The 131940-nt window shown below is 42.6% G+C and overlaps 3 protein-coding genes and 1 long non-coding RNA gene across 10 annotated transcripts; 1 reads left to right on the top strand and 3 right to left on the bottom strand.

Moving 5' to 3' along the window:
• Nucleotides 1-11115: 11115 nt before the first annotated feature.
• Nucleotides 11116-56874, top strand: LOC136109528 (uncharacterized). Of its 6 annotated transcripts, none has more exons than XR_011741771.1 (8): nucleotides 11116-11317; nucleotides 12812-12894; nucleotides 14080-14175; nucleotides 14490-14636; nucleotides 21597-21687; nucleotides 49898-50097; nucleotides 53435-53567; nucleotides 54258-56874. It is a non-coding gene; the product is annotated as an uncharacterized lncRNA (long non-coding RNA). The 6 variants fall into 6 exon arrangements; XR_011741770.1 differs by having other exon boundaries at nucleotides 12762-12894; XR_010652515.2 differs by having other exon boundaries at nucleotides 11116-11339; nucleotides 12762-12894.
• LOC139829301 (myosin-4-like) lies at nucleotides 11618-46954 on the bottom strand. Its single transcript, XM_071816292.1, has 40 exons — nucleotides 46938-46954; nucleotides 44425-44641; nucleotides 44184-44327; nucleotides 43935-44091; nucleotides 43395-43422; nucleotides 43191-43302; nucleotides 40333-40425; nucleotides 40175-40238; nucleotides 39987-40085; nucleotides 39802-39905; nucleotides 39499-39637; nucleotides 38966-39084; nucleotides 38722-38871; nucleotides 38473-38643; nucleotides 36772-37081; nucleotides 35272-35345; nucleotides 34627-34714; nucleotides 32389-32506; nucleotides 30854-30977; nucleotides 29875-30011; nucleotides 28327-28582; nucleotides 26204-26446; nucleotides 24394-24570; nucleotides 23616-23761; nucleotides 23443-23533; nucleotides 22281-22670; nucleotides 22062-22188; nucleotides 21579-21697; nucleotides 20667-20863; nucleotides 19968-20151; nucleotides 18947-19112; nucleotides 18440-18570; nucleotides 16196-16504; nucleotides 15906-16109; nucleotides 15696-15821; nucleotides 14448-14618; nucleotides 12892-12996; nucleotides 12717-12812; nucleotides 12154-12288; nucleotides 11618-11779 (listed from the first exon to the last, which is right to left on the bottom strand). Exons 2-40 carry the CDS (start codon nucleotides 44626-44628, stop codon nucleotides 11765-11767), a joined length of 5823 nt encoding a protein of 1940 aa, XP_071672393.1. The 5' UTR covers nucleotides 44629-44641; nucleotides 46938-46954; the 3' UTR covers nucleotides 11618-11764.
• An 8418-nt stretch (nucleotides 56875-65292) lies between the features above and the next one.
• LOC136109522 (myosin-1B) lies at nucleotides 65293-88030 on the bottom strand. Of its 2 annotated transcripts, XM_071816290.1 has the most exons (40): nucleotides 87963-88030; nucleotides 87682-87730; nucleotides 84851-85088; nucleotides 84626-84769; nucleotides 84150-84306; nucleotides 83558-83585; nucleotides 83346-83460; nucleotides 82604-82696; nucleotides 82427-82490; nucleotides 82246-82344; nucleotides 82033-82136; nucleotides 81818-81956; nucleotides 80419-80537; nucleotides 80166-80315; nucleotides 79338-79508; nucleotides 78342-78651; nucleotides 77613-77686; nucleotides 77254-77341; nucleotides 77050-77167; nucleotides 76172-76295; nucleotides 75950-76086; nucleotides 74981-75236; nucleotides 73492-73734; nucleotides 73213-73389; nucleotides 72985-73130; nucleotides 72806-72896; nucleotides 72329-72718; nucleotides 71556-71682; nucleotides 70564-70682; nucleotides 70076-70272; nucleotides 69475-69658; nucleotides 69223-69388; nucleotides 68926-69050; nucleotides 68419-68727; nucleotides 68125-68328; nucleotides 67095-67220; nucleotides 66828-66998; nucleotides 66637-66741; nucleotides 66263-66358; nucleotides 65293-65601 (listed from the first exon to the last, which is right to left on the bottom strand). In XM_071816290.1, exons 3-40 carry the CDS (start codon nucleotides 85052-85054, stop codon nucleotides 65449-65451), a joined length of 5823 nt encoding a protein of 1940 aa, XP_071672391.1. In that variant the 5' UTR covers nucleotides 85055-85088; nucleotides 87682-87730; nucleotides 87963-88030; the 3' UTR covers nucleotides 65293-65448. The 2 variants fall into 2 exon arrangements, with proteins under 2 accessions (XP_071672391.1, XP_065708326.1); XM_065852254.2 differs by lacking the exon at nucleotides 87963-88030 and having other exon boundaries at nucleotides 87682-87829.
• A 7558-nt stretch (nucleotides 88031-95588) lies between these two features.
• On the bottom strand, nucleotides 95589-114802 carry LOC136109517 (myosin-1B-like). Its single transcript, XM_065852245.2, has 39 exons — nucleotides 114766-114802; nucleotides 113626-113863; nucleotides 113394-113537; nucleotides 113145-113301; nucleotides 111719-111746; nucleotides 111501-111621; nucleotides 111330-111422; nucleotides 111153-111216; nucleotides 110972-111070; nucleotides 110759-110862; nucleotides 110544-110682; nucleotides 109025-109143; nucleotides 108758-108907; nucleotides 107982-108152; nucleotides 107427-107733; nucleotides 106999-107075; nucleotides 105675-105762; nucleotides 105462-105579; nucleotides 104676-104799; nucleotides 104454-104590; nucleotides 104106-104361; nucleotides 102919-103161; nucleotides 102649-102825; nucleotides 102418-102563; nucleotides 102238-102328; nucleotides 101761-102150; nucleotides 101513-101639; nucleotides 101184-101302; nucleotides 100705-100901; nucleotides 100104-100287; nucleotides 99852-100017; nucleotides 99555-99679; nucleotides 98585-98893; nucleotides 98247-98450; nucleotides 97140-97265; nucleotides 96874-97044; nucleotides 96683-96787; nucleotides 96347-96442; nucleotides 95589-95842 (listed from the first exon to the last, which is right to left on the bottom strand). Exons 2-39 carry the CDS (start codon nucleotides 113827-113829, stop codon nucleotides 95690-95692), a joined length of 5829 nt encoding a protein of 1942 aa, XP_065708317.1. The 5' UTR covers nucleotides 113830-113863; nucleotides 114766-114802; the 3' UTR covers nucleotides 95589-95689.
• Between the last annotated feature and the right edge of the window lie 17138 nt (nucleotides 114803-131940).

Below are 131940 nucleotides of genomic sequence, written 5' to 3'. Positions count from 1 at the left end.
CCAGTGCAATGGACACAGGTGCTTCTCTAGGTCAGCCTAAGTTTTGCACAATCTGTGGTGTTTTGCTGGGAGCTCAGCCCTTTTCACAGATCCCCTCTGTCCACTAACTCCTGTATGGCCTGTTCTGTTTCTGAGATTCAGATTCCTTTCTCTTACACATATATATATCTCTATATATCTCTCTCTATATATATCTACTTTTTTTTTTTTTTTGAGGAAGAGCCTGCTATTTCTCCTTTTGATTTGCTCTTGCTTTGCAATCAGTAGTGAGGAGCAAGTTCAGAACAACTACCGCCTTTTGTGCCCATAATGTACCATCGCATGTGTGTCTCCTGGCCTGGGCCTGCACAGGTTTTTGATGTATGTGGCACTTTATTAGAGTATTTTTCTGTCTCTCTTTTCCTGGAGTTTTATGAATTTGCAATACTTCTTTTCTTTTAAGTGAGCAATCAGGTAGCCTGGCTGTAGCCTTTCTCCTGAATATTTCAGCAGATGGCTTTCAACGGAGCTGTGCTTCATTTGGACAGGCTAAGCAGCAACCTGAGCTGAGCTCTCCAGGGTTCTTTCTTAGAACTCTGTGAACAACTTTTGGCCTACTTTCCACAGTTCTATTTTTGATTCTCTGAATTTGTGGTGAATTGCTTAAAATCATTCCCCTTTGATAAGCATTTAAGCTGATAGCTATTGAACCATGATCCACTGAGCATTATTATCACACCAGTTCTGCCTTGTTCGGCAAAAAGCAACAGACACGATACCATGACACACATCCAGGTACATCTATCAGCAATATTCTCTAACAATGCCCTTTATAGGTGGCGAAATCTGAAGCTGAACCAAAACCCCCATATTTTGCTTCAGCACATACAAACCCAGTTTTGCCTGTGTTGGAACACAGATCCAAATAGTTTAGAGCTTTCATGTATGGCACTGAATTTTAGTTTAAATCTTACTTTTCTTATGTTCTCATGTTGACAGAATATTTTTCTTTGGTTTATTCTCTGCTATTTTTTCTTCTGCTATTTTTATACTTGAAACTTGTTCTGCTTACTCTTTATCTCCCCTTGTGATATTTTTGCAGGTCCTTCTTTGCATGAACTTTCTCAATGAGGAAGCCTCTGGTAGGGTTTTAGCCCTAGGGTTGTCCACTTCCTGAAGCAATTACAAACTTGAACTTTTCAGCAGGCAAGTCCATATGTAAACACTTACTTCATTCTTAATTTGCATTTTCTTTCTAAACCTGTTACTAACCTTCTCTTTGGCTTATGCATGAATGTCCAGTCTGTAAACAGAGGATCCCTTTCAGTCACTGCAGGTACACATCTCTTGAATGGGTCCCACGAGTTATCATCATTTCATTGTGCAGATAATTACATGGTTAGTTTGTCTTGAGATATGTCTGGTCCTTCTCGACTTGCAAAACAGCTTTACTCCTTGCACAGGGAGCAGCTCTTACCAAAGGCTTAGACCTATGTTTGCTTCTGTATCATGTATTGGCTTTATTGTGAAGGATGTTAAAGTGTGATGTGTTTATGAGGAAAAGTATTTCTAAGCACAGAAAGCTTCTTTACCTAGCATAGGATACCACAGCCGGGGTCACGAGATGGGAGATACAGAAGACATCCCAGAAACATACAGATTTGCAGCTTCAAGGCTACCAGGCATTGAAATGAGTTGTCAGCTGTCAGTCTCAGCCTTGTTTCCTATCACCTGTTCCAGCCCAGCTGAAGCATCTTGGCTGGATGCAGGTGTTCTCTGGCCAGCACTCAGCAGGTCTGACTGAATGATCGAAACAACCCCTCTGGCTGTAAGATCTACCAAAATTTAGTTCCTGAGCCATCACAACTGTCGTACTCTATCATCTGTTCTACGAGGTTGTTCCACTTAGCAACTGGAAACCAGTTCTAAAATTAGCATCACATGAACATGTTATGTGTTAAGGTGAGATGATTCTCACCTTGAAAGGACCTTTTTCTCCGTTTGCTACTAACGAGTCTAGGGTGAAGACCACAGTCTTAGACATCTACCTTTTAACAATCCTTAGTGTCACTGAAATGCTCTCTGTGAATGAGAGAGAGCCAACTTCATATATTAAGGCAGAGAGCGTCGGTTGTGGTTATCCTGTCACAGGTAATTTATTCCATGATTTTACAGATTGTACTTGGAGCTTAAAAGGACACCACTGAAACAATCCCTGTACAGACAGGCAGAATCCCTGAAGAGAGACCTAAGAACATCTTGGGAATGACAGGATACAGTTCACATCCAACAGCTGTAGAAGCAGCATGGTCAATGTTTTGTTTGCGTAAAGCAGTATCTGATAATCGGCTTAGCCCATGGAAAAAAGCTGAATTACTCCTGCTGTCTTCACCGAAAAGATGCTGCGGAGCTCAAAATGAGAATGGGTTGGGATAGGTGCCTGGGATAGTTTTTTAGTCATGATGGACTCAAGATTCACATTAATAATGGTTTGGCCATACCTGTTTGCAAGACACAGCAACACCAAACCTCCTGAGGACAAGAACCAGGAAAGAAAGAGACTAAAAAGAAACTACATGTAGCACTGAATCTTTAAATGACCCTTTAAGTCTAGATGACAAGCAGAAAGTAGTTCTGTTGTTGGAAAGGAAATGTTCTGAGCCTGTACACAAAATACACTTCTAGTTGTTCAAATGCTTAAAAGCTATAGGTTTTGATGGAAGGGACCATTCTCAGTGCTTCGAATAGTCAAGACACAAGAACGGATACAGAAGCTCAGAGCAAGATTTCATCTAGTCTATAGACTTCCTGACGGCATCTCAAAGAGAGTGCAGTGAAGAGCAGTACAACAGAGAGCAGAGCTCCCCTTGAATGCTCTCCCATCATCCACCAAACTGCAGTTCAGGGATTTCGTAAGCCAGATATTCTTGAGTATCACACTTGGAAACTCAGGCGTCCAGGACCTCAAACATTCCAAGTAGAAGATTCAGAGTTATGAGTCATGTTCATATGACCAAATATGTGATTCAAACACAATTTAAAAAAATGCACTTAGTGATACAGAGTGTCTTTACCTTTGCTTTCTGCCTTTAGCAGTGTTTCTTAGGGCTCTGCTGACCTCGAAACTCCCTTTGTACAAAGTCAATCCTGAAAACAAGGCCAGGCAGTGCTCTGCCTGGCTGTGGCCACTGTAAAACTTTGTGATGTTCCAGGGCAGGTTTAGTCATCCGTGTCATAGCAGTGCCCAGAGCTGTACCTACTATTTTAGAGTCAGACATAAACAAACGTAGTCTCTTTCTTTATATGGACAGTGATATGACACGAACAAACAACTTGTGGTGATTCACCTGAGACTAAACTGGATTTGCCTGCCAGGATAATTCACCTGGAGAGACGACTGCTTCCCTTCACCTCCTTTCTTGGAAGCAGGCTGAGAATAACAAGCTGTTCCGATAACATCAGCCTACTTCCAGTCAACATATTTCCTACTGAGGGGCAGGGCAGGTCCCACCCTGTTACATGACAGGCACATATTTGGTCATATAAATGTGACTCATAACTCTAGAGTTAGGTGTCAACAGCAGCCAGTTGTCACAACCCCCTTGTTTGAATTGGTGATGCTGTGCCTTTTCTGCAGCAGCTCAGTGTTCATTTCTCTCTCCCTGGGGCTCTGGAAAGTTTAAGTCACAACAAGTCACTCCGAGCAGCTGGCTACAGAATTTCAGGAGAGTTCCCCTCCATCCATCCAGCTGCTATTCCTCTCGGTGCAAACTAAACTGCAGGGCACATCCAGGGCATGTCACAGTGACCAGTATGCTCACAAAGAGGACCAGCCTGACTCCACACCACCTCAATGATTCCTAAGCATTTGTACGCATTGCTATAGCCTTGTCATCTCTTCTTCCAGCTCTATAAACACTAGGTTACCTTATTTTATTTATTGAATGTTTAACTATTCCATGCTAAATGGAAAAGCCATTGAAAGGAAGAAAAGCATTATCTATAAATAATATATTTCAGTAGCAAGCAAGCTGTGGTCATTTAGGTCTTAACTTCTAAGTGTTATACAGCAAGATAAGACAAATAGTTCTGGATCAGACCACAGGTCTGTCTGGCTTATTATCCTGTTTCCAGCAATATATGATAGTAGAAGACTAGGGAAAAGAACAGGTGTGGAGAGCTATTTTTGCAGAACATCCTCGATTTCCAGCAGATGACAGCTCAGGTCTTCCCTAGCTAGAGGCAGAATCTTGTATTTAATAGCTCATTTCATTATTTACGGCAGTTATTTTTTGAGCCCACACAAACTTTTGCCACCCATAGAATTCTGCAGCAAAGGTTTCCAGTGTAGGCACTATATTTTGGAACCTGTTCCTTGTCTGTTTCATCTGAGGCATTTCTGGCCCACAATCATAGACACAAGCTGCCCACAGTGACCTTCATACTGTTATAGTTGCATTGATGTCCAAACCTGAACCACTGAACTGAAAGTTACCTGTGGAGATGTGGGCATGAACCTACATGAAACAGTTACATTAAGGCTCTTAAGGCACAGGATCATATGGAGAGGCACTGGGAAAGCAGAAAAAACATCCCAAGAGGACTCTGATGAAAGCACCTAAACCTTCCTTCAAACCTCCTTCTCTCTGGCTTAGCATAAGTCTTTGTGCTATGATTGGGATTTGCCAGATCATCTACAACAGTTTGCTGGGTCCCAGAACATCTGATCTTTTCTTTTGATCCCATGAAGAACTGGGCTGCTGGCCAGCTAAGACGAGCGGTCCAGCTAGGCAGCCCTCCAGCCAACCTCCCTCTGGATGCGCTGCTTTGGACGTTGATATTCCACTGACACTAAGCTTCCCTCTTCAGCATGAATTGTTCATTACTTGAATTCCATCAGGGATTTCTTATGTCATGAAAGAGCAGAGATTCTGCCTGAACACACTGAGCAGGACTGACTGCTTTCTGTGGATAAAGTTGTTGGTCTGTGTATATGTGTGTGCCTGTATCTGCAGGACATAGATGTCTCAGTGTTTTCCTCTCAATGGCGTCTCTGTTCTGCAACCATCTGTGTATAAAGCTGCTATTCTCTCATGAACAATGACTCATACAGGAAAGTCTCTAAGAATTAGGCAAGAACTAAGTTTATCCTGAGTAGTACTGAAGATGAGGATTCGATCCTGTAAACTCTTGGAAACTCAGCATTAGTTTTCCCTTGACAGCTTTAACCTTTAAAATCTGCTGTTTCTGACACACATCTACACACAGCGGGTTGGCAGTGAACTGTCCCTGCAGACAGGCGCCACAAGTCCACCACATGCTCTGACAGGGACCCAGCACAGCGCCATTCACTGAGGACAACCTCTTCCTCACCCTGGTTTCCAACGAGGATCCACCTGGTGACTCTTCCACCTCCCACATTCTTCTCAGCCCCCACATATGACTCTCTCCAGCTCTTTCCCTTTTATTTCCAGGCTACTCTGCATCTCTGCCAACTGCTGTGGGTGGCTGGGAAAGAGTAGGGTCACTGTTCCCCGCACCCCGCAAGCTACATCTGGACCTGGAGCTGCCCAAAAGACTGTGAAGTTTGGCCGTAGGGACTATCTGGGGCAGTGATCCATACTGGTATCAAAAAATCATGACAATCTTCATGTATCTAGCAAGGTTTGGGTGCTTGGGAAATAGCTGAAAGGAAGGAAATATCCAGAAGATTTTATCAGAAATTCTCCTGTGGCCAGAATGAGTGTAGAAAGAAGAGTTTCTGAAAATCAAGTGAGCATCTCTGGTTAACAGGGAAGGTTCTTCTTTGTGGCGCTTTGTCCAACACTGTGGAATGAAAAAGTTACGGGGTTCTCCCGTTCTCCGCTGCCCCAGTCTCTGGGGATGCAGATTAAGATGATCAAGAAAGTTTAAAACAAATTGTGACACATCCTACTAATGTAAGACAACTCCAGATACACAGACCATACCCATAAAACATGCACATAATAAATAAAGAAATAATTTATTCAGAAATTTTAGAATTTCTTTAAGATGTTAGGCCATAAGCAAGAGAGGCACTAATAGGTGAAAGGAAGCATGTTCGGGTGAGAGTGAAGCTGAGTGGCTGAAGATGGACGGGATGTTAAAATCAATAGATAAAATCAGAATCACAGAATGGTTGAGGTTGGAAAGGAACCCTGGAGGCGACCGGGTCCGAATTCTCTGCACAAGCAGGACTACCACAGGCAGGTTGTCCAGGACCATGTCCGGCCAGCTCTTGAGTATCTCCAAGGACACAGATTACAAAATTATGCTGTAAAAATATTACGGGAAAAAGAAGGTGGCCCATTATGCCTGGAATTATCACTTTGAGCACTCCCAGGCTGAAGGAGGTGACTTGGTAGCTCACTTGGATGGTGCCTGAGACAGAGGCCTCGTTCCCACGCCTTCCTTTCCCAGCCAGCACCCTTCCTGCGAGCTGCATGGTCCTGACCTTCCCGTGGCCGGTAACAGCTCTGTGTTCTTCTGCCTTTCCAGTGAACTGATCATCTTCAAACAGCAGAATGCACCTTTCTTCCTCCTGGCTTAGTGGGTTCAACTGAATCAGTGAAAAGTATTTTGGAAGACATATCGGAGGTCTTCAGCCCAATCTCACAGCAGAGCCAACTTCAAAGCTAGATGAAGTTGCTCAGGGCCTTGTCCACCTGTACCGTGGAAATACCAGAGGATGGAGATTCCACAACCAGCCTGTCCCAGGGCTGCAGCACTCCCACGGTAAATAATGTGTTCCTTTTGTTGAAAAATAATTTCCATGGTTTGCAATATGAGATCATTGCCTCTTGTCCTTTCACAGTGCACTTGCAGGAAAAGCTTGGGACGCATCTTAATTTGCAACCCCCTTTTCAGCAGCGTTAGTCTGCAACCGGATCCCCCGCTCGCCTCCTGTCCTCCAGGTCAAACACACCCCCTCCCCTCCACAGCGCCTCTCACGGCTCGTGCTCTGCCTGACCCATACCGGGGGCTTTTGTTGGATCCTCTCCAGTTTGCTGATGTCTCCTCTACACGGCGAGGGTCAGTTGCCAAAACTGAACACAGTATTTATGGCAGATGCTGTCTTGCCACTGCCGGGCAGAGGGGAATAACCACATCCCTCCACCTGCTGGCTACTCACCGGCTCCTTCCTACCCCAGGCTGATGAGTGTTATCACTGATAACACCGCTGGCACAGATCCAGCTTGTTTTCCACCAGAATCCCAAGGCCTTTTCTGCAGGGCTGTACCCCAGAGTCAATTCCCAATATACACTGATGCACGCAGCCGTTTTGGCCCAGGTCGAACACATTATTTTGTAGAACTAGAACAAATGTATAAGGTGAATCGTGTGATTTAAAAAGGGTCAAACCCTGAGTTCTCTTGTGCTTAGGCTATCTCCTAATACAAATACGGACCAATAGTGGCACAGGGGGTCCCAGTCTCATACCTGAGAAATCTCACTTTTCCGCAAAACATTTTCAGAGCTGTACAAGGTCTGATGTCAGTCTCAGACATAAGCAAAAGGGCTGAAGTTCTCTGCACAATTTACCTTTTTCCTAGCAAAATGCTGCAGGATTGAAAGAGAATCTTGTGGGCCACTGGAATGAATCCCACATCCATCCGTGCCCCCAGGACCTCAAAGGAGGAGCAGGCACCGTGCCCAGAGGGGATGAGCTCTGTGTGCACATGGGGTGTTTTTAGATCAGCGTTTCAATCCTCATCTGACTTCACAGATAGGCAAACTAGTAAGAGTTATTCTCAGTGTACACTGAGGTATGATACAGCTCCAGCTTTCTTAATAAGCTTATTTGTTACTGTTCTGAAATAAAGAGTCTGTCCTTTTTTATTTCCTAAGTCAATCTCATGCTACTTCTCGTTCCAGTAAATGAAAAATTGTACAATTCTTGTTCTTGAATAAATTAAAAAAGTTTATTTTGAAAGCCTAGCATTTGCCCTATTTCAATTTCCTCCCATCTTTCTGGGTTTTTTGGGGGGTGACATTTCTTTTTTGTGTCCTCAGTGCCTCTCCTGTTTTCCAGAAACCATCTGATTCTCCTCAGAACAGTAACACACACACATACACACACACACACACACACACACCTGCACATCTTCCAAATCTACTGGCATTAACTAAGCAGAGAGATACATAAACACAAACATCTGTGTGCTGGCAACAGTTTAGAGTTGCCCAGTGGACCCTGGACCTGCTCAGCACAGACGTGCGTTCAGGTTCTTGCCAGTCTCTGGAGGCCCAAAGCATCTCTCCTGTCTGCTCGGTCTCTCTGTGGAGTTACTGAACACCGAGTTGTTGTTATTAGTGTTGTTTGTTTGTTTGTGGGTGTTTTGTTTTGTTTTGATCAGTCTAAGAGCAATTCAAGCCTTTAACCTCAACATTGTTCAGCTTGGGCAGCGCACTCTGCCCCTGTGCAGAGGTGGCAAGTAGCACAGATTTGGACCGAATCTTTAGCTGTCACCTCTGCCACTTCTGCCTAGAGCTGTCTTGAGTGAGCAAGGTGACATGTTCTGTGGTCACCAAAGTAAGCCAGTGATGAAATGTACTGCCTAAACACCTAACAGCCTGCTTCACTGAAATACTGCTGTGGAGACAGGTGATCACACAAAGGGATCATTCCTGCTGCTGGCCAGCACGCCAAGAGCAAGCCAGCGCTGGCTCCTGGGTAAGGCACACGCACCTGGTCGCTCCATTATCTCTCCCTTTGCGGTATACTGGGACAAGCAGAGGACTCCGAGAGCTCTATAGATCTAATGACAACTACAAAGCACATCTAGAAGCTTCTGGGAGTGTAAAGAAATTTTCATACAAAGGCTTTTCTTTTAGCTTTATAAATATGTTTGCAGCCATAACCATATTAAAGAAAAAATAGCCTTAAAAACCACTCCTGCAGAACAAACCTGCCATGCAGTAGTTGTTTCTCATTCTTTCAATTTTTCTTCCTTTATGCATAAATAAAAGTACTGAGAACAGGTTTGTACTTAACAAAAGGATCGGCCCTGCTAATCTACTGGTTTGTGTGCTAGCATTGTGCTTATCACAGCACTGTTTGTTGGCTGGGGCAGACGTGGTCCTAATGTGCACAGCTGTGCAACGAAAACCAGAGCATGTCATGTGAGAGCGTGGGCAGGACCTGCCAGTTTGGGGGGGGCTGGACACGGTGGCAGTTCAAATCACAGACTTGCTGTGTTTGTGACCGGGCTGTCCACATCCATCTCTGACAACAGAGGTGCCATGCTGAAGGATGTGCAAGCCAGAGCCGATGATGTCGGGTAGTCACAGAGCAGGTGAAAAGGAACAAGAAGGCGATTTTTGTCAGCTTGACAGGCAGTGACGGTAGATCACTGTCTGATGGGGCATTAGCAGGCAGAACATCAGAGAGATACAACTGGCACAAGGGGCCCTGAATGCGAAGGGGAGGATGACCCGTGAGGAGGCACGCGGGTTACAGCCAGCCCTGGTGACAGGGTGTGAAACACACAGAATCACAGAATCACAGAATGTCAGGGATTGGAAGGGACCTCGAAAACTCATCCAGTGCAATCCCCCTGCCGGAGCAGGAACACCCAGCTGAGGTTCCACAGGAAGGCGTCCAGGCGGGTTTGAATGTCTGCAGAGAAGGAGACTCCACAACCCCCTTGGGCAGCCAGGTCCCGTGTTCTGTCACCCTTACGGAGAAGAAGTTTCTTCTCAAATTTAAGCGGAACCTCTTGTGTTCCAGTTTGAACTCATTACCCCTTGTCCTGTCACTGGTTGTCACCCAGAAGAGCCTGGCTCCATCCTCCTGACACTCACCCTTTAGATATCTGTAAACATTAATGAGGTCACCCCTCAGTCTCCTCTTCTCCAGCTCCAGAGCCCCAGCACCCTCAGCCTTTCCTCACACGGGAGATGCTCCACTCCCTTCAGTATCTTGGTGGCTGCGCTGGACTCTCTCCAGCAGTTCCCTGTCCTTCTGGAACTGAGGGGCCACAACTGGACACAATATTCCAGGTGTGGTCTCCCCAGGGCAGAGCAGAGGGGCAGGAGAACCTCTCTGACCTACTGACCACCCCCTTCTAACCCACCCCAGGTACCATTGGCCTTCCTGGCCACAAGGGCCCAGTGCTGGCTCATGGTCACCCTGCTGTCCCCAGGACCCCCAGGTCCCTTTCCCCTACACTGCTCTCTAATAGGTCATTCCCCAATTCATAATGGAACCTGGAGTTGTTCCTACCCAGATGCAAAACTCTACACTTTCCCTTGTTAAACCCCAGTGGAACACAAAGTAAGAGAACAACCAATGCAGATGAATTGAAGAGAAAAGGATGGCATGGAAGGAAGGAGCATCAAGAGGATGTGAAGAGCAGGTCGGTGAGTGCTGAACAGGAGGAAGCAGGAACCTGACCCGGAGGAGCTGCTGGTGAGCGGGGATGATGGTTGTGCCCGGCAGCTAAAAAGAGACCCAGGAAAATGGCCAGAGCCGCTGTCTTACTTGGACACGACAGCCTGGTTGAATACGACCCGATGGCAATGACTGGCTCCTACAGACAGCAGACATTGGACAAAGATGAAAAATCTGAAGCTCTTAATGTGCTCCTGAAGATTTTTGTTTTGCAGAAACTCTTTGTTTTTTCACACAGCCGATGCCAAGGGCTCACTGACCACCTGTGCAGGACACGGAACCAGAGCCCGCACTCCCCCCGCACACCTGGGCTCGAACCAGCGCCCTCGGGGCGGTGCTGGGCCCAGAGCCCAACCCCGGAGTCTCGAACGGGAGCAGCCTGGAGCTGGCGGAGACAGACAGAGGGCTCGGCCCTGGTCCCGCTCCGGGAAGCAGCTGCTGGCCCGGACCGGGCGGGCCCGAACCCCCGAATCCCCGGTCCGGCTCAGCCCCCAGCGGGGCCGCCCCGGCGCTGGGGCCACCCCGGCCCCGCCTCCGCCAGCGCTTCTGCGTCGCGGCAGCGCCCCCTGCCGGCGGCCCAAAAGCAGGCCTGGCTCCCGCGGGCTGGCGGTGGTTTCGTCTCCAGTACCCCCTGCCGGGCCTCACCGCCTCCTGCGGCCACGCAGGCGGGGAGTTCGGAGGGGCGAGTGGCGGCGGCGGCGGCGGCAGCAGCAGGACTCTGCGGTCCGGCCTGCGGGGCTCGGCGGTTCGCCCGCACACACGCCCTGCACGGAGCACATCCAGCCCCGGCCTCCTCGCCCCGCTGCATGGAGCAGCTTCCGCTCCCGCGCCGGGGGGAGCGATGCCGGCCCTGCCCTGCACACACGCTCCCCGGTGCCCACTGCCGCGGGCTGCACCGGCAGAACAGAGCAGTTCAAGTCGCAGGTATCGCTACAGCCTCACAGAGGTATCTGTTCTGTATTTTTCTTATGTATTATTAGCGTCTCTCAAGCATGAATGTTTAAACCTGAAGCTGTAAACCTGAACCATGAATGTTTAACTCCTGAGGACTGTGTTCCCATTGCCCTGGGAACACTTTTCCCTGCCCGGGACATCACCTGGAGTTTGGAAACTGCTGCTGTACCTGCTGCCTCCATTCACAGGTGCTCACTGCCGATCTCATAACAAATTGATAGTCCTTACAGTCACTAGAGCATCACCCAAGTTTATTTTTATTTTTCACAGCTTCTACTCAGAGTTGGCCAAATATGACCAGGTCAAAGATTAGTTACATGCACATCTAGTTACTTGAAGGAAGTAATTATTATCTCTGTTGGATGCACTGATGTCTCTGTTGTAGGGGAGCATGCTGCAGTTCTGGTCAGGGACACCTCATTCCTCAGATTTCTAAATAATATAAATATTAAAAAAAGAAAGATATTGTAGAGGTTATTGGAACAACCGAATTATTTGCGGGGTTGCTTCAGGTCTGTGGCTGCTGCAAACGTTCTGCCACATTCCTGGCAAAGAACCAATATCTCCGAATTCTGCTGGAAGACCTGGATTCTTAGAGTTGATCACATCAGGTCTGTCTCTTGGGAGGCACCTCACGGCCTTTCAAAACCTACTGGTTTTGAATAAGTGCCAATTTCTGGCCTTCCTTCATGAGGACACCCCTGTGCAAGAGTGGGAGCAGCACAGCTGTGGCTGCCAGCTGTTTGGGCAAGGATTTTTGTGGCACTTGCTGCATAGGAATGGTCCTCTGCAGCCCTCCAACTCACCTGTCCTCCAATATCACGGCTTTTGGCTCGCAGCTTGTTAACCTGACATTCAGCAATATCAGCTCGTTCTTCAGCTTCTTCCAGCTCATGCTGGGTCTTGCGGCATCGTGAGAGATTGGTGTTTGCCTGTTCTTCCTGAAAGTCATGCAGTGCCATCAGTGACACGCGCACAAACTCGTGTTGCCCCATTACTGTTAACCAAACACCCCATGGCTGCACCACAGTAACATCACTCCCTGCATTGCCAGCACTCTCTGCATTTCTATGTAGTATTGTCAGCAACAGGAGCACTCAGCAGGGGACAGAACAATTAGTCCTGATGAGTTCCAGCTGGGAAAATTAGCTAGCGTGGTTCCAGAAATACAGCAACTCCAGGGTAATTACAGCTGTGCCTGCTCTGTTGTGAGCCATAAGTCTTTATTACATAAGGACTATTTGAAGGCAGTGGTCATTGCTATGCTATCAAAGTGAGTATTCAGCTGTTTTAGTTAGCTTGGGAGCCTAGACCTTTTAGAAAACTCCACCCAGGGCCCACAATGGTTTAAAGAGGGTCCTGCACTTACAGCTTCCTCTGCCTGTTTCTTGTATGCTTTCACTTTGAGCTGCAGCTTGTCTACCAGGTCCTGGAGCCGGAGAATGTTTTTCTTATCCTCTTCAGACTGTGGGCATTGAAAATCAAGTCAGCTTTAGAAAATGGACTGAGGTGATGCACATAAGAGGGCAGAGGATTTGAAATACCTGGTAAGTGAGCTCCTTCAGCCTTCGTTCATACTTGCGAACACCTTTCAATGACTCTATTCCTCGTTTCTGCTCAGCTTCAAGCTCGTTTTCTAACTCGTGAATCTGAAACACAGTATCATGGTGAAGAGAGCAAGGAGGGCAGCTTCCTGCAGCTGCTTCTTGGGGCCAGACTAGCTAAAAACTGCTCACCATGCTATATTAGTTGTGAATCTGTAGTTATTTCTAGAAAGAACTTAGCTGTGCATACCTGGGACATTTATAATCAAAATTAGGCTTAAACCTGTCAGAGAAGAGGAAAGTAAAACAGGGGAGGGAGGGTTCTATCAATGTTCACCAGGTAAGTGGGGAAAATCTGTTTCGTTTATTATCTTCAAACCCAGCTCATCCTCCTGAATAGCCCTTAACAACCTCCCATAGCTCCATGCCTCTTCTGTAGTTTCTGTAAGTCAAACCTGGACACCGATGTTTTTATGACTGTGTGGATGTTCCCTTCCAAAGCCAAGAGCCACTAATTCCCTGCATTTTGGAACAGGAATATTTGAACAGTGCAATAAGTGGGTCAGACAACGGTCCATCCAGCCCAATGCTCTGCCTCTGGGAGGGGCAGCAGCACATAGTATTTACGGACAGCTTGGAAACCTGGCCCCTATCTACTCTCCTCACACTTGTCCAGCTTCCACAGTCATTAGATTAGAGGTGTAAGGTGGCATTTCTGTGCCTGTTCCCTTAGTATGTCTATAAACCTGCTGATTTCTAATCACTTGTTGAACCTTCTACCAGCTGCCTGTGCAGCCTCCCATGGCAGCAGGTCCCAGAATCTCAGTAAAGTGCTTACTTTTATTTCTTTTAAACTGATCTCCAGGTGTAGGTGTCCTGATCTGCATCTTGTGTTCTTCTCATATTGTGCATTTCGATGAATAACCGTTCAGAACACATCATTGCTGTCATGATTTGGTACATACCCCCTCAGCCACCTTCTCTCCAAACAGAAGAGTCCCAGCCTTGTTTGTCCCTCATCATAAGGTTCCACCTGCGATTTGCTGGACCCATCTCTAACTGTCAGGTCCTTCTTGACTTGCAGAGACCAGAAGTGCATGTGGTATGTTTAATATAGTGGCAAGTGACACTCTCTGTCTTGTTCTTAGTGCCTTTCCTAATGAAGCCCAAATTTTTTTCTCTTTTGAGTTTTTCCTTCTACTGCACATTGAACAAACGGTTTCTGGGGCCTGTCATGGATGAGACTGAGATCTCCTGCTGAGCTAGTTCCAAGTTCATCTCCGAGTAAGTATGTTTCAAATTATTTTTCCCTAAATAAGTTACCATGTATGTCTACCATGATGTTCATCTGCCACCATTTTTGCTCACTCAGTTTTTATGAGGTCATTCTCGAGCTCCTCACCCACAGTGCAACATTTGACTACTCAGTGTAACTCTCATCAAACCTGCTGGAGATACCTGAGGTTGTCCCTGTTGTAACCTTCCCAAGAGGCTCCAGCAACCAAGAGCCCAATCAGGAACTTGACAGCCTTATCCTACCCTTGTTTTCACCATACCCTCGCCTCCAGTTTCTGAAGTTGCTTCTTTCCGCCCTTCAGTGCCAGTTGCTCAGCCTCATCCAGACGGTGCTGCAGGTCCTTCACCGTCTGGTCCAGGTTCCTCTTCATCCTCTCCAGGTGGGCGCTGGTGTCCTGCTCCTTCTTCAGCTCTTCTGCCATCATGGCTGCCTGGTTTGCAGTGCACAGGTATGTTATGGATGTGCTTCCCTGTCCCTGGCAGGTCTGCACTGTCCCTGATAGCAACATCAGCCTCACTCAGGCAGTGCCCGTGGCTGTGCTAAGGGTCTGTCATGTAAAGAGGATCACTGTTTCTCAGTGTCTCTACTTCTGAAACTACTCTTCCTTGCAGAACAAGCAGGACTGGTGACAAGAAAAAAAATAATTACGGCATGCAAATGACTCAATACCAAAGTTTCATTTTCAAGAGTCAGTGGGATTTTAGGGGCATCTTGGATTATTACCAGCTAGTGCTCTGCATCTCTGGCGTCCCATTTTGTGCCTAAATTTGCCAAAGAGTCAGACTCCTAAGCAGTTTTTGACGGTAAAATGACCCTGAGTATCTTGAACTGCAATGAAAAGCTTGTGCCTGCTGAGATCTTTGGAAGCTGGGGTGGACAGCTGTCAGCGCTGTGACAGGCCAGAGCGGGACCTGCCACCCTGCCACTGTCGTGCAGCCAGGACTACACACTGCAGGGCCAGGCACACTGTGACTCTGTGCAATAGCGTAGCCATTTCCTTTTCCTTTTTCATATACATTTCCTGTATAGTCCTACGACTTGTTTCTTCTGATGCTGTGGAACTGTAGCCTTGTTTAAATAAGACATTTCCATTCTCTGTTTTTATTTCTTACATCTGTAGCATTTGTATAGAAACATGCATGATTTTGGTCTTAATTTCCGCTTTTCTGTGCTGTATCCAACAGGGCTTGATTCAGACTACTTTTTTCCTATTACAATTTTGCCACCACCTGGTCTACCCTGTCTGTTACATTTATCCTGGAAGCAAAAGTGAATGTGGATATGGGGAAGGGCAGACAGGACACATCTCCAATACAGACTGCTAGCAGAACATGAGCGGAGGACTAGACTGATGGGGTCTTCTGTAGCAAGCAATAGGCAGAGACTGTGTGAGGCCCGTGTGGGAGGGATTGTGTCACCAATGTTTTCTGTTCCTATGTTGAATAATTGCCTTTCTAAAGTGACCGCAGGAGTATAGAACGGAAGACAGGCAAGCAAGAGGACTCACATCTGTGATTGCTTTCTTTGCTTTCTCCTCTGCATTTCTGGCTTCCTGAATGCTGTCTTCGACTTCATTCTGTAAATGGCTGATGTCCACTTCCAGTCTCTTTTTGGTGTTGAGGAGGCTTGTGTTCTGTTGGGACAGCCCGAAGACAGGTCATTCCCACCCCATTTCGTGCCACTCCCACATGTCTGCTGTAACGGACACACCAAATACCTGCGAGTGGAGAAGTTGCACTCGCTCGCTGGCATCAGTCAGCTCCTGCTCGGAAACCTTCCGGGCTCGCTCTGTCTGCTCCATAGCAGCTCGCATCTCCTCCATTTCTGTTGTCATCAGGTTGTTCCTACGCTCTACCATAGCAAGCTGCTCCTTCAGGTCTTCATTCTCTCTCAAAGCATCATCCAAATGGAGCTGGGAATCCTTTGAAGGTGAAAGCACCATGAGACTCAGAGGCAAGCAGATTGAGCGACAAAGACCTGTAGGACAGTAGCCCTTGCGGTCCCTACCTTGAGTTGTCCTTGCACGGCTTTGAGGTGCTTCTGTGTCTCTGCTACCTGACGGTTGGCATGGCTCAGCTGTATTTCCATGTCATTCAGATCTCCCTCCATCTTCTTTTTCAGCCTCAAAGCATCATTTCTGCTTCTGATCTCAGCATCCAGTGTGGTCTGCATAGACTCTAATACCCTCTGATGGTTCCTCTTCAGCTGTTGAATTTCCTCATCTTTCTCTGCAGTCCTTCTATCAACGTCTGACTTCAGCTGGTTCAGCTCCAGCTGAACACGCAGGATTTTTCCCTCTTCATATTCTAAAGAGCCCTGCCAGGGTTGAAATAATTTCTCTCTGTAGTGTCCATTACTGGGAAATGCCCATGCAGAATTTTGGCATTTTTCAGCCAGTAATGCCGATATATTTACCTTACTGTGGGCCTTTAGAAAAAGCCTAGCTGTGAAAAAGCTGACTGCTATTCCTGTACCCAAGAGTCATTACACCTCAGCTGGATATTAATCGGGAATTTAGGAATAGGACTCGTTAGGAAAATGCCTCCAGTGCCACAAGGTCTGGGCACTGAGGGCTGCAACGACACTGCAGAGCTAACAAAACATTTGGAAACATAAAATATGACAGCCAAGGCTCATGCTCAAGAGCAGCTTGCCTTCTCTTGCATCTCCATGCTGAATTCTGCACTTAGTCCCACCCAAGTGACTATGTGGGCATGTTCCCCTTCCATACAGCTTTTTCACTCTGACACTCTCATTCTCCCGCTTCAAATGTCTAGGAGTTAAAAGCCTGAGGCTTTTACAACCACTGAACAGAAATAAGCACATCCAGAGAATGAAACAGCTGATGTAGCCTTGGCATCCCTTTTAAGAACAGACCCTCCAGAAATACTTATTTCTCCTTTTTGATTCTAGAATGAGCCTATGGTGACTAATTAGGGATTAGACTGATGACATTTAGATGCATAAATTAAAGCAGATGAATTTGCATGGCCACTATAACTCTTGCTCCTACTACCTGCCCATCTACTGAGATTTAAAGATTAGACATGTCAGTTGTTTTTTACTTCTTTGTCTGCCTAAGGGGAGTTACAGAACAAGTAAGGTGAGGCTCTTCTTGATGGTGGACAGCAAAAAGACAAAAGGCAACAATCAAAAGTTTCTACAAGGGAATTCCTGACTGCATATAAGGATAAAAATGTTTTCCCATGAGAATGATCCTGCAGTGGAAAAGGTTGTTGGGCAATACCACCTCCATCCTTGGAAACGATAAAGACCTATTAGACAAGGCGTAGGGCAACCTAATGTAACTCTAAAATTAGCCCTGTCTTCAGGACGTTGGGCTAAAGGCCTCCAGAAATACTTTCCAACTTAAGATAATTCTGTGTCTCTGTGTTTAGGGCATGCCCTAGGTATACCATGTGCAGCTCCATGAAATGCTCCCAAAGAAATTATGTGGAGAATCAGATATGTTTATACAGAAATAATAAAAGCTTTTCTAAGAGGCAGGGTAATAGGGAACAAAAGGCAGAACCCAGACAAGAGGGAACCGAAGGAACTGCAAGCTGGCATGGATTGGGAAAAAAGTAAGATTTAAAGTTATGAAGGTCTGAGGGACAGCCAAGAACAGTAAGGAAGACCCAGAGATCATGGAATTGTGGGACCTGGCATGCAACGTGTGTCAGCAAAGCATGTCAGTGTATCAGTGGCACCTCCAAGATTTAGCTGATCACCAGCAACATTTCCATATTTGTCAGAACCCCTGTGCTGCAAACTGCTTCCTCTCTGAATGTCTTACTGTCTCCCATTCACTGAACACCGGGGAACTGAAGAAACATAATTTTAATTCTCTTCAGCACTGAGCTTTCTTTGAACAGGAGGTGACATCGAGAAGACTTTTAAGTACGGATTAAACCTGATCCGAAAACATCCTTGATTAATTTGACTTGAAAGCAAAAAATTGTCAGAGTTTTGAAATACAAATGAACTTTCTTCAGCCATTCATAGAAGCAAATTCAAACAAGGGGTGCAAAATGAGCTCAATTTTAGTCTGGGACTGAGATTTTTTTTTTGGTGCATGATAGCACAGCAAGGAGTGCCGCATTGGTATGGGAGAGGAGCAGTCCTTGTGCTATTGGGTCTGCTTTTGCTTCCATACTCCGCCTTTGTGACGGTGTCAGGATAAACAGGAATATATAACCTCCAAATTTCCTCCATTCATGATCTCTAAAAACAAGCCTCCTTATTGAGGACACTTGCCTCTGCTTCTTCTAATGCTGCTTGAAGGTCACACTTTTCTTGCTCAATTTGCTTCTTTGCTTTCTCCAGTCCATGATTAACTTTTCCAGATTCAGCAATCTGTTCAGTCAGATCAGAAATTTCCTCTGCAACACAGAAAATACTCACTCAAGTCATCATAGATAATGTTGTCCATGGCACATGTCCATGCAGTTGCTGTTTGGCAGTGGGAGGGACAGAAGAGTTTCTGGTTTCATCATCATTTCTGTCCATTCAGTTAATTTGGTCCCTGTCCATGAATGGAATTATGAAGGTAGGGGAATACCATGAGGAAGTAGAATGCTGTAATGAGCTGTAGGTGTGTGCTTACAGGTGACCAGGAAAGAAAGTTGCCTAACCTGAGCTTTGGGCAAAAATCAAGAAAAACAAAACCCTGGAAAGAGGCAGAGCTCTGGTAGCCCAGAAACATGGAAGCATCTTAGGACTCCTGGTGGATCCCAGCTGACAGTGATCTGAACTTACGTTGGAGGTTCTTGTTCTCCCGTCTGACAGTCTCAGCCTGGTCAAGCATTTCTTCATAGGCATTCTTCATCCGGAAGATCTCTGTGCTAAGAGAGCGAGACTCCTTCTGCGCAGCTTCCAGCTCAGCCTGACTCTCCTGGTACTTCTGCTTCCATTCAGCCAGGACCTGGAGTGACAGGAGCATAGGAATGACCCATTCTGTGACACTCCTGTCTCTGCACGTTTACAGGACAAGAACCCCAAAGGCATGGCCCATCTTACGGTCTTTTACTTTGCACTGTTCTCTGCCTGTGACAATCGATTCATTGTGATACATACTCTTGCTGTTTTGGTGGAAGCTACTTAAATTATCCTCTTCAGCCAGCAGTAGTACATACCTCAAGCTCTCAGGCAGGAGTTTGGTTTGGCACCAGCCTGGACACAATGTGGTTAGTCCGAATGAGGATGTCTGAGCCTTTTTATTATTGCAGGAGCTCGTGGTCTTGCACTCAGCCCAACAAGAAAGATCATGTTCTACTGATTGTGTCCTGAGTTTGGTACCACAGCCCCGTGGGGCATCTGTTTTAGCACATTCACCTAATGCACCCATACCACGCTGGGCTAGGGAAAAGGCCGTGCAACATCACTTGGTCAAACAGTGTTGATTCTTTTAAATGTTATTAAAGGCAGTGAAGGCTGGAACTAGCCTGATTACAAGCCAGGGCTTGTTAGATTGCATGTCAATACCTGCTCATTTTGCTTGATCAAAGACTAGAGATGGATCCTCCCAGTCTCCCTTGTGAAGACTTAACACTTCTAAAAACTATCAGAAAATGACTGTATTGTTTGCTGTGGTCATCTGGGGTTACTCACACTGTCACATCATCGTTATTATGTGTCCCATTGTGTGATTACCACAGCTTTGCTTTGGATAAAATGTCATTTATCTTACTGTGAGGGCAGAACTTTCATAATTTCAGAATTGGGCCTGGCCTTTCAAATGTCTAAGGATGTTCAGATCTGGCAGGCACTTTGAATGAACCTTGTCAAAATTCTTCTGCTTTTTATCAAATGCTGCACAGGCTGCGTTCGACCTCTCCACGTCAATCATGAGGTCATCCACTTCCCCCTGCAGCCTCTGCTTTGTCTTCTCCAGGGAAGCGCACTTCGAGTTGACAGCCTCAATCTGTTCCTCTGACTCCTGCAGGCGCTGAGCAAGCTTCTTTCTGAAGGATGAGACAATCAATGCTGAGAGAAGGAAAATTCTATCGTTCTCAGAAAATGGACGGAAAGGGAGTTTGGCATGAGAGAGGTGGGCAAAGAGAGCAATTTAGAAAGCTGTGATGCTGTGAACAGAGAGCATCAAAAGAAGCCAGGGATGACACAGCATGCTGAGGTGGTGCGTGGGCTGGGACAACACCTACCCAACGGGTTGACTGTACCAATGTGGAGAAGAACTAGAAACAGATTCAATAATGGAAGTGTAAAGAATGTGGGTTTTCAGCTACTATGATTAACTCTATAGTTAATGCACTGGAAGTCTCCTTTCTGTAGATACTCCCAAGCTGCTACTCCTTCTCCCCCTTTAAACCTCTGCTCACTCCCCTTTTCACTCCTAACACGTGACAAAGCACAATGCTCTGCATATTCCCACTACAAGCATATTCTGGTTTCCTCCTGTTCCCTCTCACATTTATACTTAAATATCATTCTACTTGCTCCAGACCATCCCTTCCCGTACTTGGCCTCCTCCAGCTCCTCCGTGCGCTGAATAGCGTCAGTCTCGTATTTGGTTCTCCACTGGGCCACTTCGCTGTTGGCCTTGGACAGCGCACGCTGCAGCTCCCCCTTGGCTTCCTGCTCCTCCTCATATTGTTCCCGGAGCAAGTCACAGTCGTGGCGAGCAGACTGCAGGGCGTGGGCCAGGGCGTTCTTGGCCTGGGTATTATAATTATACAGAGTCAAAACATTAACAATTTGTGACTGAAGTTTTTTTTACTGCATTTTGGTAAGAATTTCACATCTCGCTGCACATGTGCAACAGTTGCGAGAGTAACAGAATGAGCAAAGTGAATAACGTTAGGGACTGTGTGTTTCAGTTGAACAAGATCAAGCGCTTGTCCATCTTGTCTGGGACGGTGCTGCTCAGACACATCTGCACCAAGTGCTTCAGGCAAAGACACAAGGTGCCCAGCAACAGAATGGTGGGAATTAGCTCTCAAGAAGTTTCTCCATAAGCTTTTCAGGTAGAGTTTGGTGTTTATTTGAAAGTGGAAGAAACTTTAAACTGTTTTTTCCTATCTAACCCTAGGTCAGCTTGCACTCTGTCTCTCTTTCCTTTTTTTTTGGCTGCTGCTCTTTTCTTTACCTTGGGGATTTCCTGCAGTGATAAGGTATGCACTCAGAGCAATTTTCTTTCACTCGTCTCATGCTTTTGAACTTCAGATAGCATGATAAAAAGGCCTTAAATTGTCCTCCTTATTTCACTTCTAATGTCTCTATGATTCTATGATTGTCTGTGTTTTACGCCAAGGCAAAGTTCAAAAGTTTCATTGTTCTGATATCTCCACCTTCCTCTGAGGAGAAATCTCATTTATTGTTTTAGCTCATTGATTTGTTTTACAATTTGTTGGTCCTAATTAAAACAAGTCACCTTGTTTTCTTCTTCTAGTTGCCTCTTCAGCTCTTCAGTCTGCTGAGTGAAAGCATGTTTGCCTCGAGTCAACTGGGAAACCAAGGACTCCTTCTCCTCCAGTTGCCGAGTAAGTTCACCTAACAAGAAAAGATTTACTTCTTTAGGCAGAGATATGAGACATAAAACATAAAGATGAGAAGAGCTAGCCATATGGAAAGTGATTACAAGATATAATGTGGTAAAATGAAGGGAGACTAGCAATTTCATTCCCACCAGGAGGAAAAAGCCATCAAAGATAAATGTTGTGTTGGCATTAAAGGAAAGGGCATGAACTGATCACAAACTCACATATTAATTTTGATTGACAGTGCTTCTTTTGGTTTGGTTTTAAGTTTCTGTGGGTGGAGTCTCTATGATGAATATATTACAAAATACACAGGCATTCAGACAGTGTATTTAAGTACTTGGCAAAAGACTATTATATTTCATTTAGACACACACCATGCTCAGTCTGTAGACGTGTTTTCTGTGTGTTCAGATCATTAATTAGTCGCATATGTTCATCATCTTTGGTTCTGACTTCACTGAACTGGTCTTCGAGAGCTCGGCACATCTTTTCCAGATTGCTCTGTTAAGAGACAGAAAGCATATCCTTTAGTTCATCTAGTTGTTCAGAAGATCAATGGCAGTGATAAGAAATGTTTCTTCCTGTGCAGCAACCTTGGCCTTGGAGACAGACTCCATGTTACTGGCCAAGTCATCAATCTCCATCTTCAGCTCGCTCTTCTCCTTCTCCAGCTTCTGCTTCACTCGCTGCAGGTTGTCGATCTGCTCCCCAAGCTCAGCTGTGCTGTCCGCGTGCTTCTTGCGCAGGGCGGCAGCCGTGGCTTCGTGCTGCAGCGTGGCCTCTTCCAGGTCGCGACGCATCTTCTGAAACTCTGCCTCGCGCTTCTTGTTCATCTCAATCTGAGCTGCCGTAGCCCCTCCTGCTTCTTCCAGGCGCTCGCTGATCTCCTCCAGCTCCCTGGAGAGGTCAGCTCGCTGCTTTTCAGTTTTTGCGCAGATTGCACGTTCAGCCTCAATTTCTTCCTCTAATTCCTCTGTTCGAGCCTGTGAAGGGTAATTGGTTAAATGAGGACTTCTGAATAGACAGATTTGAAATTATCATTAAGGAATAAAGAACAAACGTTCCCAACCATTTATATCAGCGTAGAGAGTAAAGCACCACTAGAAATTTCACTGAATTGTTTCATAGCACATGGAATATTCTGGTTTGGAACAACAGTGACTGTAAAATCCAATATTTCATTTTATGTTATAGCTCAGAATGGATTCATCATGCTATGCACTTTGTGGAAGAAACAGGTGATGTGTCACTGGAAAATGTAAAGGAACGTGAATTTCTTAGAAATTTCCCAAAGCTCAGGCCAAAACAAAGCAGTGTCCTCTCTCCATCAGTAAGCAGGATGGAAGAAACCTTAAGATGAGCAACCGTGGGATAACAGGGCTGAAGCAAACTGTCTTCCTGGCTCTGCGATTAGAAGGTGATTGCTGTCCTTCTCATGAGAGATTATGTCACATTCTATTGTTTTCTTCGAAAAGTAATTCTTAGTGGCTTCACTACTGTTATAACTCAGTATCTGATCCATGTTCAAAGCCTGTCACAAGCTTCACTTAAGAAATTTCTTACATAGTTATGTATGATTAGAGACCAGAGTTTCTGTAGAAATGCCCTGAGATGAGAAAAGCACCTGGAGTCCATGTTAATTATTTTCATCCTGTGTAGGAAAATATTTTGTAGAACAGTCTAAGCAAAAATATCAGTTAATTCTGAGAAACTCATGCCCAGCTACTAAAACCAGCAATAACCCTTAGACTTTACCTGAAGCTCCTTAATTTTCTTTTGCAGCTGAGAGCTTTGAGCCTGCTCATCTTCAATTTTACTTTGCAACTGGCTAATCTCAAAATCCTTTCTGTTAAAGAACAAGAATGCAAATTCAATACAGTTAAGATAAAATCTGAATTTCAGAATTCAGAGCACAAAAACTGCAATACTTTTTTAGCCTGTCATCCATCTGTTGCTTATCATTTTCCAGATCCATTATGGAATCCTGAGACATTTTCAGATCTCCCTCCAGTTTTCTCTTTGCTCTCTCAAGGTCCATTCGCAGTTTCTTCTCTTGTTCTAGTGATCCTTCGAGCTAAAACATAAAACATACTTTGAAACACATAAAATATACTTTGTAACTATTCTTGATTTAAAAATTGAATAGAAAAACTAATTCAATTCTATATACGCTTCTCATCTTCTCCTATGCTATGTCTTACTGCAAGATCAGAGCAACCATCATGACTTGGTTTCAGATATTAAGCTGTCCACAGCTTGGCTGTGTGCAGTTGAAATGTGCGTTTTTGAAGAATATGGAAATCAAATATTTCAGTGCCTGCAGTTCCTGGCATATAAACTGCTCAATATTGACAAGATCCCAGTGTTCATAACTTGCTGGAGTATATCCGCACTGCACAGTAAGAGACCACAAGTGACTCTGCAGCAAACTTCAAGCTGCCACAGGTATACTGCTCCAGCTGGTTGGTTAAAAGGGGGCACAAAAGCCTACAATGCTGAAATACCCAGTAATGAACATAGTTTAAATAGGCAGGGAAAGATGAGAGATGTACTGGATTCTACTGTCAACTGCCAATGATTTATTAGCTGAAATAATTAGAGCTGGCTTTGCTGCTTTAGGTGCTGCTTATACTCTCAACTACAGATTTCTAGTCTCTTCTAATCCGCCAGAGCATCCACCTACACAACCTAAAAGCTTTTTCTTACATCATCTACTTGCTGCTCCAGTTTGGTCTTGGTTTTGGTGAGTGTACTGACTTTGTCTTCCTCAACTTGCAAGTCATCCAGTGTCTGCTGGTGGGCTTCCTGGAGGGCCTTTTTCTCCTTAGTGAGTTTAGAAATGTTTTCATCCAGACCTGCCATCTCTTCAGTAAGATTCTTAACCTGTGAAGACAGTTGACATCCATACTATGAGGGGGTGCCCTGAGAAACGACAGACTGAGAACACAGTGACTGCAACCTTGCAAAATCTTGCGTGGCTGTAGTCAAAATGCTCTCCACAGAAGGTCTGTGTTGTTCATGATGAAGGTAGCAACAAGTGTCATGCCTGACAGTCACACCTCTCTGGTCCTGCAATGGTAGGAATTCTTGTTTTAGTATTTTTTATTACCAGCCCTATCCTGCTGAGTTCTACAGTAGAACATGCACTAGACTGTCATTTGCCTCTGCAAGCTTTTCCCACTGGGATTTACAAAAGGCCTCTGAATTGCTCTTGATCAAAAAATGTATTTACAGCCACAAATTCTCAGCAAGTGAGGTTATTTAAAAAGATATTATCAAATTCCAAGCATAGCCAAAGATATGTTAAGTTTTTTTGTAAAAGTAAAGGAGCATGATAACATGACGAAGAACCTTGGAACCCTTGGAGCCTTTGGAACAGGCGATCACAAATTTAGGGCAGGACCTTCTACCTGGGCTACTGGATATATCAGTCTTGCTAGCTTCATTTTGGAAACGTATTCCTTATACTTCAGTGGAGCATTGAACAGCAGCAACCTTATCTCAAACACACGAGGCGCTGTGCATTAGCCTGCCTGGCTCTTGCCTCCCATTTGTCTCATTCGGATGGGAAGGCCTGACAGCAGGGATAAGGGTATTCCACTCTGCTGAGTGCTCTAGCTACGTGGCCCTGATATCTGATAAGACGGTCCCTCATCCTAATACCCAGCACCAGCTAGATTTCCTCTAGGCATTAGTATAGAAATGTCCAACATATCTGTAATTGCAAACTTAGGATCCAGCATTGTTCTCGGCAATGGCAGTGAAGGGAACCTCAAGGCTGTAATTACATTTCTGCTGGTATTGTTTCCACAGCAGGACTGAACACTGCCACCACAGCTGTCGGCTTGTGAATTCTAATGTATATATCTCAATTCTGTCTCTTCACGTTGATTGTTGAGATGTACGTGAAGAGACCTGTGCTTTTACTGGGAGATAAATGGCCACACCTGATGTTGCTACACTGACAGTCTCAACCTTAGAAGTCATGAAGAACTCTCGTCATATCGCCAAGTCAGTGGGAGGGAAGGATGTCCATCCTAGCTGAGACCTGGGCTTCTTAAATATAAGAGATTTATAAGAAAACATTTGACATCTGCAAAATCGGTTCTCCTCAATGCATATGAGAAAGGACCAGCATAGCTGTTCTGTGCTGAGCTACTCACAGGCATACTAGTCCTCCATTATGCACAGGAGACACAAATATACTGGTTCCTTATGACTGCAAACAGCCAAATATGGCAATTTTCTATCAAGCACCATTATGACCGCTTAACTATTTTGAACTGTCACAGAAAGTATGTTTTTCCTAAGAGGAAGATATAATTTAAAAAAACCCATTCTGTCAGAGGTGGTTAAGTGGCAATACCTCTCTCCTGTGCCTTGGGTACATAACACTTGTAGTCATTCCTAAGTGCTCTGAATGCAACTCTCCACAAAACTGAAAATGGTCATGGGAAACTGAAAATGGTCATGGGAAACTGTCTGGGGAAGAATGATTCCCTGATTGCTCTGTCACCTTATTCTCTGTTGCATGCTTCTCTTTTTCCACTTTGGCCAGAGTCAGTTCAAGATCATCAATATCTTTCTTCAGCTCAGAGCACTCATCTTCAAGTTTTCTCTTCTTTGCTGTCAGCTCAGCATTCATCTCCTCTTCATCCTCTATTCTTTCACTTAGTTCTTTAATTTTAGCTTCCAGCTGGATTTTACTTCTGATGAGTCCTTCGCATCTCTCTTCAGCATCAGCTAGATTTTCACTCTCCTGTTAGAACATATCGAAGGCACGTCTTATTTATCATAAAAATGACAAAAGGCAACATATGTTTTTCAAGTACCATCTTCAGGAAATTGATTACACAAGTCAGGGAAGAATTTCCTACGCAAATCACAGTAATGTGTATGATTCGAGCATGACAAAATTGTCCTGCTCAGTCATGACTAGGAAAGTGGACCATAATCCCATAGTAGAGACCCTTCAGCTGGTCAGCTGGTTTGACTACAGTACCATGCAATAGACTCACAGGCTTCAGTGGTAACAAGGAACCTGCAAGGTATCAGTGAGATAAATAGGTGGGCAGCAAACTGGATTTCATGGAAGCATGATTTTAGATGTGGATTTGCAAACCATATAGCATTTCAAAGTCATCTTTCACAGAGTGTTCGATGACTCTTTGTTTAATAAGCTCCTCCAACTCTAATGACACAGGTCAGACTGTCTGTGCCCAAACTTCTCCCACTTTATTCACATGAGGCTAACCTTGCTCCCATCATTCTTCAATCTCTCAGCCAAGACACAGTCAAACTCAGCCTAAATTGTAGCCTGCAACTTATACTATAAGTTACATTTTGAGACAGATGATTAACAGATAAAATTTTGTCTGAATTAATACTATGAGGATGCATTCTAAACAGAATATAGAAAAGGTGTCGTTGCCTCCCAGAAGTGTTATGGCTGAAAGCTATTACTGCAGTAACAGGAGATGGCATATGTAATTCTCTCTCGGATTCTGTCTGAAACCAATAATGCACTGAAAACCATAGCTAGTGAGTGTGCATCTTTTGAGGACAAACCCAGAGAAAATGGTGCTTGAGGAATCTTTCAAGTAGGCTTGACAGAAATTCCCTCAGGAAAGTGGGACTTAGCAAGAAGATAGGAAGGACTCTTCCAGTACTGAAACAGTGAGAAACTGTGAGTTGAGAAAGTCAGGCAACACACTTGAGGGCAATTATCATACCTTAGGAGTTCTTTTATGTTCTAAAGTCTGAAATTTGTGTGCTTTAAAAGACACCCTAACCTGGAAGATAGTTAAATCTAGCTAAACCTGGGCTGCTTTGTTTTCTTGGCTTAACACCCATGAAGGAGTAATTAATAAAGTGAAGCCCCAAATGCTTGTAAACTGGGTGGATTCTGGAGAACAGAGCATTGAGCACCAAGAAGGGTACAAATAAACTCAGAAAACTGGGTGGAGTTAAGCTGAAGTTCTGAGAAAGGATTCAGATGATTAATCTGATGTTCATCATGCACAGTTACAGCCTCGGTGCTTGAAGCAATACAGGACTCCTGTCAAAACGCAACTGGTTTCAAAAGCACATGGAAACAAGTTACAGGTCCACTTGCACCAGGCTGCCTTTGGCCATGTACTATCTTATTAGCTTTTAAAACCTAACAGTGTTCATGTCTTGTGCAATTTCAGTCTTTGCTCAGCAGTGTTCCAGAGAAAAGCATCAATCTTTGTTCCACAGTTTCAGTCCTGTTTCTGACAGAAAAGCACCCCTGCCCTGGCTCCATATTATAATGGTCAGCAGATGTGGAAACAGCCTGTATTTCATTCAGAATCAGATACTATTGTTAGGAGCACGTTGCATATACTGTGTGTCATCTGATTCTTCACTGGTGACTGCTTAATAGTGAAGTGGGTTTACATGGAAACCCAGTCAGAATTTCTTATATTCTTGCTGATGGTAATGTTCTATGTGTGCTTTGTACTTGCTTTGCTCGGGTGTAAATGACAAGATCAGATACAAAGCAGTGAAGAATCTGACCTTGTTACATGCCTATTTATGAGGGATAATGGAAAAGAGAAGAGATAAAGCAACAGAATAGGAGGAAATGGGATGAATCTGAAAATGGAGGTTACTCACAGATTGAACCTGAAGCTGCAGGTCATTTTTCTCTTGCAACAGGGTCACCATTTTCTCCTCCAGCTCTTTCCTTTTTGCCTCAGACTTCGCAAGCTCCTCCTTCGTTTTCTCAAACTCCTCTTTCATGTTGGCCATCTCCTTCTCAGATTCTGCGCTCTTCAGCAAGGGCTTCATCTTGAAGTACAGCTTCATCCAGGGCCAGTGCTTGACATTCATGAATGCTCTTACATTGTATTGGATGATATAAATGGATTCTCTGAAAACACATGACAACACCGTTTATGAGGCTAATGAGACTTAGGCTGGAAACAAACTCTTATTATTTGCCATACAGCATCAGCATTTTCCTCAAGGAAATTTTGTGTGAGACACTTGTCCTCACCTCCCTTGCTTTTATTAAAGAGTCATTTCTAGGCCCTTGAACACAAAATGGCTGGTTCAGTAGAATGAACAATAACTATGTCTGGATGTAAGAGGCAGAAATACTCCAAACCAGACAAACTTCTCTGACGTGTTGCCTGGGAATCTCTAAGACTTTCCTCAGTCTCAAGGAAAGTGCAAGTGCTTAGGTGGATACCAGAGTGAAAATTGACATCCTTGAAGTACTGCTGCTGAGATTACAAATCTGAGACTTACTGTCAATTGTGGAAACAGCAGCTTGATGCTTTATGGGTCACTCAAAATAGCAAATACCATATTAGAAATCATTAACACAGAAACTGAAAACAAAATTAAGTGTTTTTATGGTACTGAATACTAAAGAATGTTGTTGATTCAAGGGGAGATCTGACAATTCCTTGCAGAGAAATTCTTTAGTAAGAGTTATTGAATTCTTGGAAACTATCCCTGGCTCAGGAAGCCCCTGAACTAAATGTATACTGCAGAGTATTACACATGAAAGCAGCTGGTTGGCAGAGCATCCTATACATTTATCCAATCCTTGCTCCCCCTAAAGCTTCCACTTCCAACAAAATTTGAGTAAGTTTGCTTGGCTTGCCCAGTTCTGCCCCTCCTACACTCTAAGTTTTGCATGATTCATCCCATCTGAAAGGGAGAGAGCTGAAATGGGAAGAGTATCTGGGATGGTAAAAAGTATGGAGTACTTCCTCTGTACGCGCTAGAATTGTCCATCTTAGGTGACTGAGCCATGAAAGAAAATTCAGGAAAAGGAGAGCAGAGAGAAATGATATGCCATTCCTTAGAAAACCAATGTGATCTAATGAAATTATACAACAGCAGGTTCAGACAAACCTTTGCACTTGTTCAGTTCGCTATCTCCATCACAGGGTTCTTTAAAGGTTGAAAATGGTAAGTGCATTCCTGGAGAAAAGGGTCACTGTTAAATACTAAATATCATGGTCCAGCTGTGTGGTTCCATTGCTAAATAGCCATTACTAGAATTTGGGAGGCTATAACAAGGAAACTATTAGTTTGTGCTTGCTCTGTTTCCCCTAGTGTTTCCAAGGACAGTTTTTTGCCCGAGACATGTATTGCATTGCTGGACTTTTGGTCTGACACAATGTGATTGTTAATATTTTCTTATATTACCTTCTTGCATTCATCTTTTTAAATTCAGTTCTCATGAGGTAACCTCTGCACATAGCTTGTGTGTGCGTGATGAGGCTCACAAGCTTCTCATCTCTCATCTCTTCTAGAAGTCCCAGGAGACCTGCCTTGAAGAACACCTAGAACATAAAATAGTCAAATAGTTTGAGGCTTAGTCAGATACACAACCATTGGCAGATGTTGCAGGGTAGTTCAAGGTAGTTTTGGAAAAATGCTTGCACAGTAAAGGTTTAACAGCTAGAGAAATTTTGTGTCAGTGTTCATATCCTCAGTGTTCCTGTGATTCATGACATGTCACTCTATGCATGACCTAATCACATTATTGCAGTGGTTTTTGGTACCTACTCCAGTGCAAGCTGTGGAAGATCGAGCTCATCAGTAGTTATTAAAACAAAGAGTTAGATTTCAACTTAGTCCTAAATACTAATCTGTCTCTTTGCTCTGCTCTACCCATCTATGCCAGGCTCAAGATTTGCTCTGTGAACTGACTTAGAGATGGCTTGAGAAGCATACATGAGGTCTGTTCACTAGTGTAGGTGTTTGGGTTTTTGTACAGAGATGGTACTGCCTTGGCTGTGCTGATCAGAGAATCAGTGTCCCACCTAACACTGGTTATGGAAGACAAGCTTGTTTGTGCTTAAATCCCCTGAAAAGTCTGGATGTCCAAACTTGTCTGAGCCTGTCTAACATGCATTGATATAAACGACTTCAACTGGCAGAGAAAGGGGCAGCAGTAGTTCCAGTTGCAGCCATGCTGGGTCATTCTGGTAGTGTGGTGTTCCCAAAGCTGACAGTACTGCCCCTCACACATACACCCAGAACCAGACAAGTTCTCTGTGCTACTTGCTAGTGGTATACTTGGGTTCTAATCATTGTGACAGCTGATTTCTCATGCAAGAAATACTTTCAATGAACAACATTTTTGCCATTAGTTATACTGTCTCCTCCACAAGCACTTTACCTTGGTGTGGCCAAATCTGTATTGGTTGTGGTCAACATCAATGGAGGAAAGAAGCTTTTCCGAAGCCTTTTTGCTGTCAATAAATTGGCCTTCTGGAATGGCTGAGGCATTAAGAATCTTGTACCTGTGGTAAGAAGGTTGCAAATAGGGTGAGGAAAATAGGATCCATCCTATCTCATAAAATGTATGGAAGCTGAGCTATCTGAAATCTAGACAGTCTTGGCTGAACATAATGTGATGACAAGGGGACACGTCTTCTCATCAGAGGAATCGCTTGGCCGTATAACAACAGAGTATGTTGTTACATACAAAATTAATGTGCATACTTAGGAGTGTCTGCAGGTCCAGTAATCAGGAAGAACAGAGTGAGAACTTGTCAACTTCTTCTCATCTTGTTTCATTGATGAGAGGAACACTACCCAAAGTTGAAGATTAATTGAAACTACTAACAAAAATCACTTATATTCCAAAGGGAATTAAAATATTGCACTGCTTACAGTCTCTACAAGTTGCACCACCGAATTCTTGAGTTTAAACTAAAAATGGCATAGTATTATTCTGTAAATGCTAACAGTAGTCTTAGCATTTTGCAAGGTAACCTAGTGATTAAGGTAATCCTGTGTCATGGGCAGGACCACCTGATCCTTCTGAGGAGTTTCTTCAGATATATCAAAGAGGATGTGACTGTACACTGGAGTGCTTATTCTCAAGTCTACCTTGAAAGGGTATATGTAAAATCAAGACAGTGAAAATGGTGCAGTGAATTTATTCTCTATTTTAGGCTTCTATTGTAGTTCCTTTTGAACTTCAGCACATTTCCTTTGAACTGTAAAGCACTTGATGGCTCTGGACCATGGCCTTTATGGATAGATTCCTTCACCTATCACATCAAATTATAATTTTACAATTGAGACAAGCTGATGCCTTACAGAACATCAGGTTGCAGGGCATTTTCAGAGAGCTCTTGTATCCTTTTCTTACCAGTTCAGCATGGAAGATGTTAGTGTTACACTTTATTATAACAGCAGCCGGTTCTGATTCAGCGTTTTATAGCAACAGAGCTCACATGAACCAGTTTGTCTCCTTTTTAAAGATGAGGAAAACAAGGCACAGGATGCAGGCCAGTGACAGGCCACTGGCAAAGCCCTGGATTTTCAAATGCTTGGTCAGTGCAGTGTAAGGATGCGGTGCTGATGTGTGTTGGTTTTGTATCTGTGCTCTGGGAGACTTTAAAAGAGCAGTCTCTGATGCCACTTAATTCATTACACTACAAGCATTTTGCACCTCTTTGAATCATTGGGCATTGACTACAATTTAGAAATTATTCTGGTTCTGATGAATCAAGAAATCACTGGTCTGATCAAAGAGAGAAAGACTGGAGTGACCTAAGGCACTATTAATGACTCGGTTCCCTCAAATGCCAGTAATCTAGGCTGATTCAGAAGGTGTCTCTCCATGATGTTACCAGACTTGTCACCTGAGTGATGGGTTTACTGAGTCCTTATCTTAACAGACAGTAATAACTGAGGACCTACCGTTGCTTAAAGTCCGCATAAAGGATTCTGCTTGGAAACCCCTTCCTGCAAATTCGGATGCCTTCTAGAACCCCATTGCACCGCAGCTGATGCATCACCAAGTAATGGTCCATTTCACCTTAAATAAAACACACCCATCATGACTCTCCTTTTCTTCCAAACAATCTCCATATGTATTAGTATACCAGAATTACCTTCCTTTTTTGATAAAATTCAACCAGTTCTTGATTAAAGATGCAGGAAGTGAAGAGAGAACAGGCCTTCCCTTCATACCAATTGCAGAGAGTTGCTTCAGTGAGCTGAGCTCTACTGAGAATGCCCAGGCCAGCAGTGATTGTGAATCACCAATGGCCAAAAGGCCTAAGACCGCATTACTCAAACATGGCAGGAGAGCGCATTAGGAGACCAGCTGAAAAATCTTCAACATCAGCATCCTCACTGGGTAAAGATAGAGGTGGCACAAGGTAGGGTTTAGTACCATCTAGGCAATCAGCTTTTCACATTATTTAAGATTTTACCTTGGGTATGCCATACAAGTGTTGACTATACTCAAACTTGATTAGATTTGATAGCTAGATAGATTCCAAAACAGGAGTGGATAAACAGGTTGCTTAAAGCTCTCAGTCTGCCTGTAGAGCACAGTTGATTGAAATTGAATTATATTTTTCTTCCTAAAATATCTATTGGATATAATAATCAATGGTATTTCTAAGTCTTATTCCCAAATATTATAAACAAAGTATAACTGGCAGAATAAAACCCTCTTGGAATCACTTTATCATGAAGGAATTTCCATCAGCTACTAGAGACATTAGTTAGTACATAATGGTCCATATGCTTAACTCTATCATTCAGCATCATCAATAAAGGTGTACCCAAAGGAGTTGTTAGAAAAGTCATGCATAAGCAGCCTAAAACCATCTAACAATTAGAAGATGTCCAGTTTCTCTTCCTTCACTCCACCATCCTTAATTTTGCTCACACAGAACTACCTTTTTTCAGATTCCCTCTGAGTCACCTCTGTCAGAACAACCAACTGAACCTGAAACATCAGCCATACCTGGCAAAATCATTCATTCAAATACACCTTTCTATTTTAGTAGGTTTCCTTAATTGCCCTCTTACACTTTCTCAACTGTTAAGACTCCAGTGGGATTCCTCTTTCCTCTTTTTAGGATATGAAGTGTGGACATTTCCTTTTGGGCTTTCATTTAGTCAGTGCAGTGAAACAATTTTCTTTCTAGGATGTGATTAATCTAATCTAAAGATAAATGTATAAAAGAGACCAGATGAGTCATACTTTAAAATGTCAGCTTCTCTCCACCAAGTATAAAAGGAGTTTGGCTGATGGCTGAAATGTGAGTGTCATACATAGGCATGTTGCTTAAATCCTGCTTGTGGTCTTCGGGGCTACTCAGAGAGACATAAACAAGAAAGGCAAGAAATGTTCTGAAATTTGTCTTCTGTTTCCTGAGCAGATTAAACAGCTGCTAAGCTCCTGTTTTCTGGTACTCCTGTTCCATTCACTACATTCTACTAGTATCTGCATTTTCATTCTGCCAGTATCAGTCCTCATAATGATTAGACTCCTAAAACCCACACAGGCAACTCTCTCCCCATGTACTTTAATTTAATGGCCACATGAAAATACTCCTTAACTTGACCATTCTTGGAGACTAAATCCTTTGTGAGAGTTTAATATTCAATTAAATAAAGGAAGAAAAATAACTTTATATCAAAATGCTTTCCAAGTGCTAGCAGCACCCAGCAGCTTGTACATGGAATTCTACAGATGATGTATAATTTATTTGACAGTCTTCCAGCTCAGTGAATCAGATCGTAACACTGAATATTTAAAAATCAGTAAATGGTCTTGGGCCGAACTGAACAGTTGTGTATGACATGATGGTCCTAAAAAACAGGCATTTTTTAGGGATTTGCTAATGCTGTTACCCTCAAAAGACAATTTTATCATCTGTAATTAATCTCCTCTTTATCATCTTCAGCTCTGTACATGCATTATGTAAAGACAGGTGAGGGTTGTAGACCATGTAATGCTTAAAATTTTACACCACAGTAAACAATACAAGAAGGTTTACTTGGGCACTGTCCTGTAGGCCAACCCTCACAAGAAGAACTTCACGTGGAAAGAAAGCTGTTCTGGAAGAAGTTGGTGTGGAAGCTAAGTAAGCTGATTCCCTTCAGTCCCGTGTCTTCAGAGTATAATGATGGACTTACCAGGTGTCTTGGTCTCATTAGGAATCAGGCAACGCACAAAGTGAGGATGAGTACTTCTCAGGTTAGTCATCAACTTGTTTAGGTTTTCCTGTGATAAAGAAAACATGAGTTTGCGCTTTAAGCTACAAAGCTTTTGCATTCTTACTCAAATATCAAGTAGTTACAGAATCACAGAATGGTTTGGACTGTAAGGGCCTTTGAAGATCATCGAGCCCAAACCCCTGCCATGGGCAGGGACATCTTTCACTAGATCAGGTGGTTCCAAGCCCTGTCCAACCTGACCTTGAACACTTACAGTGATGGGGCATCCACAGCTGCTCTGGGCACCCTGTTGCAGTGTCTCACCACCCTCATAGTAAAAAAAATGTCCTCCTTATGTCCAATCTAAACCTACTCACTCTCAGTTTAAAACTGTTGCCTCTTGTCCCATCACTACAGGCCTTGGTACAAAGTCTTTATCCATATTTCTGCTAAACATGCTTTATATGTTTATATATTTGTATGCCTCAATAAGGTGTCCCTGAAGCGTTCTCTTCTCTAGGCTGAACAACTCCAACTCTCTCAGCGTTTCTTCACAGGAGAAGTTCTCCAGCCCTCATATCATGTTTGTGGAATCGTGGCTCATTTAAAAGGAAATTCACATACCCTGAACACAGCAGACACGGTCTGGAAAGAGCCCCCCTTCTTCTTAGCTCCCTTCTTGCCTCCACCACTGTCACCTTGGAAGTAGATAGGAGGTTAGGAGTTAGAGTAAGCAATATGTTTTGTACTCCTCACCTTCCTTTCTTTGGTCATGGGCCAATAAAATAACTAATTTTCAATTTTAAATGTTAACCCACTGCTTCATGAGAGTTTCAGTGAACTGCTGCTAGCTGATTGTTGATCAGCGTTTGGTGTATTTGGTCTCAGAAGCAGGATTTAGGTTGCACGGTATATGGTTTTAGTGATATGGAACACTATGGCCTGACATGAGTTTCATAATAGTATACCCAGTACTACTGGTCAAATTGCTTTTACTTATAGATATCTCCACTTTTTTGTTTGTTTGTTTGTTTTTAATTACGTGAAAGGCTGCAAGAATGTGGCTCAGCAGTGGACATTCATTTATCAGTGTGGTGAAGCCTTCTTTAGAAAAATCTCCTAATCGAATGTTCCAGGTGAAGAATAGGGCTCTATTTGGAGTTAAGGCACCCCCAAGGCAGGAAGGAAATCGTAGTCCAAGCAGCTTAGTGCCTTTTCCTATTTGCTGTAATGTTGAAGCCAATTAAATCGAGTCTTAAATTGAGTGTTTATGCTCTGAATTTCACTCCTTACTGAAAATTTCATCCCCACAACCTTTTCTTCTCACCTTCCTTATGCTGATGATACCTGGAAGGCCGACAGCTGACTCATCCCCACTATTTCCTAGGAGCTTGCTCAGACACATTGTTGTGTCAGCCAAACTGAGCTGCAGGGACTTTCTTGAGCCTCCGTCCCTGCTGTCCATATCCCTGATGGCTGAGTTGACTACTACTGTGTACTGCCTTTTCTTTTGGCCTAGCATCCGGGCTGCCAGAATATTGGCGACTTCTTTGTAGAAATCTGTGTGGCCATTTTTGGTGAGGCGAAAGTCTTGCCTGTCCCAATTGATGGTCTTCAGTTGTAAAAGGCGCAAGAGATTGGACTGCTCTCTGATGCCCCTAGAGGACTTCTAACTTAGATTGTCTGTCTCATTTTCCCTTGCAACACCAGGACTGTTCAGGTGGATATGAAATAGTTCCATGGTCTCCTTTTGGTTGTTCCTGTTCACCTCAGGAAACAAAACTCTGTCCCCAAAGACTATAAAGTGCTTGCACTTTGCATGTATATTTGTCACCAGCCTAGAGGATGAATAAACATGCACGTGATTCACAACACAGCAAGTCAGGAAACATATACCTCCTGTCACTTTGGTTTGGACTTGCTGAGTTTTACTTCTCTGCACTACATGAATGTGGTGTTTTCAGCAATTCTGCATGTTGGTATCTTAGATTTGGCATATCTGGGTGCATGCAAAAACAAGGTCACATTAGCAGATGATAGTCTGTAGTATACTACAGAGGGGAGAAGCAGAAGTAGATTTTAGTTGATTCTTGCGTTATCAATCATCACTGAAAAATAACTTACTTGTTTCTGCACCAGCATAGTTAGAGAAAAGGAAGGACAGCAGCTTCAAGGATGATTTCTGGTACAGCCCCACAACAGTTTCATTCAGAGGGTCCTTGTTCTTATCAAGCCAGCCAGAGATGTTGTAGTCCACGGTGCCAGCGTAGTGCACCAGGGAGAAGTGAGCCTCAGCCTTGCCTTTGACCGGTTTGGGCTTCTGGAAGTTGTTGGACTTGCCCAGATGTTGGTCATAGAGCTTGTTCTTGAAAGAGGTGTCAGTTGCCTTGGGGAACATGCACTCCTCTTCCAGGATGGAGAAGATGCCCATGGGCTGGGAGAAATACGAATGCATGAAGAAAATGAGTGGTGGGGAGAAAAAAGTAAATAAAATGTTTCCTTGCATATGATTCGTGCCTGGTTTCAGTGACTAATTTGTACTGCACAATTTCTTAATACATCGCTAGTTATTATAATAATCAGGCAAACTAGAATGATTGTGTTGCTCAAGCTACTACCCATGAACATAGCAATGCGACAATACTGTTTACATACATCTTTCACTGAAAGGCTGTATATATGTATTATAATCAATTGTTTCAATTATCTTTATGCTACATCATTAGGAAGTACATTTCAGCATCCTGAAATTTCAGCATCTCCCTAACACAGAAATGTAGGCACATTCTCAGTGACATCAGAGCTTTCATCTGAGCTACATTAGGTATCTTCTGATAGTGCAGATAAGCACATCCTCTCATGTTGCTAGACATGGATGTGACCTGCACTTCCTTGGCCTGGAGAGAATTCTAGGAGTTTCTTCTTTGTATGAACCTTTTTTTTTTCCTTTTATGTAATTTTTTTATATTAATAAGATGCCGTTAAATGCTCACATCTGATTTCAGCTAGACAGCTGCCAGAGCTAGAATCAGGGATCCTCCAGAGCAGCAACAGCCACAGGAGGTGGATGTTGGGCAGGAATGCCATGTTTTGAAATGAAGAATTTGCTTTCTAGGTGTGGCTGCTGTCTCAGAGCTCTGGGCTTAGCATTCATCTTGCCTAACTGTAGGTATTTATAAAACAGAATCTAGATCTGAGTTAGCTGTCCATGTTGCTCTTCTGCAATGGAAGTATTATAAAGACATTTCACAGAATCATCAACAGAACATACTTTGTAAGGAGATGATTTGCTTCCTAGAAGTATCTGCTTTTCTCCTGTCATTACAAAAGAGACTATGGCCTCAGGTCAGCATAGGTGTTGTGTTTCCTTTGGCTCTAATACTGTGTATTGCATAGATACGTGACACAAAATATGTGAATACTGAACAGTAAGTGTGGATTTTGAGTGTTAAATAGAGCAATAGGCAACAGGCACCAGCTGTGACTGGTAGATCCCCAGTGCAGAAGCAGTGGGCAGCGACAGAGGGGCCAGAAATAGTTGTGTTGCTAGAACCAAGAACTTAATTCTATCCATTACTGTAAGGAGTAAGACTTGAAGTTCTCTTTACTGTTAAAGGCATCAAATTAGCATTGTGTACCCCATCTTCCTGCCATTCCAGCTGTATTGTTCAGGAAATCATTGTTTGTGCAGAAGCAGCCTATCCAACTGCTTCTTGTGTGAAAGGGTCATTCAACTATATTGTGTCAATTTATTAAGAAAGACTGGACTAAAATAAATGACCATGAAAGAAATGTGGGCTCCTAAAATGACAAGATTTCCTGTACCTTCTCAATGAGCTCAATGCAGGCAGCCAGGTCCATCCCAAAGTCAATGAACTCCCATTCAATTCCTTCTTTCTTGTACTCTTCCTGCTCCAGCACGAACATGTGGTGGTTGAAGAACTGTTGCAGTTTCTCATTGGTGAAGTTGATGCACAGCTGCTCCAGGCTGTTAAACTGTAAATTCCAAGTATAAAAACATGGTGGTTAGTTTGGAAAAGTCATCAATGGGCAAGCATGCCTACCATAACTCACATCAAAAATTTCAAAGCCTGCAATGTCCAGGACACCAATGAAATGTTGTCTGGGCTGCTTGGTATCCAGCTGTTGGTTGATTCGAGTAACCATCCATAGGAACATCTTCTCATAGACTGATTTAGCCAATGCACCCACTGAATTGTACACCTGTAGGAAACACAGCCATGGGCAGTAACGAAAGTTGAGTTAGCTTTGAAGTTGAAAGAGCTGTCTGAATAAAATGAATAGCTGATCTAAATACCTGTTGGACATTTTGTCCTTTAGTTACATATTCATTCCCAACTTTCACCCTGGGATAGCACAAAGCCTTGAGCAAATCAGCAGAATTCAGGCCCATCAGGTAGCCAGCTTTGTCAGCCACTAGGATCAGAGATAGCAAGTTATTTTAAAAGAGACAAAGAAAGGTGTCCTGGTGTTCTATGATGTTTCTGCTACAAGGAGCCTACTTTCAGTGCTACTGAAATGCATCTGTTGTCAAGGGGAGCTCCTCTGCAGTCCCATAGAGAATGTTTTCTCCCTAACACAGGTGGTGCCTCAGCTGTAGCAAATTCCTGTTCCACACCTCGAGGGCTGCAGCAGTGCTTCAGCTTTATTATGTCTCTGTTTCCTTGAAGTGCTTAAGTTAAATAGTTGACTTTGTGGAACTTGCAACAAACTTAAAAAATTTAGTTTCTGGAAGGGAAAATAATTCTCAAAGTGTTGGGCACTTTGTGGGATGGGTTGCTAGCTTGTCTCCTGGTGCAGTTCACAACCAAACTCTGCAGTCAGCGCTACCTTCTGTGCTGTCCGGCTCTGCCTGCTCCTCCCGCTGCTTCTGTTTGAACTTCATGTTCCCGTAGTGCATGACAGCCCCGGTCAGCTTGTACATCCCCACCTTCTCCTCGGGGCTGAAGCCCAGGATGTCCACAGCGCTCTGCAGAGGCCACAGGCAAGTTGGGGAAGGTCAGAGAAGCAGAAGGTGCTGTTAACAGGCACCGGTGCTGCCATAGGGAGGTGGGGGTTCTCCCCTGCCCGCAGCCCGGGGGTTGCAGGGCCTGATGCTTGGTGGCCCTGGCTTGGCTGGGCCACTGTACTCACGTCCGTCGCCAGCAGCTCCTCGCTGTCGTCAATGCTGGCAACAGTGACTTCTCCTTGGCTCACGTAGGGGAAGTCGTAGGGGTTGGTGGAGATAAGGAGGAGATCTGCAGGTATACAGGGCACCTTTGATGGCACTGAGGCAATTCACAGCGGAAAAAGCCAAGCCCAGCACCGCTGGCACTCACCAATGAGCTCTGGCTTCTTGTTGGACATTATCTGGTAAAAAATATGATAGCTCCTTTCGCTGGCCAGCTGGAAAGTCACTCTGGATTTCTCCAGAAGATCTAACCAAAAGAGAGATGCTGTTAGTCTCCTGGTAAACTTGAGATCATAAATGCACAAATTCTGCATGCACTGACTTGCTCCAACTTACAGGTTTCAATATCCGCAGAGGCCAGCTTGCCAGTCGTTCCAAAGTGTATCCGGATGAATTTTCCCTATCAAGCAGTACAGATGAACCCCTTTGTTATAGCAATCAATGGATAAGACGTATTAGATATCTGCATTCCAGCAAATCTGAAATGAACTCACAAATCGTGAGGAGTTGTCGTTCCTCACGGTCTTGGCGTTGCCGAAGGCCTCCAGCAGTGGGTTGGCCTGGATGATCTGATCCTCGAGCGTCCCCTAGTTACAGGAAAAAAAGCTTCTTATAAAACTTCACTACTGGTTAATAACAAATGTTGAAAAGGAGATTGTTTTAAACATGTAAACTTAAATCTAAAATTTAGCAGGGAGTTTGAAATCTGCATGAGAGTTGCTTCCACATTGCCATTCACAAAGGCCATGATAGCTAAAGAAAGTATGAAAATTATGGGATCATTTCTGGAGTTTTCTGGAACCCAAGACACACAGAGAGAGGTACAGTCTTTAATAGGAGGCACCTGGCAAGGCAGAATGTGAAGTTTTGCAATTGTATTCAAACAAGCAACAGCCTTTCTGAGTGCAGACATGCTTAGAAGAGTGGGACATGGACAAAGGCTGAGACTCAAATACCCAACTTAAAAACACAGGGAACAGAAAGTCTTTGAGTTTTTTGCTGCATGACTGCAGAAGGAACAATAAACATGTATTGTATCACTCTTGTTAACTGCAAAAATACGTGAGGAAAGAAGCTTCTGTGACATTATATCTCCCCTTTTCTGTGCAATGTGGTTCAGGAAGCAGAGTCACCATGTGCTTTTTTGGAATTATGGAGCAAAGCTTTTCTCAAGGCTTCTACCAAAGTCATGGCTGATCTCTATGTACTCAGGGCATGAAAATGTTTCCAGGGATAAATTCCAAGACAGAGATGGAAAAGAAAGAATGAGAAAAAAAATTAGGTTTTATCCAACTGAAAGATTAGTGACACAGCTCTGGTTGCTGAATCTTTGTAGGTGGTATTCAGTGTAGCCTTTAGCATCTTGCAGTGGAGAGGGAGTGCCATTCCCAACTCGGTCTGCAGATGGCACAACGGGTTCAAATTAGTTTTAATTACTCCACCGTGAAGATGGATCCTATAAAATCAACGCAGCACAGTACCATATGAAGGTCTCTCTGTATTTTTTTAATAAAAAATACCAAATTCCTAGAGTAATGCCCTCCCACATGTCTCTTTCAGCTTTCTACATGAAGGAGAGGAGAGAGGAGAGGAGAGGAGAGGAGAGGAGAGGAGAGGAGAGGAGAGGAGAGGAGAGGAGAGGAGAGGAGAGGAGAGGAGAGGAGAGGAGAGGAGAGGAGAGGAGAGGAGAGGAGAGGAGAGGAGAGGAGAGGAGAGGAGAGGAGAGGAGAGGAGAGGAGAGGAGAGGAGAGGAGGAGAGGAGAGGAGAGGAGAGGAGAGGAGAGGAGAGGAGAGGAGGAGTATGTGTCTGTGCAGCTGTCTTAAACTAACACCAAACCCCTTTTTAGTGCACAGCTTTGACAAGGGATCTCACAAGGGAGCATCACGCATGGAAAAGAACATGAAAGAATGTGCGGCAGTTCTTTATACAAGTTCATTCTGGAGTCCTTTCTACGGGCTGGGTGACAAAGCTCTGGAAGCTGAGAAAGTATTCTGTGGAAATGCTGTTACATGGTTCCCTGGTTCATACACTCTTGCCTGGCATCTAGTTTCAGCCTCCATCTGAGATTGGATACTGGGCTAGACAGAACTATAACCTGGATGTTTTATGTAATGTTCTTATGAAGAGGCAAATTCTACTGTTACAGAGATTGTAAATATTAAAAAGCCAGAGTATTCTGTGAATAAACTCAGAAGAGGGCAGAGCAGGTTGTCGTCCTTCTGAGAGCCAGGTGACTTTCCTTGTATCAGACATGATCAGTGCATCTCTTAGCAGTCTCAAAGCTTTTCTGAGATCAGTCTTAGCATAGTGAGCAGCTGGTGAAAGCTGAGCCTAGGAGATTCTGAAATGCTGCTGATGGAAAGAGTGCTTGTGATGAGCTTGCCTCGGCCATAATGACCAGTCAATCACAGACACCTGCCTAAGTGTGAAAAGAATATTCAGCCTTGGAATCTCCTTAGGTTCTGCTGTGCCCTTGGGTACTCAAATAGCATGCTGACACGTGTCACCCACTTTGAGACACATACCATCTCACAGGCTGGTGACACGCAGTTGTGCCCCAAGGGTGTTTGTTGCTTGCTCTGTACTAGGGAATGAAACCCACGCCTTGCAAATGCACCACTGGGCTCCGATTACAGCAACTGGGCTGCTCAGCAGAAAGGGGTATCAGAGTATGTGCTTTCTTCCCTGGAAGGATCCTTTCTGAGGTTCCTTCCTAACTGTCAGGCAAGTGGTCGCAGCTGTCCCAAATCTGTCCCTTTTCTTGTGCTGCCTCTCAGGACTGTTATGTTGACCATAGGCAGGAGAACAAGCCAATGGAAATGCTACCTGATGCAATCAAAATGACTGATTCAGCACAATCACTCTGGAGTTCAGAGCTCCCGCACTCCGTTGTCAATAGGAATGGAACCAGCAATGGCACAATTGCCTGACAGTGGGAACCCGCTGCTTGCGTTGCACTTGCAGCCGGTCAGGTGCTGTGGATGTAGCCGATCTCATAGGATAATAATGGATAGATACATAGACAGTCAGCACAGAGAAAACTGCCCGTCTTACGCTATCTTCCTCTCCCTGGTGAAGACCTGCCCTGTGTAAATGGAGAATAGAGAGAAACTGAGTCTTGGGCCTTTCCTACAGTAAGAAAATGCATCTTTAAGTAGAGTTCCACGAGTGTTCAGAGGGATGGAGGCAGGGATAAATGAGGGTAGATAAGTGTGCTTGCCCTGTGCATCCTGGCTGTCTCCTCAGTTGCACTACACTTTCTGTGTTTTGATAGTCCTAAGTATGCAATGATAGTTTCTGCTCTGCAGGCACAGTTTTGGGGAAACACTAGGGGGGGAGCCAATGATATACCTGCATTTTGCCGGGCTGTTGCTCTTTCTTCTTCTCACCAGTAACTGCAATTGTTGCAAAGTACTGGATGACACGCTTTGTGTTCACAGTCTTCCCTGCGCCGGATTCTCCGCTGTTGAAATGAAAATATTAATTGTTACAGGAAACAGGAAATATTTTTACTTCTCTGTCAGATTTGTTACAGATTTGCCAAAGTATACTCACGTGATAAGAATTGACTGATTGTTACGATCTGAAAACAAAGTCACAAAAAGAGCTGTTCAAATGAGGTGTGGGGGTCTTCTGTTCATCAGACATAACTACCTGATCATTAGTCTGTGGGTAGAGTTTTTTGTGCACAGAGGAATGGAGCAGCCAAAAATCTAACTCCAAGTGGTGGTTCCTTATGTTTCCCACTTAGCTTTTGTTTGTTTGTTTGTTTTTTAATCTACAGACCTTGGCTTAAATAGTTTAATCGGAATCAGATTCTCTGCTATGTGCCTTCCGTAATGCTTCTTTAAATTGCTTACTAGGAGTGTGGGCAGAAAGCCATAGCTGCTGCCTTTCCTTCATTATCTGACAGCACAGAGGTCATTAAGATGCCACAGGCAGTCTGATCTCGAGTTGTGCCATAGGACTACGGGAGCTGTTGCCATCAGGCACTGAGTAGAACAACACCTAAGATACCTGAACTGTCAAGTGTTCCTTGACCAAGCAGCCAGCCCTGCATACATCAGGGTTTCCCATTCTTGCCAAATGACTCACCAGTCAGCATGAACTGATAGGCGTTGTCAGAGATGGAGAAGATGTGTGGAGGGGCCTCCTGGCGCTTCTTGCCTCGGTAGCCAGACACCACCTCTGGGTTGTACACCGGCAGCCACTTGTAGGGGTTGACAGTGACGCAGAAGAGACCCGAGTAGGTCTGCGAGGAAAGGACACAGCACGTTGCCTTCCCCTGAGCCTGGCAGAGCAGTTCTCCCCGCTCCCCAAAGGAAGACTGCTGCTGGTGCTTACGTAGATCATCCAGGCTGCATAACGCTCTTTGAGGTTGTACAGCACAGCGGGTTCGTGGAGGTGGGTCATCATGGCCATGTCCTCGATCTTATCAAATTTCGGAGGATTCATAGGGAAGACTTCATCATCCTTTACAGTCACAGTCTGACCGAACCAGAAGGGAACAAAAGGAGAAGAAATCTAAGCCAGGGAACTGCCTGAACTGGCTGATCATGTATGAGTAACAGCTGGTATCACTTACTGTATCATCTTGTGTTCTAACTGTGACTTTGCCACCTTCTCTGCTCTGTATGGTACCTTTCACATACATTTGCTTTTCATCCACTACAAAGCAGGCTGCCTTAGCGTCAAATGGGCGATTCTGGGCTTCAATTCTCTCCTTCTCAGACTTCCGTAAATAGGGAGCAGCTTCCCCAAAGATTGCCATCTCTGCGTCCGAACTCATGTCCAAAGTTGCTCTGCAGGAATTCAGAAAAGTTTCAGAGAGCCTGCGCATTTGTAATTTACATTTATCCAGAAAGCGGTCATGCTCTCAGGCGCTTATCTTCTGCCTCAATTCTAAGACATCCTAATAAAGTAAATTCCTTTTGTAGGCAGAGGTGCAGCAACATCCCGCATCAGCAGGCTGCCTGTGCGCCCAGGTGAGGTTTCAAAAGCCTCTCCTGCTGTACTTTCCCCTGCTATTCACACAGCTGCGCAGCCACATACTTCTCAAAGCCACATACACATGTGCGCTTAGATAGATTGTTTCATTAGACATCTGAAAATTTAGACACAAGTAAGATCCATAAATTAAGCAGATTGGCTCTCACACATGATTTTTAAGTGTAGGTATTCTTGGCACCCTTATATTTTAGATGTTTTAGCATCAGGCAGTGAAAGTTCAATTAGTTTCTCTTTGTACCAAACGCTGGAACAAATTGTGAGCGTCATCACTTATCTTTAGAGCCTGTTTATCATATGAAGCAAACAGAAAACATATCTTCAGATCTGTGGCAAAATTAGCTAATAAAGGAATATAAAGTATATTGTAGGTAATAATAGCATGAAATTATCTAGGTAAATAAGCACTCGATAAGAACATTTCAAAGGATTTCAATTACAAAGTACCTTTGAGGCTTAATGTATTAATTATATAGAGTAATACAGAGGAGTATGGAGTAATATGTAGAGTAATATAGAGTAATTATATAGAGTAATATTACAGAGTACCTTTGAGGTTTAATGTGTTAATTATATAGAGTAATATTGGTTATGAATCACTAAAAGACAATTGAAGTGTACCAGTAGGTACCAGGCTAGTAGAAATATTTCAGAAAACTTCATGTTCAGTTTTAATTTACATTTTTTAGCAATATCTAGTAGAAATTCTTCAACACAAATAGATAGAAGGACTGATGTGGATAATCCAAGAGCATCTGGAAATAACACAGGCAGAAATAATGTAGGCATAAATAATAATAAGAAGAATAAATAATAAGAAGAATAAACAGAATGTTATTCCCCAGGCAAATTAATATACAGGCTAGCAAAAAAAAACATTAACAATTTTAAACTGCTGGTACTTCATGGGCCGTCTGATGCACTGTGGTGCTAAAAAAGATGAAAGGACAGAACTGAACGACTCAATATATACTTTTGAGGGATCATAGTACTGAAACAATCAACATGGGATAATTTTATGTGCAAGAAAACGATGAAAGGAGTCTGAAGGCATTTGCAATGCTGATTTTGGACACATTGCTGTAGAAGTGCAGATCTCTCTTGGGAAAACCTTTCTGTTATAGGAAAGGCACCTTGCAAGACTTTGAGGGACTGCATCTCGCAAGAACCTCTAACACCCAGTAATTTCAAAGCACAGAACCCAGAACCTTTAACTTACTTTGAAAGAATTATGCTATGTATATAGAGCCCAGCATTTTTACCTATATGATCCTGCCTCTGAGTGGCTCAGGGGATGCAACATGAAAGAAAGAGAGAAATTATCTCACGGTGTCCATGAAAAGGTTAAACACAGCATCAGGAAATGCCAATAGGTTATCAGAAAATTTCTCGGGGGCCATAGTCTGTTAAACTACTGAATGACAGGAAATAGTGTAAAATTTAGATCTTGATGCATTCATGAGCAGAGAAGGTGGCGTTCTCTGGGACAGTAAGCTGTCCTTCCATCCCTTTCAGCTTCAATTACAATGAGCTTTTTTTGGTATTAGGCACATGTGTGGAGGGTTCCTTGTGTTGCTCTGGTTAACTCTCCCAGTCACTCAAGCACTAACCTTCCCCAGAAAAGTTAGTAGGGAATGGTGCATATTAAGTTTGCTGTGAAGGTGACTCTTTGTACATAAACAGATCTTTGTTCTAGTTTCAGAACGTGTGTGATAAGCCAAAGTCAGCATGCAATGATCTAGACCTTACCCCAGAGGAAACTAACTTAAGGCAGAATAAGCTTAGATCCTTCTTGAATTGTATTTCGAGCCTTCTCTCTGAACATGACCTCAGGTTCGGGCTTTCAGCAGTTGTGCAGATGGCACGGGATGAATTTTAATCATCTGTAAGCCCCAGGATCCCAGGTAACACCATGAAGAGACATTACTGTGGCTGTCGCTCATGTCCTCTTGGTTAAGCTTGAGTATCTGTCACTTGTCTTTCCAGAGAAATGGAGTATTTCATACCGAGAACTGTACCATTGTCTGAGTGAGCTTCACTTATTGCTCAGGATCAATTAGCAAAACTACATGTTATTTGTTAAACTCTTACCTTCAGGGAGCCCAGGAGGGAATCTGCTTGCAGTATCTGTGTGGAATAGTTAAAGGAAGAACAGAGAGGGTTAAATAAAAACCAATTCATTGTCTTGGGCATATGGTCTATTCAACATTTATACACATTTTGTAGTCTCTCCTGACAGCTGAACTGTACACAGAGCATGACAACTTTTGTGCTAAAGCCAAATCACACCTAAAATTGTGTGTTCCCCACGTTACTGTGATCTGCAGAAAATAAATCTAATGTGTAAGAAAAGATTAGCTACATTACATATATTTTCCCAATCAATTTAAACTGCCTTCAGAGTTAGTTTTCCTGAGCCTTTCACAGTTCTTGGGAGTAGCAAATTTTGTAGAGGCCCCCTCCGAGGAATGGCAAGTTATGGCTTTTCTGCTTCTCCATGTGCCACCACACCAGAGGGGTTTGGGTCATATAACCTTGACGTTACATGTAAAGCATGACCTGGAATGTTAGAAGTGGGGAATGAGAGGTAAATGCCCTTATATATTCCACTTCTTTGCACAGCTGTGGAGATGCCATGGTTAGAGTATGAAGCAAGCAAATGGGACTTACCGTGAGATGCGAAGGTAACAAAGAATAAGGTTGCCTTCAGCTGTGGCTCTTTATATGTAACCTCCTGCCTACACAGAATTCAAGCACTCTATTTTTGGTCAATAATAATTTACTCTTTAGTTGTAAACGTGTTGAAGCTCTGATCTCTCCGCTAATTACTCGGAGACAGGATTGGTTTAAGGTTGTATGGAGTCAGCTGCACTGACCTGTTCTTTTCACATTGCACTGTGCCAGGATGGAGGAACCCAAAGACAGCTCTGATAATACCAAATAAGGCAACACTTGCTTTAAGTGTTTAAGATCTTGCTTTAACCAACAAGACTTTTTTTTCCTAATTGTGCACAATTATTTCTTTATGAACTATTATTTTAACAGATCTCATCATATCCTTTCTGTCTATCTGCATGTGCTAATAGAGTAGGAGGAAGACTTCGTGAGGCAGAAGTTTTCTCTTGTTAGATTTCTTTATACCACAGTATGGAGTGTTGGCAAGCCTGAAACCACCCTCAAGCTCGGAACAGGGTAGGACAACTGCCAGCTTATAGACCACAAGGGAGACTTGCAGTCGTGGTCTGTAGGTTTACAACAGCTGTGACCTGCAGGCATACTCAGAGTCTCAGAGGATGTCACGGAGCAGGCTGAACGTTGAACCAGAATAACTTTCACTTGCTCTGTAAGGGTATGTGGAAGGACAGTGTGTGCTCCTTTAAGACTATTTGGTTAAGGACGTTTTTTGACAACACAAGGGACAGTAGGAAAGGGAGGAAGCCATAAACAAGAGTTGGGACACAAACGTGACTGGTGAATGCCAAGGGAGGACGTGATGGGAACCAAACCTGGTCACTCACACTGCTTGAGGAAAGCATGTGAGAGTGTGAAAATGTTTATTCAAGCAAGTTTACCAAATCAGGGACCTTGTCAGGTGGGAAATTAAAATAAAAGGGGGAAGCAGAAAGAATATAAACAGAGACACAGACCAAATAAAACAAACATGGAGATGACGAGAAGAAACAAACCTTGCAAGTCACAGTAATTGATGGGCTATCAAGAAACTACAGGTGCCACTTCCAGGAAGATAAACCTGAACCTCAAGAGTGATAAGACTGTGAACCAGGGGAGATCGCAGACAGGTTTGGAGTGGGTGCAGGAACTGACAGGGCTGTACAAACCCATCAGGGGATGTGCAGAGAAAGGGGCAGCAGGGAGGAACAAAGAGAGAAGTAAACAGACAAGAGTGTAAAAGGGTGAGCTGCATGTAAAATGGGCCCAGTCAGTGTCCTTGGCTTGAGCCCTACATCTTGTCACCACAGTCTGTCCTGTCTTATTATTGTTATTAAATGCAGGATGAGTGGAATGTGTATATGTGCTGCATATTTGCACGGGCCAGCCATCGAGCAGGTAACTGTGAGGCAGGTCAGAGAGCTGGGGTCCGAGCAGGGCTGCTGGGGGACCAAGACCCTGTGCTGTACTCAAGGGAGCTGCGAATGTGCTTATGAACATGGTGACTGTGTATGTGTGTGCCTGCAATAGTGAGCTCCTGCCTCTGCCAGTCACAGAGGAGAAGGGGATGTGCGTGTCTGTGCTTGTGTGATGTGGGTCCTCTCGATGGCACCACCTTGGTTGTGGCAGTTTGTGACCACCTGTGTCAGTATCCTCTGTGTGTGTGTCTCTGGGACACGTGCCCATCTTCACTACTGGTTGAAACCGCAAATGGGAAAGTGGCAGTCATGTCCCTCAGCCAGAGCAGAGACCCTGGGTCCCTGTGCACCAGATTCCTGGGCTGGAGTGACTGGAGGAGGTGGCCATACATTCTAACACCACTTAACATGCTCCATCACGGAAGAGCAATAGGTTTGGAAGGAGGTGCAGGAGACACAAGCATTTACTGGAACCTGGCTGGGTACCAGCTCCCTGTGTTAGGAGTGTGCAGACAGAGACCTCTTTCACAAAAAAAAACTCTTTAGACATGGTGGTGGCTTTTGGGAGGAAGATGTACTGCCTGCTGAGTCATGAGTGTAGAGGAGGAAATTCTGCTCTCAGGAATGGAGAAATGTCCCCAAATAAGTACTATGTGCCCCTCAGAGGTGGATGTCAACTACTGACACTTTGTCACTCCTGACAGAACTTCCCACTTCACCACCTGTAACAGTAAGGTACCACCAGTGGGAGGTCACCATCATCCTTCCATTGTGTCCTTGAACTCTTGTAACCATTTTTCACTGCAGCACACACCATTGGACCAGTGTTATCACCACTGCCATCTGTCTCAATGAGGATGTCTCACTGAGGCAGAAAGTGGAAGAGTGAATGCTAGGTTTTATGTGTTGTCTCTGAAGATTTGGTTCATATATTGAATAAATGCCCTTTTGCATCTTTTGCAGTGACTGCTTATCCATACCACATCTTCCAAAGCCAGTCCACCTTTGAACTGCCTGTTTGATGGTAAACAAGTGGTTACTAGTGTGATGACAGTACAGCCAACTCATATTTGACTGAAATGGCACCACTGGCAGCATACTGTGAACTGAGCCTGTCACAGGTGAAGAGGTGAATACTGATTTGCCTGAAGAAGCTGTGTGGGGTAAGAACATTATGGTAGGATGGTGTTCGCCACTTCTCTTTTCATTCTCTGTAGTCATGGATATACACTTCTTCAAACGTTGGGATTTTGCTACACATAACTATGTCCAGCCTCATTCCTACTTTACATCCCACCCCATGTTCACCTGCAGTCCTTCCATGTTCCCTACAAGTCTGTCCTTACCTGTCTTTGGGTCCTTGACCCTGACCCATCTCTAACCCAAACTATCCATGTATATGAGCTGCCCCTGACGTTCCTCAGGTTCTTAGTGCTGAGCACTATGTATTTTCAAGTCTGCAGTACCTACTTAATCTAGGCTGTTTATTGCCCTAGATTAGCCTAGGAATCAGTCACAAAGTTTGCTTGCTTTTTATAGACTATTCTCTCCACTTAAGCTATCAGCTCCCAAGTCTGTGTGTGCTTGCCATTTCCGCAACAGCCTAATCGCTCTCAAGTTCTCATGCTGGAGGTACTCAATGGCTTCATCTTAGACCTGGCAGGACTAGCAGCAGTCATAGCTACTGGATATTAGTTATGAAGGTGGTGGTGAGTAAAAACAGTGTTTGCTAAGTGTAGATGTCTAAGTGGTGTTGTTAGGTGCTTAAATGATTACACATAGGGATGAAGATCAGCATTTTCTAAGAGCTTTGGCTGGGGGATGGAATGTAGTTGAGAGTGTTGTCAAACACAGCGCTAACTAAGATGGTTTCAGTTGGCCACTCTTAGCCATATGACTTGTATCCCATATTTCTGTCTTAGTATATGAGCTATTAATCAGAGAAAGCAAAAACTTGCATTACACACCAAAGTAAGTGGGACTGAAAATGTTACGCCTTTAGATTAAATAGTTCTTCGTGGATTTCTTCTATGAAATTAGTCAGTCATTTTAGTACTCCTGTAAGCTTTTGGCATTTACAACATCCTGTGTCAGCAAGTTAATTGCATGTATGGAGAGCAACCACTTTTGTTCGTTCTGAGCCATCCATCTGAAAAATTGATATAATCTAAAGTGAAACATTATTTCGTGTTTACTCTTTTCTTTTTTCCCACCCATGTTTTAGTTCTTAATAACTCCTGACTTGGAAGTGGTCACATAGCTTTGTTCACTATTGTTGTCCTTCTCTAAACCTTCCCTGGTTCATTCATCTTCTTCTTGGGTTCCTGCAGTTAGGACTGCATGCAGTATTCAAGCTGTGAGTACATGATAAATTCATACACTCATGTAATAGTTTATCTTTGTGCTCTGTTCCTTTCCTGATAATCAAAGCCAATAGATTTCCCTTTTTGAACCATTATAAAATTAGAAGTTGATATTTTCAGAGGAATAGCTGTTGTATCTGTGCGGTTTCTTCTGAGTAGTGATGGTCATCTTAGAGCCCATTTCTGTGTGTAAAAATGGGATTAATTTTTTCTCATGGGCACCATTTCACATTTATTATTATTAATTTACTCTGCAGATTTATCACTCAATTACAAGATAGTTACAATGAGGAAAGCAAGGAACGAAAGTCTCCATCCTTTTTCTTGAAGCTGCTCTGATATGAAGAAAAAATTCAAACTGTTCTGAGTTAGAACAAATACAAGAGAGCCAGAGATAACCACAGCTCTCTAGATTCACCAGCGAGGAGTTGTTCATTTATGCTATTTAAACAGCGGTTGCTTGCTATAAGATATATGAAAAGGCCTTTGAATGAGGGTTAGCATGTAGAGCTAACAGGTGGATTTCCTAACCAGTAGATTAGGCAGTCATCACCACTTTTCTGCCTGTGTCCCAAGCACTCCTGTTGAGACTGTTAATCTGTTCCCACATGGGCCTATGCACATGCTGTGAGCTTGCTGAGAGCCATATAGCTACGGGAATGGGAGCTTGGCATCTCAGTTCCTCAAGGAACAGTAAGATTTGATTTCAAGTCTTTTACATCTTGGGTAAATGCTCCTACCATTAAGTTATTTTGTACGGGAGATGAGGTGGCAAAGTAGATTTGTCATCATTACCTCATTTTTTCTTCATTTTAAAGGCAGAAAAAGTGGTATCTGTCACAAAATGATTTAAACTTTAGAGGCCATGAAATCTTATCACCTCTTTGTAAATTGACCTAGGTCCCTATCTGGAAGGAGATGGATTTTCAGATGTGTCGTTGTCATCACTTCAAGTTGGCTCAGATGTCCTTGCACCGTGTCCCTGGTGCATTTGCACAGACCTCATGGGCTGTTTGTTTTGAATTATGTTAACGATGCCTAATATTTAGGTACACTGTAGTACTTAAAGGAAGTAGGAGAATATCTCAGAGCATATATTGGATTCTGTCAGAGAAAATGGACTCCTTCAGGTCTGGCGTTGCAACATGCGGTGTTGAGACATCCTATTTAGGCCTTTTCTTTTGCTTTTGGAGTCTTTTAGTATGCTTTTCAATGCTTTTATTACGTTGTTTATTTGGGTTTTTGGTTTTGTTTGTTTGGTTTTTAAAATCAGAGTTGTTAACAGTCTGTCACAGTCTGGCCTGAAGTTCGAGCACAGACATGAAATGACAATGGTAACTACTCAGATGTACAGATAATATTATTATTGTCTTTTTCTTTGACAACTTGCTCTCTATCAAATATCCAAAATAGCTGTGCTGGTTGCAGCATGGAACTTGCATGCACTTTTTACAGGTTGCATTCTTTATTATTTGCTATATAAGCTTACATTTGCATTTTAATTAAGTGCACCTATAGCTTAATTGTGAGGATAATACAACTGTGATTATTTTTTCTCAGCAGTTATATTGTCCTTTATATATGACTCATCTAATTTTTTTGTAAGAAATGTGATTTTGCACTTTCTCCTGAGTCATTTTTTAATTAAAACAGAATATGGTGAAGGCCCAATCCTTTCCCAAGGCACATCCACCCACTGATGACCCCACACATACAGAATCATTTTAACACCTGTCATTTAAGCAACTTTTAATCTGTGTAGTGCGTACTGCTTTGTTTTTGTAGTTTTCTAGCTTGCCAATATACATATAAATAAAAACCACAAACAGATATATGTGCTATTAGTATTATTACGTCTAACAATAATATAAACTCATAAACATCAGCACAGTTTAAGCTACCTTAAAAAGACAGTACAAATTACTGTATTTATTTTGGCATATCAAGTATTCCAGTGTTTGTCTCAAATCACTATCAACATGATTATTATTTACAGCACTGTTTAAAGTGTTACAAGCATTTACAATATTTGTAGAGTTTTAAGTTACTACCTGCCCTCTGGCAGTTCCCCAATATTTCAAGAATTATTGAAAATCAGTACCAATGATGCTTTTGAAATATAGTATCTGTTTGCCAGATTGTCAGATTAAGTTACTTTAGAAGAGATGTGCAGAAGAACAGAAGAAAATGACTGGTATGGAATAACCTCCACTGGGGGAATGACTAAGTCGACTTTGGTTCTCCAGCTTGAAAAAGATTCAGTGGAAAAGGTAATACGTCTATATTATCTAAAAACATCCTGAGTGTCATAGATAGATTCACTGAGTCTTTTATTTAAGAACTATGCAACAACAAATGAAAATAGTAGGATGGTGGTTCGAAGCAGATTAAAGGAGATGTGATTCATTGCCAAAAGGTATAACAGACCACACCTATGCAGGGCATCTGACTGCAAGGGTGGGTGAGAATGACTGTGTCAAAGGGCACCTTTAGAATGAAGGAAGAGCAATAAGGACGATCTTCCAGTGGGAGTTCACAGTCGTTCGGAGAAGATCTGGGCTTATGAGAAACAAGGAACTGCAGGTGGTGCAGATGGTGAGTTTCGGGAATACTGGCAAACCATCTCCAGACTGTGCATATCTCCTCCAGCCAAAAGAAACTCTCCTTATCAGTGATGACAGTCTCAGATTTGTGATTGCTGCCAGCAGATACAAAGAACTTTTAACCAGGACTTTTAACTTTTATTTTGACAAAAATTCATTCCTTTTTCTTCACAGGTAGTGATGTCTGACACTGCCTCCCTCAGAAAACCCCAAATATCTGTAAATCAGCCCTGTACTTCTACACACCATTTATTATGCCTCTGGAATACTCAATATAAAACATTCCTGCAATCACTGAACTAGAATGGAGGAGACAGGTCCATACCACCTTCAGGGCACATTGTATGTTTGTTTCAGGTACAGTCTTCTCTGAAAACCTGTGTGAGGAGCAGGGAAACCAGGAGTCCCTCAGGAAGAGAGAGAAGAAAGGAAAGTGCAGAGCCCTCTGCTCTGTGAGACCCCTGCAGTGCTGGTCCAGCTCTGGGTCCTCAGCACAGGACACACATGGACCTGCTGGAGAGGGGCCAGAGGAGCCACAGGAATGATCCGAGGCTGGAACAGCTCTGCTGGGAGGACAGACTGAGAGAGTTGGGGGGTTCAGCTGGAGAAGAGAAGCTCTGGGGAGACCTTAGTGCAGCCTTTCTGGACTTAAAAGGGGCCATAAGAAGGATGTGGACAGACATTTAGCAGGACCTGTTGTGATAGGAGAAGGGGTGATGGTTTTAAACTAAAGGAGGGAGATTCAGGCTGGACATAAGTAAGGAATTTTTTACACTGAGGGTGGTGAAAGCCTGGCCCAGGTTGGCCAGAGAGGTGGTGGCTGAACCATCCCTGGAGACATCCCAGGCCAGGCTGGACGGGGCTCTGAGCAACCTGAGCTGGTGAAGATGTCCCTGCTCATGGCAGGGGGGGCACTGGGGGAGCTTTGAAGGTCCTTTCCAACCCAAACTTTTTGATGATTCAATGATTTTTCCAAAATGGCCACAAGAGGGTAAGTTGTGATCTGGACACAATGTGGGCTGTGGTGGCTGGAGAGTGGCACTGCCAAGTCCAGAAATAGAATAGCATGGGGTGTACACTCTGTTGTGGTGCCAGAAAGTGACTGGCAGTCCCATTGTTCTTGTGACTCTTCTTGTGAGGGGTGTGTGATGGAACTGGATTGCAGAGCATGAGCAGAGTTTCCCAGCATTGCTCAATATCTCCTGTGACCCAGGGTTAGAGTTGTTCGGGTCTTGCAAGAATTCTAATTTGGTGATGCTGAGGGGATGTAGTAAGGTAATGTATGTTTTCAGGGTACCCACCTTACACAGGATGTTATGAAGGAGTAAAAAAATCAGGAGTGGTCTGAGGAGGAACATTATCTTCTACAGAAGACAGACAGAGCCACAAATGCTGCTGCTTTTTGTATTCCAGAGCATATAGTTTCCTTTAAGAGCTCTCCCAAGGTCCTGGATACATCTGGACTTCAGTGTTGTTCCCAAAGGAGCATGTCCCATGTTGGTAACCATCCAATAGACCTGCTTTCCTGTGACTGCAGGGCCATTACACTGAAAGAAGAGGAATATATAAAGACAAGGAAAGGTTGTATGTGTGTCTTCGAGCATGCTGACTTTCTGGGGCATCCCAGTAAGGCGCTACGGATCTAATGACTCAGGGATCTCGATGTCTACCTTGCTTCCCATTGTATGAGTAGGGGCATAATGTCTCATTTGGGAAAATAAAATACAAAAGACAACTTGTGACCAAGTAAAAATTTCCACTTCTAGTTAGATAAACTGAACCTTCAAAGTTTATTTAAGTAGAAAAAACAATCAATTGAACTGAGTTAATATAAAGACTCAGAAAATGTCACGTACCAGGAAGATTTGTTGAAAGTACATTTTAGGTCAATTGAGGTAAACATACCAGATAATTTCTAGAAATACTGCATATATCTATGCAAATATAGATATGATATTGATATGATGAGTTTGTTGTCCATCTTGACTGGTGTGTTGTTGTTCATAGTACATATTTTCACATTATATATGCAGATGTGAATTTATCAAAACCATAAGTATGGATGGAGTCTTTTACAGCAATTTATCTGTCAAGAAATGTGCCACACATTTATTGTGTCAGTTTCTAAACATGTGTTGTACCAGCTGATTCATCTGCATGGTTTATGTAAATTCTGCTATTTACATGGGCTGATCAATCAAGGCATCATCATGCAAACAACATCTTCATGAGTTCTCATAATTCTGGTTTCGTCAAACAATATATGAAATGTAAATGTAAGCCTGTCTTGGTAGCTAAAAGGTTAGATACTATGCAAAAGATAACCCAGAAAATTTGTGCATTTGATTATCTTATAAGTTCTTTGCTCGTTGTGGATAGAAGTGTTTGCGTTCTCTGTTCCTGTGCTTCTGTCAGGACTCCTCAGTTCCTTGCATTTAGTGTGGGGTGCAACACCACACCTGTTCATAGCACTAAATAGCTTTGATCCTGCTACGGTTACCCAGTATCTTTTCAATTGGATGATCACGAAGAGAGAATTTTCTTAGTACAAGTGGCCGGTGAAGTGAGCCTGCCTATGTAAATCCCAAAACTGCTGCTTGATAAGTTGCTGTGTCTGCAACTGTGTGACACTGCTGGGACAAATGGACATTTCGGTCTAAACTAGTGTAGCTGTTCTCATGTTTCATACCCAACCCCTTTTCCTAGGCCTTTAAGCAGAGATGTATTTGTTCCTCATGCCATCCACCTTTCAGACTTTTTATCACTGCATCTTAATAGGTTATTGTGTTGCTGTTATTGGGGTACATCAGGAAGAATGAAAAGGGAAGAATGGTAACTTGCTTCTAGTTGGCCTTTTCAATTTAAACAGCTTTTGAAAATATGATTTTTTGTGCCTTTAGCCTTCATGTAGGATTCTTCCATTACATGTTCAGTGACGCAAAGTTGCCTGGCCTTTGGGCTCATAAGTTTGAACTGTATCTCTCACAACCACAAAGGTACTCTATCATATACATCATTAGTGTTCATTATGGGATAAAGCCTGTCCCCTGTGATTTAAGTCATGTATTTGCAAGATTGTGTTGGACTGATTCTGGAGAGAAGGAGGAAACGAGACACCATCCAAAAGACACAGAACTGCAACACGACTCACTGCTATTTAATACCATAGTAACCCCACCGTTTCACTTGGTGGTGTCTTGTTTATTGAAAGCTTTTTGGCATACTGTCCCCTGTTCCACGAGCAAAAGTGTGAGAATTCCTCCACAGCTCTTCTCAGATTAAACAAACTGAGTTTTAGGCTCAAATGATCAGTGGCAGCAGAATAAACACATACTCATGGAAAGATGTATCTTCAATTATGTTTTTGAACTCAGCAAGGGTTCCTGCATTTAATAGAAACAAATGTACTGAGATTTCAAAACGTGTACTAAAAGTTCATCTTGTCAGCCTGACTTTAGATGGCATTCTTCACTGTTGAAAGTTGAAAGATAATTTATGTGAAGGCAAAAGAAACTAAACTTGTCAAAAGTGTATGACATTGCATGCGGATTTTCTGTGTCACTGTGAGTTTGACACTGCACCAAGGCCAGATAGAATTAATGATAATCTTTGGGACATTCCTTTCTAAAAATATATTTGCAAGCTTTTTTCACAGCTGTCAACTAGCCCACATCTTGAAGAGCTTCTGTTGTAATACAGGAACATGGGCATTGAAGATGTCTTTCAGCTAACTACTGAAAATGGCCAATGATAGATATTGTGTATGTTCACATATTTTGGGGAAAAGTTGATGTCTATCCTAAATCTCTTGTTCTGTCTTTTTTCTCAGCAATTGTAAAGGCAGCAATCCATACTCTGCGCACTTTAATGACAAGAACTATTATCCTGTGGACTGTGAGGCTATTTCACATTAAATGACGGGTCTTCTGCTTCCTTCTCCTTCCTGAGGCAACCAAACAAGGAAGCAGTTCATTACCAGGCCGTCATTTGTACCTTGGCATTGTGAGGGCAATTCTGACAGCAAAAGCAGAAGTAAAGGCAGGAACAACTGAAGTGATACAGTTTACTCCCACTTCAAGCTGGTCTCACACCTGTATTGTCTCCTTGTACAAGAGCAAATGATATTGTTTATTTGGGATGTTATCTAGTAGCAACAGAGAAAAAAAGTGTGTTGGGGAAAAAACCAGCTTGGCTTCCATGCCAGAATCATTCAGCTAATAAAATGATGATGATTGTACATTCTGCCTGTTGCCAAATAGACAGAATGAATAGTAACAAGTGGCCAAGACCAGATGGGATTTAGACAAGATTTCCAAAAAGCCACAGCAATGGAACAGCTGAACTATTGGCTTGATACGTGAGTTCTTACTAAAACCGCTTCGCTTTTGGAAATCTGGAAGTTGTCTAATAGAATGCAATTCTTTAAAAAGTGCTTCAGAGAGCAGTGGCCCAGTAAACCTGGTGCCTGCACTGGGAAAAACGTTATTAGCGGAAGCTAATAATGAGTAGAATTTGTGGACACACTGGTGAATATAACATACTGAGAAAAATAATGTTTGTAAAGGGAAGTGATATTCCCCAAATCCAGTGGAGAATCAAAAATAGGTGGATAGGTGGGAGAACCAGCTGGTATTGCCCTGATGAATATCTAAAAGCCATGTGAGAAGATATATCACCTTTCTTAAAGAAGCTAAGTGTCTGTATGTGTTGTTATATGAGAGATCTGAGAAGTGATCCTGGACAGGCTGATAAACATTGCTGCAGACATATGAGTGTCCCTGGGGATGGTCTCTGAGTGTCCAAAGAGGCTTGATCTGAAGCAAATACCAGGAGCAGCTTGGGAGAAAGTTCACTCCAGCAGCTCTATTTATACATATATTGCATTAGAGCTCAGCACAGCCCTGCAGTACCACCTCAAGGGCCTTGTGTCCTCGCACTCCTTATGTAACCTCACACCCTTCCTAAGTGATGTCCCATATGCCCTCACTGTCATTTTCTGCACATCCTGCCAGCGGGTTATGAAACAGCTATCAATATTTTAGGTCATCAATGTACTGAGTGGTGATTACCAGGTTGTCGGAAGGATCTTGCCTAGCACTAAGGACTCTGCTTCTTTTTGTGAAGTATCTTCTACATCCTGGACATCAAACATGTTAACAGCTTAAGCTGTTTCCTGTTCAAAGCAAGTAGTAAAGACATGGGAAAAGTGAACTGGCACAGTCAGGATTGCTTTTCTCCATTGCCCTCTCATTGCCCAGGCCTGCCTCACCTTTCTCCTGTGCTCCTGGCAGCAGTCGGCTCAGAGCTGTACAGTTGCCTGGGCTGGTCCCAGGGCTCTGCTCTTCTGGTGCCCACTCAGCACTACCCACCCAGTCACCCAGTCCAAAGCTGCTCTCCAAGGCATCTTTGTGGATCTAAGCTGAATCCAGCTCTCTAAAGCACTGCTGCTCTCCTTGCTATGAAAGTATCTGGGAAGATGGATATAGGAAACAGTGGAACTTCCAAATGTGCTGTAATTCTCTAGTTTTTAAAACAGGCAAAACTCTTTATTGTCCTTTTATTCCATGTTTAACAGGGAAGACCCTGCACCAACTCTGCTTAGCTCCCTTCCCCTTCTTCCCAGCTGAAGCCATTTGAGGGAACTCCTGGATACCCTTGTGACAGCAATTCAGCCAGCCCGGGATTTTAGAGGAAAATGTAACATGCTGGAGGTGCTGGGTTGAGAACGGTGAGGCTGCCACAACTCCATGCCCTCAGGTGCAGCTGGTACCGAGCCCGCAGGTGTGCTCCCAGCAGGCACGTGCATGTAGAGCACACGTACACACCCCAAGGGCAATTGCACAGATGCACTCCATACATTACTGATTGTGCATACATGCACTATCCCCATATTTACAGTACTCACAGCTACAAGTTTTATTTCAAAGAAAGTATTAAAAAGGCAGAGTGTAGAGACAAAGGAGGTAGGGAAAGGGCAAAAAGCACAAAATCCTTAATAGGAAGGTGAGGCTGAAATTTGCACCTTTCATCCTTCCCAAAGGCTCATAGTGTTACTATATGAAGTGGAGCCCTATCATAAAATTAGGAATTCTTCTGTAAGTCGAGGACACTCATTTGCAATTGTCAATACCTCTTTGTAAGTCAACTTCCAACAAGTGTTTTGCAGAGAACCTGGCCTTAGCCTTCCGATCTCTACCTTCTTCGTGGTCAATTTAAAACTTAGTTTATGGTGGCAGTTTGTCAAAATAAACAAACTCTACTTGCAAAGCCAATTTACACACCAGTCTTCTCATCCACAATATTCTGTATGTATTTCTCACTCCATCATGCTGATTAGCCCAGGAGTTTCACAATATTTCAAAAGTTTGTTAAATAATTCTAACAGATAGAACGCATTTGCAAAAGGATCAGTTCCCTTCCCATGTTGCAAATATTTAATCTGCTATTTTGGAAATACTCACAGCCCATCTGGCTCTTTCTGACTACGCCAGATGTTAAATGCACTGCACTGGATCCGATAGCCTGAGGCGAGGCTGCTGCAGCTCTGTGCCTCCAGATCCATGCCCCCCGGTCCATGCCCCCTGTAGCAGGTTTAGGATGTATTCCCAGTAGGCACAAACACACACAGAGCAGAAGTATATGCACCATGTATGGATTCAATGCATAAATACATCTATAGGTATATTGAGCTGTATATACATATGTACTTATATACAATGTATCTGTGTGAGTGGTCCTACAGATCACAAACACTCAAGAGTGTTTACAAAAATACAAGCAGCACCAACAGCCTCATCCTTCCCACCCTTTCAGGCTGTCCAGGATGGGCTCTACTAGTGAAGATATAAATACCTATGTACAAGACGCATCCCTCCAGCAGCTGGTCTGGCCAGTAGATGCCCCTGGATCACGTGTCCCCAGTTGCTGACACCCGGACATACGGACCCCTGGTGCTGCAGACCCACTCCAGTTGCTGGTACAGACTGTCCCTCACCTCACAGCTGACCAGGACTGCCCTTGTCCCATAGCTGACCCTCTGCCATGCTCTTGTCCCTCGAGATAAAAGTGCTCTTGCAGCCAGGGCTGGTCCCTTGCTCCCAGGACATCTCACCTGCTCACCAGCTGGTCTGGCTTGATCTTCACTGACGGCCACACACTCCAGTGCAATCCAGACTCAATCCAGTTGTTTCATCATGGGCACACGGGCCCTCTACCCCACAGTCTGACTCCTGGTGCTGCACTCACACCTCTAGAGAGCCCTCCTCACCCACGATAGAGCTAGAAAGGAGTTAAATAAGACAGGACAGACTGTGATGATCAGACAGAGGACATGGCCAGATAAGCGTACTAACCAGACACTACATGCTATTGAACCTTTTTATCTCCTTACCCCTCTATTTTCCTACATTTGTTCACCTAAACCCTCCTATTCCACACCTTTGCTTTCACCCTTAAACATTCCGTCACTAGCCTTGTGCAACCCTGACTGCTCTTCCGCTGCATCCCACGGTGTGCCGCACACTCCCAGCAGCAACTGGAGTTATTATTACATTATTCTCAGTGGAATAATATTTGCTGCTGCTGCCAGTGGGCCTACAAACCCCTCAGGGCTGAGCTGCCCTGTTAGGTTGATAAAATAGACCCATCAACCTTGATTTCTGTAATGGACTGCTACAAATCCCGAAGTTTTGAGGGCTTTTGCAATCCAGGTTTCATCCTGCGCATACACTGCGAAGTAGACAGGAAGGGGCCTGTGTCAAAGCAAAATCCTGTCTCTACACTGGAAAGCAGGCAAAGCTATTTTCAGATAAGGTAGCTGCTCTCTATAAAGTCTGTATCTGTGGACAGTAACTGTTGAGTCTACAATCTAGAAGTCCCCATGCTCTGTGAAAGCAAGAGATGATCTGCTTGAGTCACAGGCAGGAAAAAATAATTACAAAAAGCAGGAACCAGGGGCCCTGAAGTCTGAACAGTTCTTTGGCAAGTGAGGGGATTTCTGAGCAAAGAGACTTTCTGCTGCTGCTGTTTCTGTGGCATACACGAAAACAGAGTTATCTATGCAGTATGAAGGCTGCATGCTGATTTACCATCTTTTTTCTTCTTCCGAAAGGAACCTGGTAGCAATACTTTTGGCGGGTGGCGATCAATCCCACAGACTTAATTTCTCAGGTGTCTGACATTTGACTATGGGAATGGGTTTGGAGAGATGGTGACACTGAACTAGGGGTGCAGCCAGGGGAAGCTGTCCTGCGAAGGTGTAAAATGCTTATCCAAGCCTTGAAATCGATTGCTAAAAATAGTGACTACTTTTGACCTTGATTACATGTCAGTGATGAAACAGTAACGTACATCTTTACATTACTAGTTTGGTGCTGAAAAAGATAGCTTTGGAAACTTTATGTGTGTGTGTGTCCTGGTTTTGTTAAAAAAACAAGTTTCTCTTTTAGTGAATTTTGCCTGTCAGCTAAAGCCTTCATATTAGCTGCACTTTCCTGGAGAACCAGACACATGTTTTGGTAAACCCAGCAATGGAATGGAGCTTATTGTTAAGCACGGATGGACATCTCGGGAGAGGGGCAACGAGAAACCGGTGACCGAGAGACTGATCAACTGTGTATAACATTCCATTCACGTGAATACTTCATATAAAAGTGGGAGATCACAAGGATCTCATCCCTTTCCCTTTTCCCTTCTGCTTATGGCCGACACTAGCAGAGGACCTTGCTGGTCGTCCCTGCGAACTGAGGCCCAGTGACAGACGGAATCCAGCTCCGGTTGGCTACAGAGTCTAATCCAGGACTTTGGGTGCTGGCTCTGCAGTTGCTGAGACTTTCAAGATTGGTTTTGTATATTTTGTATTATTTTCTCTATTTTATCAGTAGCATCAGTAAAACATCTTTAATTTTTCCAACTCTCTTCTCTCTGTGCTTCTTTCCCTCCCGATCGCCTGTCCTGAGTGGGAAGGGGGAGAGGGAGGGGCAAAAGGGGGAAGTGGTGGGGAGAGGAGGTGAACAACACATCTGCCAGGGTTGGATTGTCACCCCGCAATCTAAACCCTCGACAGTGTGTTTATGTGTATATGTAGTTTCTTCATTTAGCTTCTTCTGAGTGATCCAGCCTGCTGGATGCCATTTGGCATTGAGACACCACTCTGAGACCCATCTTTCAGCTTCTGTACATCTCACAGGTCAGAATAAACAATATTGCAGGTCTCAGAGCTGAACATCGTCCTAAATAGTTTACCAGTCGTTCACAACTCTCCTGTTTCCTCTTAAAATAAAATATAGTTATTAAGCTTTCTAACTGTGGAATGGTTAAGAAAAGACAGAATTATGACTGGTGTTCAGTCTACTGCAGTCACTTCTGACCATGTATTAGGTTATACAACCTTTAGCTGCTTTGCACAGGTCTGATTCTTAATTTAAGACACACGAAAGACAGCATTCAGTGTCTGAGAGCTATGGAGTAATTTTCCCCCTTTGTTTTCTGTTTAATGAGTAGTATTCAAACACACATTGAAGATGGAAATGCTGAATTCCTCATTGGCTTTCCAAGTTTATAAGATACATGGTGTGAAACATTACATATTACTGTATTTACTGTATGCAATTTATGCATACATATATATCTCTGTGTGTAGGTATATATACACATAGGTATTTTATGTATGTGCATATCTGTTGATGATTTCACATAGATTCCATGTTCGTCTACTGATGATTTCGCAAAGATCGAAAGGCCTAAGTTTCTGTGATTTGATGATCGCCTGCTGATGAATGTCGACACATAAAATGGGTAATTTATAAAACTCAGGAAAGAGAAATTTTAATCATAGATTAACCTCTCTGTGTGTGATCTGATTTTTACAACTGTTTTGTCTGTCTATTTGTCTACTAGAGTGACCATGTGTTTTAATCTACCCTTTTGTGTGTGTGTTTTAGTTAGGAAAATCCTGCTGTAAGTTTAGCATGAACCTTACCATTTACCAATCTTTAACTGAGTTGCTATTTTGATTGATTATAACAAATTTGACTGAATCAGTTTGTTAAACTGGCTGATGATTAAGTGCTGTTAGTAATTACGCAACCTTTGTAATAGACCGCAAGGTATTAATATATCCTAAATTGCTGTTAAATCAAAGCCGTGTAACAATTCCATCTGCGACATCATACCAATCAAAAAAGGAGTTGAACGGGCCCATGAGACACTAGTGCTGATGAGTCTATCATCAAATCATAGAATCATTTTGGTTGGAAGAGACCTTCAGTATCTTCAAGTCCAACCATAACCTAACTCTGGCACTAAACTATGTCCCTAAGAACCTTGTCTAAAGACCTTTTAAACCCCTCCAGGGATGGTGACTCCACCACTGCCCTGGGCAGCCTGTTCAATGCCCCACAGCCCTTTCCATGAAGAATTTTTTCCTAATATCCAATCTGAACCTCCCCTGGTGCAACTTGAGGCCATTTTCTCTTGACATCCTTTTCCCAGAGGAGTACTTTCTCTAGTATCCCGTTTTCACATTTTTAATTGTAGATAATTATTTTTTATTCCTGCGGGCATAGCAGTACATCTTCAACAGGAATGGTTTATTTGGCTTTTCCAATTCCATGTCAAATACGATACAAACCTAAGAAGGTCTCAGTGGTTCAAATCCCTTCATACTACGGAAGGACAAGTACTCCAAGTATTAGATTATAACAGGGAAAGTGACACCTATTTCCTCTTGTTTTCAAAGAGGTGACCATGGATTCTCTGATCTGTGCTGATATGTATAATAAATGAAAACACACATTGTGAGTGAGGCCATCCTATGCAAAGCTATCTGGATTACCCAAATGGCTGCCTGACCAGCATGGAAGGTTCTGGGAACTTTTGGGAACAGAATATGAACAATAAATGATTATATGATGTACCTGGTTGTTCTGTGCTTGCAACATTGGTTTGCACATCACTTTCCTGACTGAAAGTTAAAAGCAGATCTCATTTTAGGTTTAGGTGCCCACTAAAATACATTTGAAAGACGCTTGAAGGACTGAAGAGGTTTAACCTGAAAAAAGATCTTGCAAATAAGGCACATGATTTAATAGAATCGTTATTGGGCTGTATTACTGGAAGATGCAGTACCTTCCAGTTAAAATCTATTGTATCACTAAAGCAGAAGTTATGAAGGATAATTACATTCTGTTGCAAAGAAATAATGATTTTTTCTTCCTTATGGAAGTCTTAGATAAAATTCCACTGTGACAATGAAGCAGGATGTCTGATGAGAACACTTTAACAGTGGCTGAAACAGTTTGAAGCAAGATTTTCAATTCAATTAATTTAAATAAGTAAGGAAAAATGTAAACCTTATAAGAATTCGGGGTAATGATTAAAATACAACAGCAGATTTCTCATTTTTTCCATGGGAAAACATCTACAGTTTTTATTATCTAGGCATCAATTATCTAGAGATGGATGAAGGACTAAGCAGTGATTACAAAATTGAAGTGATAGAGTTTCACATTTTGTGCAATTCTCTTTCACTTCCCACCACTGGAGACTTTTACTCTTCGCTTTCTGCCTTCTTGCCAATTTCCCGGCTCTTCGCTCGGAGCTTGTTGACCTGCGACTCTGCAATGTCAGCCCGCTCCTCGGCTTCCTCCAGCTCGTGCTGGATCTTGCGGAACTTGGAGAGGTTGACATTGGACAGTTCCTCCTGGGGACAAGAAAAGAGATCAAATAGGTTTTAAATGTTGAATGATGTTCCTACTGTAATATTGCACTGCACATGCTGTGGTATTTTGCCTTTACATAATGAAACAAACAAACAAACAAACAAAAGAAACTGTTAGTATGTAATTCTGTCTAATAATCCAAAGAAATACCTTGAATGCTAAATACTTAGATGGGTAATAAGATAAACCAGGAATCCCTCTCTGGATATGAAGTGCGCTTTGGAGTTTTTGAATAATTACTTAGAATTACAGCTATTTCTGTTAAATAATTTTCAAGTAATTTACTGTTATAACAGTTATAAATGATGTATTACACTTTCTGAAGGTATTTTTTTTCTTCTAGGCAAAAATGTGAAGTAAAGAAAGTGAAAGGAAGCATAGATCTACTCGCACAATGTTGACCTAAGCCTTTGCTGTTCTTCCCAGTGATACAATAAATTTCACAGAAAATGTATTCTACACCTTTCTAGACTCCTAAAATGTTCAGTAGGAACAGCTGCTAAGCTGTTCATTCCTGCGTGCACAGCAGGAAAAAGACAAAAGAAATTAAGGGTTCAAACAAAGCTGTGCAGGGAAAAAACACCAACACAGAATTCCACCTGCACTTGGACACGGACTGACTCTGCACATAGCAATACTTACAGCCTCTTCAGCTTGTCTCTTGTAGGATTTAACTTTCATTTGAAGCTTGTCTACCAGATCCTGTAGCCTGAGAACGTTCTTCCGGTCTTCCTCAGACTAAAGAGAAGAATGAGAAAGAGAAGCACCTCTTTGCCCCTCCTCTTTAAATTCCCTCTATATGAAACAGAGAGTTACATTTCTTATGGGCAGTTGCTGTCCAGTAAGATGAGGTAATGAGCTGGATCTTGTAGCATTACCAGAAAGATAATGTCTTCTGGTGTTCTCAGTCTTCTCCTTTTTAACTTTTTGACTCAGGACAGATATAAAACCCTAAAGGCTATATTTTGGCTTCCTGCCAGAAGGGTATGTGAGCCCAAGGAGACCTCCTTCCTTACCTGGTAGGTCAGCTCCTTCACCCTCCTCTCGTACTTGCGCACACCCTTCACGGCTTCAGCGCTGCGCTTCTGCTCAGCATCAACCTCCCCTTCCAGCTCCCGCACCTGCAAGGACAAGCCCATCTTTGCAGCTTCCCTGATGGCTGCTTATGTGACATGTTCACTCATGTACAAAGAGCAGCCCTACGCACTCTGGCCTCCAGCTTCTGGATTTGCTTCTTGCCTCCCTTCAGGGCCAACTGCTCAGCCTCGTCCAGACGGTGCTGCAGGTCCTTCACCGTCTGGTCCAGGTTCTTCTTCATCCTCTCCAGGTGGGCGCTGGTGTCCTGCTCCTTCTTCAGCTCTTCTGCCATCATGGCTGCCTGAGGAGAGCAAAGGGTCAAGTCCATTTGGGGGCTGGACACAGTTTGAAGGAGAATTATATCCAGCATCAGCAACGAAAGGAGCCCCCGACTCACGTCTGTGATGGCCTTCTTGGCCTTCTCTTCAGCATTGCGGGCTTCCTGGATCGTATCCTCCATTTCACTCTGAATTTGGGTAATGTCTGTTTCCAGCTTCTTCTTGGTGTTAATCAAGCTGGTGTTCTGTTGAAGAGCATCAGAGATTTGGTTTTGTTAGCTCATTCTTTCAAGAATATTAGGGGGTTTTAAATTTTTAAAGCATAATTATGTGAAAAATCAATACCACAGATTTTAATGTAAAATTTCTTTTCAGTGGGGAACAATTTTGTGGTTTTTGTTTGTTTGTTTTCCTCCAACAATTCATTTTCTTAATTTGTAAAACAGTACTTAGAAATATAATCCACGCCACATCTCACCCACCAAGGCCAGCACAGGAAAGTAGTAAAAATAAAGTGATACGCCTTCTCTTCAGCACAATCAGTCAAGAGCAATCCATTCTTATCAACTGAGAAGAGAAGTATTTGTAACATGCCAAAATATTTCCAGCATTTGAAACCAGACACTTTCCATGGATTTCAGCATTTGACTGCTGGATTACTGCTTTGACATTCAGTTCATACCAAAGTCTGCTTGAGATGGGCTACATCAGAGCCAGGAGTTCATCCTCACTTTCTTGCTAGAGTGAACAAGCACATTTTTGAAGGAATTTGAGGATTCCCTAATGCTACATTTCAACTGAGCAAGGAATGGCTCTTGCTCTAGCCTCAGAGTTTCAGTCTCTGACTGCTCAGAGGGCAGATCATTTGGCATGTGTGACAAAAAAATCTGGTCCAAGTTACTAAGTGTCTTTCTTCTGGAGATTATGTTAGGATGTAAAGAAGGTAGAAATACAGGTTTTGTCAAATGCAACCTGGGAACATAAACAGTGCACACACTTTTTCAGCAAAGATCTCTTTTAGTATAATGATGATAACTGCAGAGAAGACAATTCTTGATTTCAAAGCTGAGCCTCCAATGGTGACTGGAATAAAGCATACAAGTGTTCTCCTTCTTACCAAGAGTGCCATTTCTCACCAAGTGACCTAACCTGGGTATGGAGGAGCTGCACACGCTCACTTGCATCCATCAGTTCCTGCTCAGCCACCTTTCTACACCTCTCTGTTTGTTCTAGTGCTGCCCGTAGCTCCTCAATTTCAGCCTGCAACAGGTTTGCTCTGCGCTCCACCATGGCCACCTGCTCCTTCAGGTCCTCCTGTGTCCTCAGAGCATCGTCCAAGTGTATCTGGGTATCCTGTAGAGCCATTGAAAGAAATTATAAGATGATGCAGGACTCTCTGGCACTGAAAATAACAGCTAAGCTATTTCTCTGTAGGCAACAGACCTTGAGTACTCCCTGGGTGTTTCTCAGGTTCTTCTGTGCCTCTGCAGCCTGGCGGTTGGCATGGCTCAGCTGGATCTCTATTTCATTCAGGTCTCCCTCCATCTTCTTCTTCAGCCGCAGGGCTTCATTCCTGCTCCTGATCTCAGCATCCAGGGTGCTCTGCATGGACTCCACAATTCTGAGGTGGTTTCTCTTCAGCTGGTCGATCTCCTCATCTTTCTCTGCTATCTTCCTGTCAATCTCCGACTTCACCTGGTTGAGCTCAAGCTGGAGGCGCAGGATCTTCCCCTCTTCATGTTCCAGGGAGGCCTGGGCAAGAATAAATTAGAATACTTTTAATGTGACAACTGTAGAACCTGAAGCTCTGTGTAAAAAGGACTACCATGTGTAGATGATATATAAACACTTTTATGCAAACACTCTTTTCCTCTTGTGTCTTGGAATAACTTCAGAGCAACTATAATGAGGTATAAGATGTGTAAGAGAGCAACAAATAATTCCAGGTACCTCAGCTTCCTCCAGGGAGGCTTGGAGTTCAGATTTCTCCTGCTCAACCTGCTTCTTGACTTTCTCCAGCTCGTGAATCGCCTTTCCTCCCTCTGCAATCTGCTCCGTGAGGTCGGAAATCTCCTCTGTGGGAACAAACACCAATGGCATGGTCAGGCACAGAGCACAACGGGAAGGGCCCTGTCACACCAAGGTGACAGACATCCCTGCCCACCTGCAGGCACAGACCCATGTGGAGCGGTGCGTAGTGCTGGACAGGGAGAAAGCCCTGCCAGGAGCAGAGGGCCAGGCACTTACGCTGCAAGTTCTTGTTCTCCCGCTTCAGCGTTTCCAGGTGGTCCAAGGACTCCTCATACGCATTCTTCATCTTAAAGAGCTCTGTGCTGAGAGAGCGAGACTCCTTCTGGGAGGCTTCCAGCTCAGCCTGTGTCTCCTCGTACTTCTGCTTCCATTCTGCCAGGATCTGAAGAGAAACCAGGTGTGAGTTTGGATGTGGCCATCAGGAGGGGATGCTCTGCCCAGCAAGCCCAGGTCTGGAGCCTAAAAGACCTTGTCAAAGTTCTTCTGCTTCTTATCCAGAGCTGCACAGGCAGCATTTGTTCGCTCCACATCAATCATCAGGTCCTCCACTTCATTCTGCAGCCTCTGCTTTGTCTTTTCCAGGGAGGCACATTTGGAATTCACAGCTTCAACGTGTTCCTCTGCATCTTGCAGGCGCTGTGCCAGCTTCTTCCTGGCAGGAGACAAGCACAGCTCCAGATGAGGGAGGAAACAGGAGCCTGTGGTGTGCAGCCAGTGTGTTTTTCACGGGAGCACACTTAGCCCCTTGGTGGTGTGTGATCCCCATTTACACAGGGGTGTAGATCCTCTCCCAGCCAGCCATTGTATTTCTAAGTCTGAATCCTGGGCTGCAGCACTTCACTCTTTGCTATTCACTCTGCATTGATAAGCATCTGTCTGCTCTTCTGCATCTGAGGAGCTCTGCTGCTTCTGCTGTTCCCAATGCATACCAGCTCTGGGCTATATTTCCTCTCTTCCTGACAATATCTCCACCCCAAAGCAGAGCATTGGCTTCTTCCTGACAATATCACGGTTGTCTCCTTAGATCTCTGTTCTTAGTCTGCCACTGTTCCCCACCTTCCCCACGTACTTGGCCTCCTCCAGCTCCTCCGTGCGCTGAATAGCGTCAGTCTCGTATTTGGTTCTCCACTGGGCCACTTCGCTGTTGGCCTTGGACAGCGCACGCTGCAGCTCCCCCTTGGCTTCCTGCTCCTCCTCATATTGTTCCCGGAGCAAGTCACAGTCGTGGCGAGCAGACTGCAGGGCGTGGGCCAGGGCGTTCTTGGCCTGCGGGAAAAATAGTAGTGTGACATTGAATGCAAATGTGCATTGGAATCTCTCATGGTGATGGACACTGGATTACTCTGCTGTGAGCATGATGACAAGCTACTGAATGTGAAATGAAGATCTGAGAATCTGCAAAAGAATTAATGGATAGACTGCAGGGAAGAGGGAAGATTTTTGGTGGTATGTTTTTTTTTCTCTCTCATCTTGTTGATTCTGTGATTTCATATGTATCCAAATCTCCTCCTAGACAGGAGGCATCTGGCTAATACAGAAATTGTGAAGACTTCTCACCTTTATCTCTTCTTCTAGGTGCCTCTTGAGTTCCTCAATCTGTTGGGTAAATGCCTGCTTGCCTCTTGACAGCTGTGAAATCAGAGCATCTTTCTCCTCCACCTGACGTGAATATTCACCTGGGAAAGGTCAGATGAATAAAATAACTTTTTATGACTTATTTAAAATTGTTAACCTTGATAATTGAATGCACATTAAAATGTTTTGAGTTGAACAAAATTTTATTTCTTTCATGAAATCCTAATCACTAATACCTCTCCACATCTCTGAGTATGCCAAAGTTCTTATCTTAGATGCAAGAAATGAGATATGTCATGCCCCCTTGTCCAATATCTGACTCGTCTTACTGCATGTTTGCACTGAGTTCAGTGGTCATTTCAAGCCTCAAGCTTACAGAAGAAATAGTATATGGCTTATGTGCTCAGGTATATCACTCTCCTCTCCTGAATGTCTTATGGGAAGTAGAAGGATGAAGTCTAGCTTATGAAATATAGAAATTTTTCTTTGAAGCTCCAGTCAGGGAATCATAGAAAAGTCCAAGCTGCAAGGGACCTTGAGAGGTCATCTGGCCCAACATTTAATGGGAAAAGGAGCCTAGATTAGATTACCTAACATCCTGTCCAGTTGTGTCTTAAGAGCTCCTGTGGTGGGGACTCTACCACACCCCTGGGGAGGTTGTTGCAGTCCTTGAATCATGTTATTGGTCTTGCTCCAGGTTGTCTGTATCTCTCTGGTACTAGGGAGCCAAACACTGGATACGGCACTCCAGGTGTGGCCTCACCTGTGCTGAGGGAAGGGTCACCCTTTGCTAACCTGCTGGCAACTCTTCTCCTAATGCAGCTCAGGATTCTGTTGGCCATCTTTGTCACAAGAGCACATTACTGGCTCATGTTCAGCTTGGTTTTCAGCTAGACCTTCAGGTCTTTTTAACTCATTCTTTTAAAGCTCCAAGTCATATACCGTGTTCTCTTAAAAAATGAAAATGTGTTTACCAGATTCTGTTTGCAGCCGAGATCTCTGAGCACTAATGTCATTAATTGTACGCTGTTGTTCCTCTTCCTTTGTCTTAATCTCACTGAGCTGATCTTCTAGGGAGCGACACATCTTCTCCAGATTTGCCTATTTGCATGAAGAACAACATTAAAAATGATTGGTGATTCAACACATAATTACTGACAATCTGAACTGTTGTGAAGGAGAAATAAAAATAAACCAATGATTTAGAAGGAAAGTTAAAATGTCTCAGTTAACTGATACATGTTTGTATGAAATTTGCATCCCTAATTGCAACATTTTTGTAACTTATTAATGTACACTCAATTTTTGCAACAGATAAAAAGGACGATGGGACACTGTAACACAAAAAATTACTTTATATTACTGTTTGGCTCTTAACGATTATGTTACTGAAGTATTTAAGGGAGAAAAAGAAAACTATGAATAAAAAGGAAAGCATATGGCAGGAGTAATTTCTGTTTTAGAAGAAACTAAAACCTGATAAGGTCAGAGTCTTTAATTTCAGGACCATAATATTCTGAACCAAGCTATGAGGCCCTAAAGCACCTCAGATTAGATGCTTCAGGTGAAGTTTTGAATCTCTTACCCAAATGACACAATATATTATTACGCTAATACTGAAATATACAAAGTAAATTAAAGTTGCAAAGTGCAACTATTTATTTTAAAGTATGACTAACTTAAATTTCTATATTATAATACCAATACTTGACTATGTTTGAATTACTGCAAAGAAACATTTCAGCACCTTGGCTTTGGAGACAGACTCCATGTTACTGGCCAAGTCGTCAATCTCCATCTTCAGCTCGCTCTTCTCCTTCTCCAGCTTCTGCTTCACTCGCTGCAGGTTGTCGATCTGCTCCCCAAGCTCAGCTGTGCTGTCCGCGTGCTTCTTGCGCAGGGCGGCAGCCGTGGCTTCGTGCTGCAGCGTGGCCTCTTCCAGGTCGCGACGCATCTTCTGAAACTCTGCCTCGCGCTTCTTGTTCATCTCAATCTGAGCTGCCGTAGCCCCTCCTGCTTCTTCCAGGCGCTCGCTGATCTCCTCCAGCTCCCTGGAGAGGTCAGCCCGATGCTTCTCGGCTTTTGCCCGAGAGGTTCGCTCGGCCTCAATTTCCTCCTCCAGTTCCTCAATACGGGCCTGTGGAACATTAGGGACCCTTCACACCTGGGCCTCCTCCTACCTGACCTGAGACTGGGAGAGGGAGGGGAAGGAACAGAGTCTTGCCTGAAGCTCCTTGATCTTCTTCTGTGATTGCATGCTCAGGGCTTGCTCATCCTCAATTTTGCTCTGGATCTGGCTGATTTCAAAGTCTTTCCTGTGGGCAAATCAAACCACGTTAGAGCTCAAAGGAAAAAGACAAGTGCAACCAGCCCAGCACTCAGGTGCCCCACAGCCATGCTTACTTCTTTAGTTTCTCATCCAGCTGCTGCTTGTCATTTTCCAAGTCCATTATGGATTCTTGGTTCATCTTCAGGTCTCCTTCCAGTTTCCTCTTAGCTCTCTCAAGGTCCATGCGCAGTTTCTTCTCTTGCTCCAGAGACCCTTCCAGCTAAAGAGAAGACCATCAGTGCTCAGCCGGTAGTGGCTGAATGTGTAACAGCCTTGATCTGTCCCTATACATTTGTGCTTACATCATCCACTTGCTGCTCCAGCTTGGTCTTGGCTTTGGTCAGTGTATTGACTTTGTCCTCTTCTGCCTGCAGGTCATCCAGTGTCTGCTGATGGGCCTCTTGGAGGGCTTTCTTCTCTTTTGTCAGCTTGGCGATGGTCTCATCCAGAGCTGCCATCTCCTCTGTGAGGTTTTTCACCTTTGAGAAGGGAGCAAGTGTCAATAAAGCAAAGAGGAACAGAAGTCTCAGAACAGCACAGTGCTCTTTTCTGGAACGTGAGTGACAGGTTCTGCCTCATACCTTGTTTTCAGTGGCATGTTTTTCCTTTTCAACCTTGGCCAGTGTTAACTCAAGGTCATCAATGTCTTTCTTCAGCTCCGAACATTCATCCTCCAGTTTCCTCTTCTTGGCTGTCAGCTCAGCATTCATCTCTTCTTCATCTTCTGCTCTCTCTGTTAGCTCCTTGATTTTGGCTTCCAGCTGGATTTTGGTTTTGATGAGCTGGTCACATCTTTCCTCAGCATCAGCCAAACCATCAGCTTCCTACACACAATTTATTTAAATATTTTAAAGAAATGATTAGTTTTTGTTACTAATTTAAAAAATTGAAATTATTTTCAAAGCAGCTTTACAGTGTACTTTGTAGTTAAAACTGATTATTATCAGAGTATCTGTTTGCTTTGGACTGCCTCCATCTCAGAAAACAAAGGGATATGTTATCACAGTATAAATATGGGCTCTGAGCATTTTTTAAATATGTAATTTTATTTAAAAATTGTAATATTGATTTGAAGATAGAACCTGAATTCAGATATGGCAGTATCTCCCTTGTATCTTTTCACCATCTTACTTACGTTGCATTTGACTGGACTGGAAACTGCACATCATTCTACTGAAGACAGATTAGTCTTCAGTAGTATATATAGACAGACTTTTTTAGCATACATTGTTTAAAACTTGAGTGCTAAAACATCCAACATTCAGCTGAGAAATTCTTATTACAACACTCTCCAAAATATTTATTGAGCAGGAATTTAATATCTAGTTTTGACAAAAAATTGTTTTAAGATCCCTGTTTTAAAGGCAGTAGTTGAATCAGGCATGTTTCTAGCCCTTGTGGTCAAGAAGAGAAGTTTGGAAGGGAGTCTGATTACCAACTACCTGAATTTACACACATTCTAAGTTGCAAGTTACTGAGAATTAATCTTTATTTTCTACATATGGCTTGTTCTTCTCCTCTGTTGTAGCAAAGAGCAATGATATCACCCAGGCAGAGGACTTTTTATAGCTCAACAAGATAGCTAGGTTGGGGTTTATCTCATGTAGATTGAGGCATCTGCCACTATATCAAGATGCAGCCCATCCAACGAAAAAAGTTTACATTTTCTTATTAATTGTATAATACTCTAAAAGGATGAGTTTCTGCTTACTGAAGAAGAAGGAAAACCTGAGGCTACTAGCTCAGATGCAGACTTATAGGCTGTAGACATGAAAATGGGGTCAGACAAATCCTAGTCCTTGCTGGTAGAGACTGTTTTAAGGGGATTATTGATGCTACCTTTTTATTTCCAGGGAAAAAGGGGAGGAGTCCACTTTCATCAGTGTTTTTCCTGAGGAAACAGGGACCAGAAATGCTAGAGAAATGCCTGACCCTCTCAGCCTCTCCTACTCCGCCTGAATTCACTTGTGATTCTTCAACTAAAAGGTGTTTACAGGACGTCCAGACTACCATCATGGATCAGTTGAGAACATATCAAAATTACAAACCAAAAACAGTAGCGGTACTCACAGCCTGCACTTGGAGCTGCAGGTCATTTTTCTCCTGCAGCAGTTTCACCATTTTCTCCTCCAGTTCCTTCCTCTTTGCCTCAGACTTTGCAAGCTCTTCCTTGGTTTTCTCAAACTCTTCCTTCATGTTGGCCATCTCCTTCTCAGATTCTGCGCTCTTCAGCAAGGGCTTGATCTTGAAGAACAACTTCATCCAGGGCCAGTGCTTCACATTCATGAATGCACGGACATTGTACTGGATGCAGAAGATTGAGTCCCTGAGAGGTAATAAAAATACATTATATTGCATACTTTAATGTTTATAATAAATATTTAATTCTATATATTAATAAGTAAGTATAACATGATATACTTTATACTTCTAGTTGTGTATGTCTTTGTCTATAAAAATATTTATTATGTATTATTAAGTATATATTTATGAATTATTTTTAATATATTTAATCTACAAACAGTATGTATTTCTCTGAAGAAAACTCCCTAGTGTGATGTAAATTGTCGACCTGTATGGACCTTTTGAAATCCAGGTATTTGGCTCACTTTCATGGCCAACGAAAAGAAACACCTCCAGAACTTGACTTGGTTCCTTTCATGAAAGTTATCCAAGGGAAGAGGATACTTGTCTTGTGCTAGAAGTGTGTGTTTCTCACCTTTTATTATAATGGTGACCTGAAAAGATTAGCTTATACTAGATATCTGGTTTCTGGACATACATGTAATGTAGCCATTTGCTGGATTTAGCAAAAATTAGTATGAAGGGTGATTTAAAAACAACATGTTTTTCATAAATTGGGATATTATACTGCTTCATATGCTGCCATGGTATACTCTCAAATACATCCATATTGGTAAGCTGAATTAATGAGAAATAGATGAGATTTGGCTAGAATCAGCTTATTTTCAGTTTTGTTTATGTCATTGGTATCTGATAAGGATTGGCTCAGCAGGCCAAATAAGTATAAGTACCTACCTCCTCTCCATCATTTTCTTGAACTCCACTCTCATCAGGAAGCCTCTGCACAAGGCTTGTGTGCGGGTGATGAGCTGTGCCAGCTTCTCATCCCTCATCTCCTCCAGGAGTCCCAGCAGCCCAGCTTTGAAGAACACCTTGAGAAAGGGAATGTTGGAGCACATCACTGTCAGGCAGAGCAAAGCACAGGCACACAGGGGGTGAAACAAGAGGGGGTTATACCTTGGTGTGGCCAAATTTGTACTGGGTGTGGTCCACATCGATTGACCCAAGAAGCTTTTCAGAAGCCTTCTTGCTATCGATGAACTGTCCCTCTGGGATGGCGCTGGCATTAAGCACCTTGTACCTATGGGAGGAAGTATAATATGAAGAAGGTCACATTCCTGAAGGCTTGATCCAAATGATGCCACTGCTAAAATTCTCTGAAGAGGAATCAAGAGTGAAAAAGAGGTAAATAAGTCTGAACTCTATTCCATTGTTTAGAAATCACATTTTCATGGATAAATATGTTTTTAGGAAAAACCTTGCACTTTCCTTAGTCCAGAAATTCTTGAGACAGAATGGGTACTGATTTCCATATTTAAGTGTTGACATCCTGTTATCTAATGCCTTAACTCCAAATGAGAACTTTATGTGCAATGAACAAAATAGGGAAGAGAAGCAATTCTTCATCCAAAATAGTGGCAGGACATACTATCTGAGTATTTTCAAGCTGATATGGAACAAAAAGCACGTTATTTTTATTTTATTTGGATTTCCAACAAGTTAGTCTAGAGTATCTTGTGGTTTCTTTACTCACATTTCTGTGCTGATGGCTACAAGTCTAAGCTAGTCAGCTTCATTTCTGTCTAGTTATTTAAAAAATGCTTTATCCCATACCAGAATATGAATCAATGACAGGAACAAATAACTGCACTTTGAAAATGTCTGTTCTTCTAGTTAGCTGTAGAAAGAAACTGGATGGTTCTTGGACTTTTGTATGCCTAAAGGTAGGTACAATGAACCCTTCTCACAACTCCCATAGTAGTTAAAAGAATTAGGAAATGCAAATTATTTAGCATTGGTGAATATGGTGGAGGGTGGATGACATGGAATCTGACCTCTGTTTAAAGTCAGCGTAGAGGATTCTGCTGGGGAATCCTTTCCTGCAAATTCTTATCCCTTCCAGCACGCCATTGCACCGCAGCTGATGCAGCACCAGCTCATGTTCCATGGCACCTAACAAATGACATAACAAATTGGTACTTCATTGCACTGCACAGAGAAGAACAGATTTATCACATCTTTGAACTGTAACAACTTACCAGGTGTTTTTGTTTCATTAGGAATAAGGCATCGCACAAAATGGGGATGTGTGCTTCGCAGATTGCTCATCAGCTTGTTTAAATTTTCCTTAAAAGCAAGAGCGAAGACTTGTGTTTAAAAATGTCACTTACACAATCTCAATATCAGATGGAGTAAAACCATGATCAGTACTTTTGGGCACTTCTAAAAGAATACTTCCAAGGATTCAGAGAGAATCCTTCCTTATTAAGAAACATGTGCCTTTATCCTTTCTAAACATTTTGTGTATTAGCTCAACCTAAATCCTTTCTAAGCCATATTATCTATATATATACATTTTGACAATTAAGTAAAATCTATAATGATTATACTACAGTACCCGGAAAAGAGCTGAGACAGTCTGGAAAGAAGAACCCTTCTTCTTGGCACCCTTCTTGCCACCGCCACCACTCTCTAAATGATATTAAGAACAAAACAAAACAAAACAAAACAAACCAACCAACCAAACAAAAACACACACAGAAACCAAAAGCATGCAGTTAGAATCTGAAGAACTTGTGTGTTCATCTTAAAAAATAGAAAAGGTAATAACATGATGAAAATTTGCAAACGCATACAGTATTGAAAGTTGCGATAGAAGACTTTTTCAGATGATAGCAGAATGAAATCTAATGACTTGAAGCTGAAGTTAAGAAAATGCAAACAGGAAATAAAATAACATTCTGCATAGTAAGATATTTAAGGAATTAACTAAATCTCTAGTGAATATAACAAATGCAGTCTTTATGTACTTTTACATCTAAGGGTATGCATAAATTTAGCAGGACGTTGATATGTTTGGTTGTATTCCCTGGAGTACTGCAGAAATCTAGTTTGTCAGCTAATCTTTGTCAATGTTGTAGTTCAGCTGTCTGGTTTTAAAACCTACAGATCTATTAAGGTCTCTAAGGAAGTGTAATATCCTTTACTAGTTGGAACGACTGTGTTCCAAAAAGTAGATGAGGTTTTGGTTTTCAGTTTTTGAGATGTAAGTATTACTGCAAAATATTGCGAGATTGTTTTTTTTTTTTTCCTGTAAATTACAGTACAATAGATTCAAAAAAATCACCTGCTTCTGCCCCACCAACAGAGGCAAAGAGTAAGGCCAGTGTCTTCAAGGATGATTTCTGGTACAGCCCCACAACAGTTTCATTCAGGGGGTCCTTGTTCTTCTCCAGCCAGCCAGTGATGTTGTAGTCCACCGTGCCAGCGTAGTGCACCAGGGAGAAGTGAGCCTCAGCCTTGCCTTTGGCAGGTTTGGGCTTCTGGAAGTTGTTGGACTTGCCCAGATGCTGGTCATAGAGCTTGTTCTTGAAAGAGGTGTCAGTTGCCTTGGGGAACATGCACTCCTCTTCCAGGATGGAGAAGATGCCCATAGGCTGGGAAAAATAGCAACACATGAAGAAAGAAAGCATGGAAGCAAGAAGCAGAGAGAAGGCATATAAGAAAGAGGAACCAAAGACCAGCGTTATACAAAAAATCCTCCTCAGAATGTGTAATCTTAGGGTTTTTTGAGAAAGAACATTTTGTTATTGGATATGACATCAGCTATATGAAAACAAGCTCTCCCATAAGTTTCACGGTTGTGTTGTAATAAAGATCTAGCATGCAGTAATTAACTATGTGCATGTTAGTTGAAGATGGAAAGCACAATGAATGAAATTAGTAGCATTCAGATGTAAGGAAGAGTTTATACTTTCTAAATCTTTTTTCTTGTAAACAAGACAGAAAATTTCTTTAAATATATTAAAATAGAAATTGCTCAGTGTATTTTCGCAGTCTATATGCATTCGAAAAATGCATGCATTTGAATATGAACTCCAGAACAGTGACTAGGGCTGAAATTTTTGCCCCGTGTAAACGATATGTACTACATGACAGAATCCTGCAGGCAGTGAAATAATAGAAAAATGAAAATATACATGAAATGTTTGGAGCTCAGAAAAAATCATTTCATATTCTGCTTTAAGTGTGAGTGCCACACATTAGAGTGGTCTAATTAGCATAGAAGATTCCTTTTACATTTTACATCTGGAAAACTATTAAGTGTATAGGGCCCAAGAACCTTCTCAATGAGCTCAATGCAGGCAGCCAGGTCCATCCCAAAGTCAATGAACTCCCATTCAATTCCCTCCTTCTTGTACTCTTCCTGCTCCAGCACGAACATGTGGTGGTTGAAGAACTGTTGCAGTTTCTCATTGGTGAAGTTGATGCACAGCTGCTCCAGGCTGTTGAACTGCAGAATGCAAAGAGCATTAGTTACTTGAGAACTTCAGTTCCAGGAACACTTTCCATCTTGCAATGTGTTTAATTTTCAGCCCATTAAATCCTCCATGATGGGGGCCTGAATTTCTAGTCATGGGACTGGACAGGTGACTGGCACATCCCATCCTCTAATATACCTACCGTTTCAGGCTCTGGCACTGTCTCTACGTATTTTAAGCTCTGAAAAGAGCTATAGAGCTTAGTCCAAGTCCAGTTTTTCATCTGCTTGAATTAATATACACTGCCAGTCTGTTCCCCAGCAATCAGAAGGAATCTGACCTCAGCTTTAACAAAATCTTCCTTCAAGATAGCACATTTTAACTTTCTCAAAATCTCTGATATTACTTATCAGTTCAACATTTTCATATCAGTTTTCAATGCAATTTTCAGGTCTACATGTGACAACAATAATCTTTTGGGATAATAAATACCATGAGAACAAGTAGAATGCCATTCCTACAGGAATGTCAGGATTATCCAATAATTAGAAACAATCCATAATAAAAAACACTACCACTACCACATAACAACAAAGAAACAAAAAACCACCTCCCCCTGCCACCCCTCCAGTCTATCATGGTTTCTTAATGCCCCTTCCAGGAAACTGGTATGAAGATCCTCCTCTTACATCAAAGATCTCAAAGCCAGCAATGTCCAGGACACCAATGAAGTACTGTCTGGGCTGCTTGGTATCCAGCTGTTGGTTGATGCGAACAACCATCCACAGAAACATCTTCTCAAAGACAGATTTTGCCAGAGCACCTACTGAATTGTATACCTAAAAAAAAAAAAAAAAAGGAAAGTTACCATCCAGGGCAAAAGAGAAAGCTCAAAGTTTTAAATTCATGTCATTTTTCCCCCCGTCATCTCTCGCTTCTCACCTGCTGCACAGTTTGACCCTTGGTCACATATTCATTCCCAACCTTGACTCGGGGGTAGCAGAGGGCCTTGAGCAGGTCTGCTGAGTTCAGACCCATCAGGTAGGCGGCCTTGTCAGCAACTAAGGAAACAGACATACAGTGTGGTAAAGCAGTAGCTCTCCAGTAGATGTATCTTGTAGTAATTCAGAATAGTTTCTGCAGAACTCTCATGTAATTTGTCACATAGTTTAAAATACTATATTTTTTCTTGATTTACTGTTGGTTTTTTTTTTTTTTTTGCATTTAATTTAGATTATTTTTTAAACAGAAAGATTCTTCCAAATGCCTTTACAAAGAACATGTCTACTTTGAAACAAGTGACTAGACAGAGGGGACGGCAAAGGGCCATGAAAATGGCAGGTCAAACAACCCACAAATTCTGAATTGGAAAAAAAGAAACTGGTTGGTACTGAAATATGGTGTACTGAAGATAGTACCGTGTACAGAAAATAGTCAGTGAAACTCTACTGTCATTAGATTGAGAGAGATGGATTAGTGGAATGTTATGCCAAAATTATGAAAAGGAAATTTCACCCAACTTTCATTGTGTCATCACATTGTCCCTATGGACACGTATCACACACATAGGTCTTTTCCAGCTCTCTTTTTCTCTCATTCTAGACTATTAAATACAAGCACTGGAGCACTGGGTATACTCTCTCGTCACTTTCCGCTTCTCACAGCGATGATGATATAGAACAGTAGTGCTATTTACAAAATCCTTTAATGTGAGAAGGCCAAGCTTCATTATAGAATACATATACAGATGCTGATTTTAAGCTGCTTCTATTGCATGTGATATTTACAACTAAGTATTTAATGTACATTCATCACTAAAAAAAGTAAGGCTTGATTCGAGAATGAAAATGGAACTTACGTTTTATTTAACTTTTGTATAGTTATTTTTAAATATTTAAGTAGTAGTCTAATTCTGTTATACTCTTCTATAAATCCTTCCTTTGGATATACTCATGAAATGATTACAACTATTATTTGTAGTTGGTTCTACTATTATTATGTATCATTATCAGATGAGTCACTATTGCACTACTTGCAGTCATTATCATTTGTCTTGACTTTCCTGAAAAACTCCAGACCACACACATACACACAAAACTCAAGAAAAAAAACTCCAACATTAATAGTATGTGCTTATGATATATGCAAATAACTCTAGTCTCAGGGAAGTATTTCCACGAACTTCTACAGGAATGCACCTTTGAACCATATCGGGCAAGGCAAACATGATAGACATATCTTGGATGTCTGTTTTTCAAACAAAAGTCGCAGAGACTTGCCAAGACTCTACAGGAAATGTAGAACATATAAACCACAGCTGCAGTATTAACTGATGTTGTACCTTCTGTGCCGTCCGGCTCTGCCTGCTCCTCACGCTGCTTCTGCTTGAACTTCAGGTTGCCGTAGTGCATGACAGCCCCCGTCAGCTTGTAAATGGCTGTTTTCTCATCAGGAGTGAAGCCCAGGATGTCAATGGCACTCTAGCAAAAGAACCACTAGAGTAAGTACCATGCCTGTTAAAGGCCAGAGTCAGCCTGGGAAAATTGTGTTACTTACATCTGTGGCCATCAGCTCTTCCTGGTCGTTAATGCTGGGCACCGTGATCTCACCTTGACTCACATACTGATAGTCATATGGGTTGGTGGTGATCAGTAACATCTCTGAAAAGAAGGACCCAACACATACAGATCAAATGAATGTAATTGGCATGTAAAGGAATTCAATGTTACTCCGTGGCCTTTGTCTAGAGAAATTACTGATCTTTCCTACCAATGAGCTCCGGCTTCTTGTTGGACATGATCTGATAGAAGATGTGGTAGCTTCTTTCTGCCTTGAGCTGGAAAGTGACTCTGGACTTCTCCAGCAGATCTGGCAAGGGCAGAAGTATGGAGTTAGCACAGGAACTGAGGAAGGCTGGAAGGAGAGGGACCAGGCCAGGAGAGTCACTTACAAGTTTCAATGTCAGCTGAAGCCAGTTTCCCTGTGGCACCAAAATGGATTCTGATGAATTTACCCTGAAGGAAGCAGGAAAGTAAATTGAGAGCTGTTTTACCAGTCTTGACTGCAAGAATATGTGAGTCTGGGTGCTGATGAGAAAAAGGTAATTTTGTCTCAGACAACAACTTACAAATCGCGAGGAGTTGTCATTCCTCACGGTCTTGGCATTGCCAAAAGCCTCCAGCAATGGGTTGGCGCTGATGATTTGATCCTCAAGCGTCCCCTAAAATAGAAATCTTCTTGTCATGTGTGCCCAGGTTCCCAAAAAGGCCAACAGCATCCTGGCTCTGATCATCCCCCTGTACTTGGCACTCGTGAGGTCACACCTCGAATCCTGGGTTCAGTTTTGGGCCTCTCTCTACAAGAGGTGCTGGTGGAGTTCAGAGGAGGATGAAGAGGCTGGTCAGAGTGCTGGAGCACAAGTCTGATGGGTAGAGGCTGAGGGACCTGAGGGGTTCAGCCTGGAGAAAAGGAGGCTGAAGGGAGACATCGCTCTCTGCAACTGCCTGAAAGGAGATTGGAGCATGGAGGGTGTTGGTCTCTTCTCCCAGCTAGCAAGTGACAGGATGAGAGGAAATGGCCTCAGATTGCACCAGGGAAGTTTCAGATTGGATATTAGGAAAATTTGATTCACAGAAAGAGTTGCCGGGCATTGGAACAGGCTGCCCAGGAAAGTGGTGGAGTTGCCATCCCTGGAGGGTTTTAAAAAATGTGTAGGTGAGGTTGTTAGGGACATGGTTTAGTGCTAGACTTAGGTTATGGTTGGACTCAGTGATCTTAAGGGTCTCTTCCAACCAAAATGATTCTATGATTCTATGATATAGCTCATAAATAAATTGTGTAGTTGCAGATTCCTATCCCCAGGACCTCACCTGCATTTTGCCTGATGGCTGCTCCTCCTTCTTCTTCTCCCCACTGGCTGCAATTGTTGCAAAGTACTGGATGACACGCTTTGTGTTCACAGTCTTCCCTGCGCCGGATTCTCCGCTGTCAGAGCAAAGAGAGAAGCAGAGAGCGTGTGGTCAGGCAGGAGATCCCCTGGCACCGGGCAGCCCCGCGGGGACCCAGCAGGGAGTGTACGTACGTGATCAGGATCGACTGGTTCTCGCGATCTGTGAATGAGACAGAATGGAAGATGGTGTTAGCAGTTGACCTGGGTAATGCTGAGCTGGATGAGAAGTAAAGCTGTAATGGAAGTTGGGCCTTCTCTCAAGTCCAAGTAGTCCAGGACCGCCCAATTCCCTTTCAAGCCCCAGCAGTAGAAAGAGTAAGACAAAATGGATGCAGAGAGCTATCAGAGGCATGTGGTCCTCACATGAACTGCCCTTCACATAGCTCTTGTCGTTAAATTTAATAAAAATGACTATCTGTATTCAAGATAGAGGATTATATGTAATTATAATTCTTTCTGTCCCACCAATGGAAAAAAGTGATGAAGTCAAGTAGTATTTTTACAGTGGGAGAGTGTAGAATTTCATACAATAAAGTGCAAATAATACACACTGCTGGTCCATATATGCTACTGGGTCAGTTTCACTTGAACTGAGTTCCTGCTTAACTTGATCAATTTCTTAATCATGCAGCTCCTCGGTGTTTTTAACTGGCTTGTCACACGCTCCAGTGAGATCAGGAGGGCTTTTTGGTTTAGATTGCTGTGAAGCAGGTCAAGCACTCACCAGTCAGCATGAACTGATAGGCGTTGTCAGAGATGGAGAAGATGTGTGGAGGGGCCTCCTGGCGCTTCTTGCCTCTGTAGGCCAACACCACCTCCGGGTTGTACACCGGCAGCCACTTGTAGGGGTTGACGGTGACGCAGAAGAGACCTGAGTAAGTCTAAGAAAGGGAGAGAGGATGCTGATGTTGAAGAGCTGAGGAGAGTTACAGGTAAGGCGGAGGTGAATCAGGTTCAGGGTAGTGAAAGGAAATGGAGGAATGATCTGCCAGACAATGGATGAGATAGGGCACACAACAAGGAAAGGCAAAATTGGGAAGGAATGAGAGTAAGAGGATTTAGATAGCAAGAGGAAAATACTTGCAGGAAAGAAAGAAGAAATAGAAAAATGAGTAAAGAAGAAGACAAGAATTCAAGAAGCTCTTCAGAGACATTGAAAGGTGTCTTCATTAGGAATTGTCTCCTTCTGCTGGTACTTACGTAGATCATCCAGGCTGCGTAACGCTCTTTGAGGTTGTACAGCACAGCGGGTTCGTGGAGGTGGGTCATCATGGCCATGTCCTCGATTTTATCGTACTTGGGAGGGTTCATGGAGAAGATTTGATCTTCCTTCACAGTAAGAGTCTGCCAAAGAAAAGAAGATACATATTTGACATTTAAAAGTCCACAGGAGGATTAAATTGTATTCTCAAGCCTTTTACTCACTTCTCCACCTTCAGTCTTCACAGTGATCTTCCCTGCTTCCCTGCTCTGGATTGTGCTTTTCACGTAGGATTCCTTTGCATGTACCACAAAGACGGATGACTTGGCATCAAAAGGCTTGTTCTGGGCCTCGATTCTCTCCTTTTCTGACTTTCGGAGGTAAGGAGCTGCCTCCCCAAAGATCGCCATCTCAGAGTCTGACGACATGGCTGCTGTGTACTAGGGGTAATGCAGCAAGTATCTGTGAGGGTAGAAAATACATTATAATAGAGCATGATGGAAGAAACACTCTTACAACACAGTGGATTAGATGGTGCTCTGCTGTATGTGTCAACTGATTGAGTTGACTCTTTCATTATTATGCTAATTAAGAGCTCTGTTCCATAATTTTATTTCCTTTTAACCTATTTTAGGTAGTCAGATCTCTAGGCCTGTTGGACGATTTCATTTACAGAGAAATGCTTTTTGTGTGGTTTTTCTTTTTCATTTGTTAAATTAACAGGATAAACAGATCCTTTCAAAGGCTGTAAACACTGCACTCACTAGATACTCCCAATTTTGGAATTGTGAAAGCCCTCTCAAGTCATTTTTGTTTAGAACCTTTTGGACTATGAGATTTGTTTACAATAAAATACTGGCAGAAGCACAGTACACTGGATATGCAGAGAGATAATATTATTAGCACTTCTTATTAGATACATTCCATTAGGATAAAACAGCCCAAGTTGTCAAACATTGCAATTATTACACAGATCCATCTGCTAACAAACAAAACTGATGTTCTCTACTTTGATCTGTTTCATAACAGAAATCAAGTAATCTTGCATTCATTCACTAGTATTAAAGAAAAAAAAATTATCATTAACTGTGTTTATTATTGCCAAACTATTTTCTTCACTGAAAAATTTCATGCAATTGTGCAACTGGAATTTAGGTATGTTGTTCCAAAATGAACAATGTTTCAAATTTACATTTTTTATCCTAATTTTATCTCATTTTTATCACCTAGAATTGGGATTTTGAGCAGCTTTTCTGAAAAAATTAAGCAGCTAATTTCTCTGTCAATACATTTACCTGTGGCAGACATCTCGGTAAAAATCAAATAATTGGTTAACTTTTCCTTGAGAAGCAGTTTCACTCCAATTTCAGGAAAGATATTTTGAGCTTTAACTCTTTTCCGAACCCTTTACCATTTAGCAGACTCATCATTGCAATATTGTGAGCTTAACATAAATAATATTTTAATAACAATCACGGTATTTCTGTACGTTATAAAACTCATTTTACCCACTACTTAACCATGAAAAAATTTACTTTGTTTTCTTAGCCAGCAAAGACAGATTTGCACAACTTATTGTTATCAATTCAAATACATGGGTACGATCTCCTGACTGATCGTTTTGTTTCTAACTACACGATTTTCCACTTCATTAAAGTGTTATTAATCAAATGAGACCATTTCACAAAATAATTATATAAGGCTGTAAAATGTACCCAGTCTTTCACCAGCAGTTTTATCATTGCCTATAGTATTTCACATTGTTTACAAGATTCCCAACATGAATAATACTATAAATATTAGTACATACTATGTTAGTATATACTATGTAAGTATATATTATAGTATATTAGTGTATGTTATGTATACTGCATATATGTATTATATATAGTATTTTGTATAGATATTGTATGCTATTATTATAATGTATCTTTATGGTATTATTACAATGCATGTTACACATAGCATGTTAGTATACATTATGTGACGATATTTTATAAATATATAAATATATAAAAATATAGATATATTATATTTTGATATTATATTATTTATATTATATATATAACATTTATGTTTATATATATTTATATGCCAGTAGTTTCCCTTTTTAAAGTATTGGGTGACTATTTTCTTTTGACTGTTTTATATGATTTTTCTTCTGAAATCAGTGCTATGCTAACTCTCCTCCACTTATTCAAAGCATGCTAGTTATATCCTTTACACATGATAGCTTGTTGACAGTATATAATTTTGAGGGATATATTGCAGTGAAAATATTTGACAAAATGTACAGAAATTAAAGTAAAAAGTAAATATGAACAGTTAATTTTCCTGTGTGCAAGTATTTAAAATTTTGAATTTAGTTGCTGTTTCATCTCTGTTTTTCTAGTTATCTGAATACGTATCATACTTTATCATTTCCCTGTATTTCTTAATATTTTCGTATGTAATTATATTACAATTATGCAATATTTTCACAAACACAAGCAAGCTTATAAGGAAGGTCAGACTGAAATGCCTTCTGTTAGCACTTTGACGTTTTGATACACAACATTCTAGCCCCATTCCCCAAGCTTCCCTATGAAAAAAAATTATTAATGCTATTTAAATACGTATGTCTTTTCCCATTGCTTCACAGCTAGTGCCAATGACTCTTGATATTTAAGCAAAAATGCAAAAAAAAGAAATTGTTTGCCTCAGGAATATATGTAATTTATGGACAAGTAACTGGAAACTACTTCCTGATGGGGCTTTTCTTCTTAAAACCGTTTCTTCTAAGCTTAGGATCTAATGTCTGATAATATAGGAAACCGCTCTTTGTGGAAGAATCCTGGGGAGAATGCGGGTGATGCAGCAGTGATCAGTACTTTTAAGACCGCTGTCTTCGAGAATCTTGTGGCAAAGATATCGGCAATCCAGTCCAACTCCTGTACGGTATTTTTAGAACGTACATAAATATAAGGAATACAGGGATTGCCAACCCACCTATATGGACGTCCTACCCTAGAGCATCTCTATCTCTTCCTAAAGAGTGAATAAATCAAGATCTTACCTTTTTTTGAGAAAAGATGAATGACTCACAGACTGGAAGCTGGTCAGTGCTGTAAAACACAGATAGCAACTTCCTTCTTACTGCTGCACAGAATTCCAGAGCAAATTTAGAGACAGAAAACATATGGATGCCTCAAAAGCAGACTGAAAATCCCAGCTGACACTGGCAGTCCCCCATTGAATAAATGTGAGCTTCTGTAGGAATGCACTGGTGCTTGTGGAATGCAGGGCCAGTTTCCCTTCATCCCCCAGCTCCCTGCCCAAAGCCTCTGACACACTTACCTTACAGATTTCTGAGGAAGGACAAGACACACTGATCCCAAGGTACTTTTATAGTGTCTGATCTGCATATGGAGCCACCACCTCCTCTTCCTTAGGTCAAAACATTTTTGGCAATCTCAACTTCTAGCAGAATTGCCACTCATACTAGAAGTGAATGGATATAATTAGACATAACAGATCTGTGAATCAATGTCCTATAAATAATTTGACAAGAGAACCTGAGAAGGGGGGGAAGCAGGAGGGTGTGATAAAGGAGATGAAAGGGGCTACATCAGTACTGTAATCCATTGGATGCTGACTTGAGCAGAGAAAGTGAACACTAAGAGCCAGTATATTGTAATGAGAAAACATGTAGGGATGGAGAGGTGAAGGCACAGGCTCCTGCGTGCTGCAAATGCTCTGTGTCTGCAATGTGAAAAAACACAAGGGGTTCTTCTGAAATGTGGGTCAGAAGAAGGAAATCCCAATGCAATAGGAAGCATATGAATAGGAACAGAACTCACAGGAATGAGAATCAAGGGATAATATGAATGACCAAGTAGTAAAATGGACCAAAGGCAAGGCAAGAGAAAGGGGAAAGGATGAGTCTGAAGGTAGTGATAAAGAAGGAAATGTGATTAAGGAAGAGGAAGTATATAGAGGTGTGATTCCAAGGGGATAACAGTAAGTCACCATGGGCACAAGGACCAATAAAAGAGCAAAACAAAGTAAGTCCAGAGTTGGAGATAGAAGCCTAGAACAGATGACCAAAGTCACTGAATTAGATCCCAGAGGAAAGCCATAGAAGTTCAACTCATAGGAACAGTACAATGGAACTGTTGAACAGAATTTAAGACATATATCCTCCTGGAGGCAGGAGAAATAAGTGCTCTCTCAACAAAAACGAGTCGTTCAGCACTGCTTTTGCAGGATAAGTGTGCTAGATGAAGGAAAGGACTAATAAATGTACTTTTTCTGGAAGAGAAACAAAGAAACAGTGATGTCTTATGGTAGTCTGGAAGAGAGGCAGTCATTGTCAGAAGGAGCTGCTAGTATGTGAAAAAAGCCAATCTACTGTGCTGTTTCCTGGGGTGTTCCCCACCCAGATTAAGGAGGAGGTTACACATGTTCAGCAACAGCACAAGGAGGGAAGTGGTGAAGACAGCAGTGGAATGCCTGTGCTTTATTGGGAAACAATTTCATCCTCATGCAACAGATCTTGATTTTTATTTAATTTTTTGGTCATGTGTTGGTCTTCATTTTCCAAACTACAGTTCCTATGACAAAAAAGGCCATCTGAACTGCATCACATATCAGCAGCTTCACCTGTTCCCACAGTGTACTGCCTCCTCACTTACAGCACCTGTTGTGCTCCACTCCCTCTTAGCATCACCTACTCAGTGGTCTGCAGAAAGTGAGGAAATTCCTTCCTCCTCTTCTCTCAGATGACTGTGTCTCTGTGATGGCACTGTAATGGCACTGTAATCCTGGGGGTGGGGAGGGAATCAGCAGAGGTTAGCTTCGCATTTGGAGTAAATTCACAGTGAAGAATAAGTCTGAAGCCTATGGCTTAATCCTAACAGCTAGATCCTCATGTGAGTATAAAACAGCACTTCTTTCATGTCTTTAATGCAATTCCATTATCTGAAAACTGGAATTCACTGTGAATTTAAAGTATTTCAATGACTCTGTGTGTTGTTTCATCTTGCTGGTGCACGCAGTTTTGACCTGGATTAAAACCGGCTACAAAAAAAACCCAAAACATAACAAAGAAAACCCCACCAAGCAAGCAAAACAACAATGACAACAAACAAACAAAAAACCCCAAACAAAACCACCCAAACAAACAGAAAAAATCATGGTTTTCCCACAGTCATAAGTGGCACTGGCATAAACCTGACATCTGGTGAAAACAGGGTTTTTTTGCAAGGTTTTTTCAAACAGAAAAAAAAAAAAGTCCATAATTTTGAGGACTCAAAAAGTATTACGAGAAATTTATTTCAAAGTATTTTCAAAATTACATTGGAAAGGCAAATTTCCACAACATGTAACACTTTCCTTGATCTGTTTTCACGTATAGTTTTCCCATACTCTTGTTTGCATCTACGTTGTCAATATAACAGGATACAATATGACTGTTTGTTTTTTAATCTGTATGTATTCTTGCTTTTGCTTTTTCCTTTTAGTCATTTTAAAAACGAAGTTTTCTTAATTTGGATAAACTCTGTAGCTGTCAAAGAAAAACTGAGACTTTATGAAGTGAAAAAACTTGGAAAAAATAGACAAGCAAAAGCTGGAAGTCAAGAAGAAAGTGTGTGTGTCTGGGGGATTTAGATTGGTATGTAATTTTTTGTGCTACTTTCAGTAGTAATCTTTTTTTTTTTTTAAGTCATAATTAAAAAATAAATTGTGGCAGCTCATAAAAAATGCGGTTATTTCCTACTCTAAAGTGTCAGAATATCTTTTGCTTTAATACAACACTTTTGTTTAAGTCAAGCAGAATGAGAACAGCCAGAAGATTTTGCAGTCTTTCACAAAGGACATTTTAGCATTTTTTAGCCAGCTATAACACTCTCTCAGGGCCTCCTCTTCTCTACCAAGTGCATTGCAACTCCCTCTCTACTACATGCACAAGTATAGCGCTCCTACATGCACTCCCCATCTGCTCAAGTCTTCCATCAACAGCAGCCCTGCACAACAAATATGCAGATATGCTTTCATACCTGTGATCTGGGTGTCTGAAATCCTGTTATCATTGATGGAGCTTGGCGAATGATTCAGTTGTCCTAATGTGTTTACCTACCTTAGAGAGAACCAAAACATTCACTCTAATAATAGTCTCTACAATAGTTTAGACATTTAGCTCACTCACCTACATATTCATTTAGGCATGAAGATGACTAAACGCAGATTTTTAACTTTGGAATTGCACCTCACTCACACATGTAACAACCCCAAGTCTAGTACTGCACTGAAATTCCCCTCTCCTTGTGGCTAATTCCTGTTCATTCCATCCCTTTCTGAGGGTGTCCACAGTGGCAACAGTTATTGAAGCTGAAATTGCTGCACCACTGCTTGAGAAAGGGTAAGCAGCAGTTGTCTGAGCGCAGAGGAACCTATAAATCCTTCTGGAGAGGCTGCAGTGAACTGAGAACCCTGAGCAGCCTCTTCAGCCAGCTCTCAGACCTGTTGAAAGTTTGTGGATTCTTCAAAAGGAAGATGTTTGAAGTACTTAAAAAGGACAAGTTGTTCTTATTGGGCATAAAATTAAAAGCTATGATAATAAAATTCTCTCCTTTGTATTATAACTAGTTCATGCTTCACCTTTATATCATGTTCACTTCAGACTAACAGTGCAGCTTTTCAGGGAGTCAACTATGTTAAATTGTAATGCCTGATAAACATCAGCCAGAGAGCAATTGCAACTGACTGTTGTTGAATGTTCACTGAATAAACTACTACAAACTGAAAGAGCATAAAGACTAGCTTATATATGATACATTTCAGAAAAAAAGAATATATTCATATGGAGGACAAAATAAATTATTTCCCATTTAGGCATACTCCAGAAATTGTCCAGGTATCTGTTGATGCCAATGATACTTCCTTATCTACCATCATCAGTATTACATAGACAATGTCACTTTGACTGGCAAGAGAAAGGACTAAATAATGTCACAGTACTTTTCTTCATTCCCTACCTCTGATGGGCTCAGCCCATGCTCCTCTCCTTCCTTCTCCTTCCCCAATGCAGAGGTTGCAGCCAATCTGTATGGGCACCACATCTAAAGGGAAGAGCCCAGAGGCAGGGGCTGCAGTGTGGGTGGTCTGTGGGGCTCCAGCAGTGTCACCAGTGTCTGTGCTGCCAGGCGGCACGGCCACAGGGACAGGTCACATGTTGATGGGGCCCTGAGGTGGCCGGTGGTGCCTTTGGCCTTCCTGGGCCTGCGTCAGGCTGTGCCATGGGTGGGGAGACAAGGCACTGGGTGTGAGGCATCAGGGGCAGAGCATGGTGTGACCGTGGCTGAAAACACAGTGAAAAGAGAAAGGAAACTATTGAAATTCCCAGAGAGCTGAACAGGCTGTCAAAAGGGATTTTAAAACCAGCTTGTAGCTGGCATTCAGTGGCCTGCCTCCCTGCACACTTTGGCTGGCAGGGCCCATGTCCTCAAGAGCCACCCAGGGTGCTGGCCACAGCCCCACAGGAGAGCACAGTGTGAGGCACTCTCAGAAGCTCCCTGCGTCGCACTGCTCCCTGCCCATGTCCTGCTTTTGTGGTAAAGGAGCTGGACACAGGTGAGCAGCTACAGGTGTAAATAATAACAGTCTCCTGGTGCATGGCCAAACAAGTGAATGCATTAGCAGAACAGCTTGTTCACCTCCTGCCACCCTTTCTGAAATATGGCTGGTACCAAAAACTCTGATGTATTAATGGAAGTCTCTGGTTAATCCTTAGATTAGTGGGGCATATATCAATAGACTTACAAATCCTGAGATGAGCGATGTGTCTTCTCACTGAAGGTGGGTTGTGTTTGACATTACCAGTGTCACAGGGAACACAGGCGCTGTGTGTACAAAGGGCACCACAATAACCTGAAAGGTTCAAGAGGCGCTAATAGCACCAAAGATGCTCAGCGATGGTGGGTCCTGAATTACCATTTCTAAAATGGACAGAGGAACAGCCCTTCCTAACTCTAGCGGTCTTCTGCTGCCCAAATGTTGTGTACATGTTTTATTAAGAACCCTTAGCCTTTGAAAGCAGTGATTTTTTACAGCACTTGAAGGCTGGCTGGAGGATCAGAAAAGATATCCAAAAAGGCCACATGAAGGTCAGCTAGGGATTGACAATTCTGGCAGGATGGTCAATGTTTAGCGCTTGCTTTAAATAAACACCAAGTTTGAGGTAGCTGCTGAAGCTTGTCACATATGCCAAAAATACCAGCCAAGTCAATCTCACAATCTTTCTCTGTGGCTTGGCAAAAGCAAATTTATTTATCAGTAACAGGAGTCCCTATACAGTTTCACTTCTAATTTACCAGAGGCATTAGTCGTATTGAATGTATTCCCCGATCACCTAATTTACTCACCCATCTGTAAAGTGTGATAAATAGGCACTTTACAGAATCAATGGTGTGCTTTATCTTATGTTACATTTGCAATCAACTTGTAAATGTTGAATGTTTAGTTCAGCTTAATGCAAAATATTCTGTTTTGGGCTAATAATCTGGTTTTAGGAAAATGAACAGGGCCAGTATGTTGAGAATGAAAATAAACTGGCAAGAGAGTTGACCCGTGGACAGAGAAAAGTGAGCAGGAGGGGTGAGGAGAGGAGGGCGGAGAGAAGGCAGGAGAGCTGGTGGACCTGAGTAGGAGGAGCAGAGCCACTAGTCACAAGGCTTGAAGTGGGTCTGTGGGCTGAGTAAAGGGCCAGCTCATTTTGCTCATGGAAGATCTTGTCATAGTGCAGCAGCCTCCTCTACCTGCTATGAGGGTAATGAATGCATCACCCCCTTCTCACCATCTGATTTCCTGTGGGTGGTTGGAAGCCTAACATTTCTTACAGCTTGACATGTCTGACCTCAGTGCTGGTCTTAGCTGTCAAGTTGTAACAAGCACAGACTCCTTCCGTCTGGTGTCAAGGCTTTACCTCAATCATTCATGGAAAACAACTGAATTTTTTCAGCAACTGCCCAAACTGGAGGCTGACCTGCCATGGACCTTCTTGAGTAGGCCGGAAGATGGTGGTGGACCGGTGTCCAATGTGCAAAGAGGTTGTGACAGCCTGACTTGGCTGTGTTCCCACACAGTATGTAGTAGGAAGAGCTTCTAGCCATGGTCACAATGTCTCTTATACTCTCCTTCAGAGTATCCGGTTTCTGCTGGTCCCCTACATTTTGAACAACACAGGACATTTCAGAGCTAAGACTGTTTTGTGAGAGCAAGAGACCTTTACAAGACTGGCCAGAATAGGGATCTCCTCAAAGTGACTATTCTGCTTGTAGAGACAATTCAGAGAACAGATGTGCTCCCAGGAATCCCCCTTGGTATTTTTGTCCTCTGAGACATTCTTCTAAGACCACATTGCTTGCTGCCAAAACATATCACCATGATGATTGATCTGATATACTTTATTATTTCTGGGTGATGAACCATGGTGATTGCCTCTCACAACGGAACAGCATAAACCAGTTCTCCACTGAGCACCTTTTCCCTGATGTGGTGGTACAGACATGTAACTACATGTGAGATATGTACTATGTATATTTGATAGTCCTCAGTTGTTGTAGTAAGCTGACCATCCAGCTGTTCTTCTGTCCAGCTTTAATGTCCAACATTACAGGACATTACTGCCATGTAATAACTTGAAGAAAGGATTAGTTTTTCTTAGGTCTTTTCATGAACTTCCTTGAGCTTTGGCTGAAGTTGCTTAGGGGTATATGTGAAATTGGCTGGGACTTGCCTTGTGTTGAGATCGGGTCATGGAGCAGGAAAGCATGCACATAGGGATAGAGGGGTAAGGACATGCCCTTAGCTAGGAGGAGAGAGATTTTAGCCACCTTAGAAAGTTCCTGCTGCAATTAAGAAATCTACCAGTGTTGGCTCTTGTCATCTTCCAGGTTACTTCTCTCTTATCGTATCCTTCATTACACAACTGGGCTATATTTGCCCTCCTTTTACCATAAGGTTTTGGGTCAGTGAGGTTCCTGAAGATGATCAGTGCAATTCCTCAACCATGAGGTGCACAACATTGTCAATAATAGAATCGTAAAATATCTCGAGTTGGAAGGTGCCCATTGGGATCGTTGAGTCCAAATCTCTGCTCCTCGCTCAACTACCTAAAACTGAACCATGTGACTGTTCAGATGCTTTTTGAACTGTGACAGGCTTGGTGCCATGATCCCTTCCATGGGGAACCTGTTCCAGTGACTGACCACCTTCTTAGTGAAGAAACTTTTCCCAGTGTCCAATTTGAATTTTCTCTGATGCAGCTGCATTCCTTTTCCTCATGTCATTATGTTTGGGGATTGTCAATGTATTTGTGGATCTTGTTGAGAGGTATCTCTTGTAGTGTTCTTGACAATAGGGACCTTCCCAAGATTTAGACCTCTAAAGATTAGTGTAGTTGTGCGACTGATCTCTCACCTTTATTGCCAGATGTGGAAAGCAGTATTCTGTACTTAACAGTCCATCTGTCATCTTTCTTCAGAGACTCCTTCTAAATGTCAATGCTTGGAGTGAACTTCAGTGTCTTGAATCAAAGTAGAAATTTTAATTTCTCACACCCGGAAGGATAATGAAATAGGCAGCATTTTTCAATTAATAAAAATGATATATATTAAAAGACCCCACAACAACACTACAGGAATCTCCTGTGCTTTTTTTTCCTCCCCTAATATTTCATCAAAATAACTGCAATAGATTAGTCTTAGTCTATCAAAGAAAGGCATACTTTTCCTTGCAAGATGAATAGAAAATCCATAAAATTGTTATTATTCCTGATGCATTTAAAAATGTATCTGTAAAAATGTATAGGTATTTAATATACTTGTAAATGTGAACATGAACTGTGTACATGTACTCTAAAAGTAATAAACGCTGAATAAATAAATAAAGCACGCTAATCACTGTTCATACGCAAAGGTCTCTACTGTCTTTATTATCTACACATACATTCTAATTACAGAAGAAAGCAACACAGAGATTTACATTTTATGCATCTCTCAGGTCACTTTTTAGCCTTGGGATCCTCATTCCTCCTCTTCTGCCTTCTTATGAAACTCCCGGCTCTTCGCTCGGAGCTTGTTGACCTGCGACTCTGCAATGTCAGCCCGCTCCTCGGCTTCCTCCAGCTCGTGCTGGATCTTGCGGAACTTGGAGAGGTTGACATTGGACAGTTCCTCCTGTGTGGAGAGAGGGAGTTGTGAAATCAACAGGCAGTGTGCCAACACTCATGTATGTGAAAACTGGGTGAAGAAAAACTTAAATGCTACAACTGGGCAAGCAGAGCAGGTTCAAAATGAAGGTAAGAAGATACTCAGGGTGCCAGAAGAGAAAAGAACATTAGAGTGTCAAAAAGGCCAATGACCACATTACACACAGCATGGCCTATGCAGAGCTCATGGTAGAGTCCTGAACGGATGGACTAGCAGCTACTTCTGACAACCAGGATATGGTAGGAAGAAAGAAATAGACGTGGGAGGTGAAGCTTAGAGCAAAACAAATAGTGCTGGGGAAGTGCAGTTCCTCCCCAAACCAGCAATTCTTCTTGTTACATTCCCGTTTGTCTTGTAGCAGCAAGTACATCAAAACAGTCAAAGTTTCAAAAAGTTGGACAGAAGAAAACACTAACACAGAATTCCACCTCCGCCAGAAGGAGATCTGGCCTTGCTCAGAGTGGTACTTACAGCCTCCTCAGCTTGCCTCTTGTAGGACTTCACTTTCATTTGAAGCTTGTCCACTAGATCTTGGAGCCTGAGAACGTTCTTCCGGTCTTCCTCAGACTACAGAAAATGGCAAGTAAGAAAAACCATTGTTTGCCTCTTTCTCTAATTTCCATAAATGTGAAATACAAGGAGTAACATTCCTTACAGAGCATTGCTGTCTGGGTGGACAGAGGTCAAAATGATGTTAACTGTGTCACTGACTGAGGTATAGAAAGAAATACCTCTGGAAGGCAATGTGCCAACATTTGCACTTCCTGGAAGAAGAGTATGTCAACACAATGAAGCCTCCTGCCTTACCTGGTAGGTCAACTCCTTCACCCTCCTCTCGTACTTGCGCACACCCTTCACGGCTTCAGCGCTGCGCTTCTGCTCAGCATCAACCTCCCCTTCCAGCTCCCGCACCTGCAAGGACAAGCCCATCTTTGCAGCTTCCCTGATGGCTGCTTATGTGACATGTTCAGTCATGTACAAAGAGCAGCCCTACGCACTCTGGCCTCCAGCTTCTGGATTTGCTTCTTGCCTCCCTTCAGGGCCAACTGCTCAGCCTCGTCCAGACGGTGCTGCAGGTCCTTCACCGTCTGGTCCAGGTTCTTCTTCATCCTCTCCAGGTGGGCGCTGGTGTCCTGCTCCTTCTTCAGCTCTTCTGCCATCATGGCTGCCTGAGGAGAGCAAAGGGTCAAGTCCATTTGGGGGCTGGACACAGTTTGAAGGAGAATACATCCAGCATCAGCAATGAAAGGAGCCCCTGACTCACGTCTGTGATGGCCTTCTTGGCCTTCTCTTCAGCATTGCGGGCTTCCTGGACCGTCTCCTCCATTTCACTCTGAATTTGGGTAATGTCTGTTTCTAGTTTCTTCTTGGTATTGATCAAGCTGGTGTTCTGTTGAAGAGCATCAATATCACAATTTTGGTTTTGTTAGCTTGCAATATCATACGAAGAACTTTGCATAAATGCTGGGTTTTTTTATACTTTCTGCCATCAGGTCATATGGGATTCTGTTCTAAAGGAACTATTGTGGTAGTAATCATTAGTTTCTAAGCTATATCAGTATTTCCAGAACATCCTCCATAAAGTCTTTCCTCACAGTTTCTCAGACAACAAAAGGAAAAAGACGTAATCTTTCGTTTTCATTTTCTAGTGGCAGTAAAAAAATTATGTGGTGCTGTAGAATACTTATAATGACATCATTAAATGATGTTAATGACAGTATTACTGTATTCCTATTTTCTTAATAATCAACATAAGATTGATTTACAGTCTCCAATGTCAATGTGAAAGCTCTTGACCTCACTTAAGTTCTAGAGTAAGAACTTCACATATCTATTACTCACATATTTATCACTTTTAAGTTATCTGCATTGTGAAATTAATATAATATATGCAGCTAAAAAAAGTCACATTGCATATTCGTTATCCATACTGTGAAAGTTTAAATGTATTTTACAAAATACAGGTACAGTTCATCCAGTCTTCAGCTACTTTATATCACAGAATCATAGAATCGTTCTAGTTGGAAAAGTCCTTTAAGATGATCGAGTCCAACCCTCAGCCTAACACAGTCACTACCCCATTTCCCTAGGAACTTCATCACTACATCTGTTCAACCTCTCCGGGGGTGGTGACTTCACCACTGCCCTGGGCAGCCTGTTCCAATGCCCGACAGCCCTTTGGGGAAGAAATTGTTCCTAATACCCTACCTAAACCTCCCCTGACGCAACTTAAGGCTATTTCCACTCATCCAGTCACTTGTTACTTGGGAAAGTAGATGCACCCCCTTTCTACAAACTCCTTTCAGGTAATTGTATGGAGCAAAAGCATTATTATAATAATAATTATAATTATTATTATTATTACACTGACCTGACTGTGGAGGAGCTGCACACGCTCACTTGCATCCAGAAGCTCCTGCTCAGCCACCTTCCTTGACCTCTCTGTCTGCTCCAGGGCTGCCCTCAGTTCCTCAACTTCAGCCTGCAACAGGTTTGCTCTGCGCTCCACCATGGCCACCTGCTCCTTCAGGTCCTCTTGTCCCCTGAGAGCATCATCCAAGTGTATCTGGGTATCCTGGTAAGAGAGAAAAGACACATTGTGAGGCATATTTCTTATTTTCTCATCAGTATGCAACTGCCAGGATTTTACGACAGAAAAACTTTTAGACATATAAGAGACCAGTAAGCACCTGTTCCGTTGTGCCATACCTTGAGCACTCCCTGTGCATTTCTCAGGTTCTTTTGTGCCTCTGCAGCCACGCGGTTGGCATGGCTCAGCTGGATCTCCATTTCATTCAGGTCTCCCTCCATCTTCTTCTTCAGCCGCAGGGCTTCATTCCTGCTCCTGATCTCAGCATCCAGGGTGCTCTGCATGGACTCCACAACTCGGAGGTGGTTTCTCTTCAGCTGGTCGATCTCCTCATCTTTCTCTGCTATCTTCCTGTCAATCTCTGACTTCACTTGGTTGAGCTCAAGCTGGAGACGCAGGATCTTCCCCTCTTCATGTTCCAGGGAGGCCTGGACAAGAATAAATTAGAATATTTTTTATGTGACAACATAGAAAATAATAATGTCAGCAACTTTACCTGAACTATTTCTCTTGAAGGATAACATACAACACGGGGTCTGAGACTGTAGGAAGGAAGTTAAAGGTGTCAAAAAACCCCATGCTCCTGTGCCAAGAGTTTATTCTCACAGAATCACTGAATGGTAGGGGTTGGAAGGGACCTCTGGAGGTCATCTATTCCAACCCATCTGCTAAAGGAGGTTCACCTAGGGTAGATTGCATGGGAATGTGTTCAGGTGGGTCTTGAATGTCTCCAGGGAAGGAGACTCCACAATCTCTCTGGGCAGCCTGATCAGGTGCTCTGTCACCTTCAAAGTAAAGCAGCTTTTCCTCATATTCCTATGCTTCAGTTTGTGCCCGTTTCCCCTATTGTTGGGCACCACTGAAAGGAGTTTGGTCCCATCCTCGTGACATTCACCCTTCAGATATTTATAAAAATGGATGAGATCTCCTCTCAGCTTCTCTTCTCCAGGCTGAACAGACTCAGCTCACACAGTTTCTCATAAGAAAGGTGCTCTAGGGCCCTAATCATCAATACATATAATTTCAAAAATAGTATCTGAAGTCACTAAACTCTACTGTAGGTAAAAAACAAAGAACAGAAGAGTGTACCTCAGCTTCCTCCAGGGAGGCTTGGAGTTCAGATTTCTCCTGCTCAACCTGCTTCTTGACTTTCTCCAGCTCGTGAATCGCCTTTCCTCCCTCTGCAATCTGCTCCGTGAGGTCGGAAATCTCCTCTGTGGGAACAAACACCAATGGCATGGTCAGGCACAGAGCACAACGGGAAGGGCCCTGTCACACCAAGGTGACAGACATCCCTGCCCACCTGCAGGCACAGACCCATGTGGAGCGGTGCGTAGTGCTGGACAGGGAGAAAGCCCTGCCAGGAGCAGAGGGCCAGGCACTTACGCTGCAAGTTCTTGTTCTCCCGCTTCAGCGTTTCCAAGTGGTCCAAGGACTCCTCATACGCATTCTTCATCTTAAAGAGCTCCGTGCTGAGAGAGCGAGACTCCTTCTGGGAGGCTTCCAGCTCAGCCTGTGTCTCCTCATACTTCTGCTTCCATTCTGCCAGGATCTGAAGAGAAACCAGGTGTGAGTTTGGATGTGGCCATCAGGAGGGGATGCTCTGCACAGGAGCCCCACATCTGGAACCTAAAAGACCTTGTCAAAGTTCTTCTGCTTCTTATCCAGAGCTGCGCAGGCAGCATTTGTTCGCTCCACATCAATCATCAGGTCCTCCACTTCATTCTGCAGCCTCTGCTTTGTCTTTTCCAGGGAGGCACATTTGGAATTCACAGCTTCAACATGTTCCTCTGCATCTTGCAGGCGCTGTGCCAGCTTCTTCCTGGCAGGAGACAAGCACAGCTCCAGATGAGGGAGGAAACAGGAGCCTGTGGTGTGCAGCCAGTGTGTTTTTCACGGGAGCACACTTAGCCCCTTGGTGGTGTGTGATCCCCATTTACACAGGGGTGTAGATCCTCTCCCAGCCAGCCATTGTATTTCTAAGTCTGAATCCTGGGCTGCAGCACTTCACTCTTTGCTATTCACTCTGCATTGATAAGCATCTGTCTGCTCTTCTGCATCTGAGGAACTCTGCTGCTTCTGCTGTTCCCAATGCATACCAGCTCTGGGCTATATTTCCTCTCTTCCTGACAAAATCTCTACCCCAAAGCAGAACATTGGCTTATTCCTGACAATATCACAGTTGTCTCCTCAGATCTCTGTTATTAGTCAGCCACTGTTCCCCACCTTCCCCACGTACTTGGCCTCCTCCAGCTCCTCCGTGCGCTGAATAGCGTCAGTCTCGTATTTGGTTCTCCACTGGGCCACTTCGCTGTTGGCCTTGGACAGCGCACGCTGCAGCTCCCCCTTGGTTTCCTGCTCCTCCTCATATTGTTCCCGGAGCAAGTCACAGTCGTGGCGAGCAGACTGCAGGGCGTGGGCCAGGGCGTTCTTGGCCTGCGGGAAAAATAGCAGTGTGACATTGAATGCAAATGTGCATTGGAATCTTTCATGGTGATGGACACTGGATTACCCTGCTGTGAGTGTGATGACAAGCTACTGAATGTGAAATGAAGCTCTGAGAATCTGCAAAAGAATTAATGGATAGACTGCAGGAAGTGGGAGCAAAGCTAGTATAATAAGTCTCCCACTGCATTACCTAAGTGGTTAATTTTCCCCCTCTCTTCTGTGATTTCTGTGATTTTGTATTTTCATTCATTTATGACAAAACCTTCTCACCTTTATCTCTTCCTCTAAGTGCCTCTTGAGTTCCTCAATCTGTTGTGTGAATGCCTGCTTGCCTCTTGACAGCTGAGAAACCAATGCATCTTTCTCCTCCACCTGGCGTGAATATTCACCTGGAAAAGTTTGCAGATATGCAAACATTTTATTGTCATTGATGACAGTATTGTGGACATTTAGAACTTTAAATCCAAGTAGTTAGCAGAACTTCAGAAGTTTATGACCCCATTCCAGGCATTTTGAACTGATCATGTGCCCAGAAGGTTCGTTTCTGCATTAACTCTCTGACATTACTCATTTGAACATCAGGCATGTGAATGTCTCACCTGCTTCTGTCTGCAGACGAGCTCTTTGAGCATTGAGGTCATTGATCGTACGCTGATGTTGTTCTTCCTTTGTCTTAATCTCACTTAGCTGATCTTCCAGTGTGCGGCACATCTTCTCCAAACTTGCCTTGTGTCAACATACAGAAGGGGAAGGATTAACCATTCACACTCTCAGAAACAGCAGGCACAAGAAGTTGCATTGTAGAAAATTTCAGTGGGGCAGAAACATCTGTAAGGTATTTGTGTACCTTGGCTTTGGAGACAGACTCCATGTTACTGGCCAAGTCATCAATCTCCATCTTCAGCTCGCTCTTCTCCTTCTCCAGCTTCTGCTTCACTCGCTGCAGGTTGTCGATCTGCTCCCCAAGCTCAGCTGTGCTGTCCGCGTGCTTCTTGCGCAGGGCGGCAGCCGTGGCTTCGTGCTGCAGCGTGGCCTCTTCCAGGTCGCGACGCATCTTCTGAAACTCTGCCTCGCGCTTCTTGTTCATATCGATCTGAGCTGCTGTAGCCCCTCCTGCTTCTTCCAGGCGCTCGCTGATCTCCTCCAGCTCCCTGGAGAGGTCAGCCCGATGCTTCTCGGCTTTTGCCCGAGAGGTTCGCTCGGCCTCAATTTCCTCCTCCAGTTCCTCAATACGGGCCTGTGGAACATTAGGGACCCTTCAGACCTGGGCCTCCTTCTACCTGACCTGAGACTGGGAGAGGGAGGGGAAGGAACAGAGATTTGCCTGAAGCTCCTTGATCTTCTTCTGTAATTGCATGCCCAGGGCTTGCTCATCCTCGATTTTGCTCTGGATCTGACTGATTTCAAAGTCTTTCCTGTGGGAAAAATCAAACCATGTTAGAGATCAGGGAAAAAAGGCAAGTGTGACCAGCCCAGCACTCAGGTGTGTCACAACCACACTTACTTCTTCAGTTTCTCATCCAGCTGCTGCTTGTCATTTTCCAAGTCCATTATGTTGTCATGGGACAGCTTCAGGTCTCCTTCCAGTTTCCTCTTAGCTCTCTCAAGGTCCATGCGCAGCTTCTTCTCTTGCTCCAGGGACCCTTCCAGCTAAAAAGAACAAGACCCTCAGCTCTCGATCGGTCAGGTCTAACTCCATACCTGTCCTGTTCTTGCTGGATGGCCATGTGCTCACATCATCCACTTGCTGCTCCAGCTTGGTCTTGGCTTTGGTCAGTGTATTGACTTTGTCCTCTTCTGCCTGCAGGTCATCCAGTGTCTGCTGGTGGGCCTCTTGGAGGGCTTTCTTCTCCTTTGTCAGCTTGGCAATGGTTTCGTCCAGCACTGCCATCTCCTCTGTCAGGTTTTTCACCTTTGAGAAGGAGGCAGCAAGTGTCAATAAAGGAAATGCTGTAACAGCAGGGTCCTCTTTTCTGGAGCATGAGTGACAGGTTCTGCCTCTTACCTTGTTTTCAGTGGCATGTTTTTCCTTCTCAACCTTGGCCAGTGTTAGCTCAAGGTCATCAATGTCTTTCTTCAGCTCTGAACATTCATCCTCCAGTTTCCTCTTCTTGGCTGTCAGCTCAGCATTAATTTCTTCCTCATCTTCAGCCCTTTCAGTCACCTCCTTAATTTTGGCTTCCAGCTGGATTTTGGTTTTGATGAGCTGGTCACATCTTTCCTCGGCATCAGCTAGAGCATCAGCTTCCTGTTAGAGAAATATAAGGTTTTCTGTAATCTCAAATTTTAGCAAAAGCTGGATAGAAAAAAGGTATTTCCGGATGCAGAAAGGAAAACATGGAATTATTATTTCTGTTGTTGTGCAAATGATTTTTGCAGACCTCTTGTAAACCATAGTAGGTTTTTATTCTTTTCTTTTTTTAGTCCCATCAAGTATTCTGTCTTTCTGTTATTATAAATAAGTTGTCTAAATATCTGAAAATGTTTTTTTAACTAAGGTTTTTTATTACCTTTCCTGAAAGTCAATAACTGAATATAAATGTGCACAGAACTTTTTAATTTTATCTCTGGAAAATCTTTTCTTGGCAAGGCTGACTTAGAATTCATCTTTGTTCAAGATAAATTGGTACATATTCTGATGCAATCAGTGGTTTCCATTTGAACCTGACTTTACTTTGAAGCCATGAAGTCGGCACTTAAAGACACAATAGCATTGCATAAATTCTGCCAAATCTTTTGATCTGCCAAAGGACACTGAACACACATAGGTTCAATTGTTGAAGGTATTTGTGTCTTCCTGGAACAGTAGCTGCAGGAGGAAAGGTGAGATACCATGTATCATAAGAGATGCCATAATGCTCTTCAATTTAGGAAACTGATTAAAACCAATGCCAACTGAATTGCTCTCTAAGGTTGATTAGCTGTATACATTATATGTCTATTGACTAAAGCTGAACCTTATATTATAAGCTTCCATGGAGAAACATGTCTGTAGACATAGAGACTTAAAAGTCGTTCCCAAATCAGAACCTCATACTTCAATGTTGGCACTGAAGGATCTGAATTATAGATTTAGTGATTCAGAGTAAAATATTTTCTTGGGCAATTCAGTGTTCAGTGTGAGTGTTCCATACTATGAGACAGGATTTAGACCTTACTTATTTTCTCCTGGAGGTGACTAACAACACTTACAGCTTGCACTTGGAGCTGCAAATCATTTTTCTCCTGCAGCAAAGAAACCATTTTCTCCTCCAGCTCCTTCCTCTTTGCCTCAGACTTTGCAAGCTCTTCCTTGGTTTTCTCAAACTCTTCCTTCATGTTGGCCATCTCCTTCTCAGATTCTGCGCTCTTCAGCAAGGGCTTGATCTTGAAGAACAACTTCATCCAAGGCCAGTGCTTCACATTCATGAAGGACCGAACATTGTACTGGATGCAGAAGATGGACTCCCTGAAGCATAATTAAAATATACATTGAATATTTTCAGTATGACAAGTGTCAACACTTTCCCTCAAGTACAGTGACATTAACTGAAGATGTACCTCCTCTCCATCATTCTCTGGAACTCCACTCTCATCAGGAAGCCCCTGCACCTGGCCTGTGTGCGGGTGATGAGCTGTGCCAGCTTCTCATCCCTCATCTCCTCCAGGAGTCCCAGCAGCCCAGCTTTGAAGAACACCTTGAGAAAGGGAATGTTGCAGCACATCATTGTCAGGAAGAGCAAAGCACAGGTACACAGGGGGTGAAACAAGAGGGGTTTGTACCTTGGTGTGGCCAAATTTGTACTGGGTGTGGTCCACATCGATTGACCCAAGAAGCTTCTCAGAAGCCTTCTTGCTATCGATGAACTGTCCCTCTGGGATGGCGCTGGCATTAAGCACCTTGTATCTGCAGAATGAGAGGAACTATGAATGAAGGCAATCTCAAGTCACAAGGTTATACTCTTTACTGAAATTAATAGCAGTCTTTGCATCAGAATAAGGCTGAGCAAGTTGGAATTTCACTTCTTGTTTAGAGATACAGTTATAATGAAGTGCTAATTTGGTTAAAAAATATAAATAGGAAACTTTTACTGTCTTTAAGTGATCAGTCATAGATGAAAAGAGGGCACTGGTCTCCAGCCATTTCAGTCTTATATTGTTTTCACAACTATACTGTAGAAAATTGCTTCTATGTGCACAGGAGGAAAACATCTTCCCTTGAAACTTACAGCTGATGCAATGGGCAGAGCACTCATAGAGTTACCCATTTTTGCCTGGGAATATGTTGTAGCCACATCCCAATCTGCATTTTTAAATCTTGCAGTCACTGGCTTGTGTATCTATTGTGCTTCTGTACTCAGAGACACTGGCAAAGTTCAGTTCTGCGATGACCAGCAATCAGTGAGAACAACTCAATTACCTCTTGATTTCTCAACATTCCAACATTGCTCCTCCCTTTTCATTATAATCAGATAGAGTTGGCACTTAAAAATAACCACAAATGCTAAAATAGTCAAGATGTACAACTTATGCAGGAAAGACAGAATGGAGAGCAGAAAGAAGGATGACCTCTGTTTGAAGTCAGCATAGAGGATTCTGCTGGGGAATCCCTTCCTGCAAATTCTGATCCCCTCCAGCACACCGTTACAGCGCAGCTGGTGTAGCACCAGTTCATGCTCCATGGCACCTAGGCAAATAAGACAATTATGTGATATCTCATGATAAGGCATAGAGGATAATGGCTGCTTCACACTATGGTTTCTCTCTACCAGATGTTCTTACCAGGTGTTTTTGTTTCATTGGGGATGATACAGCGCACAAAATGGGGGTGAGTGCTCCGTAGATTGGTCATCAGCTTGTTTAGATTCTCCTGTGGGATCATGAGAAAAGATTTTTCATTAACAAATGGTACCTCTGCAGTTATACTGTCAGATGTGCAAAAAGTGTTGGAAAGTAATAATGAATTTATTATTTGCACCTATAGCCATCCTAATTTGTGTTTTCTTTTGCCTTTAAGTCTTGAGGATAAAAGACACAAAACTGTGTCATATGTTTCCATGAGACTGAGGGATATATTCACTCAGACAGGACACCTATGGAGAATGGTGACCAGAAGTCCATGACAAAAGGCATACACATGAGTGAAAGATGATTCTTTGTAATCACCAGATTTTCACCCTATGGAAGACACTGGCTGCTGATGGAAACAAAAACAAAACCAAAAATAGGATGAAAGGGAAGACTGGTAAGGACCAAGTTTGCAGATAAGACTCTGGAAGAGCAGCTTAATGGCATTAGGAGCTACTTGTGAAGTTATATTTGAAAAAGGTTGGGCAGAGGAAGACAAGAAAGACTCCCTGTTCAGTGAGAATGAAGTCACAACTCATAGAGAAAAAGCATGAGTGGTAGGTCCTACAGCGCTCCTTTCTAGAGGTGTTTTTAAAATCAAACTCATGAACTGCGTCTGATTTTAGCAATCACTTTTGCTAGCTAGGTCCTAATATTTCTCGGTCTGGCCCTGGCTTGTAGCAGGGGCAAAGCTACTCAAACAAATAATTCTTTCACGTGAAAATCTGTTCAGGATGCCACACAGTAGCTAGATGAGCACTGGTGCTCAAACAAGAGTGTTTCCAAAGCTCTGTCCAATGATGGAAAGGTAACTGGCTTTGGCATTTCCCTATTGCCTTGTCTTCATATGTATACTTGTGCAAACAAGTATGTGTTATATGAGTTCTGTATTACCATGTGCAAATGCACACACATTCGTATGTGCTGACCCAGACTTGAGTTTCCCTGAGGAAGGCAGCCAGATCCACCATTGTCTCCCCAAGGCAGAGGGAGAGGAGAAAGAACTTGAACCTGCCAACTCATGAGTCAATGAAACTGTAGCCTGACCCAAGCACTTTTTCCAGCATCAACATGTATCTTCCTCAGCTGACCTCAGCTGACTTGCAGTCAGCTCTTTCATGAATAACTGAAGAGTTGCTCTTTATGCGGAATAATGTTAATAGGTTGCAGTAAAATGGCTTTGTTGGAGGTACTGTGAGGTTTCACAGTCTTAAACTAAAAAAAAAAAAAAGAGAGAGACAATGACTTTGGTACTTACCCTGAAAAGAGCTGACACAGTCTGGAAAGAAGACCCCTTCTTCTTGCCTCCCTTCTTGCCACCACCACCACCACCCTCTGAAGAACACCAAAAAAACATGGGTTTGAATTGGAAATTTTTTTCTATGACACTGCAAGAAGCTTGTTCATATGCATCAATCATGGATGCAGTGGGAAACAGAGTCATCACTCAATCTGAAAGAACACAGGGCCAAAGGTGTATGATAAACCAAAGCTGCATGATAAATAAAGAGATTACGATGGCTGAGTGGAAGACCTGAAATACATTTGATTGATTCCTTTATGAATACATTCAAACTATTGGAGACTTTACACAATATGTAGTTTCTTTAGAACACTCTAGCTGATATTCATGGCTCTGGTAGAGTGATTAAATAAAAATGAAAATATTAATTTCACAGAACTTACCTGCCTCTCCTGGAGCAGCAGCAAAGAGTAAGGCCAGTGTCTTCAAGGATGATTTCTGGTACAGCCCCACAACAGTTTCATTCAGGGGGTCCTTGTTTTTATCAAGCCAACCAGTGATGTTGTAGTCCACGGTGCCAGCGTAGTGCACCAGGGAGAAGTGAGCCTCAGCCTTGCCTTTGGCAGGTTTGGGCTTCTGGAAGTTGTTGGACTTGCCCAGATGCTGGTCATAGAGCTTGTTCTTGAAAGAGGTGTCAGTTGCCTTGGGGAACATGCACTCCTCTTCCAGGATGGAGAAGATGCCCATGGGCTGGGAGAAACAGAATGAAGGAAGAAGAAGTGAAAAGGCAGAAAGAATGACAGATAAAGATATAGCTTCCTAAGTGGAACAACATTAACAGCCTCAGGAATTATACTTACGCTCAGCAGAGAAAATTGTAAAATATTCTAAACTTATGTATTTACAATATCACAATTACCCTTTCAAGCTACATTTATAAATATACAAAAAATTAATACATTTCTGAAAATATTAGACATTGTGAATTGCACAAATACCTTCTCAATGAGCTCAATGCAGGCAGCCAGGTCCATCCCAAAGTCAATGAACTCCCATTCAATTCCTTCTTTCTTGTACTCCTCCTGCTCCAGCACGAACATGTGGTGGTTGAAAAACTGTTGCAGTTTCTCATTGGTGAAGTTGATGCACAGCTGCTCCAGGCTGTTGAACTGCAGTATTACAAATAGAGGTTATTATTAATGTTAATTTAGAAAGCTACAGGTAAAAAACAGTGCTGGCTTTTTGTACCAAACTACAGGAGGATAGGAGAGTGTTCCTGCTTTGCTCAGCCAGGAGTTTGTAACTTCTGTCAGTGTGTCTCCTTTGTCAAGCTAAAATTTATCCATATGTTTATGACCCCTAGAAGCTTAGGCCACATTAATAATTAAGACTTGCCCGTTTTTATATGTACTAGACTGGGATGATTCAGTCACGGGACAGTCCACAGCACAGCAGTTTGTTCAGCATTTCCAAATGCTGATTTCAGAGTATGTCCCAAGCCTTCAAAGCACCAATTATGTCTATGGAACTGCTCTCTCTACATTAGGTACCACATGCCATGTTAGTCTACTGTTTCGGATCAGTCAAAACCCCCTGCATTTATGGATTTCCATTGGCATATGTGAAACACAAAAATCTATTCAAAATTAAAATCCTGTGCAAATCATTATACTTTAGATACAATCTGAAAGGATCAAATAATTTCTGGAAAGAAAAAAAAAAAGGCACCACTTTAGTTACTTCTGAAAGTGTTGTAATAAAACACTCTTCTTACATCAAAGATCTCAAAGCCAGCAATGTCCAGGACACCAATGAAGTACTGTCTGGGCTGCTTGGTATCCAGCTGTTGGTTGATGCGAATAACCATCCACAAGAACATCTTCTCAAACACGGCCTTTGCCAGAGCACCTACTGAATTGTATACCTAAACCAAAAACAAACAAACAAAAACAACAAAAAAAAACCAGAAGTCTTGTAGGTATCATGCAGAGCAAAAGAGGAAGCCTAGAAGGTTTGTCAACAAAACAGGCATTTTTGTTACCTGCTGCACAGTTTGACCCTTGGTCACATATTCATTCCCAACCTTGACTCGGGGGTAGCAGAGGGCCTTGAGCAGGTCTGCTGAGTTCAGACCCATCAGGTAGGCGGCCTTGTCAGCAACTAAAGACCAAAAAAGTGAGTTGTTAAGGTACCAGCAAACAATGTTATTTAAAACGAGAATTAAAAGTAAATTCTAGTAAAGATAAAACAATCAGTTAAGATGAAAAAATAATGTATTTCTAATTTATCATAGTTAATATTCTCTAGTAATTATGGTACATGTATATTGCCTCTTTTTTCTTCACCTATTCTTAGTTAATATTGAATTTGGAATGAAAAATCAGTAATGAGACATTTAGGTGGGTAGACTTCTCAATAACAAGTACTGAAAATGAAGAAGCAAAGGTAAGTCTGGGATGAGGACCAAAGTGCAGGCAATCACAGATCCTCTCAGAAGCAAATACAGTGCAATTTGTTTCAGTGACTAGTGATAGGGTAACTTTAAAGACATAATGCTCAAGAGAGCACAAAACAAGTGTCAATTATGCCTTTATGAATCTACAGCTAAACATAGGAGATGAAGGGTTATTTTTAGAAGTGCATCCTCAATAAAAATTTGGCACCTTACCTTCTGCTGTCGCTTTTACTATTGAATTCAGACTCCACCAGCAGGCACAGTATGTAAAATTATTTGTTCAAGAATTCTTATACAATTAGTTTGAAATCATGATAAAAAAGTATAGCAGATCACTGCATAAATATTGGACAAGTTCTAACAGTCTGAAATGTTGTCAGGAAAAATTTCTAATGAGTAAGGATAGTGTAATGTCAAAATACATTGCAGGTTTTCCTCAGTGTTTGCAAAAGTAGATAAAGAAAGACAGCACAATAAATGGAGTCCACAGGAGGTGGAGAGGATGAAGTGTCATAGCCTTCTCCCAGCTTTATAAGGAATTTAAACTAGCAAAATAAAATATGACACTGCCACATTGAGAAATTTGTTCATAGCTTCAGAGTTATCCTCAGAAGAGGATTATAGTGTCTGTGAAACAGAACTGGTTTAAATGAAATCAGTGCTGTGTAACCTGCTCTGAATGTTTCCAAGATTTGGTCAGCAAAATATCATCACTTATATAAAGTTACAGCTAGTCTTTGTAGCCTGTTCTACTATAACTATTAACCATTACCAGATTAATTGCTATTGTATTCCTTGCATTTATATTCATTTATGCCTTAACACTCCCTAAAAAAACTCCAAATCACACACACACACAAAACTCAAGAAAAAAAACCCAACATTAATAGTATGTGTTTATGACATATGCAAATTACTCTAGTCTCAGGGAAGTATTTCCACAAACTTCTACAGGAATGCACCTTTGAACCACATTGGGCAAGACAAATACGATGGACATATCTTGGATGACTATTTTTCAAACAAAAGTCGCAGAGACTTGCCAAGACTCTACAGGAAATGTAGAACATATAAACCACAGCTGCAGTATTAACTGATGTTGTACCTTCTGTGCCATCTGGCTCTGCCTGCTCCTCACGCTGCTTCTGCTTGAACTTCAGGTTGCCGTAGTGCATGACAGCCCCCGTCAGCTTGTAAATGGCTGTTTTCTCATCAGGAGTGAAGCCCAGGATGTCAATGGCACTCTAGCAAAAGAACCACTAGAGTAAGTACCATGCCTGTTAAAGGCCAGAGTCAGCCTAGGAAAAGTGTGTTACTTACATCTGTGGCCATCAGCTCTTCCTGGTCGTTAATGCTGGGCACCGTGATCTCACCTTGACTCACATACTGATAGTCATATGGGTTGGTGGTGATCAGTAACATCTCTGAAAAGAAGGACCCAACACATACAGATCAAATGAATGTAATTGGCATGTAAAGGAATTCAATGTTACTCCGTGGCCTTTGTCTAGAGAAATTACTGATCTTTCCTACCAATGAGCTCCGGCTTCTTGTTGGACATGATCTGATAGAAGATGTGGTAGCTTCTTTCTGCCGGGAGCTGGAAAGTGACTCTGGACTTCTCCAGCAGATCTGGCAAGGGCAGAAGTATGGAGTTAGCACAGGAACTGAGGAAGGCTGGAAGGAGAGGGACCAGGCCAGGAGAGTCACTTACATGTTTCAATGTCAGCTGAAGCCAGTTTCCCTGTGGCACCAAAATGGATTCTGATGAATTTACCCTGAAGGAAGCAGGAAAGTAAATTGAGAGCTCTTTTACCAGTCTTGACTGCAAGAATATGTGAGTCTGGGTGCTGATGCGAAAAAAGTAATTTTGTCCCAGGCAACAACTTACAAATCGCGAGGAGTTGTCGTTCCTCACGGTCTTGGCATTGCCAAAAGCCTCCAGCAGTGGGTTGGCGCTGATGATTTGATCCTCAAGCGTCCCCTAAAATACAAATCTTATTGTCATGATATTGTTCACAAATAAATTGTTTAGTTGCAGGCTCCTACCCCAAGACCTCACCTGCATTTTGCCTGATGGTTGAGGCTGCTCTTCCTTCTTCTTGTCTCCACTGGCTGCAATTGTTGCAAAGTACTGGATGACACGCTTTGTGTTCACAGTCTTCCCTGCGCCAGATTCTCCGCTGTCAAAGCAAAGAGAGAAGCAGAGAGCGTGTGGTCAGGCAGGAGATCCCCTGGCACCGGGCAGCCCCGCGGGGACCCAGCAGGGAGTGTACGTACGTGATCAGGATCGACTGGTTCTCGCGATCTGTGAATGAGACAGAAACAAATAGACTTCGTAAATGAAGAACACAAAAAGACTTCAAATTAATGCAGTAAATATAAGTTATGACAAGAAAAAATTCTGCATTTTTTTTTCCTTTGTTAGCTCCTAATATTTTTTTTTCAATTTCAAATTTTTTCAAAGCAATTTGCACCATGTTCTTATGTATAAACACACTCAGAACATCGTTGCCTCTTATTTAGAGAGTTATGGGTTTCATGGGTGTACTCTTAGATGGATAAGAAATTGACTGACTGGCGGCATCCGAAGTGTTACAGTCACAGTCTCAATGCCCAAATGGTTAATTAGAGTTATCCCTCAAGGGTTTCTCCTGGGACCAATACCACCATTAATGAGGTATTAATTAAACAGTGGGATAAATTAAGTAGTGGGATTAATTAAATAGTGGGATTGAGTGCTCCCTGATCAAGTTTGTAGATGACACCAAGGTGAGCAGTGTGGTTGATATCCTAGAGGGAAGGGATGCCATCCAGAGGCACTTCAACAGGCTTGAGGAATGTGTCATGTGAACAACATGGAGCCCAACAGGGCCAAGTGCGAGGTCCTGCACCTAGGTCAGGGCAATCCCCAATATTGGTCCAAACTAGGGGAAGACTGAATCATAGAATCATAAAATGTCCTGAGTTGGAAGCGACTGACAACAATAGTTGAGTCCAACTCCCATCCCTGCATATGACAACAATACGAAAATATGGAAACAAAACTAGCAGCAACATATAATTCTGTTTCATTTTTTCATGTCATGGTTTTATCAAGACAAATCTGAACTTATGTGATACTGATGTTTCCTGTAGGCCGTTGATTAGTTAACTTCACATCATTAGTCAGAATTTTCACATCACATATCCATCTCTTACTCTGTTCACTTTCACTATTTCATTAAAAACATAATTATCTTTCTTGCTTCATCTGATCCATTTGACTTAATGTTTTTCGTGATACACTAACTATCTGTGGTAATATACTTTCTTTTTAGAAATATTAACATGAGAAACTAATTTTAAAATTAGCAGTCATTAATACTATGACTGAAATAAAACTCTAATGATGTGTTAAGGAAATGTCAGCATATTTATTAAGGAAACTCTGTGATTACTTTTAAAATGTCTTTTTGATAGAATCATGCTGACAGCCTGTTAGCATGAGCTTAAACAAGAAAAATGCCACAATACCTCACTGACTGCAGGAATATCTTTCATTTAAAAGACTAGAAACAATGGTATGATGATTGTAAAACACACAGTAGTACGTATGCATCAGAACCATGAAAGCTTTGAAAAAGTCTACTCCTACTACTGGGACAGAGTATCCCTTCCAAGAAATTCATGGTACTGTCCTTCTGAGACAGATGGAGCCACTCACCAGTCAGCATGAACTGATAGGCGTTGTCAGAGATGGAGAAGATGTGTGGAGGGGCCTCCTGGCGCTTCTTGCCTCTGTAGGCCAACACCACCTCCGGGTTGTACACCGGCAGCCACTTGTAGGGGTTGACGGTGACGCAGAAGAGACCCGAGTAGGTCTGCGAGGAAAGGACACAGCACGTTGCCTTCCCCTGAGCCTGGCAGAGCAGTTCTCCCCGCTCCCCAAAGGAAGACTGCTGCTGGTGCTTACGTAGATCATCCAGGCTGCATAACGCTCTTTGAGGTTGTACAGCACAGCGGGTTCGTGGAGGTGGGTCATCATGGCCATGTCCTCGATCTTATCATACTTGGGAGGGTTCATGGAGAAGATTTGATCTTCCTTCACAGTCAGGGTCTGTCAGAGGAAAGAAAGGTACATGCATGTCAGCTCGGATGTCAGAGTAGGAATTAAATGCTGTTTGTAAACCCTGCATTTTACCCACCTCTCCAGCTTCAGTCTTGACAGTGACCTTCCCTGATTCCCTACTCTGGATTGTGCTTTTCACGTAGGATTCCTTGGGATGCACCACAAAGACGGATGTCTTGGCATCAAAAGGCTTGTTCTGGGCCTCAATTCTCTCCTTTTCTGACTTTCGGAGGTAAGGAGCAGCCTCCCCAAAGATCGCCATCTCAGAGTCTGACGACATGGCTGCAGCTTATTGAGTGCAGCACAGCACGGGCCTGAAGTGGAGAGACACAGTACTGAGCGAAGGAAGAAATGCCTTTGTAGCACACACCTGACTCCGTAGTGCTCTGCTCTGCATATTCTTACAGTCTCCCTCTCTGTCTTATCTGCTTTTCACCCTGGATATCCCTTAATTTATTTACATCTTAAAGAAAATAGGTGCCTTTGATTTAGATGATTTAACTTCTCTCTCTTATTGCTGTTTGCATGTTCAGTTCTTTGGATCCACTAGTGTTTCAACTAGGCTACACAGAAAAATTGGATTAGCACATTATATAACTTTTCTATACAAAGCAGCAGAGATACCAAGGGAAGTCATCATATCAAAATTATGAAAGTCCACTTATATCCTTTCTCTTTTGCATGTTTTAGACCATATAATTTGTATTGACTAAAGAGATGGAGCAACAACAAAAAGATGTGGTGTAAGCAGAAGCATAGGTGTGAATCGTCTATGCAAAGCTTTTACCTCAGAAATCAGAGTTTTATCTTCTGAAATTTTTCTGCCTTTTCCAGTTCAAGCTGATCCTTTAAGATTAACTTATACTTAAAGAGGAAAACTTTTCAATTAAAATAAAAAAATCAGAGGGATTTGACAAAATCTTAGCTATAGCTATGTGCTCTTCATTCACCTTCCCTTTCCTGGATTTCTCTTCACAGGCACTCTCCTGTTGATGGTTCTGTGTGGTAAGAGCCAACTATTTCCCAGGAGGTACCAAACAAATATGTCCAACCCAGCTATGAAAGGAAATTTGCTGTTTCAGACAGCACAGCTAGGTAGAATTGTACTGCCTTAGTATTCACAGATGTAAAGGGATATGGGAAGTGCCCAAACAGCTGTATAAAAACAAAATCTTGGAGGGTCTATTTCTATGGAATAGGCAAATCAGAGTCTTACCTCTTGTGATACCAGCTGGCCTTCAGGCTGGAAGCTGGTCAATACTGAAAAACAGAAATGACACCTTCTTATTTTTGCACAGAATACCAAGGATATGTCACAGGGCAAAAGTATGCTGGTGATCCAAAAGCAGAAAGAAAATGCCTGTTGATACAGAGTCCTTTGAGGAAAGCAGTTCCACAGGCAGCAGGAGTGCAGTTGGTATTCTGCCAGCACCCAGCCCTCCAGACTCTTACCTTGAAGCTTTCCGTGGAGACAGAACAGACTTGTCCTACTAGCACTTTTATAGGTTCTGGTCTGCACATACACCTCCCTCCTCCTCTTTCTTAGGTCAAAAAATTTTTGGCAAAGCATTGTTTGGCAAACTTGACCGAGTGCATGATTCCCATTCGTGCTCGTGGATATATTTAGAAATATTTGAAGTCTTACTAGCTATGTGAATAAATCTCCTATAAATATTTTGACTAGGAATCTGAAAGGAGGAAGTGCTGCCCAGCAAATAGAGCAGGACACCAGGTCTTGGAACGGTTGGCTTCTCTTCTCCTGACTCTGAATTGCTGTTTGACATATAAGATTTGTGTGTCTCAGCACTCAGCAGCAGTGAGAAGGATTGCTATTACAAAGAGCTTTGAGGACATTCTATTTTGAAATATTCTGGAAATAAACAATAGGAACAATCTAGTATAGTCAAATTATAAAGTTTGGACAACCACATCATTCTTGCATTACTGAACCTGTTTACAACTCCGTAGCTTTTGCTGGCTACTTTCAAAAGATCAGAGAAGAACCAAGGTTTATCTATCTTGATTCATATATTCAATCACATCTTTTACCTTCTTCTGAACAATTACCTATTTTCTACAATTTGAAATTGGATTTTAAAAGTATGGTTTTGCTGTTTTTCATATCTGGCTGGGCTGCTTTGCTCGTACATGTCTGGCAGAAGTTTCAGTAGGGTCAGATTAGCAGTGACTGCTGCCATTTTGCATCTTTCATCTTTTAGACTTATTGGCAGTTTTAACTCACCAATTTGCTGCTACTGTAGAGACTTTGGACAGTGGTTATAGTTGCCAAATGCAAGAATGGGGTTTAGATCACAAACACACCTCCTCCAGCCTTCCCAAGCACAAGCAACAAGTTCACAGAAATTTTGAGAACTCCTGGGATGCTCCAGGTCTTGACACATCTAACCTGTGGATGTAGATGTGATTTTTTTCTCCCCATAGCATTCCAGTGCCAAACCTAGATATTCTAGGTGGAATTATTCTACCAGAGGTCTTGTTCAACAGAATGTATTAACAAAAGTTACCTAAACCTCACCCTAAGAATGCAAATCTAGATCAAGAAGAAAGTTTTTTCTTAATCTTTAAATGCCATGTCATTTCTAAAGCAAACGAAAAAGAAAAGAATCATTAGTTTTAGCAAAATTCATGAAGGTTTTGGATCCTGTTTGCATAGAGGAGAAGAACACTTGGCTTGTTCTGACACATCACTGACAATGCATTTTGTCTTGAGACAGACATGTTTATGTACAAATAGTTCTAGTTGTGCAGATAGTTTTTAAATTAAGCATGACGGTTTTCAGTGAAGGTGAATATTAGGTAAACCTGGGAAGAGATGTATTAAGTAATTGAGGATAAAAAAAAGCTACTCACATGGCTTTTAGCAATTCATTGGGAATCTTAAGGATACGGTCACTTTAAGGAATGTGGTGTGGCCATATCCTCTAGCGCTACAGATATGCATCAGTCAGCAGAAAATCTGTGTCGTATCTTGTGGGAAGGGTGTAGGGGGAAAAAGTCACAAGTAGAACAATCTAGCTTCTCTAAATAATAAAAGTTCGAGGCTCATGAGGTGTCTGGGAATACCTTCTTGGTCCTGCAGAGCTGTCATTTTCTTTGCAAAGAGTTATGTATGAAGTCCTATTTGAAGCTCTTCTATGGAGTGAGGATGAGGTGCTGTGATTCTGTACTATATTCTGAAGGTTTATGCTCTCCATCAAATGTCTGGAAGGTAAAGCATTGTAAGAAGAGTCAGAGAGGTTGATCTCAATTCATTGTTTGCCAACACTGCATGTACAACTGAAATATCTGAGATCAGCTATTTTTTATGAGGTTGCCAATGTCTTTCTGAACAATACATGTAGAGATTTTATAGTTTCTGTTTGAAAAATAGTATTAAGTATTTGTAGAAATGTCACTGAAGAAAATGAAAAGGTCTTACGCTCTAGCATGCAAAACAGTGTAAAGGGAGAGAAAGGATAGATTTTCCCTTCTTCTTCTAATGCATTATATAATTGTTTAACAAACTTGACTGTTCTTTTGATGACACATGAAATCATCTCCAAGTTGAATGTAGTTTTTTGATAAACTTATCTCTGTCTGTTGACATAGTGACTTCCAAGTGTGCAGGAACTGAAAGCTTAGCAGCTGAAATCCATACAGCTCTAAGAAACCTCTCGTGCTTTTAATTCTGATTAATGCTCTCTGCAGCCCTGATAATACCCACTTTTACAGTCATTACTGTGTTTATGCATCTAACAATAGCTGCAAAATTACTCTTTATATTTCAGCTTCCTTCTTGAGGCCTCTTCACATGTTAATTAAAGAGGATGGCTTGGATTCCAGTACACTGGTTCAAAGATCACACTTACAGTATATCATCATCTCTGTCAGTTTGACATCTGGTATTTTGTTTCACCTCCTCGAGTAATGGAAATCATCTGGCAAGGCAACAGATTCGAGATGGAATGACAGATGACTTCTTATTCTATTCCCCATGTCTTTAACTTCCCTTGCTAGAAACCTGGTAATAAAGGACCATGTTCTGCAACACATGGCTTTCATTTGCCTAGTTCAGGAAACAGCACCTCACACATATTCTTCCTGCGGTGAGTACATCGTCAGGCCCCAAAGCCATCCTGGAGGCCTGAGTTCTTGTGGCATCTATAATAGCTTGGAGAAGTGAGAGTGGGGAGACTGTAATCAGTCTGGAAAGAGGTTCTGTCCATTACCTGTCCAGAAAGAGGATGTGCCAGGGCACAAACATTTGTCCTCGCTTGGCAGTACAATAGATGAGGTGGTCTTCTTACCCCTATCATAAGCCTCAGCCTGCTGAGAGAATAAAGAGCAATAAGTGAGCTGTTCCTCCTTTGCATCATTCCACCAAAAGCTCCCCATTCTATCTGCTGAGTACAACTGATTCCTCCTGCGATGTTAGCATCAGGTCAGAACACAGCAAAAGAAGACAGTCACAGAAGTTGTCTTCAGTCCCAGCCAGGAAACTTTCTGGTCTTCAACATAAAATTTCCTGTTCCTGAGGAGACAATTAGAGAAGCAAGGCTATGGTCAGATAAAGACTTTCCTAAACAAGGTCACTGCTCTACACTCAGCACATTCTGGGTCTAAAATAGTTGGTGGAATGGAAAGGCACAACTATCAGAAGTCAGTTTGGGAATTTTTCAAGCTCAAGCATCCTTCTTATTTCAGTGGTGCACTGATTTTTTCCCACAGACAAAAACGTAAGTGTGCAATAGAGAATGAACAAATGTTATGGCAGTAGCGAGACAAAATAATGCAAATATCTGTGGAATGTAAGTAAAATCTGGCGATATCCATAGCATAACCTCAAATTTGGATTTTTATTTCTTGCAGTAATCTCTGTAATCTTGAATGTCTCGAAAAGATGAAATCAGCAAGTTATTATTACAAAAAAAGATACAATTTAATATTCTGTGAATTTTCTGAACAAATTTGAAGGTTTGTGACATTCTCATGCTCCCTTTAAACTCAAGACCTTTTACATAATTTGTTAAAGTGGGATGATATAGTGTCAACTCGCATTTCAGCCACTTCTTGCTGTTTTCAAGTATTGGAAAAGATTGTGTATTTTTTTTTCATTTGCAGATGGAAAAAGGATTAATAAATACAAAGGAATAATGGTTCTACTTCCCCTGTGATTGATTGTAGAGGTGGAGTTCATGCTACTGGCCATGCTGTTGATCTCAGTTTCCAACTCACCTTTCTCCTTCGCCAGTTTCTTCATGACACTTCGTAGGTTTTTGCTGCCCAAATTCATCTGTCTGCAGAAGAAATAGAATAACTCCATAGAACACAGAAGTGTCGGTGATAAAAGACATTTGGAGGTCTCCAGTCATGTTTTCAAGTCATGAAAACAGCCCACATCTCTCAAAAATCTGCTGCTGTGGTCTATCCTCTTACTGAAAAACACCGTCCACTTTTCCCTGACTTCCCGCATGTCAGGATCAACCAGCTTGAACTTGGAGGAGGTGATGCTTGAAAATTGCATAGCTCTCCTAGACCCTTCTTCTCTCCAGGATAGTCTCCCATGGGATTTTTACAAGTAGATTCCCAAACAGGTGAGAATCTGTTCTTCTCAGGCTAGGGCTGTTACCCTGCAATTTGCTTTCTTCCCTCCTCCCAGGCTGCTGAACCCCAGTATTTTGTGTTCACTGCAACCAGAGCTGCCCCTGACATTCACATACAATTCTTCTTAGTTTTTAAGTATCAGGTACAGCAGAACATCTTCCCTTAGTGCTTTTACCACCAATGTCAAGAAGTTATTAGAAATCCCTACAGAGCTTCTGGACTGCTATTGCCCTTCCAGTAGCTATCAGAGTGGTTTAAAACCCCCGTTAACTTTATGCCACCTGTGTTCTCCAGGTTCTTGTTTTGGTCTCTGTTCAAACATACAGCAGAGACATTTTCTGCTCCAATGACAACAACAAAAAAACCCAACCAACCAGCAAGCAAACAAACAAACAAAACCACAAAAAGAAAAAGCAAAACCAAAAAAACCCACAGCGGTAAGTGACTTACCTCTATGTATTTGGAGTCTGTGGCAAGTTTTTGGTAGCAGGGGTTGCAGGAATGGCCTCTGTGAGAAAAGACGAGGAGCTGCCTCCCTACTGGACACAATTCCAGCCAGCCCTGCAATGGATACAACCACAGGACACAGCTGAGCCCAACAGTGAAGTTGGCAGTGCTGGTATGGAAATACATTATTAAATGTGTAGTAAATGTCAGAAAGAGATAGGAGGTGAGATCAGAAGAAGTGAGAAAGAGCAGAGGGAACACCAAGGTCAGAGTGCACTTCCAAGTATTTCCTTATATACTAATTATTTGTAAAAACAGACTAGGACAAAGCAATACAGGATTCAGGAATTTTCAAACTAAAGCTGGAAAACTCTAAGGAAACACTTCATGTTCAGTAACAGGGAAATTGGTGTCCTTTGGAATTTAGACAGGCTACTTAAATATCAGATTTTTGGTTTAATTTGATAAGTCAACCCAAATATACAATTTGCAGACTGGAAATAAGTCAGGCCTCTTCTTACTGCTGCACAGAATTCTATGGGCGAGTCCGAGGTCTCTGCCATGAAGATCGTGGGTGTTGAATGGGGAAAGACTGTGAACCTGTATGCTCCTACTCTTCAGGAGTCTGCAGAAAAACCTCCTGAGGTTCTTTTTTTCTGCCATGTTGGAGAATTCCTTTCACAGATGTAGGACTAATGGTGCTCCTCCTTCATTTTATGTAGCAGTTTGCTCTTTGATGCTGTGTGAAATAGCATGGGCCTCTCTTCTGCGAAAGTGGGTCTGAAGCAGGAGGACTGCAGAGAAATGCTTAGGTAGCCTTAGTCCAACAGACATGAGGACAGGAATCTGTGAGGTTCTTTTTACAAGATCAGATATTCCCTGTTACCCCACTATGTGATCCTATTTTTTCATTATCAAGGGCTTGCCAGACTTGACACTGTCTCAAGACAGACACATCTCAATGTCCACAGCGCTGATGTTATATATTAGAACATCCACAGAAAAACAGACTCGCAAGTAGATTTATAAAACTAGGTGACATGCAACAAAAACAAATCATGGAGATACAGAGGAAGGTGAGAAAAGTTGCTGAGCATTTTACATCTCTGAGCATATCTAAGGGGACAGGAATGAGGAACTGGGACAATGAATGCTGCAGTGTGCATGGAGCCCTCTGTAGTATGTGGAGACATGGCCATCCATCCTGTGTACTGATGTATTTTGCTAGGGACACGTAGACCACATCTTTCCCAGTGCCATGCCTTTGTTGGAAGTGCTGGCTCCCTGGCTGCTCCCCAGCGCTGAAAGTGCTGTCGGGGGGAAGGGATGAGAGTCTCTGTGTCTGTCACAGGGCTTTCCTCTAGCTGCGTGGAGAGGCAGGACACAGACCTCTGCTCATGGTACTCTTCTTTAGCTCGTACATGACCTCCTTTTTAGTTCCTTGAACCCGTACTTATATTCCTAGCATCAAGAACTGCTTGAATCAGTCACTGACAGTTATTTGGGCCCAACTATTATGGGAATTCAGGAAATTCAGGTGTGTTTTCTCAGCCTTATGTCTCTCTTACATCCACCCCCACCATTTACATTTCTCTATCTCTGCTTTATAGTCTACTTACATGAATCCTACTAAAAGAAGACTCTGTCCAATATTTGTTAGTTATCAGCACTCTGAAGATTTGTATAAGTCTCTGTATAATTTGCCAGGTTGGCTGAATTTCTGGAAGACTTTAGGTGCACAGTTACACTATGTACTTTACTGGAGGTTTTGGAACTGTTCTTTCACCTTTCCTTATTACTCTTGGTGCTGTCCAATGAAGTACCTAATCTGGTCTAAAACCAATTGTCAGCTGGGAAACCTCTGACGTTTTAGAAAAGAGGACAGCAGGAATTCACCACAAATTACATGCTCTTCTACATTCTCTCAATCTTTAATTTAAGAACTTCTCTAAAATAATTTTTATTTTTGACAAGGTAATACCTGACTTTTTGGAGGTAAGCAGGGAAATCAATATACCTTGGCCATAAGAACTGCTGAAAATTGCTTTTAATTAAACTTTTGTTCTGAGCTGCAACCCCAGGGATAGGTAAGAGCAACGATAACATATCATAATGACTTGACTGGTGGAAAAAGACAACCTTTGGGTTCTAAAATCCCTTTTTAAAACATCAGCCCAAAGCCCCACCCAGAAGCCTAGGAAAGTTGGATCAGCTGATCTGAGCACTTCCCTATCTGAGGAGCATATCAATAAACAAACAGGCTTAATTAAAGAGTGCATCATTGGAAAGACGAGAGGAAAATAGAGGACTATGTGAAAGGACACAATTAGCCACTGGCATCCTCTCTTTCTTTTGAGACTCTCTGGCTGTTACCTGACTCTGCATTTCCTGGGGTCAGAGTTTAGGACATGAATGCCTCCAAGTGTGAATCATCTGCAGGTCAGTGTTCTTTGCTCACTGTCCCTTACAGCAGCTCCATGTTGTTACCGTTTAATTGTTTTGCTCCATTGTAACTCCACATACAGATATGATATTTTGCTTTCAGAATTCAACCTGGAGCACACTGGCTGGCTCTCTCCACCTGGCAGCTATGGCACAATATGGTACATTAGTTCAGCCCAGGATCTGTTCCAGACAAAATATTTGGATACTGAATAGGCCACCTATATCCTAATGCAGCATAGTGCAACACGTATCTTCCTCACCATGTCATACACTTGTCGTTGTAGTGAGCTGCAGCTTAGTCCTTGTCACACTGAGGTCTATGAACTGGAAAACTGCAAAGCAGTTACTGTGTCTCAGCACTGGGGAAGCATCACACCAAATGCTATAATACCCTTTGTACCTACTTGATCCTGTTAGTTCTGCTATCACAGCCAGCATTCAGAAACACTTTTTTTAAACAAACCTTAAAACAAGATTAATTTGATAAAACATTTAGGACTATTTTTACCTTTTTTTTCTTTTCTAACTTTAGCACTTTAATAATTATCGATTCCCTTTTGTTAAATAAAGTGTTTTAAATTGAAATTTCTAGACTGTCAGGTTCCTATAGTTTTGGACCAGGCACTTTTAGATATTCCAGACAAATGGGGTTTAAAGTTTTAACATGAAATTTAACTATTTGAAGATTTTTTACATTACACAGTGTTTTGACTTAGCAGAGTTATACTGTAAAATATGGAAATAACAACAGAAACGTAATATATCAATTACAATATACAAATGAATCACGGTATGAATGTGATTCCCATTACCACTCTCTAGATGCTCTCCATCATGATGCTGGACATCCCCAGTCACTGGGAAGGAGTATGGGGGTTGAAGCCAGCCCAAGCCCATTGCTCTCTTCAAAGTTCATTTTTCTTATTGTTTGATCTTTATGTGCTATGTTGGCCTGAGCCACATACACATTGCCCGCTCGCCTCTTCTCCCCTCCTGCCTGTTCTGACTGGCTCAGGGGGATTACACTTTCTACTGGTTGTTTTAGGGAAAATCATTTACATCAACAGTTGTGCCACTCAGCTGATAGAGCTGTTTATCTAAAGCAAAGGTGCTCTTGTGTTAAGTTCAGGTCCCTTTAGAATAGCTGTGATAATGTCCTACATTCTTTTCTGAGCTTCTTGAGCACATCATCCTGGCTTACCACCTCTGAGCCTTTTTCTGTTGTGGGGGTTTGTTGGTCTGCTAAATAGACTGCTACTTGAACTGATGTTATTGAATAGTCTTACTGTATGGAATGCTTCTATTCAGAAGGACCTTGACAGGCTGGAGAAATGGGAAGACTGGAGTCTCATGATATTCCATGAAAGGAAATGCAAATAATATGCACAGGTTAGTGTGAAATAGGTATGATCCAAGGGAAGCTGACAATCCTAGGAGAGGTGACCGCGCATATGTTTGTGTATTTTAACAAAAAACAAAACCAACAACAACAACGAAAATCCAACCAAACCAAACAAACCCAAGCCCAAACAAACAAAAAAACCCAAACACACACACAACTAATCAAAAGACTAAACTAAACCCAAACAAACCCAAACCAAAACCACAATGAATGTTCCTACAAAAGAGAAAGTGATTATGAACAGAAAAATAGACTGCCTCTGAAATTTATAGTAGGATTGCATTCAGTCTGTGAATCCACATTCCATGTCTAATCAAAATTCAGCTACATGATGTGGAGGAACAGCCCTGAAAGTGCCAACAATGTTTAGATTAAAAAAAGAAAAAAAAAAAAAAGAAAAAAAAAAAGAAAAAAGTAGAGTCCTGCTAATAATTGACTTCCTGCAGTTTCTGCTTCCATTTACACAGGGTTTGACTCCATTGGCACTAGAAGCAAAACATGGTACAGACAAAGAGAAGTGGTTGATTGAAAGCCATCTCTGGGTATAGAATATCCTGCACAGCAATGCAGCGAGAGCAAGGCACTGGAGTGCTGACATTCCCTACAGGGGAGGGGGATTTGGGTATGCTGAAAATAGATCCTTCTTGAGATGGAGATCAGGCAGCTGCCTCACTTTCTGCCAGCTCTGAAGTTATGACTTCCCTTCCCCCATGCTGAGAGGGGTCAGAAAGGCCAGGCAGGTTCTTTCGGCAGTTCAGATAAAATAAAGTTGAAATATCCCCAAATCCTCAGTTTCTGGCCTGCCCCTTCCAAGACCCCCCAGATAAATTCTCTTCCCTCTGTTCATTCTGCTGTGGAGGTGACTTTTACATTTCAAGGGGGAATAACTGACATGAGTAACTATTCTGAAAGGAGCATTTACTGATAAGCAGTACAATCTTTATGCTACTATCCTCATCCAGTGTTGCCCACTGATAGACACAGGTGCACCACAATCACTCACGCAGGCCCTCCTATACCCACAGTCACACTTTCTGTAACTGTAAAACTCTCATCGAGGCATTTGGGTATTTGGGCTCTATCTTGTATTAAGTTCTCTTTAGTTAATATATTAGGTGGTTTTTCCTTTTTTTCCTCATTTCTGATGTTATTGTTGGACTCCCAGATTTTCCCTCCTGGGCTCTTTGTCCCAAGCTGTAAATTCTGATCCTGCCCTTCTGAAACTTCTCCACTCTGCCCAGTCTGAGTGGGTAATGTTAGCTATTGGCCTGGCTGAATCTTTTCTGGGCTGGTTGGCAACTCTGCTTCCACCACAGCAAACCAGAAATTTCCAGCCTTATCAATGCTGCTGACTTACCTGGCTTTAGGTCCTGTCCCTCCTCCATGTCCATTAGCTTTGATAAACAGACAATTGTTTCTGTTTGGTTTAGTTGGAGGGATATTTGCACAGGGCCAGTAACCATTTCATTCATTGGGGTGATCCATACCAAGTGGGGTCTATTCATGGTTAATTGTTTGTCAAGTCTGCCAAGAGGAGAGGAGTTAAACCTGTAAGAATTCAGCAGCATCTCTCAGCATGGGCTCAAGAAATACATGATGGCAGGTGTCCCAGGACAGGTGTCAGTTCTGACCAACTGCACTGCAAGTAGCAGTAGGATATATCACTCTGGTTGGTCTGAATGGGCTCCTTGGCTGACTGTTGTGATCAGACCAATACCGTAATCCTGAGCATTTACTTTGTCATGGATTCTTCATTTGCTTGAGAGTTACCCATTGTTGTATCCAGTTTTCAAAGTACTGCACATCAGTTCTTTCTTCCTCTCTTGTTTCTTCCTTTCCCAATCCATCATTCTCCCTGAACACTGGAATTTGGCTGATATTTCTGTGAGAGTGTTTTATATCTGGGGTCTATAAAATAGATTGTGCCATCTTTGGTACTGGCTTGGACTGGGAAATGCACTGGCAATGTCCTTTCATAAACAGGATGAGGGAAAGATTTTAATGCTTTTATTCAAATTTTTCCACTATTTTTGAGTGCAATCAGAGACATAAAAGGAACTGAAGAACTTCAGCAAAGAGATTGGCAATCATACTAAATAAACCTATTAAAGAAATAATTAAAACATATTAGAGAAATAATTTTTTTTTCATGTCAAGACACATCAGGGTAAAGGACCACTGACAGCAGTGGAAGAGAGGCAATAATGAGAGGACCTGCCAGCAGCTGGTAATACCTACTAATCTGTACAGACAAGGGCTCTGGGATTGGAAGGCAGGTGAAAGTTACTTTATGTGAGAAAGCAGCTGGAATTGGTGACCCTTCTTCTTCATCTCTTCTTCCTAGGCAGAGCCTTCAAGCTCTACATTCCATCTCTCGAGATAATTTTCTGTGTCTTCTCCTCATGTACTTTCCCTCCCTCTCCATCTCCCCAATCCTGCCAGATACAGACCATGGAGAGCCTCAGTTCTGAGACTGTGATGGGGGACAGGTATCACTTAGAAGTTCTCTCTGTGCAAGATCTTCTAATGTGGCTTTCTGGCAGGAATCTGAGCTGCTACTGCCTGCATAATTCTTATTCGAATAACAAAACCCCACAGAAATTCAAAGGCATGATAGACAGGTATTTTGCACAAAATAATTTGCTAAAATGCCCACTGAGATTCAGCCTTCTAGGCAGTAATATGCAGTAATAGGCTCTGGTGGCTGAGATCCCTCTTTAGCTTCACATTCTTAGCCTTTGTTTTGTGTTTTCTCCTTCTTCCACTAAATACTGTGCAACACATACTGGTAAGCATGGCTCTGCACAGGAAACAGCAGTCAGGTTTCAGATAGCCAAATACGTGAACTATAGCTATCTTGAAGATGTTCAGAAAAAAAATGAAGAACTGCTTTCATTCCTTTTTAGAGACCTCTTAAGTGCCAATTCTCAATTATCTAGACAACAAAACAAAGTACCTTGAAAACAAGCACTGCAACACATTTCCTAAACATGTAACATAAAAACAGCAGGAGTTTGTACTAGAAGTATACAAAAAGGTCTTCCTAGAAAACAAAGCAAAACAAAACAGAAGCATTTTACAGACTACATTTCTTCAACATCTAAACGAGGAATTGTGAATTCTAAGATGTGTAAGTCGGCATTAATATGTAATTCTTCATAAATAATTTCTCACTTGCCACTGTTTCCATTACTATCTCTGGATTTCCTGTCAAGCTAAAGAAGACAGTAATTTTTACTTCCAGAAGTAAAGCAGTTAAGCAGTGTCTGCTGGGGTAAGGAGATTGTGTGGAAAGGGCAGAGGTTTAAAAACCTGAACTTTAATAGCTGCTTGCTGGTACAAGGCATAGATTTTCTGCTAAACCATTCTCTACTTTGGAATGCAGAATCCTGTATGCTTTGAGCCTGTTCCTACAAGCCTCAGTTTCAGAATTAAGCAGAAGCTGAGTGTGGATCTGGGCATCTAAATTTCGTGGTTTGGCTCTGTCAGTACTCACACCTCCCCATTGAGCTTTCCAAGGTCCAGTAATGTCCATTGTGAACCATTTCTCAGCCTGTCTTTATATTTCTATAGGGGGGTTCAAGAGATGTGATATTGTGTTTCGTAATTCTGTGGAAAGAGCTTAATGACACTTTTCTAATTTTAAAATGGTTAACTTGACATTTTCAAAATCCTACTGTTCCAGGATGCAGCAGAGCATACCACACCTGTATGAGAGCCAAAGCACCTTCATTTTAGTGGAGAACTTTAAACTGCTTTTAACTGAAAGTGAGTCTTTCTGGGGAGCTAGGCCAAAGGAAAATGAGTTTTACTAAAGAGAGAAAAAGTTTGTTCAAGAAAGTGTAAGAAGACTGTGTTCTTGCAGTTAAATGAAAAAGGCAATCTCAGTTGTGTCAAGGTAATAATTTTTTTCCATTTTCATTCTTACAGCACTGCAAGGCTGCCTCTTTGTGTCCCTGTTCTTCTTATCCTTACTTTATGAGTCCCCTTCAGGCTCTTTAAGACTCAAGTGCAATTGTGAATTTAGTCCTGAATTAGGAAGAGATAACGAATATCCACTAAAAACACACCAAAGAGTAATGTGGTTGAAAATTCATGGCCACTAGTAGAGTGATTATATGACATGGATTTATTTAAGTGACTCTTTTGCAGTTACATTTCACATAGTGTCTTGTCACGGAAAAGTATGAGAGTGACTCTGTGTACTGGGGTTTGGAGTCTACATATTTTCATTATGTTTATGGTTAAGACTATGTCTTTCTCTGAATAGAGAAGGGTTTTAATTGATCTCATAGAGACAAAACCCAATCTATTATCCATTCTTTAAGTCACGGTCACCAATGCATGAATTTGCTTATGTTCATACTTCTCAGTTACATTAAATTTCCAGTGAAAATTCACCTTAGAGCTATGCCAGAGATTTGGTTTGGGGTGATGTGTTGAAATATGAATCTTTTTAGAGGCCACTTCTATTGGCAGCCCTGTGTAAGACATTGTACTCAAGGAGTCAGGGATCCTGAACAAGCCACATCTACCCTCTTTGTCCTTGTACTTAGGGTTTGAGAACTCCATATGTTATCAACATAAGCTTTTACTCATAGTATCTGTGAGAAAGGTAAACTGTGCCTGTATCAAGGGGCAGAATGTCTTGATTGTGACCAGGAAACCACTGTACCTGGAGAAGTCAGTTATCCACATCACAGTTGACATGGGCCTGTCCAGGCCCATGCTGTGCTACTCATCCAGCACAGCCTTGATCTGGACTGTGCTGCACAAACACCCTGGCTGCTGGGATAACCAAACCCAGCCAGATAACTGCAAGGGAGGACCCTGCAGGCAGCTTCTTCTCGTTAATGGTGATTACATCACAGGTGTGCCCTCACCTGTATCTGTAAGTGCATAAAGAAGCTTTCACATGGACATCCTTTATGAATAGGATAGGTGTTTTTCTTGTTTTTTAAGAAAGTTGTAGTAGTATGGATGACCTGAAAACAAAGAAATTCTACACAGATGGGATCTGTGCAGCTGACCATGAGAAAATCTATTCTGGGTCCATCGGATGCTGCATGAACATGAGATGCCCAGAGTCTGAAGGGATGTAAGTTTTATTCAGCATCTATGTTTCTCTTCTTATTCTGTCTTATCCAACTGGCTGTTTTATTAAGCTATTTGTTGTTGGAGCTTTCTTACTGAGATCCGGAAAGAAATCTGTGTTGTCTACCCCCTCCTGTGCCCTTCCACCAGCCCCCCGCCGTCTCCTCCTTGTAATACACCACTGGATATTGAGATTTTGCAGCTTGTTCACACCTTCTCACCTCAGGCCATGATTGCATCTTGAGTTACTGTGAAAGCTGTTCTTTTGAGGGCTAATTAGAAAGATCATGTTCTTTTCTCAGGGGCAAAAATAACTATCTCAAAAACTTTTTTCTTTCTAACAGCATTTCTACTACTCTTAAAAACAAAGGTATGCTAGGACAATTTACTTAATTGCCTTTCCTGTCTCTGGTGGAAGCGAGTTATAATATTAGGAGATGGGAGCAGGATGAAATGATCTAGATTTACCAGTGCAGAAGTAAAAAGGGCTGTGGCCTTCCCCAGCTGCTTCACGGTCTGTGGAAGATAAACTCTGATAAAACAAATAGTATGACCAGCATTTAAGTCACAGTAGACTTCAGAATACAGTAGTATGGAATTCTAAAAGCAGTTGAATTTACAATTTGGCTTTCATTAAATTATTACTAGTTCTTTCAGATTCTTTCCTGTTGACTGAGGTTCCCAGAGGGATTTGACTCCCATACAGATTCAGCAATGCCACCAGCTCTTCAATAAGAATAAGTCATGCCACAGCTTATTTATTTTCTATCTGTTGTGACAAGCAGTACACTCTCACCATACCTACTCACAACAGAGATGTGTGAGCACCTCCTACAAGATTATGTCAGACACCAATACTTTCTGATCCTTTTAGATATTTCACATGAAGAGGGTTTAATGCTTATACTAAATTCACTTATTTTAAGATATTTGATGTTAGATGGGTTTTTGATTCAGCAGAGTGATACAGCAGTGTGATGAAATCACAATACAAACACAAGAGAGCAATTGCAAAATGGAGCTGAATCACCAACCAAATGCAATTCCTGTTATCTGTCTCTATGTACTCACCATCACATCCCCAGTTGCTGGGAAGGGAAACCCTTTCTATTCCGCTGAGTGGTTCCCCCACTCTATGATGGCCATCAGGCTATGGTAAAAATGGATGAGATCCTGTTTGAGCAGCTGCTCTGATGGACTGGTGGAAGTGTCCCAGGTGGAGGGTATTGTGAGAGTCTGTAGGTTTCCCTCTGCCCTTTCCTGAAATGCTGTTCTGCCTCAGGCACTCTTCATCATCACCCACTTTCATGGCTTTCCTGTGAGACTTGGATGGATTTTAAGCTTGCACTTCTGCGTATTTCCCAAAGCTTACTGAGTCTTAATGAGGAAACAAGTTTGGCATTAGAACACTACTTGCAGTTTGGTTTTAACAAGTTTCTGACAGTGGGAAATAGGGAGCAGTCTACTTAACTCTGGTATTTTGTCACAAGGTTTCTGATAGAGCGGTTAGTTAAATGCTGTATTATGAGCTATAATTCAGAATTTCATTATTCTCTTCTCCATCCAGAAGTGTGGCCAGGTGGTCAAAAAGGCCAACAGCATCCTGGTTTGTATCAATAACAGTGTGGCCAGCAGGACTAAGGAGCACAAGTCTTATGAGGAGTGGTTGAGGGACTTGAGGGGTTCAGCCTGGAGAACAGGAAGCTGAGGGGAGACCTTCTCACTCTCTGCAACTGCCTGAAAGGAGGTTGGAGCATGGAGGGTGTCCTTGACACTTCCGCACAAAAAGGAGACTTATTCAGGCTGGAGCTGGTGCAGAAAGAAAAAAAAGTGATGTATAAAACTAACTACTGCCTTAAGAAATAGCAAATAAAAGAGCTTGGCTTGTTTAGGCTAGTCAAAACCAAGGCTTTCAGTGAAAAAGGACACATGAGGAGGGCTTATTCCACTGGAAGGAAAGAATGTTTTGATCTAAAGAACTGCTTTTACAAATCACTGTGCATGGCCAAGAACATAACATGGTCACAAATAACTCTGCGTGAGAATTTGGTTTCTGAGGACTGTTTTGCAGTCTTAAGGCCACCACAATGGTCAGGGGACTGAAGTGCAGGATATATAAGGAGAAGCTAAAATAAATGCGTTTGTTCAATCTGATGAAGTGGAGGCTTAAAAGGAGATCTTACTGATATCTCCAGCTATCTGATATGATGAGAAAGAGAGGACTCAAGCTGGAACGTGGGAAATTCAAATTAGATATAAGGAAAATTCTTTTTACCATCAGAGTGATCCAAGGCAGGAACAGGTTGTCCAGAGAGGCTCCACCTGTGGAGGTGGTCAGGACTTGACTGAACAAATCCCTGAGCAACTTGATCTAATTATGCCCGCTTTGATGACCTCTGGAGGTCCCTCCAGTGTCTGCTATTGTGTATGATTTCATGATCACAGTTACAGAGCAGGCTAGGCAGCACAGCAAGACTTGCATCTTGCTGGTCAGATAACACTGAGGTTATGGGACAGACACTGAAGAAACAACCCAGGTTCTATGGCAAACTCCAGCAGCTTTGCTGAAAGCCCTGCTGGTGTGTCCCCATTGCCCATAGGAGCCCGTGAGTGGGATTTGCTCAGCTGTGAGCAGGCCCAGCTGTGCCATGGTCCCATGTCAGCATCTGAACCCCAGGAGCATCCAAGGCTGTGGCTCAACAGCCATGGGATGGATGCCTGTGCTCAGCCTGCCTGTGCAAACAGAGAGGTGCCCTCCCTCCCAGGGACCAGAACCTGCTCAGGCACCGGAGCAGCAGCACCTGGGCTCCAGGCGCCCCATGGCAAGGGGATCTACCTGCCTTGCTGCTGCACGTTGGCTGGTGGTGACAGGCAGGTCAGGACATAGCAGTTGCTTTGGGTCAACCCAAAGGCCAAGCCAGAGCAGTGTCTACCTGGAAGTGGCTGAGGGCATCGCTGATGTCTGAGGCTTAAGAAGTACAGAAATTATGAGGACAGATGCACCGAGGCTTCTATGAACTATACTCCATTCCTGTTCTGTTCCTGGCTCAGGCACATCCCAATCCCAATGTGTTTGCTGTGTGTGGAATCAGGAGTCTGTCCCTGGTTCTTCTCCCATGGATATATGTGGCAGCTTTTTGAATGAAAGAAAACATTCTGTAGCCACTCTGTTGGTAGTGAGTAACCGTGCAGATTAACTGTGAGTGGTTTGAAGAATCCCATACTTGTGTCTTTGGACACCTGCTAATTTCACTTCATGTCCCTACTTTTTGTGCAGTGAAATTAAGTCATCCATCCACTCCCTCTCTTTGTCCTTTCCTTATTTTACAGACCTTATATCTGTTGGCAGTCTCTTCTCCAGCTTGAAGGACCCAAGCTGACTGGGCATTTTCAAGTCCT

This window comes from Patagioenas fasciata, chromosome 18 (genome assembly GCF_037038585.1).
Source record: "Patagioenas fasciata isolate bPatFas1 chromosome 18, bPatFas1.hap1, whole genome shotgun sequence".
In the NCBI taxonomy this organism is placed as follows: domain Eukaryota; kingdom Metazoa; phylum Chordata; class Aves; order Columbiformes; family Columbidae; genus Patagioenas; species Patagioenas fasciata.
The sequence above is the reverse complement of the archived record's forward strand: the minus strand, read 5'-3'. Positions and strand labels throughout refer to the sequence as shown.

Excerpts from the sequence above, each read along its gene's own strand:
- LOC139829301 (XM_071816292.1), bottom strand. The coding sequence starts at position 44,628 with ATGAGTTCGGACGCAGAGATGGCAATCTTTGGGGAAGCTGCTCCCTAT. Across the intron at positions 32,507-34,626 it reads TAATGAGACCAAGACACCTG|GTGAAATGGACCATTACTTG; the intron begins GTAAGTCCATCA and ends GTTTTATTTAAG. Across the intron at positions 12,813-12,891 it reads TGAAGGAGCTCACTTACCAG|TCTGAAGAGGATAAGAAAAA; the intron begins GTATTTCAAATC and ends CAATGCCCACAG.
- LOC136109522 (XM_071816290.1), bottom strand. The coding sequence starts at position 85,054 with ATGTCGTCAGACTCTGAGATGGCGATCTTTGGGGAGGCAGCTCCTTAC. Across the intron at positions 70,273-70,563 it reads ACCTAGAAGAAGAGATAAAG|GCCAAGAACGCCCTGGCCCA; the intron begins GTGAGAAGTCTT and ends TTTTTCCCGCAG. Across the intron at positions 66,359-66,636 it reads TGAAGGAGCTGACCTACCAG|TCTGAGGAAGACCGGAAGAA; the intron begins GTAAGGAAGGAG and ends TCTTCTCTTTAG.
- LOC136109517 (XM_065852245.2), bottom strand. The coding sequence starts at position 113,829 with ATGTCGTCAGACTCTGAGATGGCGATCTTTGGGGAGGCTGCTCCTTAC. Across the intron at positions 107,734-107,981 it reads GCATTGAGCTCATTGAGAAG|CCCATGGGCATCTTCTCCAT; the intron begins GTATTTGTGCAA and ends TGTTTCTCCCAG. Across the intron at positions 105,763-106,998 it reads CTGTGTCAGCTCTTTTCAGG|GAGAATCTAAACAAGCTGAT; the intron begins GTAAGTACCAAA and ends ATGATCCCACAG.